Genomic DNA, 144,179 nt, shown 5'->3' with positions numbered 1-144,179 from the left:
AGAATATGGCGTTTAAGCAAACTAGGGTTCTGTTGAAGTGAGACATAATTGCTCCTGGCAGCACTGATCTACTCCTGATAGAATGTTGAGCACCAAAGTCACTCCACTTGGTGCTTTTTTTCTTCTTGGCAAAACTGGACTTTGGGCAAAGAGCTGCCCATGCCTCAACCACTGACCAGGTACATGGTACCTGGAAATGTATAAGCAGGACACAAGGAAAAGACTGTCACACCTTTCTGAGGCAGAGTAAGACAGTTTTGAAAAAATTCCTGCCTCTGAAAATGGTCTGTCAATTACTCTATGTCTTAGCCAAAGTTGGTTGCTTCAATATTGCAAATGAGATGATATAGGAGGGCCTTCTGTATTCCTATTGCTTTCATTGGTTAAATAAAGAGACTGCCTTGGCCTTTTAATAGGGCAGAAAATTAGGTGGGCAAAGTAAACTGAACAGAATGCTGGGAGAAAGAAGCAGATTCAGGCAGACAATGAAGGTCCGGCCCAAGATGGACATAGGTTAGAATCTTCCCGGTAAGCCACCACCTCGTGGTGCTATACACATTAATAGAAATGGGTTAATCAAGATGTGAGAGTTAGCCAGTAAGAGGCTAGAGCTAATGAACCAGGCAGTATTTAAATGAATACAATTTTTATGTTGTTTTTTCGGGTGTAAAGCTAGCTGGTGGTAGCCAGGCGGGATGAAAAGCAGGCCTGCTTGCTTCATCGCTACAATGAGGCTTTGGGTGATTGCCCAGGAAGCCTGTTGTGTCTCTCATTTGTTGTACATTTTTGGAAGTTGTTTGATTGTGTTTCCTGCTTACTCAAGTAATATTATTTCCCTTCTCAGACCTTTGATAGGGTTGAATACTGGATAGTTGTAGTTACTTTTCTCTTATGACTTGATCAAGTTATTTATTATGCAAGACTTAAACTAGTTAGGATAGAATAATTATAGTATATATTTGTTCTTAATGTATAAAATTTTGTATTAGACTTAGAATTCTCTTATTTAAACAAAAGGGGGAAGGTGCTATAGAAAATCCGACAATGAGTAGCCTTTAAGTAACCGTCCACTTGGGTGCGGATGTAAAGCATGCATCCGTCCTCTTTCCAGTTGGAGAAAATCGATTTGTGAGTCTACCCCTAAATAAATAAAATAAATAAACCATTTTTTGCACAAGTTGTTTTGGTCTCAATATTTCTTCACAGAAACATTAAGTTTAGCTAAGACAAAAATTGATACCAGGAGTGGGGTATTGCTGTAACAGACATAATTGTGTTGTTTTGGAGAGGATTGTTGCTATAGGTTGCAAAATTATATAGTAATTGCTCATCCACCTTTTTACAAGCATCTTATCAGAACCAAGAAATCTGCTAAAGACTAAATCAAAAGACAATACTTTTTAGTATTATTGTTTTGTGAATAAAATGATTGTACTTTGCTGCATTTTTTTTTTGCTGTACCTAACACCTTTTCTGTTATATATTTGGAAATTAATTCCCACAGTTCAAAACTGTTCTGTGAGAACAGTTTCTCACCTCCAGCCCTTAATTTCTCTCCTCAAGGTAAGTACAGAAATCTGCCTTCCTGTAATTACGTTTATCAGCAAATATTTGGTCAGAGTTTAGGGTCCAGGCAAAAAGCATCCCATTTAAGATATTCACAGATAGATCCCGGCTTCCATCCAGAGGGCCATCGGAGGGGTGAGTTTGCTTCGGGCCCGCGGCAGGGGCCCGGCGAGGAGGAGCTCGGACTTTTCCCGATCCGATAGACTCCCAGGTCACCCTGCAGTGCTGGCTCCACCCTGCTAAGCTCTCCTGCCTGCCATCCCAGCTTCCATCCAGGTACAAATTCCTATATTTCTCCCTTCCCTCTGGGGCCATAAAATTTCCCCAGCTCAGCTGCCTTGAGCTCTGGGCCTGGGCTGTAGGCGCTTCCTGGCAGGAGGCAGTTTCTGGGTCTTAAAGGCCTCCCTGAGGACAAGTGGACCTGGTGTCAGCTCAGCGACATTCCTGACCAGCAAGGGGCCCTGACTTCTAGCAGAGGGCCATCAGAGGGGTGAGTTTGCCTCTGGCCAGTGGCAGGGGCCTGGTGAGGAGGAGCTCGGACTTTCCCCGACCCCATAGACTCCCAGGTCACCCTGCAGTGCTGGCTCCACCCTGCTAAGCTCTCCCACCTGTCATCCCAGCTTCCATCCAGGTCCAAACGCCTATACTTCTCCCTTCCCCCGTGGGGTCATAAAATTTCCCCAGCTCAGCTGCCTTGCGCGCTGGGCCTGGGCTTTAGGCGCATCCCGGAAGGAGGGAGTGCCTGTGCTTCAATAGCCTGCCTGAGGAAAGGTGGGCATTCTGTCAGTGAAGTCCCTGCCCACCAAGGGAACCTGACCCAGTACCAGAAGTTCCAATAGAGAGCATTTGAAGGAAGAGATGGGCAGACACCAAGGCAAGACCTCGTCCAACAATCTGAAAAACAACATGAAAACACCAGATCCCAAGGACCCTACAATAGAAGGACTTGAACACCTTAACCCAGAAGAAGTGGAAAAAAGTGCCATTATGAAAGCAATAGAGTCCCTTAAACAGGATATGAATAACTCCCTTAAAGATTGGATGAGAAGTATAACAAAAAGTTTGAAGAAATGAGTATAGAAATGGATGAGAAATATAACAAAAAGTTTGAAGAAATAAGTAAATCCGTGAATGATACCCTGAGAAACCAAGAAAAAACAATCAAACAGGTAAAGGAAACAGTTCAAGAATTGCAAACTGAAATGGAGGCAATGAAGAAAACACAAACCGAGAACTGGCTGGATATGGAAAACCTAGGTAAACGAACGGAGACTAAAGAATCAAACATAACCAAAAGAATACAAGAGATAGAAGAACGAATCTCAGATTCTGAAGATACCATAGAGAAAATAAATGCACCGGTCAAAGAAAACGGCAAATCCAACAAATTCTCTTCACAAAACATTCAGGAAATCTGGGACACAATAAAAAAATCAAATCTAAGAATAATAGGGATTGAAGAAAGAGAAGAACTGCAGATCAAAGGCCCAGAAAATATATTAAACAAAATTATAGAAAAAAACTTTCCCAATCTAAAGAACGATATTCCTATGAAGGTTCAAGAAGCATACAGAACACTGAATAGACTGGATCAAAAAAAACCATCCCCTCGCCATATAATAATCAAAACACAAAACATTCAGATTAAAGAAAGAATATTAAGAGTTGCAAAGGAAAAAGGTCAAGTGACTTATAAAGGTAAACTTATCAGGCTTACACCAGACTTCTCTATGGAAACCATGAAAGCCAGAAGATCCTGGATAGAGGTACTGCAGAAACTAAGAGACCATGGATGCAAACCCAGACTACTATACTCAGCCTAGCTATCATTCACTATCAACGGAGAAAACAAAATATTCCAGGATAAAAATAAATTTAAACAATTCGTAGTCACAAATCCAGCCTTACAGAAAGTAATAGAAAGAAAATCGCAACCCAAGGAATCCAACATTGCCATCACTACCTACAATAACCCAGACATCTAGCGACCCTTCACAACCACAACTCAAAGAAGAGAAACACACAAACTCTACTACACACACACACACACACACACACACACACACACACACAAATAATAGCCAGAATCAACAGCCACTGGTCATTAATATCACTTATTAATGGACTCAACTCACCTATAAAAAGGCACAGACTAAGAGATTGGATACGAAAACAGGATCCAACATTCTGCTGTTTCCAAGAAATACACCTCAACCACAAAGATAGACATCTACTCAGAGTAAAGGGTTGGGAAAAGGTTTTCCAAGCAAATGGACCTAAGAAATAAGCGGGTGTGGCTATTCTAATATCTAACAAAATTGACTTCAAACTAAAATCAATCAGAAGAGATGAAGATGGACATTTTATACTCATAACAGGAACAATTCATCAGGAGGAAGTCTCAATCCTGAATATCTATGCCCCTAATATAAAAGCACCCACTTATGTAAAAGAAAAACTTTTAGAACTTAAGGCAGTCATCAAACCACACACACTAATAGTAGGAGACTTCAACACACCTCTCTCACCAATGGACAGGTCAATCAAACAGAAACTCAACAGAGAAATAAGAGAATTACTAGAGGTAATGAATCTAATGGACTTAACAGATATCTGTAGAACATTCCACCCAAAAAGGAAAGAATATACTTTCTTCTCTGCAGCTCATGGAACCTTCTCGAAAATTGACCACATACTCGGTAACAAAGCAAACTTCCACAGATACAAAAAAATATTAGTAACCACCTGTGTCTTGTCGAATCACCATGGAATAAAGTTAGAATTCAATAACAATTCGAACACCAGAAAGCCTACAAACGCATGGAAGTTGAACAGTCAACTACTGAATCATCCCTGGGTCAAGGAAGAAAGAAAGAAAGAAATTAAAGTCTTCCTTGAATTTAATGAAAATAAAGACACAACATACTCAAACCTATGGGATGCTATGAAAGCAGTGCTAAGAGGAAAGTTCATAGTACTAAGTGCCCAATTAAAGAAAATGGAGAAAGCACATATTGGAGACTTAACAGCACACCTGAAAGCTCTGGAAAAAAAGAAGCAGACTCTCCAGGAGGAGTAGAAGATTGGAAATAATCAAACTGAGGGCTGAAATCAACAAAATAGAAACACAGAAAACAATCCAAAAAATCAATGAAACAAAAAGCTGGTTCTTGGAGAAAATCAACAAGATTGACAAACTCCTAGCCAAACTAATCAAACGGCAGAGAGAGAACATTCAAATTAATAAGATCAGAAATGAAAAGGGGGACATAACAACAGACACAGAGGAAATTCAGAGAATCATTAGATCTTACTACGAAAGTTTATATGCCACAAAGTTGGAAAATGTACAAGAAATGGATTGGTTTTTAGATAAATATCATTTACCAAAGTTAAATCAAGAGCAAGTGAACAATCTAAATAGACCTGTTAGTCGTGAAGAATTAGAGGCTGTTATCAAAAACCTCCCGACCAAAAAAAGCCCAGGGCCAGACGGTTTCAATGCAGAATTCTACCAGAACTTCCAAGAAGAGCTGATACCTATACTCCTTAAGGTATTTCACGATATAGCAACAGAAGAGTCATTACCAAACTCTTTTTATGAAACTACAGTTACCCTGATACCAAAACCACATAAAGACACAACTAAGAAAGAGAATTATAGTCCAATCTCACTCATGAACATCGACACAAAAATTCTCAACAAAATCCTGGAAAACCGATTTCAAGAACACATTAGAAAAATTATCCATTATGATCAAGTAGGCTTCATTCCAGAGATGCAAGGCTGGTTCAACATACGCAAATCCATCAATGCAATCCATCATATAAATAAACTGAAAGAAAAAAACCATATGATCATCTCATTAGATGCTGAAAAAGCATTTGACAAAATCCAACATCCCTTTATGATAAAGGTGTTGGAGAGATTGGGGGTACAAGGATCATACCTAAATATAATAAAAGGTATTTACAGCAAGTCGACAGCTAACATCAAACTGAACGGAGAGAAACTTAAAGCCATTCCATTGAAATCAGGAACAAGACAAGGCTGTCCACTCTCCCCATACCTCTTCAATATAGTGCTAGAAGTTCTAGCAATAGCAATACAACAACATAAGGGGATCAAGGGGATTCGAATTTGAAAGGAAGAAGTTAAACTATCGTTATTTGCAGATGATATGATAGTATAAATGAGCGACCCCACAAACTCTACCAAAGAACTCCTACAGCTGATAAACACCTTTAGTAATGTGGCAGGATACAAGATCAACTACAAAAAAACAGTTACCCTTCTATATACAAAGGATAAAGAAGCAGGGAGGGAAATCAGAGAAACTTCACCTTTCACAATAACCACAAATAGCATAAAATATCTTGGGATAACTCTGACCAAGGAAGTGAAGGACCTATTTGACAAGAACTTTAAGTCTTTGAAGAAAGAAATTGAGGAGGATACCAGAAAATGGAAAGATCTCCCTTGCTCTTGGATTGGGAGGATCAACATAGTAAAAATGGCAATTCTACCAAGAGCAATCTATAGATTCAATGCAATCCCCATCAAAATCCCATCAAACTTCTTCACAACCTTGAGAGAATAATAATTAATTTTATATGGAAAAACAAAAAACCCAGGATAGCCAAAACAATCTTATATAATAAAGGAACTTCTGGAGGTATAACCATCCCTGACTTCAAACTCTATTACACAGCTACAGTATTGAAAACAGCTTGGTACTGGCATAAGAACAGAGAAGTTGACCTATGGAATCGAATAGAAGACCCACAATCCTATGAACACTTGATTTTCGACAAGGGGGCTAAAGGTATGCAATGGAAGAAGGAAAGCATCTTTAACAAATGGTGCTGGCATAACTGGATGTCAACCTGTAGAAGAATGAAAGTAGATCCATATCTATCACCATGCACAAAAATCAAGTCCAAATGGATTAAAGACCTCAACATTAATATGACCACTTTGAACCAGATAGAAGAGAAAGTGGGAAGTAGTCTACAAGACATAGGCACAGGAGACCACTTCCTAAGTAGAACCCGTGTAGCACAGACAATAAGAGAATCAATGAATAAATGGGACCTCCTGAAACTGAGAAGCTTCTGTAAAGCAAAGGACACTGTCAGTAAGACAAAAAGGCTACCTTCTGACTGGGAAAAGATCTTCACCAACCCCTCATCAGATAAAGGCCTGATGTCCAAAATATACAAAGAACTCAAGAAACTAGACACTAAAACTCTAATTAACACAATTAAAAAATGGGGTGCTGATTTGAACAGAGAATTCTCAACAGAAGAACTTCGAATGGCCAAAAGACACTTAAGGTCATGCTCAACCTCCTTAGCGATCAGGGAAATGCAAATCAAAACAACTATGAGATACCATTTTACACAGGTCAGATTAGCTAAAGTCAAAAACACCAATGATAGCCTATGCTAGAGAGGATGTGGAGAGAGGGGAACTCTCATCCATTGTTGGTGGGAATGCAAACTTGTGCAGCCACTGTGGAAATCAGTGTGGCGGTTTCTCAGGAAACTGGGAGTCAACCTCCCTCAGGACCCAGCAATTCCTCTCTTGGGAATATACCCTAGAAATTCCCGAACATACTATAAAAGCGTTTGTTCAACTATGTTCATAGCAGCACTATTTGTAATAGCCAGAACCTGGAAACAGCCTAGGTGCCCCTCAATAGAAGAATGGTTAAAAAAGGTGTGGAACATATACACATTAGAGTTTTACTCAGCGGTAAAAAATAATGACATCTTGAATTTTGCATGCAAATGGATGGACATAGAACACGCTTTACTGAGTGAGGTAAGCCAGACCCAAAAAGAGGAACACGGTATGTATTCACTCATAAGTGGATTCTAACCATAATTAAAGGTCTTTGAGCCTATTATTCGTGATCCTAGAGAAGCTAAATAAGAAGACGAACCTGATGAAGATTATTTAGCTATCCGCCAGGAGGTAGGAAATAGTCAAGAGTCCCAGGTAACCTTGGGTGCATGGGGGGGGGGTGGGAGGGTTGTTGGAAGGGGAGAGGGTTAGAGAGAAGGGAATAGGGGAGGAATGGAGAAAGCTCGGTGGACCGGGATGGGGGGAAGGGAGGAAGGATGAATATGGGATCAGGGAACAATATATTTCAACTAAGGGAGTCATTTTAGAGTTTACAGGAAACTTGATTATATATGGGATCCCAGGTCCAAGGAGAGATCCCCCAGATTGTTCTCTGGACAGAGGAGAGGGTGCCTGAACCAGCCTTGGCCCATAACCATACTGATGAATATTTTGCTTATCACCATAGATCCTTCATCTGGCGTTGGATGGCGATACAGATGGAGACCCACATTGGAGCACCAGACTGAGCCCCCCAAGATCCAAATGAGGAGCAGAAGGAGGAAGAAAATGACGAAGGACTGCGAGGGATGCTATCACCCACTGATACAAGGGATCGGATCTAATGAGAGTTTACCAAGGCCAGTTGGACTGCGACTGAACGAGCACGTGATCCAACCAGATTCTCTGAATGTGGCCGGATTCTCTGAATGTGGCTGGCCTGGAGTCTTTCTGAGAAGCCATTGACAATGACACTAGGACTAGTTTCCTCTGCATATACTGGATTTTGGGGATCCAGTCTGTTTGGATGTTCACCTTCCTGGACCTGGAGGGAGGGGGGAGGAACTTGAACTTCCCACAGGGCAGGAAACCCTGACTGCCCTTAGGGACAAAGAGGGAGGAGGAGAGGGAGGGGGGGAGTGGGAGGGCGTTGGGAAGAGGGGCGTAAATGGAAACTTTTTATAATTTAATAAAATTACTTTCAAAAGAAAAAAAATATTCTTAACATATAAGTAAAAATTCTAATAAATGCTCTTATTGAGATGTAATACACATAAAGAGGACATCTTCCAAAGATCTTATTTTAAGTTTTTCTTTCCATGAATATGATTTTGGGAGGGAGACAGAATCCCAACAAACAATCACATTCAAAACCTATAGATTACAATGTTCTTATCTCTTTCAATTTAAACTGAAGGAAAAACATTATTTTAAAACCAGGCTGTCAATGACTGCTCAACAGTCAACTTTTTGCCTAAAGTCTCGTCACTTTTCAGGCAAAGTTCTGTGTGTTTCAAAGTCGAGTTTTCTGCTTAATATTAGTTCAAACCTTTAAGAGGATAAATTTGCTCTTAGCAAATTTATTTAGCAATTGCTTAGAGCTACGACAATAAAACCAAATGGTGTAACTTTAAAAATGACACCTTACATATATAAATAAAAGCTACAAAAATCAGATTTTACAGGAAAGAATTCACCTTCAGTTACATCTGTGTTCATTTACGGACTGTCTACAGCTACGTGGGTTCTTTTATCCTGTACATAGTACCAAAGTAGTTCATAAGTGAGTGCAAATTTTAATTATCTAATTAATCCCACATTCTTTTCACCTCCTATTATAACTGCCATTTGAAGGGAAAAGACACAATTCCAAAGGTCTATCTAGTTAAGCTTGCAACAGAGCAGGGCAGAAAACTCTGACCATTAGGAGTAGGACCTGATCCAACTGGCTAAGACCACTGCTTACAGAGGGAAGGTTGGGCCTATAAGGGCAGGGTATCTGTGCTCTCTGGGTCTTAGGGCCTCCAAGGAATGTGGAGGGGTGTGATCAGAAGAGGACTGGAATAGATTATTTGAGAGCTCTACAAAATTAGGAGCCTTGAGTTTCAGCTCAGACCTCATTCCTCTGAAGAGTCCACTTGAATACCAATCATGCTAGCTGCTGCCGGCTCTCTGGTGACCTCCATCTGGGCAGTGCTCCTTATCCGGCCTCTACTGTTGGCTGTGGTCACCTTCTTGTTCCTGGCTGACTACCTCAAAAGACGGCACCCCAAGAACTTTCCGCCAGGGCTGCAACGCCTGCCCTTCGTGGGCAATTTACTGCACAAGGGCATGGAGCAGCCGCACCTGGCAGTCCAGCAGGTAGGAAGGTGCAAGATGGTCCAGCAGTGCGCTGACCTAATCCTGAGCTGGTGGATCTGCGACTTCCGGGAACTGGGGCGGGGTGGGGGCAGGAGTGGGCTGGCAGGACTCCCAGGCTCATGCTACTGGTCCCTAAGCCTAAGACACATAGTTAGCTTCTAAGATGCAATTTTAAGAAATATGCAGCTAAGCAGGGCAGTTGTGGTGGATCTCTGTGAGTTTGAGGACGGCCTGGTCTGCAGCACAAGTTCCAGGACAGCCATGGCTACATAGAGAAGTCCTGTCTTAGGGGGAGGCAAGAAGGGAGGGGGGAAGGGAGAGAGGGAGGGAGGAAGGGAGAGAGGAAGGGAGGAAGGAAGGGAGGGAGGAGGGAGGGAAACTGAGAGAGAGAGAGAAAGAGAGAGAGAGAAACAAAAATAATTGGAGAATTTCTTCTCTTTCAATGACATACTTCCTAGGTGATGATTCCATTTAGATTAGAGAACACACTGTGTGATTTGAATTTTTTAAATTTATCCAGGTCTGTGTGACGATTTGATAGTAAATGATGATAGAGACAAATGTGTCCTGCAGCTTTACAAAGTGTGTGTAAAGTCTAGGTCTCAGCTTAGTTGATTAAAATGCTTCTCTGGAAAAAAAAATGAGTGGAGGGGCTGGGTGGTTTGGTTTTGGTGTTAGCTCTCTCTTACTGAGCCTTAGTTTTATACACCCTTGCTGACTGCTCACTTACTGATTTTATCAGTTACTAAGAAAGCCACAATTTAGTGTCCAGGTCCGCTGGAAGAGTGGCCATTTCTCCACTCCCTTCTGGAAACTCTCCCTCATTAAATTGGGAAGTTTGTTCTGTGTAAACAGTGACATTTAAGATCGGCAGGCGTCATTTGATAACTTAACTGTGGCTTTGCAATGTTCCTCGTTACCCAAAGAAAATTTGTTTTTCCTGAATTTTCTCTGATCTCTTACACCCTGCAACCTCCCCTTTGCTCAGTATGTGAAAGGCATTTGCTTTTCAGTTCTTTTATTTGGACCTAAACATAATACTAAAATTGCATCCATCTGGAATGCATATAATTGGGAAATTTGTTATTCAAGTTTCATCATTAATTGGGAGAGATAGAACAGGTCTGTTTACAATTTACATGTAAGTATTGAAACTCAATGCTTGTTGTTTTGTGTTTTGTCTATTTGCTCGGCTTTCATTCTTTAATTTTATTTTCCTATCCTGCCACAGGTTTCTTGGACACTCTCCAAGTAGATGCCTTTTTATTCATCTTCTACATCTCTACTATTGTCCTCCCAGCATTGGCTCTGTGTTACTCAATACACACACACAGCTCATGAGAGTTTGCTAACACCATTTTCCATGTGTAGTGAAGCAACTACAAACATGGGGGAACTCTCTGCCCTGTATGATACGCTACCCCAGGTGCTGTCCCCACTCACTGAGACACACATCCCACACTGCCCTGCTCTTCAGTGTCATTGCAGCTGGAACTCAAAGGCACAGGAGTCTGTTGTCTTTGTGCTTACTCATCCTTCCATAGCCGTCTTTTTTCTGTCATTTCCTTTCTGACCTCAAGAACATTTTTCTTTCATTCCTTCAGAAGCGACTGTAGCAGAAGGGAATCTCTTAGCTGCGCCCCGCCTCAGAATGCCTTTCCCCTCCCTCCCGCTTTGTCTTTCCCCTGATTGTAGACAACTAGGTTGACAATGAGAGGCACTCATATTTTTAGAGATATGAGCACACTCGCCGCTAACTATTGAAATATGTTTCAGCTTGTGAAGAAGTATGGGAATGTTATCAGTCTGGATTTTGGAATCAAGTCTTCAGTGATTGTAAGCAGTCTGCCTTTAATCAAAGAAGCCTTTACTCACCTGGTAGAAAACTTTATGAGTCGCCCTCAATTTCCATTGCAAAATCTTGTCTTTAACGAAAACGGTAAGACTTTCATGTGTTGTCAGATATGCGTTGTAATTTTTAAGATACATAAAAGGCTCCTATATGCCTTATGTATCCATCACTCTCATAAGCCAATACCTTCATGAAATGCCATCATTAATGTGCGCTGGAACCACATTGCTTGAATGAAAGCACTCATAAGATGATTTTTAGGGTGTCCTAGTAGAGACTGGGTAAACAACTTATTAGTAAAAACTAATTCTATATATTTTGATAGGAAGTAACCACAGTACACAAACACAGCCAGAAACTGTGCTCACTTTTATTTCCCCATGTCAGCCCTAGGGAAATAGATGTAAGTCAGCTTTTCCTTTCTACTGCATCTTCCTTATAACTGCTTATGCTGTATCATTAAAGTCATGAGGATCTCGAGGCTCCTACCAACGTTTTAATTTGTTAGTATGAGTACTTTATATTATTGTCAAATAAAGTCATAAGTTGAACACAGCAATTCCCCTCTTGGGAATATATCCAAGAGATGCCCCAACATACCACAAATGCATTTGTTCAACTATGTGCATAGCAGCACTATTTGTAATAGCCAGAACCTGGAAACAACCTAGGTGCCCCTCAATAGAAGAATGGTTAAAGAAGGTGTGGAACATATATACATTAAAGTTTTACTCAGCGGTAAAAAACAATGACATCTTGAATTTTGCATGCAAATGGATGGAAATAGAAAACGCTTTACTGAGTGAGGTAAGCCAGACCCAAAAAGAGGAATATGGTATGTATTCACTCATTAGTGGATTCTAGCCATAATTAAAGGTCTTGGAGCCTATTATTCGTGATCCTAGAGAAGCTAAATAAGAAGGTGAACCTGAAGAAAACCATGTAGTTATCCTCCTTGAGATTGGAAATAGACAAGAGTCCCAGGTAACCTCGGGTGCATGGGGGGATGGGGGGTTTTTGGAAGAGGAGAGGGTTAGAGAGAAGGGAGTAGGGGAGGAATGGGGAAAGCTAGGGGGATTTGGATGGGGCGGGGAGGAAGGATGGGTATGGGAACAAGGAAGTATATATCTCAACTAAGGGAGTCATTTTAGGGTTTACAAGAGACTTAATTAAAAATGGGATTCCAGGTCCAAGGAGAGATCCCCAGATTGTTCTCTGGACAGAGGAGAGGGTGCCTGAACCGGCCTTGGTCCATAACCATACTGATGAATATTTTGCTTATCACCATAGAACCTTCATCTAGCGATGGATGGAGATTGAGACAGAGACTCACATTGGAACACTGGACTTAACTCCCAAGGTCCAAAGGAGAAGCAGAAGGAAAGAGAACGTGAGCAAAGAAGGCAAGACCAGAGGGAACCTTCATCCGACGATGGATGGTGATACAGAGGGAGACCCACATTGGAGCACCGGACTAAGCCCCCCATCGTCCAAATGAGGAGCAAAAGGAAGAAGAAAATGAAAAAGGAAATCAGGACCGTGAGGGGTGCGATCACCCACTGTTACAAGGGGACTGACCTAATGAGAGTTCATCAAGGCCAGCTGGACTGGGACTGAATGAGCACGTGATCCAACCAGATTCTCTGAATGTGGCCGGATTCTCTGAATGTGGCTGGCCGGGAGTCTTTCTGAAAAGCCATTAACAATGACACTGGGACTTGTTTCCTCTGCATATACTGGATTTTTGGGATCCAGTCTGTTTGGATACTCACCTTCCTGGACCTGGAGGAGGAGGGAGGAACTTGAACTTCCCACAGGGCAGGAAACCCTGACTGCTCTTAGGGATGGAGAGGAAGGAGGACGGGGAGTGGGAGGGTGTTGGGAGGAGGGGCGGAAATGGAAACTTTTATAATTTAATAAACTTTGAAAAAAAAAGATATTCACAGATATCCAAGGACAGAATTACCACCTACCCAGTTGCTACTCTGGATTTACCCCAAGACCAGAATTGCTGATAGCATCATATTACAGAACTGATAATTTAGAGGCCTGGGTTCATTCTTTGTTTCTATCATCCAGAGCAAAACTCCAGACTTAGGCATATTAAAACTGCATTGTCTGGTGTATGTGCTATATGATCAAGAACCACCAGCTTCTCCTTGACTATTTACATAAGTTGCCTAGTTATCTGTTATTTTCTATGCATTCTGGGAGATAGAAGTGGCATGATGGTTTAAATAATCCATGTCCTAGTCATAATTGACTGAAAATAAACATTTTAACCCATTACTAACCACCTAGAAATGCAACATAACACACTAACCTTTCCCTCTAGAATTTCCTAATGATTTAATTTCTTTCTTGCCTAATTTTTTCATTAAGGAGTTTACCTGATATGTATTAGCCACTCCCATGGAACTATGTGTATGTGTGCAAACTCTTAAATGATTTCCTAATGGGCAAAAATTCTGATCCTGGAATCTGCTAGTGATCAAATGATAGGGTATATAACCAAGATTGCTATAGCTGCGTCTTCAGGAGGATTAATTTCCAATTTTCTGAGGAAAAAAAAACATATTAATTTCAATAGTCGAAGAACTCCTACCAGCAATTGAGCAGTATTCCTCTAACTCCAAATCCTCCCCAATACTGATCACTATGCCTAACCATTCTGGGTCTATAGATTATAGACTGGTTATCATCTATTTAAAAACATTGTATCCAGGCATAGGTGAATAATACAATATTTATTTTTCTATGCCTAGGTTACCTCACTCAGGATGATTTTTATCTAAGTCTATCCATTTGCCTCTAAATTTCATCATTTAATATTTTAAGAGCTGAGTTTTTCTTCATTGTGTAATGTATCACATTATTGTTATCCATTGTTCTTCTGAGAACAATGGAGTAACAATGGGAAATTTAAACTGCTTCCTATTTCTTACTGTTATGAGTAGAGCAACAATGAACATGTTTGAGCAAGTGATCAAATGGTGGGATGAAGTATCCTTTGGGTATATAACTAAGAGTACTATAGCTGAAACTTCAGGAGGATTGATTTCCAATTTTCTGAGGAAAAAACATAATTATTTCAATAGTCAAAGAACTCCTATCAGCAATAGAGCAGTATTTCTCTAACTCCAAATCCTCCCCAGTATGAGCTGTGATTTGTATTATTGATCTTGGCCATTATGGAAGATGTAAGCTGGAATCTCAAAATAATTTTGATTTTCACCCCTTTGATGACTAAGAATTTTGAACATTTCTTTAACAATTTATCAGTCATTTGAGATTCCTTTATTGAGAATTCTGTTTAGTTCTTTACCCCATTTTAAAATTGGATTATTTGTTTTTTATCTAGTTCTTTGAGTTCTTTATGTATTTTGGATATTAATGCTCTATTAGATGTAGGTTTGGTAAAAAAATATTTTCTCATTTTGTAGGCTTCTACTTTGTTCAAACATTAGTGTCCTTTGTCATGCAGAAATTTTTTAGTTTCATGAGGTCCCATTAATTAATTGTTGATCTTAGTGCCTATGTTAATGGTGTTCTGTTCAAGAAGTTGTCCTCTTTACCAATGAGTTCTAGAATGAAGAAGCCACTAGACAGGAATCTTTTCTAACCTTTGTATCAGTTCCTTGCTCTATATTTCTTCCCATTTTCAGTTCCTTCCTTGGTTTCCCCTCAGTGAACTTGCAAGGCAAATAAACCTTTTCTTCCTTGTCTTAGTGTCCTATTGCTATTATTGCTATGAAGAGATACCATGACCAAGGCAAATCTTATACAGGGAAGCCCTTAACTGGGGGTTTTCTTCCACATTCTAAGGGTTAATTTTTTATTATCACGGTGGAAAGTGTAGTGGCAGACAGGAAGACATGGTGATGGAAAGTATCTGAGAGCTTGCAATGCTGGTCTACAAGAGGAGAGAGAGAGAGCGAGAGAACGAGAGAGAGAGAGAGAGAGAGAGAGAGAGAGAGAGAGAGAGAGAGAAACACTGGTCCTGTGGTCCTGGTGTGGGCTTTTGAAACCCCAAAGTTCCCCTCTATGGACACATTACCTCCAAAGAAAGTCATAGTTACTGTAACAAAGTCATACTTCCTAATCCTTCCCAACAGTTTCACTTCTTGGAGACCAGCATTCAAATCATCTCATTCCCAAGGGTCTTGGTGTTTCACCACAGCTAAGATAACCCTTGGGAGAGGGAGTGCTAAGATCACTTCAGGGTAGTGTGAAGGCTCACCATGTTTACACTCGCCAGGTTATACAGACATCAAGCTGTTGCTGGGTCAGGGAATGGGGAAAAGACTCCTCAGTTGTTAAGCTGCCTGTCAGTTAAGCAGGGCACTCTTTAGTTCAGATTCCTTTGAATCATCCTTGTTCCTTTCATACCACACCCCCAATTACTGACTCACAAAGTTGAACTTTCTGTGATTGATTGGTGCTCTGCCTAACTGGGATGAATAGACGTAGGTGTTTCAAGGAATGCCATGTGATAGGTAGATTAGGGATAGAGCAACCTCGTCTTGTTTCCTTATGGAGTCTTACAACAGAAAGTACTTTACTCTAAAGCATTTTCAGTTCTGCATTTTTTCCTTTTTACCAAATGGTGAGATTTCTTCTCTTATACCCCGTTTTATTATTTTTGTTTAAAATATATATATATTGATGTTTTGCATGAACATCTGTGTGCCATATATGCGAATGGTACATGTGAAGACCAGAAGAGGGAATCAGATTTCCTGGAAGCAGTATTGACAAATGGTTGCAGCTGAGTATTAGATATCAGAACAGGGTTACCTGGAAGAGCAGCTGGTATCCTTTACATCTGAACCATCTTTCAATCCCCTTGAACCCCATTTAAAGGAAGAAAACCCAAGATTAGAGATTTAAAAGGCTACATGAAGTCACATGGCCCAAGTTCCTGTCCTCAAGCCTGGTATAATATTTTTTTTCTTTTACTTTCCCCTTTGTTACTTATCAGAATAATGGGATCAGCAGGCTTGGGATTGGACAAGAGGGTAAAGACTAAATATTCTGGTCATTTCTGCCCTGATAAGTTGCTTCTTTTCCTACAAAGTCCTGCTTATTTTAGCTGTTCATTGTAGAGATCACATTTTATGTATCTTTGTGGGACATATTAAGAGAAGATGCACTTTCTGAGATGCATTTGAATAAATGACTTCCTTTCCTGCCATATGTCTTGTACACGACGTGCCAGGTAGATATAAAGATGGGAGGGAATGTTAGAGCATCATGAAAAGGGAAGGAGCACTGGGGCATCCGGAGTCAGAGAGGAATGACGGTTGTAAGGGGCAACCACAAACTCTTTGTATAATTCTTGAATGGGAGGAAGACTAAGTTTATATATTTTTCTATGAACATTTAAAAAGGTATTGGTGCATGGGTAGACATTTCCATGAGGAGTCATGGTCAACTGCTTCTGACATTTGTGGCTCCCAGGTAACATGGTACTTGGTCCTGTCGATAAAATACATTCTGCACTGAGATCATTCTGTGCTGTGCCCTGCTCTATGGTCCCCCATAGAGAGCAGAACAGAGGTTTTTCAATGTGTGCCTTTCCTTGATACCCTCCATTTTACAAGTACATTTCAGTGCTATTTTGAGTGAAAAAAAAATTAACTGTGTGCCTGGGTGAACACATGAGCAAGACCATATGTCTCTCACCACTCTACGGAGCAATATATGATAAGTTACTTATTCCAGATTGTATATAGGATGACCAAAGCCATCCTATAAATTCATTGGCATAAACTGATAATGTGGGGCACTTCAGTATATAAGAATCATTTATATACTGAAGATGTTTTCAGTTTATGTACAGAAGCAGGTCTTTTGCCCAAGTAAAATTTGGTCTCATCTTGGGCATGAAAACCTTAAATTTTTAGGACAGCCCTGTGCTCTCTTTAGTTTTGGAGAGTCCACTGACACCTAAGAAACTGACCTCAAACCAAACCCTTCTAGAACTAGTGTCTATAGTTCTGTTCTCAGCAAGCCTCCACAGATTATGGGATGGAGAAAGGACATTTGTACCACTTTCCCAGGGAACAATTTAACATCTAGAAGCCAGTGCAAATTTATGAAGGAGGCAGGAAGTGAACTGAAGGTATAATTTTATGATATGACTTTAATGATTTTCATGCTATTTCTAACCCACCTTTCATATTTACAAGCACTTTCTTTACAGGGGGAGCCATCATTCTCTTTGTAACTCTTAGATGAAAAGATCTATAAGTGATGTATAAATTTATAAAAAGATGTATAAGTGATGACCAGTTCAGAGGACACAGCAGTCCAGGACATGGATCCAATAACTGTAGCCTAGTCTTCCCATCTTTCCCTGGTCACCTTCCTTCTCTCCCTTCACATACGAGTGGCTCCAGTGGCTCAGAAGATTGCTCAGTTGTTCTTCTTTATTCTCTTTCTGCTTCTGACTTCACAGTCTACGGACAGCACAGAGATGGTGACTGACTGGGGAAACGGGGACGCCACGTCTAGAGTTTAGGCTCAGCTTCTCATTGACTGGCGGCTTGAAAGTAAATTTTTGCACAAGAGCAGTGAAGAAAATAAAGAGCTCAGACCTGGCCAATTGTTCTCCAAGGCAAGCTCGCTTTCCTACAGGAAATGAAACAGAAGATGACATACTTTCTTAGTTGGCATTAGTGACTACAGGGATTGGCATTTCCATTTTCCTTCATAAATCTTGAACTGTCACCGGGCTTTGTGCCCAGCTGTTTATTTATGTTCCATATGTGTCTGAATGTGGAATGTTCCTCTGAAATTGGAACTCAGGTTCAAAGCGGGGTGGGGGGGTCCAGGAGAGAAGTGGGAGGAGGGGAGAAAGTGAGAATTTTTATTGGTATTATTGATAAAGTAATAAAAAATAAAAAGGAATTCTTTCTGACACTCTAGTACAGTTCTGGAAGCTGGCATCCTGTACTGTGAACGAGACACATGAACTGGATATACTACATAATGACTTAGCAGTCAAATCATAGACTGCTATATAACCCTTTTGAGGAAGAGATAGCTTAATGATTAATAATATTTACTGCTCTATCAGAGCACTCTATCAGATCTCAGCATCCACATCAGGAGGAGTATAAATACCTGCAACTCAAAATTCAATGCCTCTTCCTGGCCTCCATAGGCTCCATCACACACCTACATTTTATGTACACATACAGAGACACATTTACACATATGTAAATAAAATAAAACGTAGAAAATAGAAAAGATTCCAAAACATAAGAAGGTGTTAGAGCTGAGTCCCTAATATCAAAGTCGAAGACATACAGGCTTTCCCTTGCAAAGGTTCTAGCTGTTAATGATGGACAACTAGAAGACATCTCTTTATTCATTTTGTACCTGTCTCCTGTCTCAAATCTTGAATCAGATTCCTGCTGAACCCTACAGACAGGCAGTTTCATTATTTAGTAAGTACACATCTACCCCTCGCCATCATCATCCCATATTTCAAGGACGAAGAGGCTGGGATAGGAAGATTTAAGGTACAGCTATCAAACTGAGAACAGCTTGCGATTCTCCTGCAAAGCCCTGAAGTTGCACCCAGAAGTCTTCAGTCACTCTCTTAGAGCATCCAAGAGCAGCAGAACCCTGCATGCACCTTTGAATGACAGGTCCAGAACCTTTGATCTCATGGAGGATAACAGCTTAGCTTTCCTTCTAGAATTTCTGCTCTGAGAGGTCCACATCCTGCAATGAAAGTGTCTCCAGGAGGAGTGGAGATTTGCTCAACACCAAGTGCTAAAGGCTCCACCCCTAGAGGTGGCCATTTTCTGGACAGTAATGTCCTGTGTGACCAGAACCGAGATAATGATCAGCAAGATTCAGTGTGACAAAGACTGTGGTGTCCTGAATGCACATGCTTCTTCGCGCCTTTCTCACATGAGCTCAGGACTCATGTCCACAAACCTGAAGATGTGTCAGGCAGCTGTCTGTCCCTCCACTCCCCTGCATCATCATAGGAAACATTGATGTCACATGCTAGGCCTAGCTGTGGCATCTCTTTGTCCTCTTCATTCGGGCCTGATTTCCCAACATTTTTATACCTTTCAAGTATTTTTTTTAAAGAGTATGGAGTATGGTTTTCTAAGTATCTCCTAGTTTACCTAATGGGCAGACTGGGGCCATGAGCATCTGCCCTGTTGATCAGATGTCACTTATGTTACATGGGTTTGTCTTCTAACCTCTGCTGGCGGTTGATTTTATTGTTGGGGAACATTTGATGATGGTAGAGTCTACCACATTCTTAATTAATCAGTGCTTTAATTTTTGTATGTAAACTTATTTTGAGACTGTTAATAAATTAATCTTCACCTGCTTGTTCCTATTGGTATTTCTCTTCCAAATTTTGCATCTGGCTCCCAATTTTAACCTTAGAAAATCTATCACATCTCTCATGTGTATATATTTCTTTCCTGAAAAACTAACCTTTATTTTTATTTTATGTATGCAAATGTTTTATCTGCATGTATGTCTCTTCACCACACGTGTGTAGTGCCCATTGTACCCAGAAGAAGGGGACAGATCCCTGAGATGGTTGTGAGCTGCCATGTGGGTACTGGGAATGAAACCTGGCTTGTCTGGAAGAGCAACCGGGACTCCTATTCCAGGCCCTGTGTTGACATTCCAATGCTACTTGCCCCCCTGTATTTAAATACTCATGTTCATCAGGAAGTATTACAACCCATTGCTAGCCAGCACTTGTTTTAAAAGCACAAATATTTCATACTTGACCACTCAAGCTGATGTTTCCTGATTTTTGAATAACAGTGTATTCCAAACATACAGGTTTTCCTTCTCCAAAACTAAATTTTGTCATTTTCCATAAATGCTGGTTCTTTTTTATCAAATAATAATATGTAGAATGCAATAGGAAACACCTGGTCATGAGGCTTACAGTGTCAGTTGTGACGAGACAGTTCCCAGCTTGGACTAATCACTGCTCTGTCCTCTATTCTGTCTCTAGAGATCTTGATCACCACCAATCAGAGCACAGGATGAGATGTAAAGCAGGGGATCAAAGATTGTCTAAGTCACTGACCTCATGTGCAAACCTGTGATCAGTAATAGGCTCTTATTAAATGATGTAGTTTGTGATGTTAACTGATAGAAAGGACATAAACATTGGAAATCTTCAAATGGATGGGCCCATAACTTTGGGGACGAGTCACGGTCTGGATGTACCACAAAGAGAACTAAACTACAAATAAAAACATAAGACCCTGCTCTGTCAGTTCTTGGGAACTGTGATGTTGAAAAGGAAAGAACTCTCTTCTCTCCTTTATGGAATCTGCTTATGGGGTGGAAGTAAACATATATTACAGTGTGTTGCTGTGGTGATTATCTGAAACAACTGGCCTGCTAAATGAAGTGTGTAATTTAGAGTAAGTAATAACATTCTTAATTACAGCACCTGTGGGTCTCTCTGTGTTGCTCCTTTATTTTACTGGTATAGATGGGAGAATTCTTTAAACTGAATGAGGCAAGAGGCCTCCATGGGAAGTGGATTTTGCACTATAGTGAGGAGAAGGCATGTTCCTGGGCAGCAATGGGTCTGGAGGAACCTCTTCCTGAGGAAGGTAAGTTGGGGTCTATTCTCATTCTTCTCACCATAGGTAGGCCTAAGAATTATCACACAAGGTATTTATTCGAAATATATAAAGGATCAAATGCCTAGTCTTTCAGTATTTCATGGATCTGCTTCATTAACTTGAATAAGTGAAATATGTAGCTGAGATTTTGTATCTTTATAATTTTTATAAATAGGAAGAAGAGACAAAGTCTCTGTATCTTATTAGCTCTCCAATTAAAGTGAGTTGTGAACAGTGAGCAAAGGAACAGATTGTCCCAGATAGAAAGACAAAGAGGTCAGAGCAAACCCAGGGCACTCCAGCCCCAAGAAACACTGGCTCTGAATCAACACTAGCTGTGCAGGCAAATGCAGTCTCCTCCCAGTCTGAGCCTCCGCATCACGAGAAGCGACACTGCCTTAGATAATCAGGCAAACTTAATGATCATATCAAGCATTTCAGTGCCTTCTGTGCAGCATTTGTCACCCTCTGCAGACAGTGTTAGGAAACACAAGCTTCTGTTTGAGGAAACCTGGTGGACACTGACTCTGGGAGAAGCACATTTGTCTAGGTCTGCGTCCTTTTCTCTGCACTGCTCACTGATTGCTGCAGTGGGACGCATGCTCCAAAGGGCAGCTCTGCTTCATCTCCTGTCCCACTCTTTTTTTTTAAGTTAAAGCTTAAAACACAGTTGTGAAATTAAAGAATTGCCAAATTACATATATAAACCAATATCCAGAATATAGCAGAATGTTTGGTTATTGATTCCACACCACTGCCACTGAAGTCTTTAATCACTTGCCTGGCAGAAAGCACAAGGGAGAAAGAGTCATCACTGCATTTCCTTTCCTGCGTGTCAGGTGGTGTAGCAGATGCATGTACTAACTACATTTAACAAAGGGGCTCGAATTTAGAAAGATAAGACCTATTCAGGGATTGTTCATGGGATAGAAGTCTATTCTCCTAAGCAAATGCCAGTTAAAGCTATCTAACAACTAAAAACCCTAAAATTCAACTCTTTCCATTATCAGGAGCCATCCCTTAAAAAAAAAAACATGTGACACTCAAAAAGTCTACACAATGGCAGGAATTCAGCTTGGTTGCTCTGAGCAAGAGGCAGGCTTTAGGTCTCTGTCATCCGTGAGGCAGAACACAGAACAAAGGAAGTTGAAATCTCCATCAGAAGCAAGGAGGGATTGACACCGTACCTGTGTGTGTGTGTGTGTGTGTGTGTGTGTGTGTGTGTGTGTGTGTGTGTAGTGACTGAAACCAGCTGCAAAATGGAGATATATGGAAAGGCTCATCTGTAAGGATTCCAGAAAAGAAATTCCAGGAAAAAAAGATGGAATAAGGTGGAGCTCTGAACCCCCTAGCACTCATCACAACTCACCCATTGAGAAAGGCAGAAAAGATTCTCTCTTCTTAAACTCTCCTTTCTCCAAAAAGTGCTCCGGATTGAAGATATCTGGGGTGGCCCATTCTTTGGGGTCCTTGTGCAGTGCAGTCAAATTGGTCTGGAGTATGGAGCCCTAGGGAAGGCAGCAAAGACACAAATAATGTGTGGACTAGACACACAGAGGGTTAGTGGTTAACAGATTCCATTCCTTAGCCTACTTACCTTGGGCAGGTGGAATCCAGCCAGAGTAGTGTCAGCTGTCACTTTCCTGGAAACATTTAGAGGGACGATATTTGCCATCCTCTGCACTTCATGGACAACAGCATTGGTGTAGGGCATGGAGTCTCTGTCAGACAGGCTGGGCTGCTTCTCCTGGCCAATCACTCTGTCAATTTCAGCCTGAACTTTTGCTTCAAGGAAACGGGAGGCTCCATTAAGTTTTAAAGTTTCATGTTATCTTCTAAAGACTGAGAAAGCTGTCTTTCAAAACAAATATGCTTTTATTTCATCTAGTGTCCTGATTGTGAGGAAATAAAAGTTCTCTACCCCTTAGAAAACCCGATTTAGAGAAGTGTAAACTCGGGACTGGAGAGATGGCTCAGCAGTTAAGAGCATTGCCTGCTGTTCCAAAGGTCCTGAGTTCAATTCCCAGCAACCACGTGGTGGCTCACAACCATCTGTAATATGGCCTGGTGTCCTCTTCAGGCATGCACGTAGGCAGAATATTGTATACATAATAAATAAATGAATATTAAAAAAAGAAAAGAAAAAAAGAAAAGTGTAAACTCTATAACTTTCTTCAAACCTACAGCATAGGTATGAATTTCTATATATCCTTAAGTGACTAATCAGGATGGCTATGGCTAAGCTCATATGAGTGTCTACTCAGACTTCTATAAATAAATACTTTCCCCTGAATATATTGTCACCAGTACACTTTGGTTTTATCCACATGAAGAGTCTAGAAATTCTAAGATCAGGTCATCAGCAGATTTCTTGTCTTAGAAGAATCAATTTCCTATGTCATAGTTGGGAAATCTTTGTTGTATCATCATGTCATAATATGAAAAGAAACTGTCTTGCTCTTCTTTCTTAAGCACAGATTCCCTTCATAATGAGTAATCACCTCTTCACACCATCACATTGGTAATTGAGTTTCAATGAGTTCATAGGGAGGACACAAACAGTGAGATTACTGCGTATCTGCAGACTAATTTCTCATGGACATTTGCTATCATGGGCAATGAATTGCAATGTGTTTCTGGGCAGCTCTAATTGTCAAACTAGGAATATTTTATGAGCGTTGGTTTCTTCATCTAATAATTGAGAGTAAATAATCCGTATCCAAAGAGTATTTTGAGGTTTACATTGGTATAATAATTTAAACAATTGGTAGAGGCTTCCTCTCAATATCTTCACTATCTTAGAGCAGTAGAGACTCAGTTGTTTACCTGCTTCTCTAGTTAAAGAAGTCATTTCCCAGATTCCTTACAGAGGAAATGTGACAAAACTAAAACATAAGCAGATATGGTGTTTCATCTTTGTGACAAAGCTTGTAGAGACAATGTCCCCTTCCTTCTCCAGTTTTCTCCCTGGGGTGCAAAGGCTGTTCTCACAGCAGCCACTGCAGAGTCTGTGAACCTCATCTGAGCTCACCACTGCCACAAGGTGAAATGAATTTGGAACTCTAGATCCTTTACTAGGTCCAGCATTGATGTAGGTGGGTCATCTGTATTTCTGTTGCTTTCATTGGTTAATTAATAAAGAATCTGCTAGACCTGATAGGTCAGAAGATAGGTAGGTGGGGAAGACAGAACAGAACTGTGGGAGATAGAAAGCAGAGTCAGGCAGAGGCAGAGAGCTGTCGCCATGAAGCTGCCAGGTCAGACATGCTGAATCTTTCTGGTAAGTCACGACCTCGTGGTGGCCTACAGATTATTACAAATGGGTTGAGTTATTATGTAAGAGCTAGCCAATAAGGGGCTACAGATAATGGGCTAGTCAGTGTTTAAAAGAATACAGCTTCCGTGTAATTATTTCAGGTGTAAACTAGCCAGGGAGCCGGGCAGGGGGAACACGGTATGCTACTCCTTCTACACAGCATGGTTCTTTCTCTGGAGAGAGAGATATAAATGTCTAACATTGACATTACTGTATATATAAAAGAATTAAATGGAAATAAATTTCATATAACACAATCAGATCTCAAAAACTATGAAGATTTTGAGTTAGGGCAAATTTGAGTCCATGATCATCTTGAATTCTCAACAGCCTTGCCTCAGTCTCTTAAGAAGTTTGATTAATGATGTGGGCTGATAATCATAGCTCTTATTTAAATTTTTAAACGTGCATTGCTATAATTCTAAACATATGTTGAGGAATCCCGAGTTTGCATTAGTGTTACTTAGGTAAAATCAACCTGAGGTCAGGAGGCTGAGTTAACAAATAGCTGACAGCAGGCAGATTAAAGAGGTAGAGAGATGCACCAAAAGTATTTGGGAAGAGTTTATGTGGTTTGGCTTTTTTATTTTCATGAAGTAGAAGGATGTGCTTTTCGGCGATACCAGCTATGAGGGAAGGTTAGCTACCTGCTACTCAATCTCTCTGAGCTAGCAGGATATCACCTCATACACAATTATATTAATATGTTACATATATATTAATTATCTGTATCTATATTATGCATATCAATATGCTCGAGTTTTATTTCTAAATAGAATGATAGAGATGTAGTTAAAGCTACATTTAGCAGCAGTGGCAGATCCAGTGCCTGTGGGAACAGAATTCCTGCAGGCTGAGCCTTGAGTGCCTGGGCTAATGACACAGAAGCAGGAAGGTAACTGAATTGAGTTGCTGACCAAAAAGGCAGTAGATTGAGGGGCAGCCAGTGTGCTGAAGTTGAAACAACTACATTATTGTGTAATGTATAAGTAATGGTAGGACCAGTGGAGTTTGCAAAAAAAAATTACGTCTTCATAATTCTCCGTTTATTTCTCTTGTATTCTACCTTCCATGTCTTCAAATTTAACTACTTTAGAGAATTTCTATTGTTAAGTCTGTAGAACGTTTGACTTCCATATTTATGAATTAAGACATTTTCCTTGAGGGCTGAACTTCTGTACTGAACTTTACTCATGGCCTATTGGTATCCTGGATACTTCCAACTGTTGAGTACTGTTAATACTACATAATGAACATGAATTAAACTTTTATCAATTAATATATTTGATGAAGAGATGATTTAGCACTTATGTCCAAATTTGATGATATGTGATTGACCTTAGGAGCCCACATTGTGAGAAAGACCAACTTCCGTAAATTGCTTTTGAGCTCACCATGTACACAGGAGAAGAGAGCATGCAAGTGTGCACACACAGACCAAATAAAAAATATAATTCAAAAAGCTTTTAGAAATATACTGGTATTCTGGAATATTGGTTTTAGAGACAAGCCTGAAGAGTGACTCAGTAGGTTCAAAAATTTCTTAAAAATGCAACTTTCATTCAGAAAGACATTTTAGATAATATAAAAGGAGAGTGGTTTTCTTTGCTCTATGTTTAAAATCTGCTTATGTGTGAGTAAATGTGACAATTTTCTTTCTGTGTATGGGTTACCTAACTCAAAATAATGGTTCCTAGCTTCATGTTTACATCCATTTTCCTGTAAAATTCAAGATATCGTTATTTTTTCTGCTGTCTAGTACTCCATTGTGTAAATGTACCACAATTTCCTTATCCATTTGGTCAAGGGGCATAAAGCAAAGAAAACCAGCCTATAAACCACAATCCCAGAGAACTTAGACAACCATGAGAACACTAAAAGAGACTTACATAGTTCTAATCTACATGGGAAGTAGAAAAAGACAAGATCTCCTGAGTACATTGAGAGCAGGGGGAACTTGGGGACAGGTTGAATGGGAAGGGGAGAAGTAGAGAGCGGAGCAGAAAAAAAATGTAGAGTTCAAAAAAATCAAGAGAAAAAGGAAGGAGGGTGTGAATCAATATTGGATGGTAAATACACTCTTTGCAGATACATGCCACAATGTAAATTGACATCTCTCTTTTCTCCTGAAATCCAAGCTTGTTGAAGGTACAGACTCTAATATCTGCACTCTTGAAACTATCATAGTCATCACAGATCATGTGATGGATGTGCTGTTTCCCGAGTGCACATCACCTCACATATGCTCCTCCTCTTCCCATTCCCCCATCCTGTCTTCTGAACCTGTTCTGCCTTGGTTAGATGCTGTTATTACATCTCACCTTGAATTTCTGGGTAGAGAGCCATGTAGAGCAGAGCCCAGCGCAGGGTCGTGGATGTTGTCTCAGTTCCAGCAAGGAAGAGGTCCAGAGTGCTGCAGATGAGGTTTTCTTCATTGAAACTTGTAGTAGTTTTGTCGGGATGCTAGAAAAGACGGTGTGCATTTGTTCAATCATAAGATTTTTGACTGTCTTGTAACACTGATTCATGAGAATGAATTGCATTAAATCATTCAGAGTGATGCTGTCTTTGATATTCAACAGCTGACTTTGATGATACCAGAAAGATGAATATCCATTTTCTGTGTTCACTGATTCTCCAATCTGCATCATCTTGTAAAATCAAAAGGGCACTGATTCCATCAATAGTTCTTTATGACAAGCATCACCTTTCTCACTTTCTTTAGAAGCATCGGTTTGTTAATACAGCTCTTAATGTTGTTGTTCTCAAACCTGTACTTCATATGGTAAAGGATTTGCCTACTCCTCCAGGCATAAATTTGTTTACATCAATATTATATTAGGAAGATGAAATAAGAGAAAAGATAATACACACACACACACATTTACCAGTGTGACCCAGACATAGGAGGAGCCCATAATCCAGTGAGTTGAAGCTTTTATGACAGATTCAATGATATGTATTTGCCAGAGGATCACTCGGATTAATAGGATTCTACATTTTACAGTGTGATTTGAATTCAAGATGTTCCTCCACAGTTTCATACTTTAAATACTGGTTCCTTGCACCGATAATATTTGTGGAGGTTCTAAGAAATTGGAAGAGAGCATCTCACTGACAGGAGGGTTGGTAGTTCCTTAGAGTTACACCCAACCCATGTTTCTTTCTTTTCTTGCAGTTTCCTAATGAACAGTGATGTGAAAGCCTCCACCATAGCCTTCTGCCCCATGAGCTGAGTTGCTTTACCATTCACTTTGATGAAATGAAATATTTTGAAACTTGACCAGATGATATTTTTCTTTATTTTCTTGTTCCTGCCATATAATGTTGTCACACTGATCCAAAGTTCACTATTATGTTTTCTCAGTGTCTTCTTGCCTTGGTCTATTATTGAATAGTATTCATATAGAGTCCCAGGAAAGTTCATATAGAGTTCATATGTGCCTCAGCTCTACATGAATTATAAAATCTACCACTTACTTAGCTCAAGTTTGTCTGTTTCAGTGGGGTTTGAGTTGGGGAGTTATTGGATCAACTAATAATAAAATAAAGTTCTGAAATTAAATGCTAATTATATTTCACATATATCTATTACAGATATGGGAGAAGGACCAAGGAAAGAAATAATAAGGAAGAATCAGGGCATTTCCAGGACCTCTAGCCAAATGGTGGCAAACCCTTAATTTCTAAAAAACCCAAAAACACCAAGGTTATATTACCGTGCATTTATAAAACATTACTCCTGTGTTTTACTTCAAAATATGGGTTAAGGAATGATCTACAGAGATGTTCATCTTGTCATCTTTGCCACCATGGCATGCTACTCAATGCACAAAAATAGATCTTGAGGATATGATCCATTTCAGGAGGAAAGGTTATCCTGAGTTATCTTTATGAGAGGTGCCTGCAGAGTTAGAACAGGAGAAAAGAGATGTGAAAGGATCAGAAAAGAAAGAGATGATATAATCTCAGCACTGAAGATGGAGCAGGCAACCACAGTAACAAACATCAATGTCTCCTAAGAGATGGGAGACACAAGACAATGATGTTTTTATTGTTTCCCAAATTTGGCTGTCTGGCTGGCCGGATTACAGGAATGATCTAGAACTATGAGAGAATAAATCTCTGCTATGCTAAAACCCTACCTTTGTGCTAGCCCGCTGCTCAATCAGTTGGAATCTATTCTACACCACCCTTTCTGTAAGAAAACACATGCATTGTCCTCCCCACCTTAGTCATTTCCGTGAAGAAAGCATCAATGAAGTCTCTTGGTTCATCAGGGTTCCAGTCTCTGCGGTGATTTTCAACTATATCAGAAATATATGACTTCAGTTTTCTCCAGGAGGCTAATGCTGATTGGTGTGATCCAGGAAGATGTTTCATTATCCATGGGAAGGAGTTATAGAGCTAATTAGGGAGAAGAACATGAGCATGGAGACAATATAAAGTCACTTTCTGTTTCAAGATAGGGTGGACTTTTCCTCTTGATCTTCTACTGGAACTGTGGGAATATCTGGACTGCTGTTTTTCTTAAGATAATTTGGTGGACATATCAGTGCTCCCATGCAAAATACAGTAGCCTCTGTATTTTGTGACTACTTCTCACTCGTCAAATTCTTTTCACTCTAGGACATACACCGATATACCATTCCATAGTTGTCCTAATTCTGATTCTAATGCCATCAAAGACACTTAAGGGTCAAAGGATGAAGGAGACAGGAACTGAGATCAAGCAGGGAATCATAGATTGAAGAGATAGCCCCACCTACAGTGGGTACAAATTGAGCAAATCAACTGAAATTAACCCTGGAATTTGATATTTCTGAGTCTAAGATTTTGCAATGGATTATGGTACTAACTAACTTTCTATGTTTCATTGCTATAAAACCTAGAAACTCTGATTTTCCAGGAGTGTATGTGCTATAGAACCTAGAAACTCTGATTTTCCAGGAGTGTATGTGACATGCAATAGTATTCCTGCAGCATGGTGATTGGTACTCAGGGGGCCCTGAATGTCTGAAGGCAGGTGTTATAATTTAGCAAAAGTTGTGAGTCTTTTCTTACATTTATTTAATTTTATTTCTCAACTTTTTTACTACTGAGCAATATATTTGATGTCTCCCATAAGCTGCTTGTATTTTTCTCTTCTCCCTCATAACATTTCTCTCCACTTCTTCATTTTTGAACCTTGCTTCTCTTCTTTTTCTCTGTTTCCTGCTCTCCCTTTTTTATTTCACTTATTTACTATTTCCAGCTTACCTTAAATAATTTTATCAACATAGAAAATTGCATAGTAGCCTTCACATTTTAATTTCAACAGAGATATATTAGTCAACTATCAATGGTTTTAATTAAGTTTTATATATACAAGTATGTTTATGTATGCATAATTTAATATTGTTGCCAGAACAGTTTGCTTCCACTTCTAAAATGAAAAAGAAAAATCATATTTGTCCTTGAATTAGCCCCAGTTCAATTTCTCCCAGTATAAAAGAAACTAGAATGCGTACCCGGACCATCTTTGATGAAGTCAAATACATGGCCTCATCCAATAACCTCAGCAGCTCCTGAAACTGACTGTCATGGTAGTCAAACCGCTCACCAAAGGTGATGGAGCAAATGATATTGGAAACAGCATTGTTGATCTTGAAGTGAGGGTTGAAAGGCTGTCCTGAGGTAGATAAAGAAAAAGTGCATCTTTCAAAGATGTTGGTTTGTTAATTCCATATGACAGAGAACCATACATACTAGAGAGCTATGTAAGAGGCTCTGGATTAGCTTGATATGAGGTTTAACATGCACCAAAGAATCTGTTAATATCTGGGATGCCAGACTGATGACCAGGCCATAAGGTAGGAGCGAGTCTAATGACCAGTTGTGTGATTAACTGCAAATTCTAGGGCAAGTTCATGGCTACATGTTCACTGGTCAATGCTCAGTGCTCAGCACAGTGCACACAGTTCAGGACAAGCACTTAGATACTTAGGTGGATTCTGTTTAATGAATTAGAGGGCCACAGCCTCCCACACCTGCCCTGTGGAATGCTCACCTTCCTCCTTTTTTATGACCCCCACAAGGTGTTGAGCCTCCTCCTGCATGCGCTGCTCTATGCTCTTCTTTCCCAACCCAAAGTTCCTCAGAGTCATCAGCGCAAACCTTCTTTGCTCCTTCCATGTCTGGCCACTGGAGAAGATCAGTCCTGGAAAGAAGCAATACAGTGTTATAGCATTGTGATTCTGATTTAAAACTACCTGGCAAATGGGATGGTCACATGTATGCTGTAAAAGAGAAGAGCCGAAAACGGACTGACAACTGTCTAGAGAGAGACAATAGCACAAAGCAAGGAGCATAAAAGCTAGCATCTCCTGGTGGCTCACAATATCAGTGTTTAGTCAGTATTTTTAATATATTCTTTAATTTTAATACTCTTAGAAAAACACAAAAGTTATTGCCAGAACATTCCAGATCTATAACAATAGACTGAAAAAAGAGATGCAAGGGCAAAGTAAAATTTTTAAGAAACATGATAACTATGTATTAATGAGGTGATCAAATCCAATTCTCCCCAGTACCAAATCATCTACACTTTATGTTTAATATGTATGTATGCATACACACATATTGTCTTGTGTCTTGTTATCTATGTCAAGCAAAATGCCAGGAACCACTCCCGATTCCACAATCTGTACAAGACATCTCTCCTTTTCATTCTTTCAACAATATTATATTCTCATGAATAATAATTCTTTCAGGTAATTAAGTGAATATTATTTATTCAGAGAAGACTTTCCAGAATCCTCATACAATGTTAGACATCTTTGATTAAACACCTTCTACATTGATAGTGCTTTACTATTTAAACCATAGCATTAACTTTTACTGTGCTGACTGGTTTTATGTCAATGTGACACAAGCTATTTTTTCTACAGTGGGGAGCCTCAACTGAGAACATAGAAGAACATAGGACCGTAGGCAAGGTTGTAAAGCATTTTCTTAATTAATGCTTGGTGTGGAAGGGTCCACCTATGAGGTTGCTGCTAACCTGGGGTGGTGGTCCTGATTTCTATAAGAAAGCAGGCTGAATAAAGCAGAAGGAGCAAGACAGAAAGCAGTATTCCTCCACGGCCTCTGTGCCAGATGCTGTCTACAGGTTTTTGCTCTGAGTTTCTGTCCTGGATTCATTTGGGATGAACAGTGTATATGAAAGTATAGCTGAATAAACCCTCTCCTCCCCAAGTGTCTTTGGTCATGGTATTTCATCACAGTAAAGTAACTCTATGTCAGATGTCTAGCACTGTGCTTCTTACAACAGACAACACAGTGTTGACCTAAAATTTTTCCGAACAGTACTTAGGAAGGGCCTAAGAGGCTGTTTTGTTAGATTAATAGATTTCAAATTCTGTGTTCAACTTATGACTTTATTTGACAATAATATAAAGTACTCATACTAACAAATTATAACATTGTCGAGGAACCTCGAGATCCTCATGACTTTAATGATACAGCATAAGCAGCTATAAGCAAGATGCAGTAGATAGGAAAAGCTGACTTCCATCCATTTCCCTAGGGCTAACATGAGGAAATGAAAGTGAGCATAGTTTCTGGCTGTGTTTGGGTGTTGTGGTTACTTCCTATCAAAGTATATAGAATTAGTTTTTACTAATAAGTTGTTTACTAGGTCTCTACTAGGACACACTATAAACCATCTTATGAGTGCTTTCATTCAAGCAATGTGGTTCCAGCGCCCATTAATGATGGCATTTCATGAAGGTATTGGCTTATGAGAGTGATGGATACATAAAGCATATAAGAGCCTTTTATGTATTAAAAATTACAATGCATATCTGACAACACATGAAAGTCTTACCGTTTTCATTATGGACAAGATTTTGCAGTGGAAATTGAGGGCGACTCATAAAGTTTTCTTCCAGGTGAGTAAAGGCTTCTTTGATTAAAGGCAGACTGCTTACAATCACTGAAGACATGCTTCCAAAATCCAGACTGATAACATTCCCATACTTCTTCACAAGCTGAAACATATTTCAATAGTTAGCGGCGAGTGTGCTCATACCTCTGTGTCCAGTGATGGCAGACATATTTGTAGCAAATGGTAATCACATTGATAAGTCTTTATTTCTCTGTGAATGATACATGTTGGTATGTTGAAATGGTTTTGATTTTCTTTTCTTTGAAATGTCCTTAATGGAAATCAGCTTCAAGAATGAGATTCAATACAAATTCATTAACAGGAATCAATGAATGGATGATATTATAGTGTGTATCCCTCTAGGAAGATTTTAGTACGTGAATTTCAGTAAATAAGCTAATTCTCTAACTCCTCATTCTGCATTCTAGGACAGGCAAAACACAGTGTATGGCACCTGGTAAAGAAAAAGGTGTGTCTGTGGAAGTCATACCTTGTAGTATGCTCAGAGTAGGTAGCACAGAATAAGGAAAAATATTTTTGCATCCAGTGTGTGTGCGTTTGTGTGTTTGTGTGTGTGTGTGTGTTTGTTGTATGTGAAGGGTGGTGTTGCACATGAGTATTTCAGTGGACATCTTTTGGGAGTTTGTTCTCTCCTCTCTGGACCGTGTGGGTCCAGGTGATCAAATTCAGATTACCACATTTTTCAGCAAGTGTCCTTACCCACTGAACAACCTTTATGGCCTGCAAGCATGGAATTCACAGTAAAGGAAAATATCTGTTGATGTCTTTCTTGTATAAATAGTTATGGTAACAGAAACAATAGCAAAATAACTGAGTTTATTTAAATATTAGAATATGATTTAGAAGAGGGTTCTGGTCATAGAAGCAACAAAAAGATGGAGGGGCAGAACCCAGAGACAGTGCTGATGAGCTCATGCAGCATTCATGTCACAGAATCCTGGCTAATGTGCAAAAATTGACCGGGGTTCTCAGGGGTCAGCTCTGATTATATTTAAAAGATGAAAAAAAAGGAAAAGAAAGAAAATGAAATGAGCTTCAATAGTAGGCACCTTAACAGTTACTTTGAATTTATTGAGTAATTTTATACATACAAGGATCATATGAGGCATATTCAGGACCGTTGTATGTTGGGATCCCATCGTTACAGCTAGCTTGAAGTACATGCTGATACCTAACTTGTGTATCACAGCCCACTACAGTCTGACAAGACTCTCTCTTATTTATGTAGTATTTCTGTAATAGTTCTGTGAACTACTACAGAGAAAGCTAAGAAACCATGAGATGGAGGGAAGTAGAATCCCCACGTGCTCAACAAAGAGCCACCTTCCTCCCTGTCCTCATCCTGTTTTCAGTGATGTCACTTTAATGGATATAAAATGTCCACCCCTTTACTTCACTAGACGCTTGTTAAACATTCCTCTAGGCACAGCACAACTGGTGGCATCATTCTATCAAAGGCTAGGCCCAGAGCTGTCCATTAATCTAGATTTCATATGATATCACAATTGATTACAGAATCCGTAGGACTCATTGGACCATAGACCAATGAGTGTTGCGTTGTGCCTGCCATGCTAAGCATTTTTTTAGTGTCTCCTGAGTGAATGTGTCTTTGATGAAATATATGTAGATATTAAAGGTCATTCTCTTCTATAGAATATATATATATATATATACATGTATACACACACACACACACACACACACATATATAGTTTCTGTATTGAGTCAAATCATGTATGTTCAAGAACTTGTTTTGCCACTATTCCACTGAGCAACCTGGGGAAATCAGATTACCCCTTTTTTCGACAGTGGAAAATGGAATGCTAAGAGATGATTTCTAACGTGAATTCATCTGTGCTTATCATGGAGGGCGAATGAAGGGGGCATAAACCCCAAAGGAAAAGCCATGAATCAACTTGTGGGGTTTTATCCTCATAGCAAGAATTAAAATTTAATTATACCTAAGTTGCATCATTTAACCTCATTTGATTATACACAGATATCAAAATGTAAACCTATCGGTAATACAAAATAAATAAATGAAAAATTATTGAACTGGCATGATGTTTCCAGCCTCAGTGTCACCATGACCTACTGCTGTGACACCAGACATATCACCCAACTTCATATGACTGTGTAGCAAGACATAGATCTCATATTTTTACCCTGACAAGATTAAATAAAAGCATGTCTTTTTATTTTTGTAACTTATGTTAGCATTTGCGAGAAGCAAACCTCCCACCAAAGTTTATTTTGCTTTGCCAAAATACAAGAAAAGTGATTCTCAACAGGGCAGAGATCATTTTAACTTTTTGCTTCTAAGTCCCAGAGCCAAATACCATCAAATGGAGGCATCAAGGTGTTACAGTGGTGAACTTCAGGGATGTCATCTTGATATGTGTTTATCCTGAGCTGAGCCTGTGAGTTAAACTGTGACTTCTATAGCTGAACTGCTATGTAGAGAATCTCCAATGAAGCCTTGGAGAGAATTTTGCTCTCCATGCACAGCTCAGAGAAAGCCGATGGCAAACAGCAAGACCCAGTACCATAGATGTCATGGCTGTGCACCAATGTCACGAAAACAGGAATGTGTAGATGAGAAAACACTTGGAAAAAGTTTGGAAACTTCCATGTCTGGCAAAATGCAAGCCTTCCATGTCGATTCCAACAGCATGAAGCCCCAAACAATGCAAACCACCACAATCAATATGGAAACTGAATCTCTTGAAAGCAAATAGACAAAACAACAACAAATACAATCAAACAACCAAAAAACAAAACAAAACAAAACCTTTAATGCTTATAGGGAAACCACAAAGGCCAGCAAGGAGTAGGAGAACATCTAAAACTGTGAGTGCCTCTCATTGTCAACCTAGTTGTCTACAATCAGGGGGAAGACAGAGTGGGAGGGAGGGGAAAGGCATTCTGAGGAGGGGCGCAGCTAAGAGATTCCCTTCTGCTACAGTGTCCTCTGAAGGAATGAAAGAAAAATGTCCTTGAGGTCAGAAAGGAAATGACAGAAAAAAGACGGCTATGGAAGGATGAGTAAGCACAAAGACAACAGACTCCTGTGCCTCTGAGTTTCAGCTGCAATGACACTGAAGAGCAGGGCAGTGTGGGATGTGGGTCTCAGTGAGTGGGGACAGCACCTGGGGCAGTGCATCATACAGGGGAGAGAGTTCCCCCTTGTTTGTAGTTGATTCTCTACACATGGAAAATGGTGTTAGCAAACTCTCATGAGCTGTGTGTGTGTATTGAGTAACACAGAACCAATGCTGGGAGGACAATAGTAGAGATGTAGAAGATGAATAAAAAGGCATCTACTTGGAGAGTGTCCAAGAAACCTGTGGCAGGATAGGAAAATAAAATTAAAGAATGAAAGCCGAGCAAATAGACAAACCACAAAACAATAAAACATTGAGTTTCAATGCTTACATGTAAATTGTAAACAGACCTGTTCTATCTCTCCCAATTAATATTGAAACTTGAATAATAAATAAATTTCCCAATTATATGCAATCCAGATGGATGCAATTTTAGTATTATGTTTAGGTAAAATTAAAAGAACTGAAAAGCAAATGCCTTTCACATACTGACTAAAGGGGAGGTTGCAGGGTGTAAGAGATCAGAGAAAAATCAGGAAAAACAAATTTTCTTTGGATAACGAGGAACATTAGAAAGCCACAGTTAAGTCATCAAATGGTGCCTGCCAATCCTTATTGTCACTGTTTACACAGAACAAACTTCCCAATTTAATCAGCGAGAGCTTCCAGAACTAGGTGTAGAAATGGCCACTCTTCCAGCGGACCTGGACACTAAATTGTGGTTTTCTTAGTAATTGATAACATCAGTGAGTGAGCAGTCAGCAAGGAGTAGAGAACTAAGGCTCAGTAAGAGAGAGCTAACACCTAAACAAAACCACTCTGCCCCCCCCACTCATTTTTTTTTTCCAGAGTAGCTTTTTAATCAACTAAGCTGAGACCTAGACTTTACACACACTTTGTAAAGCTGCAGGACACATCTGTCTCTATTATCATTTACTATCAAATCATCACACAGACCTGGATATATTTAATGAATTCAAATCACACAGTAGCTTCTCTAATCTAAATGGAATCATCACCTAGGAAGTGTCATTGAAAGAGAAGAAATTCTCCAATTAGTTTTGTTTCTCTCTCTCTCTCTCTCTCTCTCTCTCTGTCTCTCTGTCTCTCTCTGTCTCTCTCTCTCCCTCCCTCCCTCCCTCCCTCCCTCCCTCCCTCCCTCCCTCCCTCCCTCCCTCCCTCCCTCCCTCCCTCCCTCCCTCTTCCCCCTAAGACAGAACTTCTCTGTGTAGCCAAGCCTGTCTTGGAACTCGTGCTGCAGACCAGGCTGGCCTCAAACTCCCACAGATCCGCCACAACTGCCCTGCTTAGCTGCATATTTCTTAAAAGTGCATCTTTAGAAGTTAACTATATGTCCTGGGCTTAGGGACCAGTAGCATGAGCCTGGGAGCCCTGCCTGCCAACCCCCTGCTCCCCAGTTCCCGGAAGTCACAGATCCACCAGCTCAGGATTAGTTCAGCTCACTGCTGGACCATCTTGCACCTTCCTACCTGCTGGACTGCCAGGTGCGGCTGCTCCATGCCCTTGTGCAGTAAATTGCCCACGAAGGGCAGGCGTTGTGGCCCTGGCGGAAAGTTCTTGGGGTGCCGTCTTTTGAGGTAGTCAGCCAGGAACAAGAAGGTGACCACAGCCAGCAGTAGAGTCCGGATATGGAGCATTGCCCAGATGGAGGTCACCAGAGAGCCCGCAGCAGCTAGCATGGTTGGTATTCAAGTGGACTCTTCAGAGGAATGAGACCTGGGCTGAAACTCAGGGCTCCTAATTTTATAGAGCTCTCAAATAATCTATTCCTCTTCTGATGAAACCCCTCCACATTCCTTGGAGGCCCTAAGACCCAGAGAGCACAGATACCCTGCCCTTATAGGCCCAACCTTCCTTCTGTAAGCAGAGGTCTTAGCCATTCCTTCCAGTTGGATCAGTTCCTACTCCTAATCATCAGAGTTCTCTGCCCTGCCCTGTTGCAAGCTTAACTAGATAGACCTTTGGAATTGTGTCTTTTCCCTTCAAATGGCAGTTATAATAGGAGGTGAAAAGAATTTGGGATTAATTTGATAAATACAATTTGCACTAACTTATGAACTACTTTGGTACTATGTCCAGGATATAAGAACCCATGTAGCTTTAGACAGTCCATAAATGCACGCAGCTGTAACTGAAGGTGGATACTTTCTTGTAAAATATGATTTTTGTAGCTTTTATTTAGATATGTGAGGTGTAATTTTAAAGTTACACCATTTGGTTTTATTTTTGTAGCTCTAAGCATTTGCTAAATAAATTTGCTAAGAGAAAATTTATCCTGTAAAGGTTTGAACTAATATTAAGCAGAAAACTTGACTTTTAAAGACACAGAACTTTGCCTGAAAAGTGACGAGACTTTAGGCAGGTTGAGTAGTCATTGACAGCCTGGTTTTAAAATAATGTTTTTCCTTCAGTTTAAATTGAAAGAGGTAAGATCTCTGAAATTTATAGGTTTTGAATGTGACTGTTTGTTGGGATTCTGTCTCCCTCCCAAAATCATAATCATGGAAAGAAAATTTAAAATAAGATCTTTGGAATATGTCCTTTTTATGTGTATTATATCTCAGTAAGAGCATTTATTAGAATTCTTACTTATACGTTAAGAAAATTTTTGAAGACAATTTATTTTAATATTTCTAAGATATTGCTATGAGGTGTCTTGATTAACATAAAGAATTGTATGATATATAATTCTTATTATTTCCTTGACAATTAATTAATTGAAAAAAATTCTAATCAATTTTTTCATTATAACCAGTTTTGGAAGAACATCCTTATTAAAATCTATGTGCATTTATATTAAATTTTACAGTCCTTAGACCTTCAATCCCAATGAATGGAGTCTTATATAAACAAACAACAGGTTAAGGTTTTTATAAAACCCTTAATTGACCCCAAATACTGTTTGAATAAGTTTTAAGATCATTAGCCTACCTGTATAAGGCAGTTCACATTCATCAAGTCTTTTAAAAATAATTCAAACACTCACATTTATAAATACGCACTTGTGAAGTTTAATTGAGCATCCGACGTATATGCATATATACAGGTTTATAAATATATATATATATATACATATATGTGTGTGTGTGTGTATCAGTACTAAATTCAAATAAATAAAAAACTGAACTGATCACAGGATTTATCAGTTTTTATGTGGGACAAAAACATGTGGAAATATTTATCGTAGACTAGACACAATTACATGCAATGCAGATGTGTTCAGTATAATAACCAAATAGAAAGCTTGTATATCTCTATCTTTTTATGATATGAGGAAGGCAGAATAAAATGATCAAAGGTTCAAGTTTATCAAGTAAACTTACGGCAGCATCCTTTTCAATTTTAGAGCTAATCATCTGAGGATGACATGGCATTACAAAAAAATCTACCACCCTCATAGTTACTTTAGGTTAAACAAATAAGCAAAAAGAACATTTACTTGTTTAATTTGTAGTCAGCTGAACCCCATTTCCCATGCCTGCTTGCATATATATGAAAGAAGTGGAACTAAACAGAAGAATAGCATCATAGACCAGTTATCAGCTACATGTTTGGTACCAATCTCACATGTATTTTGTCCTGGTCTACATAAAGATGATGTGTCCCATATTTACCTGGTATTGGCTCATCACCAATGCTTAGGCGGCTACTTTTCTGTCTAGACGTCCTGAGTGTTCCCATAGATCAGAAATGATTCCATCCACTGATATTCTGAGTAACATATACTAAGTTCCCCACCATGATAGGATCCTAATGTTCATCTAGTACAAAGTCTATAGAGAGCTAAAGTTTGAACCTCTTAAGAAATCAAAATGCATTGAGTCTGATTTCTCCTATCTTGACTTTAAACGTTCCGAGTCAGCCCTTTCTCAGGAAATCGTGGAGGTGGGAAAGCAGGCATTTCCTTTGTCTAAGCAATTAACCTTCCTTAAAACAAAGACATGAAGGAAAGAGAAGGAGCAGAAGTCCCTTGAATAATTTAGGGAAGACATAATCAATCTAGTGTGATTTAAATTCAGAATGCACTGCTTTCTCAAGCAGCCTCCATTGTGTCTCAGGATGCTCTCTTGTAGGGAAGAGAGTTGTGTGGGACATTTGGGAGCACAACCTTTCTGAAGATGCCCCCCACAAAATTCACATATTATTTAATGTACTAAGAATAGGGTTTAGATAAGTCTAATTTCTACTTTTAGTTCCAGTGGTATATTTTCAACACTATGTGGAAACCTCGGGTAACTTGTAAGCCATGCTTAGCAAGGCAGATAAGCTGAGTGATGAACAGGGAAATTCATCAACTATCCTTCAGTTGGAGTCTGGCATGAGCCCCTACAAACCTTAGTTGGGACAGAGACATGGCTGTGCATTGTCATCTCCAGCAGCCTGGAGAGCTCCCCCTAGACTTTCCAGGACACAGCTCGTGGCAAATTAGGATTTTTGGCTTGTGCTAAAGTTTAAAAGTCCTTTAATGAAAACTTAATCATAAGAGTTAAGAGAAAGAGAGCTCCTCAAAGAGAGAGTAAGAAATGGAGGCAATAGAGCTTCCCAGTGAGAAGTGATTTTTAAGCATAGCTTGGAATGTCTTCTATTTTATTTTGATTTTAAACTAGGCTGTAAACGTCACCTTTTATTGGAACAGTGATCTAGCTCCGCTTGGAGATAAAGAATGAAGAGGTTAGGTCAGAGGGTGATACGCAAAATTCGAAGCTGAAAATTGCCACTATTCTTTACTGCTGAACAAATCAAGGGAATTTAGAGACAAGGAAAACTTTCACCAAAATCCACATGAGGAAATAATACTGGCAGTTTGGATAGAGGGCATCCATATTGGTGTCTGTCTCATTCAGTGAAAAGTGGATTTTTTGGGGGGTTCCACTTCTAGGCACCATAACTGCTGGCAAAAAACAGAAATTTCACCACAAAAGGTAGGATACAGCTTATTCAAAATATGAAGAGCCATGGCCCAGAAACACAAATTCAGTTAACAATAAATTTCATGTTCCCATGTGGTAACAATTTCATGAAGTGTTATGGTAACAAAGGAAGTCATAAACCATGGGATTTTTAAAACACATTGGTGGACCCCCTCAGAAATATCTGGTAGATATCCAGAGACTGTTGCTATGTGATGATCAGCGTTTTGGTTGGTGTAAGTTACTAGTCTTTTCAATTAATATATCCTCAAATTTTCACTTTACATCATAAACAAAGGTAGGTTATTAGTGACTATGAAGGGCAGTAAAGTTCATCTGTATCTGGCCCTGGGCCGGAAGCACTTTAACCTCTCCTCAATCATTGCAGTTCTAATCAGTTAATCAGCCTTGCAGAAGAGTCATAGAGGAAAGTTCTTTACAGAGACACCCATTCACTAGCACATTGAGGAAATCTCTATTGACATTTGTGCAACCATAGAAAGTATGTTTTTCCCTGTCTTGGCACTCCAGAGTTACAGCAGATAAAATCTTGTAAACTCAGTATAATTCCTAAAATTGTTTTGGTGAAAACAATCTTCTCCCAGAGTTCCTGAATATCAGACAACCCTCTAACCACCTCATTTCTTTCATTTCTTCATTTATTTTTGAAAATATGGTTAAAATTGCTAATCTTTGCATACCTGATTTAAAGTCAATCTCTTTCTCTCTCTCTCTCTCTCTCTCTCTCTCTCTCTCTCTCTCTCTCTCTCTCTCTCTGTGTGTGTGTGTGTGTCTATGAGTGTGTCTGTGTCTGTATATGAATGCTTTGGAATCCTTCAGGAGTCTTTAAGAGACACACCCTTCCTTGACCCTACTTCACGTTTACTCTCTCTCAGCTTTCTGTGTGAACATGACATGTGGTCTGGTGACCTTCCCATTCCCAGTGGGTAAGTCTCATTCTCCTGGTGCAATGCCTTCACCTTCAACAAACTCTATCCCCTGGAAGTATCAGGCAAAACAAACCCTTTCTTTCTCCAAGTCAGTGCTTCAGAGGACCAAAATTTTATATCTCAGGAAAATAAATGGAAGGAATGTAATTACTAAAATGCTTTCTGTTTGGCAAACTTAAGAAGTGAATTTGAAAGGTGAATTGTAGATTCAGCCTGTGTATAGAGCTTACTTTTTATGAATTTTGGGCTTTTGTCTGTATATAGTCATATATCTTGTCTGTATTGACACATATTTCATCTGTATTGACATGTGTTTCTTCTGTATTACATGAGGTAATTGTGTAATTAATAATATATATTTTTTGTAAATAAAGTTATGAGCCGATATTTTAACATCTAGCTTGGTGTACCTATCATAATATTACCAAGCTAAAACTAGTATCACAAAAGCTCAGTGCAAGGTTTTAGGGTTTCTGTTTCATTGTATCATTAAAAAGAATATTTGTGTTTGCAATAGAAAATGTTCTTATAATATCTGTAGAATTGTATATGTATATAAACATATAAAATAATCTGTGCAAAATGACAGATGTAGCATGACAAAATTTTGGAAGTTTGTTTACTTTTCAGATTTCAGATAAGCTTCTACTGAATGCACAATGTCTGTATCTTTAAATGCCATTGACTAGTTGTCTGGAATATAGAAAGAATTGATAAGGCTTATAACCAGTAATTCTTAAAAGAAGAGACTTATATATAATTAGGTTGACCAAGCAAAAGTACTGTTTATAAGAAATTTTCTCTGCTTTATATTTAAAACAATTAAACTTAGAATATTGGTTTCCTGTTAATTAGATGGGAAAAGGGTTATCTTTAAAACAGAATTTATACATTAAAAAGTTTGTTCCATGGTAAAGGCAGTTGATGTGGTATTCCCTCTGTATGCTATGTATACCATTAGTTAATAAAGAAACTGTCTTGAGTCCGTAATAGGGAAGAATAGTGCTAGGTGGGGAAAATTAAACTGAATACTGGGAGAAAGAAGGCAGAGTCAGAGAAAAACCATGGAGCCCTGCTGCAGACAGATATCTGAACTTTATCCCATAAGCCTCAGCCTCATGGCAATATACAGATTAATAGATTTGGTTATATAAATATGTAAGAGCTGGCAGATCAGAAGTTTGAGCTAATAGGCCAAGCAGCGATTTAATTGATAAAGTTTCTGCGTGGTTATTTTGTGTCTGAGAATCAAGGAAGAGCAAGCAGCCTTCCTACAACACTTGCTTCCAACTTTAACAACTTGAATTGGATCCCTGAGACTAAGTGGTAGAAATTATTCATATACATGGCTACACCCCTCACCCCCCACAAACATAAACACAAACTATTCAACAAATTATAAATAATAAAACTATTGACTTCTCTATGTGTACTATTAGTTTTGTTAGACATTGGACTTATCTAAATATTAACATATATTAAATTATTGCAAGTGGCCACGATTTTATGTGTTTGAAGAAATATATGAGACATGAAGTAAACCCTCTTAAGCACTCAGAGGATACATTTCAATAATTTTAAATACATTTACATGTTTTATATTGAAAATTCCTACAATACACTCTGGTGGTAATTTCCCCTCTCCATCTTCTCCTTGATCCTTCCTACCTCGCAACCATCTGAATCCATGCCTTTTTAAATCCAGGCAAATATAAAAAGAAAAAAGCCAGAACCTTTTTTAAAAAAATGAAAAAACTGAAGAAATACACACAGACTGCTTAAAAGCACAAAATCAGAAACCAATATACAAGCAAAGCACAAGTAATACAAAAATACCTCAAAAAAGTTTGGTGAGACAAAAAGTTCCAGAAGAACACCATTGAGCCCATTTTTGTGTTGGCCATCTATTACTGGGTATGGAGCCTGGCCTTAAGAGTGATTTATATACCCAGTGAGGCTACATTGAAGAATTGACTTTCCCTTTGCAAGTGGTTGAAAAGATGATTAAAAAGCAAGTATTTTTAAGTGATTTGAGGGAGGGAGGGTGACTCAGTGGTTAAGAGCACTGATAATTTTTACACAGGGCCAAACTTTGGTTCTGATAGCCCATATCAGGTGGCTCAACCACCTGTACCTCCAGCTGCAAAGCTATTGATGCCTTGGCCTCTGCAGTTCCCTGAAATCATATGCACATGCCCATACACAGATACATACACATGATTAAAAATAAAAGTTTTAAAAATTGATTCAGTATATTTTATTATCTATGTATCTTCAAATCTCTATAGAAATTTGTAGAGCTGTGTGTCTAGACTTTACATATGATGTAAAAATTACCAGTATTAAGGGCATGTAAGTTTAATATATAAAGATCAAATACTCACTGAATATGCTCTAACCATGTTCTTGTTCGTGTTATTTGAAACATTTGTTGGTGAGGTATATTTCATAAGGCTGAATTGTAGAAACCAAGAGTAGGGAAATGGAACTATTCTGCCAGAATGAAGAAATTAAAGAGACATTTGTGACTCTCCATTCATTATTAATCCACTGAGATAATGAATTCTAAGGAATTGAACCTTGTCCAGGAAGGAAAAGAGTAGATGCTAAATGCAAACAGAGAAGGAGTTTGTCTCCCGGAAAGGGATTTCATTTGGTATTGACAACTTTTCAAGCCACCTTAGATAGAGAGTGAATTTAAGATGAAGACTTTGAATAGGATCCCATCATAACCTATCTATGCACATCTCTGGGCCAATATTTAATTCGAACCTAATCTAAACATAGATTTAGAGATGGGAACACTAAACCTTTTTGATCCTCCACTCAATGTGTCTACACTGAATAGACCTTTTCTTTCTTTTCCTGGAGTCTTGTTTATATAGTCAACTGAGGAAGAGGGTAGACAAGGTGTTGTTTGGAGTTGCTGGGTACCATCTTATGACTCCCACAACTCTGGGACCATTCTGAGCTTTGATTCAGATGGATCATAGAATGTTATGTTCCATAGATTGACCATCAAGCAGAGATCAGGTGACCAACCTGACCAGGAACGGTGGTTGAGACAACCTGAATTGAGGGTTGTAAGATGGTATAGACACCTGGATGGTTGGGCAAAGCAATGCCCACTCCCCAGCTTTCTTGGCTCCCTTACTACTCAATTCTTGGACTACATGCAGATCAGGAATCCCCAGGGATACTCTGTGTCACCTAATATCTGAAGAAACATGCAGGGCAGAAATATTATCAGAGGATGGCAGGCTGAGAATACTTGGGCATTACTGGTATCTGTGGTGCTTTAGATGAGAACTGTCCCTCATAGGCTTACATAATTGAATACTGCTTGATGGTGGTGATTGGGAAAGTAATGAAACACTTAGGAGGTAGAAGCTTGCTGAGTGAAGAATGTCTCTGGGAATGAACTTTGAGTAATTTTTAGCCTTGTTCCAACTTAGTTTGCTCTCTTTGCTTCCTTCATGGTGATGAAACTGTTATTTCTCCATTCCTTGCCCTGGTCTTGGCTGCCATGTCTTCCCTGCAATATTGGAGACTCCCTCTAGAATCATAGCCAAAATAGACTTTTTAATGAGTAATTTTTCTTTGGCCACAGAGTTCTGTTACAAGAAGGGAAAGTAACCAATATTGATACTGGAATTGAACTTTTTGATAAGAAGAACATTCATTTCTTTTTGGAGACTTGTAGAAGACATTGGGCCTTGTAACAAGGAAAATGATTCATTACTATAATTAGAGCTTGAGAAACCATTCTTATATGAGCCTAGAGGACTGGAGGACTGTAGTAGTTGAGTATAATATTGTGTAGGAAGTTCTTCTGTTCATGTGTTGCTTTCATTGGTTAATGAATAAAGGGACTGCTTTGGGGCTGATAGGGCAGAACTTAGGTAGGTGGAGAGGACAGAAGTGAATGCTGGGAAGAATGGATCTTCGGCATGAGATGGATGCTAGTTAGAATCTTGCCAGTAAGCCACAGTCACGTGGTGATACACAGATTAATAGAAAGGGGTTAAATGAAGATGTAAGAATTAGCCAATAAGAAACTAGAGCTAATGGGCCAAGAAGTGTTTTATTGAATACAGTATCTGTGTGATGATTTCATGTTTAAGCTAGCCGGGTGGTTGGAACAAACAAAAGGCCTCCCCCCCCCCACCTCTCCCTTGCAACAATGACTTACAGTGCTGATTAACTCATGAGTTGTAAAGAAAAGCAAAGTCTGTAACCTCTACTTGGGTGGAGACCATTTGTCTATTTTGTCAGAGTCTGGATTTCATCTGTTCCTGTCATAAGAACTTGTGTGAAGCTAAATTTAAAATTAATGGATTCATTTCTCTGAAAGAAAAAAATTTCAAAACAGTACAATTTTGAGTCTGTGATTATTACTGGTAACTCTTACATAGATCTACCATGAAAAGGATAATGTAGCTTAGAAACAAGTAAAAATCGTATTTTGGAGAGCAAAGAACATTAGGAAGCTTAATGGTAGATTCAATACATGTACTGAAGGGGAGAAAGAGAAAGAGAGAGAGAGAGAGAGAGAGAGAGAGAGAGAGAGAGAGAGAGAGAGGCTGCAATGGATAAGAAGGTTAGTACTCTTACAGAGAGGCTTGTTGTTCTATAGTTAAATAATGAGAAGTGTGTTAAAGAGCAAGAGATCACCTAGTAAGTGGTCAACCTATGTAAGTAGAAAGCCCAAGAGGTTGTTTTTCCCCGAAACGAAAATTCTTAACAAGGAAGGCTGGAGCTAATTTAGGAAGATAACTCCAACCACACTAACATAGAAGCAATCAGACCTGCCCTTTGGAATAACACAGTCACGAAATGGAGTGAAGAAGCTGCAAAGGCAGGAAGAAAGAAATTAGAGAAAATGCTAGACTGTGGAAAGATCCTTCATGTTCATGAGCTAGAATAGTAAGTGTTTTGAAATTGGTTATATCATCAAAATCAATTTGTGTGATCTCCTTGAAAAATCCAGTACTCATATGGATATGTGGAGAAAAAAATCATAAAATTCTGTGGAAGCAAAAAATCTTCACTAAGGGGATTCAAGGATCATACCTAAATATAATAAAAGCAATATACAGCAAGCTGACAGCTAACATCAAATTGAATGGAGAGAAACTCAAAGCCTTTCCACTAAAATCAGGAACACGACAAGGCTGTCCACTCTCTCCATACCTCTCCAATATAGTGCTTGAAGTTCTAGCAATAGCAATAAGACAACATAAGGAGATCAAGGGGATTCGTATTGGAAAGGATGAAGTTAAACTTTCTTTATTTGCTGACAATATGATAGTGTACATAAGCGACCCCAAAAACTCTACCAAAGAACTCCTACAGCTGATAAACACCTTCAGTAATGTGGCAGAATACAAGTTCAACTCCAAAAAATCGGTTGCCCTCCTATACACAAAGGATAAATAAGCAAAGAGGGAAATCAGAGAAACATCACCTTTCATGACAGCTACAAATAGCATAAAATATCTTGGGGTTACTCTAACCAAGGATGTGAAAGACCTATTTGACAAGAACTTTAAGTCTTTGAAGAAAGAAATTGAGGAGGATACCAGAAAATCGAAAGACCTCCCCTGCTCTTGGATGGGAGAATCAACATAGTAAAAATGGCAATTCTACCAAAAGCAATCTATAGATTCAATGCAATCCCCATCAAAATCCCATCAAACTTCTTCACAGACCTTGAGAGAACAATAATCAAGTTTATATGGCAAAACAAAAAACCCAGGATAGCCAAAATATTCTTATACAATAAAAGAACTTCTGGAGGCATTACCATCCCTGACTTCAAACTCTATTACAGAGCAACAGTATTGAAAACAGCTTGGTATTGGCATAAGAACAGAGAAGTCGACCTATGGAATCGAATAGAAGACCCGGATATTAACCCACAAACCTATGAACACCTAATTTCGACAAGGGAGCTAAAAGTATACAATGGAAGAAGGAAAGCATCTTTAACAAATGGTGCTGGCGAAACTGGATGTCAACCAGTAGAAGAAAGAAAGTAGATCCTTATCTATCACCATGCAAAAAACTCAAGTCCAAATGGATTAAAGACATCAACATTAATCTGTCCACTTTGAACCTGATAGAAGAGAAAGTGGGAAGTATTCTACAAGATATAGGCACAGGATGCCACTTCCTAAGTAGAACCCCAGTAGCACAGTCAATAAGAGAAACAATGAATAAATGGGACCTACTGAAACTGAGAAGCTTCTGTAAAGCAAAGGACACTGTCAGTAAGACAAAAAGGCTACCTTCGGACTGGGAGAAGATCTTCACCAACCCCTCATCAGACAAAGGTCTGTTCTCCAAAATATACAAAGAACTCAAGAAACTAGACACTAAAACTCTAATTAACCCAATTAAAAAATGGGGTACTGAACTGAACAGAGAATTCACAACAGATGAACTTCGAATGGCCAGAAGACACTTAAGGACATGCTCAACCTCCTTAGCGATCAGGGAAATGCAAATCAAAACCACTTTGAGATACCATCTTACACCTGTCAGAATAGCTAAAGTCAAAAACACCAACGATAGCCTATGCTGGAGAGGATGTGGAGTGAGGGGAACACTCATCCATTGTTGGTGGGAATGCAAACTTGTACAGCCACTGTGGAAAACAGTGTGGCAGTTTCTCAGGAAACTGGGAGTCAACCTCCCTCAGGACCCAGCAATTCCACTCTTGGGAATATACCCAAGAGATGCCTTATCATACTACAAAAGTATTTGTTCAACTATGTTCATAGCTGCACTATTGGTAATACCCAGAACCTGGAAACAACCTAGGTGCCCCTCAATAGAAGAATGGTTAAAAAAGGTGTGGAACATATACACATTAGAGTTTTACTCAGCGGAAAAAAACAATGACATCTTGAATTTTGCATGCAAATGGATGGAAATAGAAAACGCTTTACTGAGTGAGGTAACCCTGACCCCAAAAAAGGAATATGGTATGTACTCACTCATAAGTGGATTCTAGTCATAGTTAAAGGTCTTTGAGTCTATAATTTGTGATCCTAGAGAAGCTAAATAAGAAGGTGAACTGGAAGAAAATCATATAGTTATCCTCCTGGATATTAGAAGTAGGCAAGATTGCCAGGCATACGTGGGTGCACGGGGGGTGGGGGGTGGAAGTAAGGGGAGATGGTTAGGGAGAAAGGAGAGGGGGAGGATTGGGGATGGCTTGGGAGAATGGAAGGGGGGAGGGAGGAAGGATGGTTCTGGGAGCAGGGAAGTTTATATCTCAACTAAGGGAGGCATTTTAGGGTTTGCAAGAGACTTGATTCTGGAGGGGTTCCCAGGCCCAAGAAGAGGTTCCCAGATTGTACTCTGGGCAGCAGAGGAGAGGGTGACTAAACTGGCCTTGGCCCATAACCATACTGATGAATATTTTGCATGTCACCACAGAACCTTCATATGGCGATGGATGGAGATAGAGACAGAGACACATATTGGAACACTGGACTTAACTCCCTAGGTCCAAATGATAAGCAGAGGGAGGGAGATCGTGAGCAAGGAAAGCAAAATCAGAGGGTGCCTTCATCGGACGATAGATGGAGACAGAGAGGGAAACCCACATTGGAGCACTGGAAGTCAGGACCGCGAAGGGTGCATCAACCACTGATACAAGGGGACTTATCGAATGAGAGCTCACCAAGGCCAGCTGGACTAGGACTGAACGAGCATGTGATCAAACCGGATTCTCTGAATGTGGCTGATGTGGGGGCTGACTGAGCCCCCAAGGTCCAAATGAAGACTGAGAAGCCATTGACAATGGCACTGGGTCTTGTTTCCTCTGCATGGACTGGCTTTTTGGGATCCTGGCCTCTTTGGATGCTCACATTCCCGGACCTGGAGGGAGGGGGAAGGAACTTGGATTCCCCACAGGGCTGGAAACCCTGACTGCTCCTGGGAATGGTGAGGGAGGAGGAGAGGGAGTGGAGGGAGCTGGAGGGTATTGGGAGGAGGGGAGGAAGTGGAAAGAGTGTTTTCGGATACTTGAATAAACAAGTCTAACGAAAAAAAAACTCCAGCAATTCAAACGAATGTTGAATAGAAGAGCACTTGATGAAGGTATCATAGTACAATTATACTGCTGAGTCATAGTACCAAAATAAACATGGTATTGCCCCCAAAACCTACATGTAGAACATAGGATAGAATAGAAGACCCAGAACAAAATCCACATTGCTAAAGACAAGTGATGACATGTGCACCAACAATGCTAGGGCTGGCTTCATGTCCTGGATTACCAATTAAACAAAGCAATTGACAGTAAAAAGCAAGGTGGGAGCAGTGGCTCATGCTTTTAGTCCCAGCACTTGGGAGGCAGAGGTAGGTTGATCTCTGTGTGTTTGAGGTCAACCTGGTCTTAAAAGCGAGTTCTAGGACAGTCAAGGCTGTCAAACAGAGAAACTATGTCTGTAAAAATTCAAACCAAAAGCAAATAAAGAACAAAAAGAAAGCAATTAGAAAAAAGTAAAAATCAGAAACCAGATTTATTTAATTTGATCACAAGTGAGAGACCAGAGTAAAATGATCAAAAGTTCAAGTTTATTATGTGAACTTAAGGCAGCATCATTTTCAATTTTAGAGCTAATCATCTGAGGAGACGTGTTATTACAGAAAAATCTACCACCCTCAGCGTTACTTTAGGTTAAACAAATAAGCAAAAAGAACATTTACTCGTTTAATTTGTAGTCAGCTGAACTCCATTTTCCATGCCTGCTTGCATATATATGAAAGAAGAGGAACTAAACAGAAGAATAGCATCATAGACCAGCTATCAGCTATATGTTTAGTACCAATCTCACATGTATTTTGTCCTCGTCTACATAAAGATGATGTGACCCATATTTACCTGGTATTGGCTCATCACCAATGCTTCGGTGGCTATTTTTTCTGTCTAGACGTCCTGAGTGTTCCCATAGATAAGAAATGATTCCATCCACTGATATTCTGAGGAACATATGCTAGGTTCCCCACCATGGTAGCATCCTAATGCTCATCTAGTACAAAGTCAATAGACAGCTAAAGTTTGAACCTCTTAAGAAATCAAAATGCATTGAGTCTGATTTCTCCTATCTTGACTTTAAACGTTCCAAGTCAGCCCCTTCTCAGGAAATAGTGGAGGTGGGGAAGCAGGTATCTCCTTTGTCTAAGCAATTAACCTTCCTTAAGACAGAGAAGACATGAAGGAAAGAGAAGGAGCAGAAGTCCCTTGAATAATTTAGGGAAGGCATAACCATTCTAGTGTGATTTAAATTCAGAATGCACTGCTTTCTCAAGCAGCCTCCATTGTGTCTCAGAATGCTTTCTTGTAGGGAAGAGAGTTGCGTGGGATATTTGGGAGCACAACCTTTCTGATGATGTCCCCCACAAAATTCACATACTACTTAATCTACTAAGAATAGGGTTTAGATAAGTCTAATTTCTACTTTTAGTTCCAGTGGTATATTTTCAACACTATGTGGAAACCTCAGGTAACTTGTAAGCCATGCTTAGCAAGACAGATAAGCTGAGTGATGAGCAGGCCAACACATCAATTATCCTTCAAGTTGGAGTCTGGCATGAGTTCCTACAAACCTTAGTTGGGACAGAGACATGGCTGTGCATTGTCATCTCCAGCAGCCTGGAGAGCTCCCCCTAGACTTTCCAGGACACAGTTCATGGCAAATTAGGATTTTTGGCTTGTGGTATAGTTTAAAAGTCTTTTAATGAAAACTTAATCATAAGAGTTAAGAGAAAGAGAGCTCCTCAAAGAGAGAGTAAGAAATGGAGGCAATAGAGCTTCCCAGTGAGAAGTGATTTTTAAGCATAGCTTGGGATGTCCTCTATTTTGTTTTGATCTTAAACTAGGCCATAAACGTCACCTTTTATTGGAACAGTGGTCTAGCTCCTCTTGGATATAAAGAATGAAGAGGCCAGGTCAGAGGGTGATAGGCAAAATTTAAAGCTGAAAATTGCCACTATTCTTTACTGCTGAACAAATCAAGGGAATTTAGAGACAAGGAAATTTTTCACCAAAATCCACATGAGGATATAATCCTGGCAGTTTGGATAGAGGGCATCCATATTGGTGTCTGTCTCATTCAGTGAAAAGTGGATTTTTTGGGGGGCTTCCACATCTAGGCACCATAACTGCTGGCAAAAAACAGAAATTTCACCACAATAGGTAGGATACAGTTTATTCAAAATATGAGTAACCATGGCCCAGAAACACAAATTCAGTTAACAATAAATTTCATGTTCCCATGTGGTAACAATTTCATGAAGTGTTATGGTAACAAAGGAAGTCATACACCATGGGATTCTTAAAACACATTGGTAGACCCCCTCAGAAATATCTGGTTGATATCAAGAGGCTGTTGCTATGTGATGATCAGCATTTTGGTTGGTGTAAGTTACTAGTCTGTTCAATTAATATATCCCCAAATTTTCACTTTGCGTCATATACAACGGTAGGTTATTAGTGACTATGAAGGGCCCTAAAGTTCATCTGTATCTGGCCCTGGGCCTGAAGCACTTTAACCTCTCCTCAATCATTGCAGTTCTAATCAGTTAATCAGCCTTGCAAAAGAGTCATAGAGAAAAGTTCTTTACAGAGACACCCATTCACTAGCACATTGAGGAAATCTCTATTGACATTTGTGCAACCATAGAAAGTATGTTTTTCCCTGTCTTGGCACTCCAGAGTTACAGCAGATAAAATCTTGTAAACTCAGTATAATTCCTAAAATTGTTTTGGTGAAAACAATCTTCTCCCAGAGTTCCTGAATATCAGACAACCCTCTAACCACCTCATTTCTTTCATTTCTTCATTTATTTTTGAAAATATTGTTAAAATTGCTAATCTTTGCATACCTGATTGAAAGTCAATCTCTCTCTCTCTCTCTCTCTCTCTCTCTCTCTCTCTCTCTCTCTCTTTGTGTGTGTGTGTGTGTGTGTGTGTGTTTGTGTGTGTGTCTATGAGTGTGTCTGTGTCTGTATATGAATGCTTTGGAATCCTTCAGGAGTCTTTAAGAGACACACCCTTCCTCGACCCTACTTCCTGTTTTCTCTCTCAGCTTTCTGTGTGAACATGACATATGGTCTGGTGGCCTTCCCATTCCCAGTGGGTGAGTCTCATTCTCCTGGTGCAATGCCTTCACCATTATAACAAACTCTATCCCCTGGAAGTATCAGGCAAAACAAACCCTTTCCTTCTCTAAGTCAGTGCTTCAGAGGACCAAAATTTTATATCTCAGGAAAAAAAATGGAAGTAAAAATCAGAAAATAGATTTATTTAATTTGGTCTCAGGTGAGAGACAGAGAGATCTTTGCAACTCCTACTTTTCATCCATTACTGAGATACTAAACCGAAGCTAATGTTTAAATACAAGGCAAGAGATATGGCTAGCTAAGTGTCGAGCCCAGATGTGGCTCCACCCATCATTGTCTCTGATTAAAGTTTCTCAGTAAGTTCAACTGACAAGTAGTAAGTCTTTCTCCAGGAGATGAGATCATTTTCTGGAAGCTAAATTCCTCAGTGGGCCAGATTCTAAGGTTTCAGATTTGTCTTTTCTAGTAGGCAATTCTTGGGTTAATTCTAATGTCTTGGGTTCCGTGGTTTCAATAATATGATATCCAATGACAGAGGCACGAGTGTTTCTTTTGAATATATTTATCCCTGTCAGACACATTGGTGGAATGTGCAACAAAGAGATCAGTAACCAGTGAAGGAACAGTGTAAGGAAAAAAAAAAACATTTGTGTGCTATTCATTTAACAGGGTGTTAATGACTAGACTATACAAAGTATTAATAAATAAACAAATGACCCAATAAACTGGACAAATAAACTGAACAGATGTGTCTCAAAAGAAGAAATATAAATACTTAATAAATATATGGAAAAGTTTTCAACATGTTTAGCCCTAGAAAATACAAATGACAGCTCCACTGAGATTCCATCTTGCCCAAGTCAGAATGTCTACCATCTCTAAAATGAAAGCAGCCTATGTTGGTGATGAGCTGTTACTAGATTTGTGAGCATTGGAGGCCCAGGCTCTGGTGACATTAAGACTCTAGCCTTGGTCACCTGTCTTTTATAGGACAATTAAACAGTTATGCAGATAAAGGAGATTCATTCAATATGGGTATACTGGGAAGAATGGTAAACCGGTCTAGTGCTCATCTTTATTCCTAACATCATGTTAAGTTTTTTTTTCTTTTTTTTATTAAATTATAAAAGTTTCCATTTCAGCCCCTCCTCCCAACACCCTCCCACTCCCCCCACTCCCTCTCCTCCTCCCTCTCCATCCCCTAGAGCAGTCAGGGTTTCCTGCCCTGTGGGAAGTTCAAGTTCCTCCCCCCTCCCTCCAGGTCCAGGGAAGGTGAGAGTCCAAACAGACTGGAGCGCCAAAATCCAGTATATGCAGAGGAAGCAAGTCCCAGTGTCATTGTCAATGGCTTTTCAAAAAGGCTCCTGGCCAGCCACATTCAGAGAATCTGGTTGGATCACGTCCTCCTTCAGTCCCAGTCCAACAGGCCTTGGTGAACTCTCATTATATCAGTCCCCTTGTATCAGTGGGTGCTTGCATCCCTCGCAGTCCTGATTACTTTTTTTATTTTCTTCATCCTTCTGCTCCTCATTTGGACCGTGGAGTGCTCAGTTCGGTGTTCCAATATGGGTCTCCATCTGTATCGCCATCCAACGTCGGATGAAGGTTTCCTCTGCCCTTGCCTTCTTTGCTCATGTTCTCTTTCCTTCTGCCTCTCATTTGGACCTAGGGAGCTAGGTCCAGTGTTCCAACGTGGTTCTCCGCCTCCAACTCCATCCATTGCCAGATGAGGGTTCTATGGTGACATGCAAAATATTCATCAGTATGGTTGTGGGCCAAGGCCGGTTCAGGCACCCTCTCCTCTGTCCAGAGAACCATCTGGGGATCTCTCCTTGGACGGGGGATCCCCTTTATAATCAAGTCTCTTGTAAACCCTAAAATGGCTCCCTTAGTTGAGATATATACTTGCCTGATCCCATAACCATCCTTCCTCCCTCCCCCCATCCCAGTCCCCCGATCTTTCCCCAATCCTCCCCTACTCCCTTCTCTCTAACCCTCTCCCTTTCCGACAACCCCCCCCCCCCATGCACCCGAGGTTACCTGGGACTCTTGTCTATTTCCTACCTCCTGGCGGATAGCTAAATAATCTTCATCAGGTTCATCTTCTTATTTAGCTTCTCTAGGATCACGAATAATAGGCTCAAAGACCTTTAATTATGGTTAGAATCCACTTATGAGTGAATACATACCGTGTTCCTCTTTTTGGGTCTGGCTTACCTCACTCAGTAAAGCGTTTTCTATGTCCATCCATTTGCCTGCAAAATTCAAGATGTCATTGTTTTTTACCGCTGAGTAAAACTCTAATGTGTATATTTTCCACACCTTTTTTAACCATTCTTCTATTGAGGGGCACCTAGGCTGTTTCCATGTTCTGGCTATTACAATTGTGCTGCTATGAACATAGTTGAACAAATGCTTTTGCAGTATGTTAGGGAATCTCTAGGGTATATTCCCAAGAGTGGAATTGCTGGGTCCTGAGGGAGGTTGACTCCCAGTTTCCTGAGAAACCGCCACACTGATTTCCACAGTGGCTGCACAAGTTTGCATTCCCACCAACAATGGATGAGTGTTCCCCTCATTCCACATCCTCTCCAGCATAGGCTATCATTGGTGTTTTTGAGTTTGGCTATTCTGACAGGTGTAAGATGATATCTCAAAGTTGTTTTGATTTGCATTTCCCTGATCGCTAAGGAGGTTGAGCATGACCTTAAGTGCTTTTTAGCCATTCGAAGTTCATCTGTTGTGAATTCTCTGTTCAGTTCAGTACCCCATTTTTTAATTGGGTTAATTAGAGTTTTAGTGTCTAGTTTCTTGAGTTCTTTGTATATTTTGGAGATCAGACCTTTATCTGTTGAAGGGTTTGTTAAGATCTTTTCCCAGTCAGAAGTTAGCCTTTTTGTCTTACTGACAGTGTCCTTTGCTTTACAGAAGCTTCTCAGTTTCAGTAGGTCCCATTTATTTATTGTTTCTCTTATTGTCTGCGCTCCTGGGGTTCTCCTGTGCCTATATCTTGTAGAATACTTCCCACTTTCTCTTCTATCGGGTTCAAAGTGGTCGGATTAATGTTGATGTCTTTTATCCATTTGGACCTGAGTTTTTTGCATGGTGATAGATATGGATCTATTTTCATTCTTCTACAGGTTGACATCCAGTTATGCCAGCACCATTTGTTAAAGATGCTATCTTTCTTCCATTGTATAGCTTTAGCTCCCTTGTCAAAAATCAGGTGTTCATAAGTTTGTGGGTTAATACCCGGGTCTTCTATTCGATTCCATAGGTCGACTTCTCTGTTGTTATGCCAATACCAAGCTGTTTTCAATACTGTTGCTCTGTAATAGAGTTTGAAGTCAGGGATGGTAATGCCTCCAGAGGTTCCTTTATTGTATAAGATTGTTTTGGCTATCCTGGGTTTTTTGTTTTGCCATATAAACTTGATTATTGTTCTCTCAAGGTCTGTGAAGAAGTTTGATGTGATTTTGATGGGAATTGCATTGAATCTATAGATTGCTTTTGGTAGAATTGCCATTTTTACTATGTTGATTCTCCCAATCCAAGAGCAGGGAACGTCTTTCCATTTTCTGGTATCCTCCTCAATTTCTTTCTTCAAAGACTTAAAGTTCTTGTCAAATAGGTCTTTCACTTCCTTGGTTAGAGTTACCCCAAGATATTTTATGCTATTTGTGGCTATCATGAAAGGTGATATTTCTCTGATTTCCCTCTCTGCTTCTTTATCCTTTGTGTATAGGAGGGCAACCGATTTTTTGGAGTTGATCTTGTATCCTGCCACATTACTAAAGGTGTTTATCAACTGTAGGAGTTCTTTGGTAGAGTTTTTGGGGTCGCTGATGTACACTATCATATCGTCTGCAAATAACGAAAGTTTAACTTCATCTTTTCCAATTCGAATCCCCTTGATCCCCTTTTGTTGTCTTATTGCTATTGCTAGAACTTCAAGCACTATATTGAAGAGGAATGGTGAGAGTGGACAGCCTTGTCGTGTTCCTGATTTTAGTGGAAAGGCTTTGAGTTTCTCTCCATTCAATTTGATGTTAGCTGACAGCTTGCTGTATATTGCGTTTATTATATTTAGGTATGATCCTTGTATCCCCAGTCTCTCTAACACCTTTATCATAAATGGGTGTTGAATTTTGTTAAATGCTTTTTCAGCATCCAATGCAATGATCATATGGTTTTTATCTTTCAGTTTATTTATATGATGGATTACATTGATAGATTTGCATATGTTGAACCAACCCTGCATCTCTGGGATGAAGCCCACTTGATCATAATGGATAATTTTTCTAATGTATTCTTGGATTCGGTTTGCCAGTATTTTATTGAGTATTTTTGCGTCAATGTTCATGAGTGATATTGGTCTGTAATTCTCTTTCCTGGTTGTGTCTTTGTGTGGTTTTGGTATCAGGGTAACTGTAGCTTCATAAAAAGAGTTTGGCAGTGATTCTTCTGTTTCTATATTGTGAAATACATTAAGGATTATAGGTATTAGCTCTTCCTGGAAGTTCCGGTAGAATTCTGCATTGAAACCATCTGGTCCTGGGCTTTTTTTGGTAGGGAGATCTTTGATAACAGCTTCTAATTCCTTACGACTGACAGGTCTATTTAGATTGTTCACCTGGTCTTGATTTAACTTTGGTATATGGTACGTATCTAAAAAAATGTCCATTTCTTTTACATTTTTCCACTTTGTGGCCTATAAATTTTCGTAGTAAGATCTAATGATTCTCTGAATTTCCTCTGCGTCTGTGGTTATGTCCCCCTTTTCATTTCTGATCCTACTAATTTACATGTTCTCTCTCTGACGTTTGATTAATTTGGATAGGGGTTTGTCGATCTTGTTGATTTTCTCCAAGAACCAGCTTTTTGATTCATTGATTCTTTGGATTGTTTTCTGTCTTTCTATTTTGTTGATTTCAGCCCTCAGTTTGATTATTTCCAGTCTTCTATACCTCATGGGTGAATCAGCTTCTTTTTTTTTTCGAGAGCTTTCAAGTGTGCTGTTAAGTCTCCAATGTGTGCTTTCTCCGTTTTCTTTAATTGGGCACTTAGTACTATGAACTTTCCTCTTAGCACTGCTTTCATAGTGTCCCATAGGTTTGAGTATGTTGTGTCTTTATTTTCATTAAATTCAAGGAAGACTTTAATTTCTTTCTTTCTTTCTTCCTTGACCCAGGGGTGATTTAGTAGTTGACTGTTCAACTTCCATGAATTTGTTGGCTTCTTGGGGGTACCACTGTTCTTGAATTCTAACTTTAATCCATGGTGTTCTGACAAGACACAGGTGGTTACTAATTTTTTTTGTATCTGTGGAAGTTTGCTTTGTTACCCAGTATGTGGTCAATTTTCGAGAAGGTTCCATGACCTGCAGAGAATAAGGTATATTCTTTCCTATTTGGGTGGAATGTTCTATAGATGTCTGTTAAGTCCATTTGATTCAATACCTCCAATAATTCTCTTAATTCTCTGTTAGGTTTCTGTCTGATTGACCTGTCCATTGGTGAGAGAGGAGTGTTGAAGTCTCCTACTATTAGTGTGTATGATTTGATGACCGCCTTGAGTTCTAGAAGAGTTTCTTTTACATAAGTAGGAGGCTTTATATTAGGGGCGTAGATATTCAGGATTGAGACTTCCTCCTGATGAATTGTTCCTGTTATGAGTATAAAATGTCCATCTCCATCTCTTCTGATTGATTTTAGTTTGAAGTTAATTTTGTTGGAGATTAGAATGGCCACATCTGCTTGTTTCTTAGGTCCGTTTGCTTGAAAAACCTTTTCCCAACCCTTTACTCTGAGTAAATGTCTGTCTTTGTGATTGAGGTGTGTTTCTTGTAAACAGCAGAATGTTGGATCCTGTTTTCGTATCCGGTCTCTTAGTCTGTGCCTTTTTATAGGTGAATTGAGTCCATTAATATTAAGTGATATTAATGACCAGTGGTTGTTGACTCCGGATATTATTATTTTTTGTTTGTTTGATTAATAGAGTTTGTATGTGTCCCTTCTTTGAGTTAAGCTCGTGAAGGGTCGCTAGATGTCTGAGTTATTGTAAGCAGTGTTGGCAATGTTGGATTCCTTGGGTTGCGATTTTCCTTCTATTACTTTCTGTAAGGCTGGGTTTGTGGCTGCGAATTGTTTAAATTTGTTCTTATCCTGGAATATTTTGTTTTCTCCATTGATAGTGAATGATAGCTTGGCTGGGTATATTAGTCTGGGCTTGCATCCATGGTCTCTTAGTTTCTGCAGTACCTCTATCCAGGATCTTCTGGCTTTCATGGTTTCCATAGAGAAGTCCGGTGTAAGTCTGATAGGTTTACCTTTATAAGTTACTTGCCCTTTTTCCTTTGCAGCTCTTAATATTCATTCTTTAATCTGTATGTTTTGTGTTTTGATTATTATATGGCGAGGGGATGTTTTTTTTTGATCAAGCCTATTCGGTGTTCTGTATACTTCTTGAACCTTCATAGGAATATCATTCTTTAGATTGGGAAAGTTTTCTTCTATAATTTTGTTGAATATATTTTCTGGTCCTTTGATCTGCAGTTCTTCTCCTTCTTCAATCCCTATTATTCTTAGATTTGGTTTTTTTATTGTGTCCCAGATTTCTTGAATGTTTTGTGATGAGAATTTGTTGGATTTGCTGTTTTCTTTGATCAGAGCATTTATTTTCTCTATGGTATCTTCAAACTCTGAGATTCGTTCTTCCATCTCTTGTATCCTATTGGTTATGCTTGATTCTGTAGTCTCTGTTCGTTTACCTAGATTTTCCATATCTAGCCGGCCCTCGTTTTATGTTTTCTTCATTGCCTCCATTTCAGTTTTCAATTCTTGAACTGTTTCCATTACCTGTTTGATTGTTTTTTCTTGGTTTCCCAGTATATCATTCATGGATTTACTCATTCCTTCGATGTTTTTTTTTTATATTTTTCATCCATTTCTTTACTCATTTCTTCAATCTTTTTGTTATACTTCTCATCCAGTTCTTTAAGGGAGTTATTCATATCCTGTTTAAGGGACTCTATTGCTTTCATAATGGCATTTTTTCCCGCTTCTTCTGGATTAAGAGGTTCAAGTCCTTCTATTGTAGGGTCATTGGGTTCTGGTGTTTTTATGTTGCTTTTTAGATTGTTGGAGGAGTTCTTGCCTTGGCGTCTGCCCATCTCTTCCTTCAAATGCTCTCTACTGGATCTTCTAGTACCAGGTCAGGTTCCCTTGTTGGGCAGGGAATTCACTGACAGAAGGCCTACCTTTCCTCAGGCAGTCTATTGAAACACAGGCACTCCCTACTACCAGGTTGCACTCACAACCCAGGCCCAGCGAGCAAGGGAGTTGCTCTGGGGAGATCTTGTCGCCCCAGTGGGAAGGGGAGAAGAGAGGAAGGTGTACCTGGATAAAGGCTGGGACGGGATTCGGGAGAGCTCCGCAGGGAGGAGTCGTCTCTGCCTGGTGACCAGATTGTCAAGGGGGGTGGGGAAAGGCTGAATTCCTCCTAGTGGAAGCCCTCTGGCCAGGAGAAAACTCACCCCTCCTCCAATGGAAGTCTGCTAGAAGTTCACTCTCTCTTGCTGGCCAGGAATGTGATTGAGCTGAGACAGGACTTGCCTGTCCTCAGGCAGGCTCTCAAAGCACCGGAACTGCCCCTGCCGGACTGAGCCCACAGTCCAGGCCCAGCGTGCAAGGGAGCAGCTCTGGGGAGATCTCGTGTCTCCAGAGGGGAGGGGAGGAAGAGAGGAAGGTGTACCTGGATAAAGGCTGGGAAGGGATTCGGGAGAGCTCCGCAGGGAGGAGTCGCCTCTGCCTGGTGACCAGATTGTCAAGGGGGGTGGGGAAAGGCTGAATTCCTCCTAGCGGAAGCCCTCTGGCCAGAAGAAAACTCACCCCTCCTCCAATGGAAGTCTGCTAGAAGTTCACTCTCTCTTGCTGGCCAGGAATGTGATTGAGCTGAGACAGGGCTTGCCTGTCCTCAGGCAGGCTCTCAAAGCACCGGAACTGCCCCTGCCGGACTGGGCCCACAGTCCAGGTCCAGCGAGCAAGGGAGCAGCTCTGTGGAGATCTTGTGTCTCCAGAGGGGAGGGGAGGAAGAGAGCCATCATGTTAAGTTTTAAGGAGAAGACAAGAAGTCCTCACTACTAAACAGACCTGGACAAGGTTTAATAAAGATATTATACTATATTTTCCTGAGAAAATGTAGACAAAGACATTACATAATTTTTTATCATGAGATCTAGATGTATACTAAAGGTATTACATTATTTTTTCCTGAGAAGATGTAGGCATCTCAGACAGGACAGCAAAGAATAAACAAAGGATTGCTTTACCGATGCCCAAATTGTCAAATCAGTGTGTTTATTGGGTTTTAAACGTTGTAAGGTCAAGAGTATGTAACAGCTGGCACTCACAATCAAGGAGGAACAAAATGATAGAAGTTGCTTTTATCCAGGTCTAACCCAAGATCATCTCTGACTAGTGTGGGGCTGAGGACCGACTTTTGAAAGTCTAAACCCATAGTCAGCCTTTCTGCAAGTAGAGGCACACAATCTGAAACCTTAATGAGTGAGTGTCTTCCCTGATATTTTTTATTAGAGGGCACTGTTTTTCCCCAAGTCTGAGATTAGTCTAGATTCCAGTGCAAAAAAACAGCATGCATTTCCATTTTAAGTTTTGGGTCAAGCTGATACAGTCTAGGGGTGTCTTCCTTCCTGTCTCTGTGACTAAGGGAAGATATATTGGAACATTTTCCAAATCTCCTTCTATAATAGACCCGCAAAAATGAAGATAGAGGGTTTTGCCACACTTTGGCTTGGATCGCTTGCATTTGCACATACTTGGCTCCCTAGCTAAACTTTAATCTCCCCACCGGACTCTGAGGATGACTCAGGGAAACTTCTGGATCTTTTTGTCCATCTTTCCAATATGGTCACATTGAGTAAATACCCTTTTTTATGTTTTGCACGTTTTATTTAATACATTTTATTGGCTTCTATAGGTAGGGTGCTCAGACCTGACATGGAGCACAGGTTGTGACCACAAGTTCAATAACATATTGTCTTCCACTCCAGAGAAACCATTGAAGACTTTCCGTCATCCATCCTCCCCTCATGAACAATGGAAAGAAGGCTTTTGGACTAATCCCTCTTATTGATGGAGAACTGAATTCCTTTTTGTTTTTAGACCTCCCTCAGTAGTGAAAAAGACTTTAATATACTGTAACCTGATAAACCTTCTTAAATTTTGTGTGGATAATTTTAGCCTATCTTTTCAGTAACAATCATCCAAAAAAGGAAAAAAAAGCCTCTGGAGTAAATATTGATCCTCATGTATCAAGGAAGTCAGTCAACTTCTAATGATGACATGAGTCTGGGAGGAAACTGGGTCCCTCGTGGGTTATGCTTTCGATAATTCCTGTAAATGTCAGGAGGGAACTTTTCATCTCAAATTCATGTGTAGAGTAGGGTAGGCACAGAGTAGGTGCATGGATCTTGTTACCAGGTGAGAGTCATCCATGTGCTTTGCCACGTCTCCTGAATGCCAAGATTAGGAGCACATAGAGAATTAAAGCTCCATGTTGGAAGAAGTCTGTAAAGTCTGAGAGTAATGGATACAGTACTGTTTCCAGAAGATACTGCACTGTTTTTGGTTGTTTAACAAAGGTCTGAGATGCTTTGAGCATACCATGATAAGATTGTTGTTGGATAATCAGTGGTAATCAGAGCATAGAGAGGGGAATTCCACATCATAAGACCTTCTATTTTCATGCACAGTTCATAGGTTGACCCTTCAGGCATGAATGAACTCAAGGAGACAAAGGTTGGCTCCCAGAAAAAGACTTTTCAACTTCTTTGTTACAGAGTTACCAGATAAGTTGCCTCAAACCTGTGATATCCTAAACCTATGCCTTGTACAACCCACCCATCCATATCCAGGTAGACATATGCTCTTCTTTATTTTAAGACTTTAAGGCCTTGCCTTATTTAAATGTTCACTGTAGCATGGTTGGTCTATGGCACCTTGTATGAGGGTGGTAGTGAGAAGATTCACTTTTGAGACAACATTGAACACTAGAGTTCAGGTGGAAGAAAAGAGAATAGAGTAACTCCAGTGTTCAAACGTAAATGAGGAATGATGGTTATATATTATGTTCACAAAATGTTTGTGTAATTGTTGAATGAGAAAGAGACTTATTCTTTATAACAGCCAATGGACTTAGAAAAAGGAAGTGATAATTTATGGGTGGAAATTTCCACCATGAGTCACAGTGAATGTCGTCCCAAAGGTTTTGCATGAAACTTGATCTTGAGTTTCACTGATTTCCTGGGTCATGCTGAGGCCCCCAACATTTTTATATCTATCATATGTAGTGTGTTGTGATTAGGTCGTGTTCTGATCTGATACTTCATACCTTGTAAAACAATAATTTTGTTGTCATTTTTGTTGCCTAGAAAGACTTCATTTCACAAGGAGGTTTCACTCAAAACGGATCCAGAATAAACCAATTATTATTTACTTTAAGGGAGCCCTGAAATTTGTACCCAGATCAACAACATCAATGGCCAACACAGAGAGAGAACTCCTAAAAATCCCAACGGTCTCAGATTGGCTCAAGTATCTGAAGATAGAAAATATTTACTACTTTCCATTCAAACTTGCTTGTAGGGTTTGCTTCTTGGTAACTATGTATTACCTGGTGCTGGGTCAGAGGTCAAGATCCATCTATTATATATAAGTCATAGAAATTGCCTCTATCCTGCTTATCTCGTTTGTGTGTCTAGTGAGCCATCCCTTTTCACCTGACTTCAAAGAGGACCACTTAGAGGTAGGGCAAGATAAGGTAGCTATAGACCTTCCAAACAGGAGAGTCTTTAAGTCCTATTTGTGTGTGGCTTCCCCAGATGCCCAGTTCTAACTCTTATGCTCTCTTGTTACTAATTCCAAATGTCCATTTCAACAGTCCAGAAATACTTCCATGTCTACAACAGGAGGAAGGAAGAAACTTGAAGGCACACACACCCTTGTGGTGTGAATTATGACTTAAAGAGCATTTTAATAAATTATTTCATTTTATATATAATTAAAAAATAGAAATAGTCATTATTCCTTCAGAAACCTTTATGAACTCATAAGTACCATAACCCCAACATCAATTTGGGGGTCCAACAGTCTAGGAATTTAATTTAGTTTCCTTACTCCAGCTCTTCCCCTCTTTTCTCAGTTGCTTCAGCCTATCTCCTCTGGTGTGTGGAGTGAGTTTGAGGTGCATTTCGCCCCTTCTTCTTTTCTTTACACTTTCCTTCTCCAGCATCACAATCTGGGGACAGCACAGAGGCGGTGACTGACTGGGGACAGCGTGAGGCCCATTCTGAACTTCAGGCTCAGCTTCTCATTGACTGGGGGCTTGAAGGTAAAGTTTTGCATAAGAGCAGTGAAGAAAATGAACAGCTCAGACCTGGCCAATTGTTCTCCTAGGCAGGTTCTCTTTCCTGTGAGACAAAAAGAGAAGTCAGCTGGCTTTGGTGCACCTAAGGACCGGTGTTCCCAGAAATCTACTGTAAATACCGAGCTGACCTTGGGCTTTGTGTCCAGCTTATTCTGTCTAACACCTTCCTGATTTGCCCACTAGAGCCCCATTCAAGGTGGTATTTCCTGACCTTGGCCCAACTATATGTACCAGACTTCTGCTTTAGCTTCCTCAGCCCAGGAAATGTCTATTTTCTCAGGTGTCCTGGTCCCTTGCATTGAATAATTTGTTGACGGTAAGTCCTGAGTTGGTGGCATTCTCAAAACTCTGTAAGCCATTGCTTTAGGTCACCTCACATCACACACATGTCACATGGTGTATATATCTAGGTGTGTGTATGGATATATACATTTCTGTCTACTTATCTACAATCTGCATCTCTCTTGAATATCTGACTTCACATGCCTAATCTCTGTGGATGATCTTTGATGATCCAAGACAACCCTCGCATACCAAAAAAATTCTCAGAACAGCATTCCGACAAAACTACAATTATTATTTGGACATGTTTTCCACTGCTCTCATGGGGTTTCTAACAAGGACATCATCACAGAAGTGATAACATATGACACTCTCTGCAGGAGAATGTATAAGAAACTGCGTTGGTTTTTATTGACATTAATAATTCAGAAATTTCTGATGGTCACCTGGTTCCACTGTTACCTGCCTAATACAGGTTGTTGAGGAACTCAAACAAAAGCAGAATTCAAAAGTTGCATAGCAAACATAAATGTGTTATGATGATGTCTTTATCTTATGCAACATCTGTGTTTTTTGCCAACATGTCTCATTCATCTGTGTTCTCCACATGCTCCTCCTGTTGCCTGCCATGAATATCATGGCCAACTGCTCATTAAATCCTCAAGACTCTCCTGTAAGAATCCACATACCATGACATGCAAACTTCAGACTCAGGGTTACTAACCTGACCTGTCTGCACTTCCCTATGTGACTATGATGAAACCACTCCTTGTCAAGAAGCTAAGCCTTCCTCATGTGGCAGTTTTGTGAAACAGTCTCTTTTTTTTCCATCTGTAAATGACTGGGCAGGTGTGAATTAGTTGTTCATCATGGTGCATGTGATTTAAAGCTTGGCATATGTGATGGATAATCTTGATTACTGTGATGGTTGATTGAGAATGTCCCACATAGACCCATGCATTCGAAAGCTTAGTCACCAGGGAAGGAAACTCTTTTGGGAAGAATTAGGAGGTGTGCTCTTGATGGAGGAGGTGTGTCACTGGAAGTGGGCCTTTAGCTACATCAGTCCAATCTCTCTCTCTCTCTCTCTCTCTCTCTCTCTCTCTCTCTCTCTCTCTCTCTCTCTCTCTTCCTGCAGATCAGGATGTAAAGCTCTCAGATACTCCCCCAAGGCCATGCCTGTGTGCTTTTTGCCATGCTGAACATGGACTAATTCTCTAAAACTGTAAGTAAGCTTGTAATTAAGTGCTTTCTTTTGTAAGAGTTGCCTTGCTCTGTAGATTAGCTCATGGAATATCATGAACTCTACACCAGCAGCTGTGGAGCCTACATGGGACCCAAACAAGGTCCTCCGCATGTGGCATACAGTTGTGTAGCTTGGTCTATTTGAGGGTATCCTGGCAGTCAGACCAGGATCTATCCCTGGTACACAAGCCAGCCTCTTGGATCCTATTCACTATGGAGGGATGTCTTGCTCCGCCTTGATGCAGTGGGATGTGGCTTGGTCCTGCCTCAACTTAATGTGCCAGGCTTTTTGACTGTCCATGGGAGCCTTACCCTTAGGGAAGAGTGGATGAAGGGTGGTACTGGGGGAGGTGATGTGGGGAGGAAGAGGTGGAAGGGGTGGGAGGGAGAACTGTGGTTGGAATGTAACATGAATGATAACCAAATAAATAAATACGTGTTGCCTTGATCATGGTGTGTCTTCACAGCAATAGAACAGTAGTAAAGTCATTGACCATTTTGAATGAGAGATGCCTAGAAAATCCAAGTTTGTCTGTCCTTTCAGAGATGCCTAACATGAGGGTTATTGAAGTGAGAAGAAAGACCTGTCCTGAGCAGGGCTGACAGCATCCAGTTGGTCTGCCTTTGATGCTTGGTAAGTCTGACTCTATCTGAGCCCCTGTGACCGTCTTGCTGTATCTGCTCATGACCTTCACACTCCAGCTCTCTCCAGATCCGCAGGAGAGTTTCAGGTAAATCCTTCTTATCTTTAGACTTTCAGGTTTTTTAGACTTGGAAGCCACAAGGTAACGTATTTCTCTTCCTCTCCAAGTTGCCAAGGGCCATTTTGTTATCCTGTACCTGTCACTGTGTAAATATAGCTAGTAATATTAATATACAGTTGGCAGAGTCTTTCCATGTTGATATTAGAGCTCATGATACTGAAAAAAGATCTTCTTCCATTTTTTCTTTTACCGTTCTCTCTCAATCCTTATTTATCTCTACTAATGGTCTGTAAACTATGGGAAGTTCTACCCTTGAGTACATCATTCTGGGTGTTATAATAATGCACACTGTGTAAGCCATGGGAACATACCAGTAAGCCTAACCCCTACATGGCCTGTGCATCAATTTCTGTCTCCAGGTTTCTGCCTTGAGTTCCTACCTTGTTTTCCTTCAGTGGAGGACTGTGATAAGAATCCCAAAAAAAAAATAATCCCTTTCCTCCACAAGTTACTTTCAGTTATGATTTTTATCACTGCAGTAGACAACAGACTAAGACAGGGGATTTCAATGACTGAAAAAGATTGGAATTTTGGAACAATTGGTAGCGGAAAACCTACTCCTTTACAGTCACCACCCCAACCTGGGGAGGTTCATAAGCTGAAGCCTTCACTAACAGGTCTCGCATAGTGTCAGCGAAGCATATATCTCTTCAAAGATATACTGTTCGTGCTAATATCTGCCCTTTCCCTGGAGATGACGGTTAAGCAGCTGGAAAATGTGAATAGTATGACAGCATTCATCTAGGTCATGTAAATTGAATGTATGGAGTTTAGCTTTTGTTCATTTGTTGGCAAGGACTTCATCAGCAAGTTTGGTTCCCACCCACGGCACTATTGGGAAGTGGTAGATAGTTAAGTAGGTGTCTGCCTAAGGTAGGCCATCTGAGCCATGCCCTGAAGGGATATTTGAAATTTGGTTGCTTCCTTTCCTTGCTTCCTGGCCACCATGAGGCAGTCACTTTCTCCAGACACACACTTCCAAAAGATGCTCTGTCACAGCTTGGGTGCAAGTCAATTGGCCACCGACTGAGACCTTTGAAACTGTGAGTCAAACCAAGCTTCCTCTTAAGAAGTTGTTCATCTTAGATATTGCTTCAGTGAGAGCAGACTGACAGTCTGAGCTAAAGGCTCCTGATACACTTTCCCTTTCACCAAAAAAAAAGAAAAACCCAAACAAAAAAATGACCTATTAAGTGAAAAAAGAGGGTTGACCTTGAGTATCACAAGTGGACTTCATTAACCCTGCCTTTATGTTCTATGACACCCCTTCTAAATTACTAATTTAATAGTATAAACTTGTAAATACTATATTAATATTACTTATATCAATATAATTATATAAATTGACATTAATTATATTAATGAATAAAAGATATCTATTAATCTGTTGACTCTAACATAGGAGAGCATAAATCAGGAGAATATGGGAATGTATGAATTAATTTTCTATCATTTGTTATAACAGTAATAATTGTACAATTGATTATGTTTTCCAAAAGAAGAGAATCTAATATCTACAGGGGTGTTGTCTTTGATTTCTAGAGATTCTGAAGAAAAGCAGTTACATGCCAAAAATAGGTTTGTGGTAGACAATCCAGACTGTTGTTTTGTCAACCCAGAGGGTGTTTCAGATCTGCCTCTTCTGGTCCTTAGATGGCATCTCCAGGTTACTGAATTTCATTCACCTCTATCAGAAACATTGAAAGCAAAACATTTGGCTTTCTTCTTTCCTTAGATTCTTGTTATTTTTAGTGGGACCTCACAGCTATTCCAAAGACTGTAGGACTTTTACCACTCTTCTAAATGGGGCTTGTCTATTGGTTTTAGAGTTCACTAGAGTCATGTGGCAACAGTCCTAGCGCATCGTGCCAATTTCATGTGCTTCAATTCTGTTTCTTGGGATCTTAAGCAACACCCAGGTTAATGTGTATGGCAGGTTAAGAAAGATTAGCTAAGTCACTGATCTGACCTAGGAAACTTCTGAGGACAATATGCTTCTTTTTTATTTATTTTTATTGTTATTTATTGAGCTCTACATTTTTCTCTGCTTCCCTCCCTGCCTCTCCCCTCTCCCCTTCAATCATCCCCCAAGGTCCCCATGCTTCCAATTTACTCAAGAGATGTCGTCTTTTTATTCTTTCTATTTCCCATGTAGATTATATCTTTGTAAGTCTCTCTTAGTGTCTGCATTGTTGTCTAAGTTCTCTGGGATTGTGAGATTAGGCTGTCTTTCTTTGCCTTATGTTTAAAAACAACCTATGAGTAAATACATGTGATAATTGTTTCTCTGTGTCTGGGTTACCTCACTCAAAATAATGCTTTTTTGCCTCCATCCATTTTCCTGCAAAATTCAAGCTGTTGTTATTTTTCTTCTATGTAGTACTCCATTGTGTAAATTACCACATTTTTCTTATCCATTCTTCTATCAAGGGAAATTTAGGTTGTTTTCAGGTTCTGGTTGTGACAAACAAAGCTGCTATGAACATAGTTGAGTACATGTCCTTGTGGCATGATTGGGCATCCTTTGGATATATACCCAAAAGTGGTATTATTGGGTCTTTCTTGAGGAAAGTTGTTTTTCTTTTTTTTTTTTTAGAAATCGCCACACTTACATCCAAAGGGGTTGTACCAGCTTGCATTCCCACCAGCAATGCAGAAGTGTTCCCTTTTCCCCACAATCTCTGCAGCATAAGTTGTCATCAGTGTTTTTGATCTTGGCCATTCTGACAGGTGTAAGATGGAATCTCAGAGTTTGATTTGCATTTCTCTGATGACTAAGGATGTTAAACATTTTCTTAAGTGTCTTTCAGCCATCTTAGATTCCTCTGTTGAGAGTTCTCTGTTTAGGTCTGTACTCAATTTCCTTTTTATTGTATTATATGATCTTTTGTTGTCCAATTTCTTGAGTTCTTTGTATATTTTGTAGATCAGACCTCTGTCTGATGTGGGGTTAGTGAAGATGTTTTTCCATTCTGTAGGCTGTCATTTTGTGTTTGATGATGATATGATAGTTTACATAAGTGATCCCAAAAATTCTACCCAGGAACTCCTACAACTCATAAACACTTTCAGCAATGTAGCATGATGCAAGATTAACTCAAAAAATCAGTAGCCCTCCTGTACACAGATGATAAAAGGGCTGGGGAAGAAATCAGAGAATCAACACTCTTCACAATAGCCACAAATAGCATAAAATATCTCAGAGTAACTCTAACCAAACAGGTGGAAAACTTGTATGGCAAGAACTTTAAATCCTTGAAGAAAGAAACTGAAGAAGACACCGGAAAGCAGAAAGACCTCTTATGCTCTTGGGTAGGCAGAACTAATATAGCAAAAATGGCAACCTTACCGAAAACAATCTACAGATTCAATTCAATGCCCATCAAAATCCCAGCAAAAGTCTTCAAAGACTTTGAAAGAATGCTTCTCAACTTCATTTGAAAAAGCAAAAACCAAGGATAGCCAACATAATCCTGTGTAATAAGAGAACTTCTGGAGGCATCACAATCCCTAATTTCAAACACTACTTCAGAGCTACAGTACTGAAAACAGCCTCGTATTGGCATAAAAACAGACAGGAGGACCATTGGAACCAAATAGAAGACCCAGACATTAATCCACACATCTTTGAACACCTGATCTTTGATATCAAAGATCAAAGAAAAAAAAATATCAAATGGAAAAAAGAAAGCATATTTAACAAGTGATGCTGGTGTAAGTGGTGATCAGCATGTAGAAAAATGAAAATAAACCTATATCTATCTCCATACACAAACTCAAGTCCAAATGGATCAAAGACCTCAACATAAAGCCAGCCACACTGAACCTTATAGAAGAGTGTAAAAGGAGCAGGCGGCCATTTCCCACTGCCTGCCCGGCCAGCTTTACTGGAAATAATTACAAGGAAACTGTATTCATTTAAACACTGCTTGGCCAATTAGTTTCAGCCTCTTATTGGCTAACTCTCACATTTTGATTATTCCATTTCTAATAATCTATGTAGCACCATGAGGTGGTGGCTTACCGGGAGGATTCTAACCTGCCGCTGTCTCGGAGAGGAGAGTCATGGCGACTGCCTTCTGCTTTCTTTCTCCCACAATTCTGTTCTGTCTACTCCACCCACCTAAGGGCTGGCCTATCAAAAAGGCCAAAGCAGTTTCTTTATTAACCAATGAAAGTAACACAGAAAGTTAACCCTCCTCCATCAGAAGAGAAAATGGGAAGTACACTTGAATGCATTGGCACAGGGAACCACTTCCTAAATAGAACCCCAGCAGCACAGACACAGAGAGAAACAATTAATAAAGGGAACCTCCTGAATCTTTAAATCTTCTATAAAGCAAAGATAATGTTTTTTATTCGTAATATAGTTTTGGATGTTTGTTTTACAGCAAGATTCTCACTAATACATAGGCCATGAACTCAGGGAATCCTAAAGTAGAAGGGCCTATAACTGGGAGGTCAGTTACCATGAGTATGTGATAGGGAAAGAACTAAAATAGGAGTGACAACTTAAACCTGACCTCTTCTGCCAGTTCCTTGTGCACAGGTTAAATAAGAAAAAGCTCTCCTCTTCATTGAAGTTTGCTTATCTGATTAAATAGACGCTAATGTCCTTTTCCTATTGGATTACTAACAACCATGCTACCTTGGTGATTGTCTGTGATAATTTGTCTGCTAATGAACTCTCTAATAAGTAAAACAATTTTTAATACCAGAGTACCAGTGAGTCTCTGTGTGTTTCTGTTTTTATTTCACAGCTGCTGTGGACTAGAGAATATTTTTGTTGTTGTTGTTGTGTTGGTTTTTGATTTTGAGACAGGGTTTCTCTGTAGCTTTGGAGGCTGTCCTAGAACTAGCTCTTTTAGACAAGGGTAGCCTCAAACTCACAGAGATCTGCCTGTTTCTGCCTCCCAAGTGCTGGGATTAAAGGCGTGTGCCACCAACATTTTAAACTGAATATAAACTGACATATGGGGGAAAGATTTTGCAATCTGAAGAGAATGCATATATGCAGCCTTCATTTGGCCTAGTGGATCATCTCCCTATGAAATTGTGGGGATCGACCAACATTCCTTTCACTTTAGTCCTACGAATCAGCACATAACGCACTTACATAGACTGTATAAAGAGTTTTTTTCCAGGCTTTCAGGATCTGATTTAATAACTAAGAATAAGCAGAATATATAAAACACATACTTGAGATGTAGAGCCATAATTCATATCTTTGTAATGTTTGGTGATCAGGAAGACAGGACAGATTTCCGCTATTTTGTCAGCTTCCCTACTACAGCAAAATGTGAAGGTCAACAAAGCTGACCTAGAAGCACAGGGAAAAGGAAAGAGAACAAGCTGGACACCATCAGTGAAGTTCACAATTCCGTAGTGTGACTTCGGTGAGGCATTTATCACCTTCTGCAGACAATGTTAGGAAAACAATAGGTTCCATGTAAGGAAACCTGGTGGACACTGAGCTCTAGGAGGATCACATTCGTCTAGGTTTGCATCCTTTTCTCTGCAGGGCTCAAGGATTCCAGCTTGAAGGCTGCAGTGGGATGCATGCTCCAAGGGGCAGCTCTGTTTCATCTTCCCCACTACTTTCATGATCTTAGGTGTGTGTTGGAAAAAGTACTATATACTTGGTACATATTTTTGGAACTAAGAAACTGCAGAATTATTTGAAAATGCATGTGCAATGCATAGAAACCAACAACTGTAATGTACTAGGGCATTTTGTTGTAGATTCAACAACTGTAAGGCTACAATATTCATTCATAATTGGCTGGGTAGAAAACACAAGAGAGGATCATCACTACATCCTTTCCCTGATCATCATGTTGAACAACATAAATATATCTAACTAGAATTTTAAAGTATGCTTAATATCTTAAAAGACTAAAGATTTACTTGTTTAAGGAGTTCTTCTTTTGGGTAGAACCTAATCCATTTATGTAAATGACAGTTAAAATTGTTTGATATTTTCATTGTCGTGAGTAGGTAGCCACCCTCCATGCCTCCTCCTCTTCTCATTACAAGTCTGATATATTAACCTTTGAGAGCCTATCACTTAAAAATAATATGGATATTAAACTTTGAAAAGACATCATATATTAGGTTTCTTTGTGAAGAGAAAGTAGGGTTTGGGTCTCTAGTGCTATGGAAAACCAACCAAGGGAAGTCAAAATTTCAGTCAGAGGCAAAAGTGAGTTTGAGTGACAGGAGTGGCCAGAAGCTGTGCTGTCTGAGAACACTGGCCTGCAAGCAACAGCACCTTACAGCTGATCTGAGTGTGACTTATGGAGATATTCAAATGACAGTGGAGGTCTCTTGGGAGAAGAAAAAGGAAGGAATGAGGTAGGATTCTGACCTGTTTCCTCCCCATTATCACTCACCCATTGAGAAAGGCAGAAAGGATTCTCTCTTCTCAAATTCTCCATTCTCCAAAAAATGCTCTGGGTTGAAGGTTTCTGGGGTAACCCACTCTTTGGGATCCATGTGCAGAGCAGTCAAATTGGTCAGGACCATGTTCCCCTAAATAAGACAGCAAACAGTCAAGGCTTGATACATGGAAGAGACCCAGACAAGGGATGGGATTCCCAAGCTCCCATTACTTTTCACACTGACAGTTCCATGAAAAATTCTGTCTTTAGTCCATATTCATGATGGGTTTTGTGTCCTTCGGCTGTTCCAGGCCTATCAGTCTGCTCTTTATTATAGAATACAGAACCGTGGGAACAGGTCAGCATGTGCCTAGGGAGACAGCATGTACCATTCATGGAAGGATAACTGGACATGGTCTGAACAATCATCAACCTCGCTCCTTCCTACAGGGACATGTAAAGAGGTAATCTGTCTCTGGGGTTAAATGAATGAATTGTATCTGTGTTTACAGATTAGACTGTTCTTGATCCAGCTCTGAAAACTTTTCAGGGGAACAATACTTTCTGAGGCACTAAGACAAAATGTTACAGATCCACAGAGGCCTTCTCTGGCAGACATTCTTGATTCCGGATCCTGGCAATTAATAATTGTCTAGGCGATTACAAAAGATTACCACTGAGACCAGCCAGCCATGAGGCCATTTCTAGAGATCATTAACTAATGGCAGGGACTTTCCCTGACTATGTGTCACTATCCCCCATGCTCAAGTATTGTGTGGAATAAACGGGGTAGGGGTTAGCTTCTTGCAGGTTTTTTTTTTCTTTTCCTGACTCTCATCATGAGGACTGATCTGCTGAGTCACTTCCTTGTTGTCATGCTCAACTGAAACTTTGGGCATTTATTTTGTCACTGCCAAGAAGTGTCTGACCTTTGTTCATTAAACAGTGAGCAGAAAGAACATAAAGGATTGTGCCTTGAATAGAAGGAGTGTAATATAGTCAGGAACGCAAGAGGGATCCATGGAGAAAAGTATAAGAGAGATATTTTAATGACTAAGGTAGCAAGTCCTGGGCAGTGCAAATAACCTAAGTAGTCCTGGATCTAAACTCTTCTGAGGTTGGATATTGTAGTGGAGAGATCTAGGTAATCTTAATTCCCAGAGTCTCAACTGTCTAGTGTTCAGAGTAGGGACCAAATCGCTATGGAAAGGGGATAATAAGCACCCTCAGCACATGTATGTTTGGCAAACATCTGTTCTTATCTCTTCCTTTCTTATAGTTAATGCTTCTTTTTTTGACTGGTCAACAATGGGAGAGTATGCAAAAGCTGAAAAACACCTGTGAGCACAGATGTGCCAAAGAATTACCACATTCTTGTGAGGTCACATTAGCGTTGGAGTATGTTAGGATAGCCTTCAGCTACTAAAGCCAACTTTATGTTATTTGCTAAAATCTAAGTAGATTCCATCAAGAAACCTTCCTTTCTCTGCTCTCTATGCACACAAACAGCATTTAGACACATTAGAGGGATGCTTCTTCTTCTTCTCTTCTTCTTCTTCTTCTTCTTCTTCTTCTTCTTCTTCTTCTTCTTCTTCTTCTTCTTCTCCTTCTCCTTCTCCTTCTCCTTCTCCTTCTCCTTCTCCTTCTCCTTCTCCACCTTCTCCTTCTCCTTCTCCTCCTTCTCCTTCTCCTCCTTCTCCTTCTCCTTCTTCTTCTTCTTTTCTTTTTAAAGGAACAATATCTGTTTCTGTTTAATTGTTTTTTGGGTGCAGAAATACATGTTTATGTTTTAGATAATGCGAAGGATGGACAGGAGCATTGGAAAACAGGAGTGTAAAGTTACCTTACACAGATGAAAACCAGCCAGTGTGCTATCAGCTGTCACTTCCCTGGGAACATTTAAGGGGATGATGTTGCCCATTCTCTGCACCTCATGGATGACAGCATTGGTGTAGGGCATGGACTCTTGGTCAGCTGTGCTTGGCTGCCTCCCATGGCCAATCACTCTGTCAATCTCAGTGTGTACTTTTTCTGGAAAACAAAACAAAACAAAACAACAACAACAACAAAAAACAGGGTGTGAGTGTGGTGGGGGGGCTCTGCTGTTTTCAAAGATTAATGCTTTCTTCTGAAGGCAGAGAATTTGTCTCTAAGCTTTATCTCCTGACATTTCACCTAGTGTTTTGTCTACAAAGAGACACCATGTTCCCCAACTTCTCAAAGGACTGAGTTCAAAAACTGTCAACTCTAACTTTCCTTGTTCTTACAACATAGCCATAGCTTTCCAGTGACCTGGAACTGATTAGCTGTTATCATCATGGCTAAGATCACAACAATATCCCTGCACGCAGGTTTCTTCAAATTGTTTTCTTTTACCTAGTGGTTTGTAAAAAATAAAAGCTTAATTTTCAGAACTGGATAGTCTGGAAACCTACAATTAAGGCATCAGGACATTTGCTGTCTAAAAAGGATGAAGTTTCTGTCTCATAGACTCCAAAGCTTTGCTGGATTCTAGTATCATAAAGAGGAGGGAATCTCTTTGGTTCCCATTTTAAAAGTAAAGTTAGAAAATATTGTATGATTTTTATTTGTGTGTGCTTGCACATGTTTCCAAGTGCAAGAGTGAAGTCCATAGCACAGCTTATAGGAGTCGGTTCTCTTCTCTGCTCTCTGCATGCTGGGGATTAAACTCAGATAGTCAGGCTTGCAGAGAGTACTTTTAGCAGATGAACCATCTCTCTGGCCTGTCTGGTATCTCTTTTAAAGGCACTAATGCAGTTTACAAGGATTGACACCTCCTCTTACCACTCCACAAGTAATTAAGCTTCAAGAAAAACTTTATAATTGATACAAGCTTTCACAACGGAGTATCTGTAGACTGTGTTTTCTTAAGGAAATGTATCAGAGTGGAAGGTACCCTGCAAGCTATTATGACCTTTGTTGCTGCTGTAGCTACACACATTCTTCAAGGTTCAGTTTCCTTATCTGTCTATTAAGAATAAACAGGCCTTAGTTTAAGAATGTTTTGATAATTACTTGAAATTATATTAACATAAGAAATAATTGAACCTGCTAGCTGTCCTCATATAGTTTCCTATTTCTGTAGTAATAGTGATTGCACTGATATCCAGCTCAAAACTTAATTTCCTGGATTCCTTTTGGAATAAATGTGAAAATGTGAGTATGTTCAGGCCAGGAAAATGCAAATAGACATGATATTTTACTTGGGAACAAGCTCTGTACAGAGAGCTCTCCTCTTCCTTCTGTTCCTTTCCTGAGAATACAAAGGTGGTCCTCATGGGAGCCACTTAGAGAGTGTTGTTCTTTACTCCAGTTCAGCTCAGTAACACGTTAAAAGGAATTTGTAATGGAATAACATGCCTGTTCCAGGTTCTAGCATAGACTTTTCTTCTGTAAGACATACAAATGTCTATCTCTGCAGTACCATCTGTAAATACTTCATTCAGCATATGCATAAAACAAAATTTTCATAGCAGGCAGCTTTTGTTTTTCAGATATGATCTTCCCTTGTAGCCAAATAACCCCAACCCTGTACTACTCCTGACTCAGACACTAAAACATTATGAGTAATTTTGTGTTCCATCAGCCTCAAACCTTCATAACAACTTTTAGGTGTGTAAACCAATAACTATTAAGTATGTTCTCTTCATATTGCTGTAGATGTAATTGCTGAGGGATTTTCTTCTGACACTGAAACTAAATGTCTGTCAAATACACTCAGGCTCCCATCCCCAATTCAACATTTTGTTTCTAAGAAATTTACTATTATAGATAACTCATTTATATTGCATACAATAATTTGTGAAATTTTGCAATTAGTTATTTAACTTAGCACTGTGTCCAGAAACCTCATCTATGCTAGAGTAGTTATCAAAACTTCTTTTCCTCATGACAAAATTGCCTCTCTAGCTCATTTGTGTCAAGCTTTATCTATTCATGGTCCATCAATTCTCTGATTAGTTTTATCTCTTGACTACTATTTAGACTTAAATGAAAATATGTGTAACAACTTTCATGTAAGTCTATTGTTATTCAGAAGCCTCTGCTGCAGAAATCAAAGGATATGAGATTTCACTCTGTATGTTTTAAATATGTTTTATTATCATTAGTTATTAAAGAAGCTGCTTTGACCTGTGGCAGGGCAGAATAAAAGTAGGCAGGGAAACTAACCTGAATACAGAGAGAAAGAAGGCAGGGTAAGGGAGACACCTTGTAGCTGTTAAAGGAGAAAGATGCTGGAACCTCATGGTACATCACAGCCTCATGGTGATATATAGATTAATAGAAATGTGTTAATTTGAGATGTAGGAACTAGCTAGAAATATGCCTGACCCGTTAGTCAAATGTTGTTGTAATTACTATAGTCTCTGTGTAATTATTCAGATCTAGGTGCCAGAAAATGAAAGAACAGTCTCTGCTTACAGATGGTGCCCATTGTTTGGCATAAATTCACATAAGATCTTAAATAGTTTTTTAAAAAAGATGGTTTCTAGACCCACAAAAATGGGAGCCAAGCACAGCCTCTTAGTAGCCACATATTTTTTTCAGATAGACTCTGTCCACTGGCTGCAAACAGAGTTGAGCCTTCTTTAAGAGAAGGCTTCTTGGTTCCTGCTGGCATCAGGAATGGCTCTGGCTCTTTGACATGGTCCCTTCACAGAACATTTCAATGGGGGTTGTGAACAGCATTTTACAAATTGCTAAATGGCGACAAAGACCTGTTGTATTTCTAGTGCTGGGCTAGTGAGCATGGCTTGCAGAGGCAATTAACATACTTCTGCCATATTGGACTGGGTGGAGTCAACAGGCAAAGTCTCAGTGTTAATCCTAGCCACACCTGCTTAGCATTTTAAAAAAAATTAGTACTCTCCTGTTCAGAAAATGATTACAGATGCACACCAAGGCAGATTCATTTGAAAAAGATGTCTGAATAGGTCACAGTATTGGATAAATGTACATGTGCTTAAAAGAAATAAAATAATAATTAAGACTGTCATAGATTAAAGTAGTAAAGATAATAAAATAATTAAAAAGTAATAGACTAAAAAGATTCCATGTAAAGAGGAGACTTGATTATATATGGGATCCCAGGTCCAAGGAGAGATCCCCAGATTGTTCTCTGGACAGAGGAGAGGGTGCCTGAACCGGCCTTGGCCCATAACCATACTGATGAATATTTTGCTTATCACCATAGATCCTTCATCTGGAGATGGATGGTGATACAGACAGAGACCCACATTGGAGCACCGGACTGAGCCTCCCAAGGTCCAAATGAGGAGCAGAAGGACAAAGAAAATGAAAAAGGAAATAAGGACTGCGAGGGATGCTATCACCCACCTATACAAGGGGACGGATCTAATGAGAGCTTACCAAGGCCAGTTGGACTGGGACTGAACGAGGACATGATCCAACCAGATTCTCTGAATGTGGCTGGATTCTCTGAATGTGGCTAGCCCGGAGTCTTTCTGAGAAGCCATTGACAATGACACTGGGACTTGTTTCCTCTGCATTTACTGGATTTTGGGGATCCTGACTGTTTGGATACTCACCTTCCTGGACCTGGAGGGAAGGGGAGGAGCTTGAACTTCCCACAGGACAGGAAACCCTGACTACCCTTAGGGACAAAGAGGGAGGAGGAGAGGGAGTGGGGGGAGTGGGAGGGTGTTGGGAGGAGGGGCGGAAATGGAAGCTTTTATAATTTAATAAAATTACTTAAAAAAAAGATCCCATGTAAAGATGGAAAAATACACAAAGAGTCTGGATAATATATATTGTTGTGTTTTCTGTTAGTTTTTTGACTGTAAATGAGCTAAGTACAGAGAGACATTTCAATGAATTGGCTGCTAAACTAAACCAACATGTATATTTTAAGAGTATCTTGACTTCAAAATTTGGGTCTAAGGAAATGATATTGGAAAAGAAATTCTGCTTCTGTTTTCACAGAAGATGAGAAACTGTGACTCCTTCCAGGCTAATGTGGTTTGATGGACCAAGACTCCACAAAAGGTCTTCATGAACCTTAAAAATAGTCCATACAAGAAAGAGCAGGAAACAGTTTGGAGAAAACAATGCCCAAATTCCCAAAATCATTATTTATATATGTTTATTTTAATTTATAGGGGGGCATGATATAGAGGTGAATACTTTGCATTGGTATGAATCTAGGACTATTGCTACAAAATTAATTTGATACAAAATATATATACATAGTGTATATATATTTATGCTCTTGTTTAAGGTATTGCATTTGTGTAGGTCATTTGAAAATGTAATATATAATCAAAATTACAGATTAATATATAATCATCTATAATAATCAAACTGTAGTCATGTTAGTTAGGTTTTCAAGATTTAGAGATATATTTCAGATGGTTACGTATTCTTCAAATTTTTTCAAAGACCTACAGAATATGGCATTTAAAATGTTTTAAGAACTCAGTCTTTTCTTGACAGTAAGACATATCCTCTTCTGGTAGCACCAATTACTTCAGAGAAGTTGATGGGTATTGAAGAAAGTCATTATGGAATTTGCCTTCAAGGTAACAAAGCTAGCCATTTCTCTCTGCTTCCTTTATGTACTTGATATGTGATTTTTTTTCTATTTTTTAATTCTTTACTCTGTATATCTGTTGCCATGCCTACCTGACACTTACGGAAACTCTTCTTGGAATTATAAACCAAAGAAACTCTTCCTTCTATAAGTTGCCTTTGGTCATGGAATTTGATCTAGTCTTAACTAATACAGAGATTTTCAGTTCTTCACTCTGTATATTTGCTGTCATGCCTCCATGACATTTATGGAGTCTTTTCTTGGAACCATAAACCAAAGAAACTCTTCCTTCTATAAGTTGTTTTTGGTCGCAGAATTTGATCTAGTCATAAAAGAATAACTAATAAAGAAATTGGTACAAAAATGGGGCTGCTGCTGGGATGAATCTGAGCATGTTAGGCTTTATTTTATTTGTTTTTGAATGTGATAGATACTGCAACACTGGATTAGAGTGGTTCTCTGCTGTTAACAGAGCTTAAGGGGCCATTCTATTAGCAGCCTGAAGCATAGTAGTGTAGGCAAAGATCATGAGGCTTCAGAAGAAAGTAAGGACTTCATTAGCAACTGAGTTGTAGGCCACTCATGTGACATTTTAATGTAGAATCTGGTGTCCTTCTGCCCTTCCTCTAAGAATTTTCAGAAGGCTGAATTGAAAAGTAATAGACTAATACCTTTCACAGAGAAAATTTTTAAAACATTGACACGGTGGCATGGCAATTACTCCTTACTATTACTTCTAAAATTAAAAATAGCAAATATGTAGAATAAAATTAAAAACATATACTTTGGAAAGAAAAGGAGAAATAAAAAGCCTACTGTTTTCCCCTAAGCCCATAGTGGACAAATGCCAGTCATGGTTAAAGCGTTTACTGAAATTAAGGAGACGTCTACTGTTCTTCTCTGAAAAATGAAAAGGATCCCCTAACATGAAGACCTCACCCAGGTAAGCTTCTAATCTGTGGAAAGAGAAAGTCCAAAGAGGCAAGTCTCCTGCCTCTGAAAAACAAAAGTCATTGAAAAAGTGATTGAAAGGGTCAAAACGTCATCACAAAATGGCATCTGAACTTTCCAGTGCCATCCTCCTGCTTTGGGGATATGGGAGATGCAACAGTGAAGGGGGGCGTGATGATTCTTTCTTTGGAGATTCAAAGAGCTACTGAGCCAAGGTAAATTCTAACAGTAGAGTTTTCATTAGAAGGCTATAAAAGGCCATTACAGAAATTTTTTGAAGTGGAAACTGCGTTGAAGTAGAATCTCCAAGATGTTGGAGAAGGAGATCCCTGCAAAGGAGGCTGCATATAAAAGCCCTAGAGAGATATTTATGTTGCAGGCAGCAAAGGTACAGGGTTGGAACCCTCTTAGTCCATAAAAATAAATTTCTAGAAATGAGACATTGGCTTACAGGATTTGGTATTTGATTTTTTTTTAGGTTTTAGCTTTCCTTTGCTTCTATTTCCTTGCTATACCTCCATTCTTCACTGCTGGAATGAATGGGAATATATATTATCTGCCACTGTATGCTAGACCTATATAAATTTGGGGAGTTCATAGTGCACCAAAGTTAAGAGATTGCCTGGAACCTCAGAAGATACTGGATTTTTGAACAATATTGAGACTGCTGAAGTCTCTAGGGACTTCCAAAGTTATACCAAATGCATTTTGCATCATAGAATAGCCATGCACCTAAAGGAGCTAAAAGTGCAAATGAGGAAGATTAAATGTGCTGCAAAAGCTCTAGGTTTTAAACACTTAGTCCTAGATGGTGGTGTAATTTGGGAAGCCACTGAACTTTTCCGAGACAGAGCCTCACTGGAGGAAGAATGTCGCAGGGGATGGATTTGAGGGTTTTCCTCATGGCTCTGCTTATGGTTTTCCTTTGCTATTGTTTGCAGTTGAGATGTGATGTCTCAGTTTCAGCTCAGGCTTCCCACTGCCATACTTCCTGCATAGTCGTAGACACTATTGGTCAAAATAAACTCTACCATATATAAGAATAGAAAGGTAGGCAGGATACCTATAAATAAATATAGAAAAAATATACATTTTGCATCCCTAAAGAAAAAGTTTGATTATGAAGAAATCTCAGTCAGTGAATCAATAGCCATACTAACATAAGGGTCTGAGTTTGATTCTCAGAATCCAGGAAAAATGTTTGGATATAGTGATATGCACTTCTAATCCTAGAGTACACGGAAGCAGAGACAGAATGATTCCTGTGTCTCACTGGACAGATAGTCTTGTATACTTGATGAGTTCAAGGACAGAGAAAGATCCCATCTAAAAAAATGTAGGGAGCCTGAATTTTCTTTACTACATGGAAGCAATGTTATCACTACCCTTCACCTTTGGTCAAAAACAATTGTCTTGAATGTGCTACAGTGACAGCATTTTTCACCCATAACTCTTATCACATTTGTAAAAATGTTTCATGACATGAAACATTTATTTATTTCAGCACATGAGTTCAGAAGTTTCAGGATATAGGCACTTGTTGTGTCTGTACCATGGCAAGGCAGAACATTACACAGGGAGAACAACATTGAAGTGCAACCAGGACCCATATGGGGAATAAACTGGGGACAAGTATATTCTTCAAAGACACTCCAGTGACCTACCTCTTCCAACTATAACCCACCCTCCAATGAAACCCATCCATGGACTTACCTCCTGCTGATGTTAGAGGTTTTTGTTGTAGTTGATTTTTATTGCACTCTACAGTTTTCTCTGCTCCCCTCCCTGCCTCTCCTCTCCCCTTTAACCCTCCCCCAAGATTCCCATGTTTTTAATTTACTCAGGAGATCTTGTATTTTTCTACTTCCCATGTAGATTACATCTATGTATGTATGCTGAAAATGGATAAGGAAATTTGAAGAAGTAAAATGTGCTACATTTACACAATGGAATACTACACAGAAGAAAAAATAATAACATCTTGAATTTTGCAGGCCAATCAAAAAGCTGGAAAACATCACTCTGAGTGAGGTAGGTTATTGGTGACTATGAAGGGCACTAAAGTTCATTTGTATCTTGCCCCTGTCCTGGAGCACTTTAATCTCTCCATAATTAAATAGTCAGTTAATCAGCCTTGCAGAAGAGGCAGAAAGGAAAGTTCTTTACAGGCATACCAATTCACAAGAACATTGAAGAAATCTCTACTGACATTTGTGTAACCATAGAAAGTATTTTTTTTCCTGTTTTAGCACTCCTGAGTTATAGCAACACTCTAGTCACTTTGTTTCTGCATTTATTTAGAAAATATTGTTAAAATTGCTATTCTTGGCATACCTGATCGAACTTCTCTCTCTCTCTCTCTCTCTCTCTCTCTCTCTCTCTCTCTCTCTCTCCCTCCCTCTCTCTCTCTCTCTCTCTCTCTCTCTCTCTCTCTCTCTCTCTGTGTGTGTGTGTGTGTCTGTGCGTGCATATATGTGAGTGTGTGAGTGTGTCTGTGTCTGGATGAATGCTTTGACTCCTTCAGGAGTCCTTTAAGAGACAGACCCTTGCTAGAACAAGTTAGTTACTGTAGGTGGATTTGTATAAGTTCAACGTGACCTCACTTGCCATTTTCTCTCTTAGTTTCCTGTGTGAAGATGATGTATGGTCTGACTGCCTTCCTATTGCCCAATGGATGAGTCTCATTCTCCTGGTTCAATGCCTACACTATTAAAACAAACTTCATCCTATGAAAGTATCAGGCAAAACAAATTCTTTTCTTCTCTAAGTTGGTGTTTCAAAGGAACAAAATATTCTATGTCAGGAAAACAAATGGAAGGAATGCAATTACTTAAATGCTTTCTGCTTGACAGACTTAAGAGGTGAATTTGAAAGATTAATTTTAGAATCAGCCTGTGAGTAGAGCTCACTTTATATGATTTCTGGGCTTTTGTCTTTATAAAGTCATATATGTTGTCTGTTTTGATATGTATTTTGTCTATATTACAAGATGTAATTAATAAAATATTTTTATTGTACATAAAGTTATGATTTGATATTTTAACATCTAGCTTGGTGTACCAATCGTAATATTACAAGATAAAACTAGTATCACTAAAGTGCAGTGTTAGATTTTAAGGTCTCTGTTTCATTGTATCATTAAAAAGAATATTTGGGTTTGCAATAGAAAATACTCTTTTTTTCCTTGTCTACGTCTATTTTTATTTATTTTTATTTTTTAGTGATTTTTCTTGAGCTCTACATTTTTCTCTGCTCCTTTGTCTGCCTCTCCCCTCCCCTTCAACCCTCTCCTAAGGTCCCCATGCTCCCATTTTACTCAGGAGATCTTGTCTTTTTCTACTACCCATGTAGATTAGATCTATGTATGTCTCTCTTAGGGTCCTCATTGTTGTCTAGGTTCTCTGAGATTATGATTTGAAGGCTGGTTTTCTTTGCTTTATGTTTAAAGACAACTGATGAGTAAGTACATGTGATAATTTTCTTTCTGGGTCTGGGTTACCTCACTCAAAATGATGTTCTCTAACTCCTTTCATTTGTCTGTAAAAATTCAAGATGTAGTTATTTTCTTCTGCTGTGTAGTGCTCTCGATTGTGTAAATGTACCACAGTTTTCTTATCCATTCTTTGGTTGAAGTGCATTTTGGTTGCTGATGTCTTCCAATTTTTGTCTTTTCCTCTCTTTCTTTGAAGGAGTTTCTCATTTCCTCTTTAAGAGTTTCAAACATTCTCATGAAGCCATTATTTTAGATCATTTTTTTCTTCTTCATCTGTATGTGGTTGTTCAAGTCTAGCTGTGGTAAGGTCTTTAGGTTATATTGGTGTTGTGTTGTTCTTTGTGGTGTTGCATGAGTTCTTATCTTTTCTACTCATTTCTTTCTTATAATAGGTGTAGTTGGGGCTGTCTGTAATTTTGTTGATTAATGTTCTAGGTGCCAGTGAATCCAAGGCTCAGAAGGTTGTTCCTCATGGTACAGTCAGTGCCATGGTTCTAGTTGTCCTGTGGGTCACTTAGTATTCCTGGAGGGTACTCAGTGCTCCTGGGCTTTGTTCTACTCCCTTGGAGTTTACTGTCTCAGGCCTGTTCAGGCCTAGGTTGTTGGCTCAGACCTAATTTTTAAAATGTCCTTGGTCTGGACCCATTCCAGCAGAGGTCTCTGGCTAGGTGTTGATCCTGTAAAAGATTCTGGCTCCAGTCTACTTCCCCAGAGTTCCCAGGCTCGTCTGTGCCCAACCCGCAGAGGACCTGACTCTGGCTTACTCCCTCAGAGGTCCCAGAGTCATGCTTGGAGCCACAGAGATTTCTGGTTCCTGCCTATTTCCTTTAATATTCCAGGTCAATACCTGGACTCACAATGGTCCTGGCTCAGGCCTACTCCCTCTGAGGTCTCTCAGACTCACACTTGGACTCACAGAGATCTCTGGTTCCTGCCTACTCCCTTGGAGATCCCAGATTCATGCCCAGACCCGCAGAGGTCCTGGCTTAGGTCTATTCCTTTGAAGGTCTCAAATTCATGTCCAGACCCTCAAAGGTCTCTGTCTCTGGCTCATTTGCTCTGTGGTTGCTCCCCTGTACCTGTGCCTGTGGAGTACACTGTCTCAGATCTGTTCTGGCCCAGGTTGCTGGCTCAGTCTTGGTTTGCAAATGTCCCTGGACTGAATCAGCTGCTGCTCCTGTGGAGCTTGCTTTCTCAGGCCCACTCCAGTCTAGGTAGCTGGTGCAGTACCACTCCTGTGAAATTTTGCCAGTTTCTTTATTAACCAATGGCATTCACAGTATATAGAGGGGAATCCCACATCAGTCCAACTCAAAGGCACAGGAAATATATAACAGAAAATCATAGAAGAAAACTTTACCAACCTGAAGAATGATATGCACATGACGAAAGAAGAAGTTAACAGAAAACCAAATAGACTGTATTAAAAAAAATCTCCTTACCACAGAATAATCAAGACACTAAAAATTTAGAAAAAAGAAAGAATATTGAGAGATTCAAAGGAAAAAGGCCAAGTAACATATAAAGGCAGGCCAATCACAAATACACCTTACTTCTCAATTGAAATAATAAAAGCCAAAAGGCTCTGGTCAAGCATTATGCAGACACTAATAGACCACGGATGCCAGCCCAGACCTCTAAACCCAGCAAAACTTTCAGTCACTATAGATGGACAAAACAAGATATTCCACAACAGAACTAGATTTAGCCAGTACCTAGCCACAAACCCAGCCTTTCACAAAGTGCTAGAAGGAAAACTACAACCCAAGATTTTACCTACATCCACAAAAACACAGACAATAGATGATCTCACAGCAACAAATAACAAAGAAGGGACAAACATACTCAATAGCATTACCAACGATGTAAACTAAAATAACAGGAACTATCAATAACTGGTTATTAATATCCCTTAGTATATATGGACTCAACTCTCGTATAAAAAGAAACAGGCTAACAGACTGGATAGGAAAACAGAGTCCATCCTTCTGCTGCACACAAGAAACACACCTCAACTTCAAAGACAGACTTTGCCTCAGGGTAAAAGATTGGGAAAAAATTTTCAATCCTTTGACCTTAGAAATAAACTGGTGTAGCTATTCTAGTATCTAACAAAATAAACTTAAAACTAAAATTAATCTAAAGAGATGAAAGATGGAACTTCATATTAGTCACAGGAAAAATCCATCAAGATGAAAACTCAATATTGAACATCCATGCCCCATATGTGAAAGAAACACTACTAAACATCTGAATGCATTGGCACAGGAGACCACATCCTAAATATAACCCCAGTAGTACAAACACTGAGTGAAATAATTAATAAATGGGACCTTCTGTAACAGAGAAGCTTCTGTAAAGCAAAGGACATGGTCAACAAGAGAAAACAACAGCCTACACAATGGGAAAAGATCTTCACCAATCCCACATCTGACAGAGGACTGATCTCCAAAACACATAAAGAACTTAAGAAATTGGTTGTCAAAAGACCAAATAAACCAATAAAAAATGGAGTACAGACCTAAACAGAGAACTCTCAACTGATGGATCTAAAATGACTGAAACACACCTAAGAAAATGTTTTCAACATCCTTAATCAACAGAGAAATGCAAATCATAGCAACTCTGAGATTCCATCTTAAACCTTCAGAATGGCTAAGATCAAGAATACGATGACAACTTATGCTGGAGAGGATGTGGGATAAAGGAAACACTCCTCTATTGCTGGTGTAAGAGCAAACTGGTACAGCCCCTTTGGATATCAGTATAACGATTTCTCAGAAAATTAGGAAAAAACCTACCTCAAGACTCAGCAATACTAATTTGTGTATATGCACAAAGGATGCTCAATCATACCACAAGGGCATGTGCTCAACTATGTCCATAGCAGCATTTTGAATTAGCATTTTTAAAAGTCAAAGATTCCATTAATATTTGTCTAACTTTTGAATCTGATATTATTCTATTTACAATTGAAGTCAATCCTTTCAAAAAATCCGTGAAGGCTCCTTTTGGGCCTTGAATAATTTGAGTAAATAACTCAGTCCTCTTTCCTGATTCTTCAATCCCCTCACAAGCATTAAAAGCTGCTATGGAACACAGATCTGAGGTGTGATCATCAAATCAAAACTGTCTTTACAAATCTGTATTTTGACCTTCACTGAGAAGGTGATCTTTTGAAAAATTAATTCCTCTAGCCCCATTTCATTTTTCTATGACCCTAGCCTTCTCTTTCCACCATGTTTTCCTTGATAACTGAGGACTAACATCTATTATAGCTAATGCTAAATCTTTCCAGTCTTGGAAAAATTGTGTCTCAAATTGACTACGAATTTGTCACCTGCTCTACGTGAGGTGATTGCATACCATGTGGAATGACTGCCTCCTTGAATCTTCTCAAATCTAACATTTCTACAGGATTCTGGCTAACTTCTGCATAGATGTGGAGGCAACCTACATCTCGTGGTCATTCTGACAAGGTAACTGGATAGATTAAAGCTGATAGTCTCAAAACCTTGAGCTGCTCCTCTTGAATTTCATCATGCAATACTGAGGTAAGTTCTGATCAAAATTCCTCTGTCTGTGTGTGGATACTTTTCTTAGTTTCATTGGTATGTCTTTTAAGGCTTGTATCTTATCAGTCAATTCCTCATATTTTTTACAAATATCAAATCACTTTGTTAAGGATAAAATATAAATTGCCAAATTGATAATAATTATATCTGCATTATGTCAAACCCATTTAATTTGGTTATCCCTTCATTTAATTTTTCTATTTCCAACTATCTCTTATGGAGCAATACAGATTCCTAACTCCCTGCATTATAATATTCCCCATTCTTAATGTGATAAAAATGTATTATATAATATTTAATATTACAATTATCATATATAAAATTTATAATATAGTAAATGCATAATATAGCACATAAAACATTTGTATGTGATATATAATATATAATATATCATGCATACAAATATTATATATTAATATGTTAACAAACACAAAAATAAATACATTTTATGTATAAATATTGTATATATAAAACCAAGATTCTTCCTTAATATTTCCCAGGTGTCACGAGATCTGGTGGCTTTTCACTTTTTCCTCAATAGCTACTATGGCTATGTTAGACAGAATTTTGTCCACACAAACATGTACACATGCATACATGCTATGTGGTCACTCTCCAGCAGACATCTCAGCCCTTTATGGCAAATATATGAGACTCAGTGCATATTTTTATTCTCAGTTGGCACAAAGTCATATAAGACATCAATAAGTGACTGTCGGACTATTGCATTCTGCAGGGAGTTGAATCTGTTCTCAGTTAGTACCGAGAACCACCATTCCATGTCTGGTACCACCGACCAGTTTGGGCCAACTCCCATTAGTCTCTAATTAAGAAAATACCCTACAGTGTTGCTTACAGCCCAATTTTATGGAGGCATCGTCTCAGTTGAGGTTCCCTCATTTTATTTGACTCTAACCTGTGTCAATTGACAGAAAAACTAACCATCACACCTTCTGCTGAGAACTTCACGTAGTTGTACTGCTTCTGTGATTCAACATTGTAATGGTCATGTCACACCAATACCCAGTCCTCTAGGTCCTTGGGGCTATATATTTCTTAATTCTTAAAGAAATTTCATGTAATATCTGCCAGTTCTATCACTGTTTTAGTGTAAAAACTGATCATCTTCTTAATATTCCTATATAACTTATAACTCAGACATTATAATTTATGCTTTAATCTGTGTACAATTGCATGATTCCATCAGATAGTTCATCTTTCTCAGTATAGTTTTATAAAAGGTAGGTTCCCAGATGGGGTGACCATGGCTTCGCAGGCATTCTATGCCCACCAAAAACTCACTGATTCATGACAACCTACCCATTATAGCTTCTCTGACCTACCAACTCACCTTTGACCTTTTCTTTTTCACCTGCAGCACTTTTCCTTTAATGTAAAATTTGTGTCCCATTCTGGACAGGCTCAACCAGCAACTAAGCACAATTATTCATGACCTTTGCATGAGCTTCTGCCCCCATATTCCTGCCTGGTCTGCGTTCTTTCCTTGGCTTCCCTTGCTATAGGAAATCCTACAGCCAGTAGCTTTTAAGTAACCACCTACTTTGGTGTGGCCTGTTATACTATTTATGCCAATGTAAAGTTTGCATCTTGCTTCTTTTCCTGTTGTGGTATTTGGTTGCTCTTCTCCGTTCCAGTAGAGGATATTGATTTGTGAGCCTATGCATAAATAAATAACCATCTAGTATTCTCAATTCTGAGCTAGTGTGGGATTTCTTTTAAGCCTGCTTCTTCATCTGGTGCCCATGTGAATTTGGACTGCACACCTACTGGGTGGACAGCATAACAGCCTAGCTGGTCCAAGTAACTCTGTTGGCTTTTTCTTTTTCACTACCTCAGTGGAGCTTACTGAGTGTGGCAACTTGGAAATTTCCAAGTCATGCACGACTGCTACATTCCCCAGTGCAGTTCTCTGGTTCAGTTTTCTTGCCACATAGTGACTTGTGTAACTTCTGGTTTATGCTCCCTATCTGTGAGTTCTGGGTTTCTTGCTCCGTGTATGGAATTGATTTAATTGCTTTTAATTTTTCAAGCAAAGCATATTTCTCAGTATTTAACCAGTACCAAGGCTGGAAACTAAAGCAGCTCAGGATCATTCCTGTCAACACTGTTTGCCTTGCCGCTAGTCACGACTCTGCAACCATGACATCTGCTGGACAATAAAGATTATTACACCTAAAACAATTTACTGGATTTCATAACAGGTAATTAATAAATCAATATGGCAGAATAATTAATATTGAAACTTTTAGTACATTTTTGCCTATTCTATGGATTGTATTCGCAAGGCTTATATGGTTAGGGAGATACTTCAATTTAATGGATATTGGGACTCAATTTTTTTCCTTCCTATTGTATCATTCAGAAACAATGTGGCACTTTTAGGAATGATACAGTTTTATAGACTAATAATGAACAATAGTTGACAGGATTAATACCTTCAAAAAATCAAAAGTTACCTGAAAAAAAGATACTGTTAAAGAGGGTAACATTAATTTGACAGACAAAATTGAATCCATATCTAAGGGTACTGAGAACTTATCTGAAAGAATTCATACTGTTGAATTTGAAAGTCAAAATTTGTTAAAAAGTTATGATAGGTTAGCAGATAGATTATCTCTCCAGGGTGGTAATCTGTATGCTTTCCAAAGGAATGAGGAGACAACAAAATGCCAAATGTTTTAATTGTGGTAGAATAGAACATCTGAGAAGGGATTGTAGACAAGGAATTCCTGGGAATAATATCTCCTCTGGGAATGACAAGGAGGACTCAGCCTTCAAGTATATGTAGAAGATATGGCAAAGGCCAACAACGGACCAATGAGTGAAGATCAACAAAAGACAGACAAACCAACCTGATGTCATAGGGAAACTTCTTGAGGGCCCACAAGCCAAAAGTGGTCCAGTCATTCCCATTCATTGTGGAAGACATGTCTCACCAGGAAAATTAAAAATCCAGTGCATTCTGTAATAGACCATACTGTTCTAGATGATGGCATAAACATAGAGGATAAATCAAAAATTCCAATTGGAAATAGGATGTGTATATTCTGGCAGACTTCTATAAATGATCAAAGACCAAAGCTAAGAGTGTGTATACACGGCATTGTAATTTTTGGTTTGATAGACACAGGGGTCAATGTGAATTTCATTATTCCAGAATCTTGGCATTCAAATTGGCCTCTTCAAGAGGCAGATGCTCAACTACTAGGAATTGGAACCTTATCTCAAGTTAAGCAAAGCATGAGATGGGTTGACTACTTTGGGCCAGAAGGTCATAGAGGGAAACTGAGGCCATATGTGGCTAATATTGCAGTACATTTATGGAGCTGTGACCTGCTACAGCATTGGAATAACCAGATTAACATTCCTGCTGTCCCAGGAACTCATAATTCTGGGAAGGACATTATATTACTATACACAAAGATCACCAGCCATTCAGGCGTAAAAGAACATAAAGCAATTAGCAAACCTTTAGAGGTTCCAACAGGACTACATTTAAAATAGTTAACTGAAAAACCAATATGGGTTAAGCAAAGGCCATTAACAGAAAAAAAAAGCTGCAGGCTTTAGAACAGCTGGTATAAGAGCAACTAGATGCTCACCATATTGAAGAATCAACCAGCTCTTGGAATTCCCCTGTAATTTTTTAAAAAGAAATCTGGTAAATGGAGAATGGTCTCCATTTTATCTAAGAGCTGTCAATAAGGTAATTCAGCCTATGGGCACTCTACAATCTGGAATTTCTCTGCCTTCTCTATTACTAAAAGGATGGCTTCTTATAGTTATTGATTTGAAAGATTGTTTCTTCGCTATACCTTTACAAGAAACGGATAGAGAAAAATTTGCCATCACAGTGCCTATTTATAATAATTCTCAGCCTGCTAGGCAATATCAGTGGACTGTCCTCCAACAAGGAATGCTCAATTGCCAGACTCTGTGCCAATACTTTGTAAGTCAGCCATTGGAAATAATATGTAAGTAATTTCCAAAGTCTATAATTTACCATTACATGGATGACATTTTGCTATCCTATTCAAACATAGAAAAAAATTTTGAAGAAGTAAAGAAAGTTTTGCCAAAATGGGGATTGAAAATTGCTCCTGAAAAAATACAGAGAGGAGATTCTGTAAATTACCTAGGTTGTAAAATATGTTTGCAGAAAATTAGAACATAAAAGGCACTAATAAGGAGATACCAGTTGCAGACTCTTAATGACTTTCAAAGATTGTTCGGAGACATTTCCAGTCTACCACCAGCTGTTGATATAACACCTGATGTAATAATTCATTTAAACAAAACCTTTGTTGATGATAAAGAATTGAATAGTCCCAGAGAATTAACAGCTGAAGCAGAAAAGGAATTGACGATTGTTGAGAAGAAATTACAGGAGGCACATGTGGATAGGGTGAATCCAAATCTTAACTGTATTCTAATCATATTGCCTTATAGAATTTCTCCTACAAGAATTTTAATGCAGAGGGACAATATTATCTTAGAATGGATCTTTCTACCACATAAACCAAGTAAAAGAATAAAAGCTTATGTGGAAAAAGTCTCTAAATTAATTATAAAAGGTAAATTGAGACTTTGTCAACTAGCAGGTATAGACTCAGCAGAGATTATAGTGCCTCTCACTACTGATGAAATAAAAAATTATGGGAAGACAATCCACCATGGCAAAGAGTTTGTGCTAATTTTTTAAAAGAAATTAATAGCAATTATCCCAAAAGTGGTCAACCTAACTTTATAAAGAGAATATTTTTGGATTCTTCCACTAATTGTACATGATGCTCCAATAGCTGGAGCTCATATATTTTATAATTATGCAAATAAATTAGGAAAGGCAGGTTACAAATCAGAGGAATTAAGTAAGGTGGAACAAAGCCCTTATAATTTTGTCTAGAAGGCAGAATTTTATGCTGTTCTCATGATCCTAAGAGTTTAATAAAAACTTGTAATATACTTACTGATTCGCAATATGCCTAAAGAGTTGTCTGGTATATTGAAACGACTGAATTTATACCAGATGATAGAGAATTGACTTCATTATTTATCCAGGTGCAAGACATAATCAGGGATAGGCTGTGTCCTATATACATAACACACATCTGACCCCATATGGATCTGCCAGGTCCTCTAGCACGAGGTAATGCAGAAATTGATCAATTATTGATTGGAATGTTGCAGGCCTCAGAATTTCATTCAAAACATCATATCAATAGCAAAGGTCTAGAGAAAGATTTTCTCTTACATGGCAACAAGCTAAGGAAATTATAAAGAGATGTCCTACTTGTTCTTTCTATAATCAAACACCGCTACCTGTAGGGACTTGCCAAAAGGGTACTCAAAATAAAGAAATCTGACAGATGGATGTGTTCCACTTTTCAGAATTTGGAAAATTAAAATATATACAGCACACTATTGACACTTATTCAGGTTTTCAGTGGGCAACTACTTTCAGCTCAGAAAATGCTGATTCAGTAATCACACATTTGTTAGAAGTTATGGCCATCAGGGTATGCCTTCACAGATAAAGACAGATAATGGTCCAGCATATGTCTCTAGGAAAATGAAACAGTTTTTTGCTTATTATAATACTAAGCATATATTACAGGTATACCACACAATCCTACAAGCCAGGCAGTCATAGAAAGCTCAAATCAACCTATAAAGGATATATTAAACAAATAGAAAGGGATGGAAAATTCCCCCAGAAATAGATTACATAATGCTTTATTAACCTTGAATTTTCTTAATGCTAATGAGAAAGGGGCAATAGCAGCAGAGAGACATTGGATAATAAAAAAGTCTTCTGAATTAAGTCTGTGGGTTTATTTTAAGGATGTGTTGTCCTCATGGGAAAGAACCTCACAATGGAAACCAGAAGATGTGCTATGTTGGTGAAGGGAGGAGGATTTAACTCTTGTTTTTGCAGGAATAGAAAAACTGTGGATACAATCAAAATTAATAAAGATTCTTTTTGAAACCCCAAAGTTCCCCCCTAGTGACACATTTCCCCCAAATAAGGCCACAGTTACTGCAACAAAGCCATACTTCCTAAACTTTCCCAACAGTTTCACTTCTTGGAGACCAGCATTGAAATCACCCCACTCCCAAGGGTCATGGAGTTTCACCACAGCTAAGATAACCCTTGGGAGAGGGGGTGCTAAGAACACTTTAGGATAGTGGGAAGGCTCACCATCTACACTCCCCAGGTTATACAAACAGAAAGCTGTTGCTGGGTTAGGGGATGGGGAAGGGACTCTCAGCTGCAAACCTGCCTGTCAGTTAAGCAGGGCAGTCTTTGGTTCAGATGCCTTTGAATCATCCATGCTCCTTTCACACCCCACCCCCAATTAATGACTCAAATGTTTGACCTTCTGTGGTCGATTGGTGCTCTGCCTAACTGGGATGAATAGACGTAGATGTTTCATGAATGCCATGTGACAGGTAGATTGGGGAGAGAGCAACCTTGTCTTGTTTCCTTATGGAGTCCTACAACAGCAAGTGCTTTACTCTGTAAGATTTTTCAGTTCTGCATTCTACCATTTCCACCAGATGGCAACATTTCTTCTCCTATACTCCATTTTATTTTATTTAAAAATATGTATTGATGCTTTGCATGAACATCTGTGTGCCATGTATGTGAATGTGGAGACCAGAAGAGGGAATCAGATTCCCTCCAAGCAGTATTGACAAATGGTTGCAGCTGAGTGCTAGGTATCAGAACAGGGTTCCCTGGAAGAGCAGCAAGTGTCCTTGACCTGTGAACCATCTTTCAATCCCCTTGAACCCCATTTAAAGGAAGAAAAGCCAAGATTACTGGTTTAAAAGGCTACATTAAGTCACATGGCCCATGTTCCTGTCCTCAAGCCTGGTATACTAGTGTATTTATTTATTTATTTATTTATTTATTTATTTATTTATTTATTTATTTATTTTTACTTTCCTTTTTGTTACTTATCACAATAATGGGATCAGGAGGCTTGGAATTGGACAAGTGGGTAAAGACTGGATATTCTGGTCATTTCTGCCCTGATAAGTTGCTTCCTTTCCCACAAAGTCCTGCTTATTTTAGCTGTTCATTGTAGTGATCTAATTCTATGTATCTTTGTGGGACATATTAAGAGAAGATCTACTTTCTGAGATGCATTTGATAAAATGACTTCCTTTTCTGCCATATGGCTTGTACCCGACATGTCAGGTTGAAGTAAAGATGGGAGGGAATGTTAGAGCATCATGAAAAGGGAAGGAGCAGTGGGGCATCCGGAGTCAGAGAGCAATGACCAGGTTGTAAGGGGCAACCACAAACTCTTTGTATAATTCTTGAATGGGAGGGAGACTAACTTTATATAATTTTTTATAAACATTTAAAAAGGACTGATGGGTAGACATTTCCATGAGGTGTCATGGTGAACTGCTTCTGACATTTGTGGCTCCTGTGGTAACATGGTACTTAGTCCTGTCAATAAAATACATTCTGCATTGAGACCATCCTGTGCTGTGCCCTGCTCTACGTTCCTCCACTGAGAGCAGAACAGAGGTTTTTTAATGTGTGCCTTTCCTTGATACCCTCCATTTTACAAGTACATTTCAGTGCTATTTTGAATAAAAAAAAATTAACTGTGTACCTGGGTGAACACATGAACAAGACCATATGTCTCTCACCACTCCACGGAGAAATATCTGGTAAGTTACTTATTCCAGATTGTAGACCAAAGCCATCCTATAAATTCATTGGCATAAACTGGTAATGTGGGGCACTTTAGTATATAAGAATCATTTCTGGAAAATGTTTTTACTTTGTGCACAGAAGCAGATCTTTTGCCCAAGTAAAATTTGGTCTCATCTTGGGCATGAAAATCTTAAATTTTTAGGACAGCCCTGTGCTCTCTTTAATTTTGGTGAGTCCACTGACAGCTAAGAAACTGACCTCAAACCACACCCTTCCAGAACTAGTGTCTATAGTTCTGTTCTCAGCAAGCCTCCACAGGCTATGAGATGGAAAAAAGACATTTGTACCACTTTCCCAGGGAAGAATTTAACATCTAGAAGCCAGTGCACATTTATGAAGGAGGCAGGAAGTGAACTAAAGGTGCAATTTTATGATATGACTTTAATGATTTCCATGCTGTCTCTAATCCACCTTTCATATTTACGAGCACTTTCTTTACAGGAGGAAAGCACCATTCTCTTTGTAACTCTTAGATGAAAAGATTTATAAGTGATGACGTATCCACCACCAATTCAGAGGACACAGCAGTCCAGGACATGGATCCAGTAACTGTACCCTAATCTTCCCATCCTTCCCGGTCACCTTTCTTCTGTCCCTTCACATAAGAGCAGCCCCAGTGGCTCAGAGGATTGCTCAGTTGTTCGTCTCTTTTCTCTTTCTGCCTCTGACTTCACAGTCTAGGGACAGCGCAGAGACGGTGACTGACCGGGGAAATGGGGATGATAATTCTAGACTTCAGGCTCAGCTTCTCATTGACTGGCGGCTTGAAAGTAAATTTTTGCACAAGAGCAGTGAAGAAAATGAAGAGCTCAGACCTGGCCAATTGTTCTCCGAGGCAAGCTCGCTTTCCTGCAGGAAATGAAACAGAAGATGACATACTTTCTTAGTTGGTATTAGTGACTACAGGGACTGGCATTTCCATTTTCCTTCATAAATCTTGAACTGTCACTGGGCTTTGTGCCCAGCTGTTTATTTATGTCTCATACGTGTCTGAATGTGGAACGTTCCACTGAAATTGGAACTCCAGGATCAAAGCGGGGTGGGGCGGGGGTCGGAAGAGAAGTGGGAGGAGGGGAGGAAGTGAGAATTTTTATTGGTATTATTGATGAAGTAATAAAAAATAAAAAGACATTCTTTCTGCAACCCTAGTACAGTTCTGGAAGCTGGCATCCTGTACTGTGAACGAGACCCCTGAACTGGATAGACCACATAATGACTTAGCAGCCAAATCATGGACTACTATATAACCCTTTTGTGGAAGAGATAGCTTAATGATTGATATTATTTACTGCTCTATTAGAGTACTATATTCAGATCTCAGCATCCACATCAGGAGGTTCACAAACACCTGCAACTCAAGATTCACTGCCTCTTTCTGGCCTCTATAGGCTCCATCTCACACATACATATTATGTACACATAGAAAGACACATTTACACATATGTAAATAAAATAAAATGTAGAGAATAAAAAAAGATTCCAATATAAGTAGGTGTTAGAGCTGAGTCCCTAACATGAAAGTGGAAGACATACAGGCTTTCCCTTGCAAAGATTTTAGCTGTTAATGATGAACAACTAGAAGACATCTCTTCACTCATTTTGTATCTGTCTCCTGTCTCAACTATTGAATCATATTCCTGTTGAACCCTACAGACAGGCAGGTCCATTATTTAGTGAGTACACATCTACTCCTGGCCATCATCATCCCAGATTTCAAGGATGAAGATGCTGAGGTAGGAGGATTTAAGATACAGCTATCAAATTGAGAACAGCTAGTCATTCTCCTGCAAAGCCCTGAAGTTGCACCCAGAAGTCTCCAGTCATTCTCTGAGAGCATCCAAGAGCAGCAGAACCTTGCATGCACCTTTGAATGACAGGTCCAGGACCTTTGATCTCATAGAGGACAACAGCTTATCTTCCCTTCTAGAATCTCTGCTCTGAGAGGTCCACATCCTGCAAAGAAAATGTCTCCAGGAGGAATGGAGATTTGCTCAACACCAAGGGCTAATTGCTCCACCCCTAGAGGTGGCCATTTTCTAGACACTAAAATCCTGTGTGACCAGAACTGAGATAATGATCAGCAAGATTCAGTGTGACAAAGACTGTGGTGTCCTGAATGCACATGCTTCTTCCCGCCTTTCTCATATAAGCTCAGGACTCACGTCCACAAACCTGAAGATGTGTCGGGCAGCTGTCTGTCCCTCCACTCCCCTGCATCATCATAGGAAACATTGATGTCACATGCTAGGCCTAGAGGTGGCATCTCTTTTGTCCTCTCCACTCGGGCCTGATTTCCCAACTTTTTCATACCTTTCAAGTGATTTTGTTTTTGTTTTTAAGAGTATGGAGTATGGTTTTCTAAGTATCTCCTTGTTTACCTAATGGGCAGATTGGGGCCATGAGCATCTGCCCTGTTGGTCAGGTGTCACTTATGTTATATGGGATTTTCTTCTACCTCTGCTGGCGATTGATTTTGAGATTTTATTGTCGGGGAACATTTTATGATGGCAGAGTCTACCACATTCTTCCTTAATCAGTGCTTTAATTTCTGTATGTAAACTTATTTTGAGACTGTTAGTAAATTAATCTTCATCTGCTTGGTCCTATTGGTATTTCTCTTCCAAATTTTGCAACTGGCTCCCAATTTTGACATTAGAAAATCTATCACATCTCTCATGTATATATATTTCAGTTCTTAAAAAACTAAACTTTATTTTCATTTTATGTATGTGAATGTTTTGTTTGCATGTATGTCTCTGCAACACATGTGTGTAGTGCCCATTGTACCCCAAAGAAGGGGACAGATCCCTGAGAAGATTGTGAGCTGCCATGTGGGTACTGGGAATGAAACCTGGCTTGTCTGGAAGAGCAACCAGTGCTCGTATTCCCGGCCCTGTGTTGACATTCCAATGCTACTCGCCCCTCTATATTTAAATACTCATGTTCATCAGTAAGTGTTACAACCCATTGCTAACCAACACTTGTTTTAAAACCCCAAATATTTCAGACCTGACTACTCAAGGTGGTGTTTCCTGATTTTTGAATAACAGTGTATTCCAAACGTAGAGGTTTTCCTTCCCCAAGACTAAATTTAGTCATTTTCCATAAATGCTGGTTCTTTTTATCAAACAATAATATGTAGAATGCAATATTAAACAGATGGTCATGAGGCTTACAGTGTCAGTTATGGCGTGACAGTTCCCAGCTTGTACTAATCACTGCTCTGTCCTCTATTCTGTTTCTAGAGATCTTGATCACCACCAATCAGAGCACAGGATGAGATGTAATGCAGGGGAGCAAAGATCACCTAGCCATTGAGCTCATGTGGAAACCTGTGAGCAGTAACAGGTTCTTACCAAATGATGCAGTTTGTGATGCTAACTGAGAGAAAGGACATGCACGTGGGAAATCCTCAAATGGATGAGTCCATAACTTTGGGGACAAGTCACGGTCTGGATGTATCATAAAGAGAACTAAACTACAAACAAGAGCATCAGACCCTGCTCTGTCAGTTCTTGGAAAATGTGATGTTGAAAAAGAAAGAACTCTCTTCTCTCCTTTATGGAATCTGCTTATGGAGTGAAAGGAAACATTGATTCCTTTTCTGCCTGAGTATTAATAACCGTATTGCTGTGGTGATTATCTGACACAATTGGCCTGCTAAAAAAGTGTGTAATTTAGAGTAAGTAATAACATTCTTAATAACAGCACCTGTGGGTCTCTCTGTGTTGCTACTTTATTTTACAACTGGTATAGATGGGAGAATTCATTACTGAGTGAGGCAAGAGGCCTCTATAGAAAGAGGATTTTGCACTATAGGGAGGCGAAGGCATGTTCCTGGGCAGCAATGGGCCTGGAGGAACATCTTCCTGGGAAAGGCATGTTGGAGTCTATTCTCATTCTTCTCACCATAGTCCTAAGAATTATCACACAAGGCATTTATTTGAAATACAAAAAGGAATAAATTCCTAGCCTTTCAGTATTTCATTGTCCTGATTCATTGACTTAGAGAAGTCGAATAAGTGAAATATGCATCTGAGGTTTTGTTTTTATAATTTTATATTATATATTATATTATAATTTTTATAAACAGGAAGAATGGAGAAAGTCTCTGTATCTTATCAGCTTTCTTATTAAAGTGTGTTGTGAACAGTGAAAAAAGGGACAGACAGTCCCAGATGGAAAGACAAAGAGGTCAGAACAAGCCCAGGGCACTCGAGCCTCAAGAAACACCAGCTCTGGATCAACACAAGCTGTGCAGGCAAATGCAGTCTCCTCCCAGTCCGAGTCTCCACATCATGAGAAGAGACACTGCCTTAGATAATCAGGCAAACTTAATGATCATATCAAGCATTTCAGTGCCTTCTGTGCAGCATTTGTCACCCTCTGCAGACAGTGTTAGGAAACACAGCTTCTGTGTGAGGAAACCTGGTGGACACTGAGCTCTAGGAGAAGCACATTCATCTAGGTCTGCGTCCTTTTCTCTGCAGGGCTCACTGATTCCAGCTTGGAAGGCGGCAGTGGGACACATGCTCCCAGGGGCAGCTCTGCTTCATCTCCTGTCCCACGCTTTCCTGCTCTCAGGTTCTTTGTTTTTTGTTTTTTGCTTTTTTAGATTAAATTTAAAACACAGCTGTGAAATTAAAGAATTGCCAAATTACGTATATAAACCAATATCTAGAATATACCAGAATGTTTGGTTATTGATTCCACACCACTGCCACTGAAGTCTTTAATCACTTGCCTGGCAGAAAGCACAAGGGAGAAAGAGTCATCACTGCATTTCCTTTCCTGCGTGTCAGGTGGTGTAGCAGATGCATGTACTAACTACATTTAACAAAAGGGGTCGAATTTAGAAAGAGAAGACCTATTCAGGGATTGTTCATGGGACAGAAGTCTCTCACCTAAGCAAACACCAGTTAAAGCTATTTAACAACTAAAAACCCCAAAACTCAGCTTTCATTGTCAGGAGCCATCCCTTAAAAAGAACATGTGTCCGTCAAAATGTCTACATAATGGCAGGAATTCAGCTTGGTTGCTCTGAGCAAGAGGCAGGCTTTAGGTCTCTATCGTCAGTGAGGCAGAAAACAGAACAAAGGAAGTTGAAATCTCCATCAGAAGCAAGGAGGGATTGATACTGTACCTGTGTGTGTGTGTGTGTGTGTGTGTGTGTGTGTGTGTGTGTGTGTGTGTAGTGACTGAAACCAGCTGCAAAATGGAGATATATGGAAAGGCTCATCTGTAAGGATTCCAGAAAAGAAATTCCAGGAAAAAAAGATGGGATAAGGTGGAGCTCTGAACCCCCTCCTGCTCATCACAACTCACCCATTGAGAAAGGCAGAAAAGATTCTCTCTTCTTAAACTCTCCATTCTCCAAAAAGTGCTCCGGATTGAAGATATCTGGAGTGGCCCATTCTTTGGGGTCCCTGTGCAGTGCAGTCAAATTGGTCTGGAGTATGGAGCCCTAGGGAAGGCAGCAAAGACACAAATAATGTGTGGACTAGACACACAGAGGGTTAGTGGTTAACAGACTTCCATTCCTTCGCCTACTTACCTTGGGCAGGTGGAATCCCGCCAGCGTAGTATCAGCTGTCACTTTCCTGGGAACACTTAGAGGGACGATATTGGCCATCCTCTGCACTTCATGGACAACAGCATTGGTGTAGGGCATGGAGTCTCTGTCAGCCAGGCTAGGCTGCTTCTCCTGGCCAATCACTCTGTCAATTTCAGCCTGGACTTTTGCTTCAAGGAAACGGGAGGCTCCATTAAGTTTTAAATTTTAATGTTATCTTCTGAAGACAGAGAAAGCTGTCTTTCAAAACAAATATGCTTTTATTTCATCTAGTGTCCTGATTGTGAGGAAATAAAAGTTCTCTACCCCTTAGAAAACCTGATTTAGAAAAGTGTAAACTCAGGGCTGGAGAGATGGCTCAGTGGTTAAGAGCATTGCTTGCCCTTCCAAAGGTCCTGAGTTCAATTCCCAGCAACCACATGGTGGCTCACAACCATCTGTAATGAGGCCTGGTGCTCTCTTCAGGCATGCACGTAGACAGAATATTGTATACACAATAAATAAATAAATAAATAAATAAATAAATAAATATTAAAAAAGAAAAGTGTAAACTCTATAACTTTCTTCAAAACTACAGCATAGGTATGAATTTCTATATATCCTCAAGTGACTAATCAGGATGGCTACGGCTAAGCTCATATCAGTGTCTACTCAGATTTCTGTAAATAAATACTTTTCCCTGAATATATTGTCACCAGTACACTTTGGTTTTACCTACATGAAGAGTCTAGAAATTCTAAGATCAGGTCATCAGAAAATTTCTTGTCTTAGAAGAATCAATTTCCTTTGTCATAGTTGGGAAATCTTTGTTGTATCATCATGCCATAATGTGAAAAGAAGCCGTCTTGCTCTTCTTTCTTAAGCACAGATTCCCTTCATCGTTATGTAATCACCTCTTCACACCATCACATTGGTAATTAAGTTTCAATGAGTTCACAGGGAGGACACAGACACTGAGACCACTGCGTATCTGCAGACTAATTTCTCAAGGACATGCGCTGTCATGGGCAGTGAATTGCAATGTGTTTCTGGGCTGTTCTAATTGTCAAACTAGGAATATTTTATGATCGTTGGTTTCTTTATCTAATAATTGAGAGTAAATAAACCTTATCCAAAGGGTATTTTGAGGTTTACATTGGTATAATAATTTAAACAATTGGTAGAGGCTTCCTCTCAATATCTTCACTATCTTAGAGCAGTAGAGACTCAACTGTTTACCTGCTTCTCTAGCTAAAGAAGTCATTTCCCAGATTCCTTACAGAGGAAATGTGACAAAACTAAAACATAAGCAGACATGGTGTTTCATCTTCGTGACAAAGCTTGTAGAAACAATGTCCCCTTCTTTCTCCAGTTCTCTCCCTGGGGTGCAAAGGCTGTTCTCATGGCAGCCACTGCAGAGTCTGTGAACCTCATCTGAGCTCACCACTGCCACAAGGTGAAATGAATTTGGAACTCGATCCTTTACTAGGTCCAGCATTGATGTAGGTGGGTCATCTGTATTTCTGTTGCGTTCATTGGTTAATAAAGAAACTGCTTGGCCTGATAGGTCAGAAGATAGGTAGGTGGGAAAGACAGAACAGAATTGTGGGAGAAAGAAAACAGAGTCAGGCAGAGGCAGAGAGCTGTCGCGATGAAGCTGCCAGGTCAGACATGCTGAATCTTCCTGGTAAGCCACGACCTTGTGGTGGCATACAGATTATTAGAAATGGGTTGAATCAACATGTAAGAGCTAGCCAATAAGAGGCTAAGGATAATGGGCTAGGCAGTGTTTAAAAGAATACAGATTCCGTGTAATTATTTCGGGTGTAATCTAATCAGGAAGCTGGGCAACAGGAACACGGCCTGCAGCTCCTTCTACACAGCATGATTCTTTCTCTGGAGAGAGATATATAAATGTCTAACATTGACACTACTGTATATATAAAAGAATTAAATGGAAATAAATTTCATATAACACAAATCAGTTCTCAAAAACTATGAAGATTTTGAGTTAAGGCAAAATTGAGTCCATGATCATCTTGAATTTTCAACAGCCTTGCCTCAGGCTCTTAAGAAGTTTGATTAATGATGTGGACTGATAATCATAGCTCTTATTTAAATTTTTAATCGTGCATTGCTATAATTCTAAACATATGTTGAGGAATCCTGAGTTTGCATTAGTGTTACTTAGATAAAATCAACCTGAGGTCATGAGGCTGAGTTAACAAATAGCTGACAGCAGGCATATCAAAGAGATAGAGAGATACACCAGAAGTATTTGGGAAGAGTTTGTGTGGTTTGGCTTTTTTATTTTGGTGAAGTAGAAGGATGTACTTTTCGGTGATACCAGCTATGAGGGAAGGTTAGCTAGCTGTTACTCAACCTCTCTGAGCTAGCAGGATATCACCTCATATCACGATTTTATTAATATTTATTATATATATTAATTATCTGTATCTATATTATGCATATCAATATGCTCGAGTTTTATTTCTAAATAGAATGATAGAGATGTAGTTAAAGCTACATTTAGCAGCAGTGGCAGAGCCAGTGCCTGTGGGAACAGAATTCCTGCAGGCTGTGCCCTGAGTGCCTGGGCTACTGACACAGAAGCAGGAAGGTAACTGAATTGAGCTGCTGACCGAAAAGGCAGTAGATTGAGGGGCAGCTACTGTGCTGAGGTTGAAACAACACATTTATCTACATTGTCGTATAAGTAATGGTAGGAACAGTGGATTTTGCAAAAAAAAAAAAAATTACGTCTTCATAATTCTCTGTTTATTTCTCTTGTATTCTACCTTCCATGTCTACAAATTTAACTACTTCAGAGAATTTGTATCGTTAAGTCTGTAGAACATTTGGCTTCCATATTTATGCAAGACGTTTTCCATGAGGGCTGAACTTTTGTACTTAACTTTACTCATGGCCTATTGGTATCCTGGATGCTTCCAATTGTTGAGTAGTGTTAATACTACAAAATGAACATGAAATAAACTTTTATCAATTAATATATTTGATGATGAGATGATTTAGCACTTATGGCCAAATCTGATGATATGTGATTGACCTTAGGAGCCCACATTGTGAGAAAGACCAACTTCCGTAAATTGCTTTTGAGCTCACCATGTACACAGGAGAAGAGAGCATGCAAGTGTGCACATACACAGACCAAATAAAAAATATAATTCAAAAAGCTTTTAGAAATATACTGGTATTCTAGAATATTGGTTTTAGAGACAAGCCTGAACAGTGACTCAGTAGGCTCTAAGATTTCTTAAAAATGCACCTTTCATTCAGAAAGACATTTTAGATAATATAAAAAGGAGCGTGGTTTTCTTTGCTCTATGTTTAAAAACCGCCTATAAGTGAGTAAATGTGACAATTGTCTTTCTGTGTATGGGTTACCTCACTCAAAATAATGTTTTCTAACTCCATCCATTTTCCTGTAAAATTCAAGAAGTTGTTATTTTTTCTGCTGTCTAATACTCCATTGTGTAAATGTACCACAATTTCCTTATCCATTTGGTCAAGGGGCATAAAGCAAAGAAAACAAGCCTACAAACCGCAATCCCAGAGAACTTAGACAACCAAGAGGAAACTAAAAAATACTTACATAGTTCTAATCTACATGGGAAGTAGAAAAAGACAAGATCTCCTGAGTAAATTGGGAGCATGGGGAACTTGGGGACGGGTTGAAGGGAAGCGGAGAGGCAGGGAGGGGAGCAAAGAAAAATGTTCAATAAACATCAAAAAGAAAAAAAAAGAACGGTGTGAATCAATGTTATATGGTAAATCCACTCTTTGCTGAAACATACCACAATATAATTGACATCTCTCTTTCCTCCTGAACTTCAAGCTTGCTGAAGGTACAGACTCTAATATCTCTAATCATAGTTCTCACAGAACATGTGACGGATGTGCTGTTTCCTTAGTGCACTTCACCTCATATACTCCTACTCTTCCCATTCCCCCATCCTGTCTTCTGAACCTGTTCTGCCTTGGTTAGATGTTGTTATTACATTTCACCTTGAACTTCTGGGTAGAGAGCCATGTAGAGCAGAGCCCAGCGCAGGGTCGTGGATGTTGTCTCTGTTCCAGCAATGAAGAGGTCGAGAGTGCTGCAGATGAGGTTTTCTTCATTGAAACTTGTAGTAGTTTTGTCGGGGTGCTAGAAAAGACAGTGTGTATTTGTTCAATCATAAGATTTTTGACTGTCTTGTAACACTGATCCTATGAGAATGAATTGCATAGTGATGCTGTCTTTGATATTCAACAACTGACTTTGCTGATACCAGAAAGATGAATATCCATTTTCTGTGTGCACTGATTCTCCAATTTGCATCATCTTGCAAAGTCAAAACCGCACTGATTCCATCAATAACTATTTATGACAAACATCACCTTTCTCACTTCCTCTAGAAGCATCAGTTTGTTAATACAGCTCTTAATGTTGTTGTTCTCAAATCTGTACTTCTTATGGTAAAGGATTTGCCTCCTCCTCCAGGCATAAATTTGTTTAAATCAATATTATATCAGAAAGATGAAATAAGAGAAAAGATCATAAACACACACACACAAACATTTATCATTGTGACCCAGACAGAGGAGGAGCCCATAATCCAGTGAGTTGAAGCTTCTATGACAGATTCAGTGATATGTATTTGCCAGAGTTCTACTCGGATTAATAGGATTTTACATTTTACCGTGTGATTGGAAATCAAGATGTTCCTCCACAGTTTCATGTTTTAAATACTGGTTCCTTGCACTGATAATATTTGGGGAAGTTCTTAGAAATAGGAAGAGAGGATCTCGCTGACAGGAGGGTTGGTAGTTCCTTAGAGTTACACCCAGCCCATGGTTCCTTCCTTTCTTGCAGTTTTCTAATGAACAGTGATGTGAAAGACTCCACCATAGCCTTCTGACTCATGAGCCAAGCTGCTTTGCCATTCACTTTGATGAAATGAAATGTTTTGAAACTTGGTCAGATGACATTTTTGCTTTATTCTCTTGTTGCTGCCATATAATATTGTCACACTGACCCAAAGTTCAATAATATGTTTGCTCAGTGTCTCCTTGCTGGCCTATTATTGAATAGTGTTCATATAGAGTCCCGGGAAAGTTCATATAGAGTTCATATGTGCCTCAGCTCTATATGAAAGTTAAACTCTACCTCTTACTTAGCTCAAGTTTGTCTGTTTCAGTGGGATTTGAGCTGGGGAGGGTAACCAGCCCTGGACCAACTTATAAAAAAATAAAGCTCTGAAATTTAACTGCTACTTATATTTCACATATATCTTTTTAAGATATGGGAGAAGGACCAAGGAAAGAAATAATAAGGAGGAATCTGGGCATTTCCAGGACCTCTAGCCTAATGGTAGTGAATCCTTAATTTCTAAAACTCCCCAACAAACCAAGGTTACATTACCATGCATTTATAAAACATTACTCCTGGGTTTTTCTACAAAATCTGGATTAAGGAATGATCTACAGAGATGTTCATCTTGTCATCTTTGCCACCATGGCATGCTACTCAAAGCACAAAAATAGATCTTCAGGATATGATTCATTTCAGGAGGAAAGGTTATCCTGAATTATCTTTATGAGTGGGGCCTCCAGGGTTAGAACAGGAGAAATGAGATGTAAAAGGATCAGAAAGGAAAGAGATGATATAATCTCAGCCCTGAAGATGGAGCAGGAAACCACAGCAACAAACATCAATGTCCCCTAAGAGATGGGAGACACAAGGCAATGACATTTCTATTGTTTCCCAAAGTTGGTACCTCGTTGGCCGGATTACAGGAATGATCTAGAACTATGAGAGAATAAATCTCTGCTATGCTAAAACTCTGCCTTTGTGCTAGCCTGCTGCTCAATCAATTGGAAGCTATTATACACCACCCTTTCTGTAAGAAGACACAGGTATTGTCCTCCCCACCTTGGTCATTTCCGTGAGGAAAGCATCAATGAAGTCTCGCGGCTCATCAGGGTTCCAGTCTCTGCGGTGATTTTCAACTATTTTAGAAATATATGACTTCAGTTGTCTCCAGGAGGCTAATGCTGATTGGTGTGATCCAGGAAGATGTTTCATTATCCATGGGAAGATGTTATAGAACTAATTAGGGAGAAGAACATGATCACGGAGACAGCATAAAGTCACTTCCTGTTTCAAGATAGGGTGGACTTTTCCTCTTGATCTTCAACTGGAACTGTGGGAATATCTGGACCGCTTTTTTTCTTCAGGCACATTGGTGGACATATGAGTGCTCCCATGCAAAATACAATAGCCTCTGACCACTTCTCACTGGTCAAATTCTTTTCACTCTAGGACATACACTGATAGAACATTCAGTAGTTGTCCTAATTCTGATTCTAATGCCATTAAGACACGGAAGGCTCAAAGGATGAAGGTGGCAGGAACTGAGATCAAGCAGCAAATCATAGATTGAAGAGATAGCCCCACCTACAGTGGCTACAAATTGAGCATATCAACTGAAATTAACCCTGGAGTTTGATATTTCTGTGTCTAAGATTTTGCGATGGATTATGGTGCTAAATAACTTTCTGTGTTTCATTGCTATAGAACCTAGAAACTCTGATTTTCCAGGAGTGTATGTGACATGCAATAGAGTATTCCTGCAGCATGGTGATTGGAACTCAGGGGGTCCTGGATGTCTGAAGGCAGGTGTTGTAATTTAGGAAAAGTTGTGAGTCTTTCCTTACATTTATTTAATTTTTTTTCTCAACTTTTTTTACTACTGAGCTATATATTTGATTTCACCCATAAGCTGCTTGTATTTTTCTCTTCTCCCTCACAACATTTCTGTCCACTTCTTCATTTTTGAACCTTGCTTCTCTTCTTTTTCTCTGTTTCTTGCTCTCCCTTTTTTATCTCACTTATTTACTGTTTCTAGCTTACCTTAAACAATTTTGTCATCATACAAAATTACAAAGTAGCCTTCACATTTTCATTTCAACAGAGATGTATTAGTGAACTATCAATGGTTTTAATTATGTTTTATATATACAAGTATGTTTATGTATGTATAATTTAATATTGTTGCCAGAACAGTTTGCTTCCACTTCTAAAATGAAAAAGAAAAAACCTATTTGTACTTGAATTAGCCCCAGTCCAATTTTCTCCCAGTATGAAAGAAACTAGATTGCTTACCCGGACCATCTTTGAGGAATTCAAATACACGGCCTCATCCAATAACCTCAGCAGCTCCTGAAACTGACTGTCATCGTAGTCAAACCGCTCACCAAAGGTGATGGAGCAAATGATATTGGAAACAGCATTGTTGATCTTGAAGTGAGGGTTGAAAGGCTGTCCTGAGGTAGATAATGAAAAAGTGCATCTTTCAAAGATGTTGGTTTGTTAATTCCAGTGACAGAGAAACATGCATACTAGAGAGCTATGTAAGAGGCTCTGGATTAGCTTGATATGAGGTTTAACATACACCAAAGAATCTGTTAATATTTGGGATGCCAGACTGATGACCAGGCCTTAAGGTAGCAGCGAGTCTAATGACCATTTGTGTGATTAGCTGCAAACTCTGGGGCAAGGGCATGGCTACATGTTCACTGGTCAGTGCTCAGTGCTTAGCACAGTGCACAGTCCAGGACAAGCACTTAGATACTTAGGTGGATTCTGTTTAATTAATTAGAGGCCCACAGCCTCCCACACCTGCCCTGTGGAATGCCCACCTTCCTCCTCTTTTATGACCCCCACAAGGTGTTGGGCTTCCTCCTGCATGCGCTGCTCTATGCTCTTCTTTCCCAACCCGAAGTTCCTCAGGGTCATCAACGCGAACCTTCTTTGCTCCTTCCATGTCTGTCCACTGGAGAGAATCAGTCCTGGAAGGAAGCCATACAGCGTTATAGCATTGTGATTCTGATTTAAAATTACCTGGCAAATGGGCTGGTCACATGTATGCTGTAAAAGAGAAGAGCCGAAAATGGACTGACAGCTGTCTAGAGAGGGACAATAGCTCAAAGCAAGGAGCATAAAAGCTAGCATCTCCTGGTGGCTCACAATATCACTGTTTAGTCAGTATTTTTAATATATTCTTTAATTTTAATACTCTTAGAAAAACACAAAAGTTATTGCCAGAACATTCCATATCTATAGCAATAGACAGAAAAAAGAGATTCAATGGCAAAGTAAAAATTTTAAGAAACATGATAACTAGGTATTAATGAGGTGATCAAATCCAATTCTCCCCAGTACCAAATCATCTACACTTTATGTTTAATATGTATGTATGCATACACACACACACACACACACACACACACACACACACACACACACACACACGTCTTTTTATCTATGTAAAGCAAAATGCCAGGAACCACTCCTGGTACCACAATCTGTATAACTTGTGGCTTTCTAAAGCAGTGATTTTCAACCTTCCTGATGCTGCAACCCTTTAATACAGTTCCTCGTGTTGTTATGACCTCAAACCACACAATTATCACAATTATTTTTATTGCTAGTTCACAACTGTAGTTTGGTTACTATTTTGAATCATACTGTAAATATTTGATCTATCCAAGAATCTAGTGATCCCATTGAATGAGTTCTTCATCCGCCCAGGGGGTGGTGCCCCAATGATGAGAACAACTGCTCTTAAGGACTAGAAGAGATAGAATGGATCTAGAGATATTAAAGTGGAATTTATTAGAGTGACATATAAGCTAGTCTAAAAATGGCTGTCTTTTAATGGAAAGACCAAAAATGCTATGATTGTTCAATCTATGAGGCTGGATGTCTCAGCTCGCTTTCTACATACACTGGAATCCTAGAAAAGTAGATTCTCATACCAGTGAACTAATTCTTCACCAGCAGGATAGATGAACTTGCCAGTGAGAGGAAGGACAAGATAGCAAAAGGCAAAAGCTTCCTTTTTCCTAGTCCTTTTTTATGGGCTGCAATCAGAAAGTGTGGCCCAAATTTAGAGTGGGTCTTCTGATCTCTAGAGATGCAGATTTGGGGTAGGTCTCAAAATTCCAAAGAAGCATACTCTTTATTTATTTTCTCTGTTTTGAGGATTTTAGTTGGTTCCAAATGCAGATAAGTCGACAACCAATGTTAGCCATCAAACTTCTGTTGGAGTTCTCTCAGCATCCTGATTTCATGGCGTCTAGATCATGGAGTCATTTTGGCATCCTTTTGGCATGTCTGGACTTGTGTTTGCAAGGCTTAATGCCATCACCCTGGTCTAATGCACAGTCTAGTTTAGCAACTGGAGTATGTAAGCTTCCACCCATCATATCTAAAATAAGTTTCCTGATATCTTTCCTTTTCTCTCTACCTGATATCCTAAGATTTCCTCTGCTTGAAACCACTGAGAATTCTTCCTGGCTGTCAGAATAAAAATCAGCATTGTGCTCTTTCTGATGGAGGTCAGAAGTACCAAGATCACTTAATTATGTCTTTAAATACCATGCTTGCAACACTGGATGTTTTTCCATTCTTCCAGACATCTCTCCTTTCCGTTCTTTCAGCAATATTGTATCCTTGAATAATTACTCTTTCAGGTAATTACTTGAATATTATTTATTCAGAGAAGACTTTCCAGAATCCTCATACAATGTTAGACATCTTTGACTAAACACCTTCTGCATTAATAGTGCTTTACTATTGATACCATGGCATTAACTTTTACTGTGCTGACTGGTTTTATATCAATGTGACATAAGCTAATATTGTTCTATAGGGGGAGCTTCAGTAGAGAAAATGCCTTCATAAGAAGATAGGGCTGTAGGCAAGGCTGTAGGGCATTTTATTATTGAATGTTTGTTGTGCGAGGGTCCACCCCATGAAGTTGCTGCTAAGCCTGGGTGGTGGTCCTGGTTTCTATAAGACAGCAGGCTGAATAAAGCAGGAGAAGCAAGACAGAAAGCAGTATTCCTCCATGGTCTCTGTGCCAGCTGCTGCCTCCAGGTTCTTGCCCTGAGTTTCTGTCCTGGCTTCATTTGGGATGAACAGTGTATATGAAAGCATAGTCGAATAAACCCTGTCGTCCCCAAGTGTCTTTGGTCATGGTATTTCATCACAGCAAAGTAACTCTAACTCAGATGTCTAGCACCATGCTTCTTACAACAGACAACACAGTGAATTGACCTAGAATTTTTCTGAAGAGTAATTAGAAATGGCCTAAGCGGCTGTTTTGTTAGATTAATAGATTTCAAATTCTGTGTTCAACTTATGACTTTATTTGACAATAATATAAAGTACTCATACCAACAAATTATAACGTTGGCTAGGAGCCTCAAGATCCTCATGACTTTAATGATACAGCATAAGCAGCTATAAGCAAGATGCAGTAGAAGGGAAAAGCTGACTTACATCCATTTCCCTAGGGCTGACATGAGGAAATGAAAGTGAGCATAGTTTCTGGCTGTGTTTTGGTGCTGTGGTTACTTCGTATCAAAATAAATAGAATTAGTTTTTACTAATAAGTTGTTTACCCGGTCTATACTAGGACACACTATGAATCATCTTCTGAGTGCTTTCAGTCAAGCAATGTGGTTCCTGCGCCCATTAATGATGGCATTTCATGAAGGTATTGGCTTATGAGAGTGATGGATACATAAGGCAAATAAGAGCCTTTTATGTATCTTAAAATTACAATGCATATCTGACAACAAATGAAAGTCTTACCATTTTCATTAAAGACATGATTTTGCAGTGGAACTTGAGGGCGACTCATAAAGTTTTCTTCCAGGTGTGTAAAGGCTTCTTTGATTAAAGGCAGACTGCTTACAATCACTGAAGACTTGATTCCAAAATCCAGACTGATAACATTCCCATACTTCTTCACAAGCTGAAACATATTTCAATAGTTAGCGGCGAGTGTGCTCATATCTCTGTGTCCAGGGATGGCAGACATATGTGTAGCAAATGGTAATCATATTGATAAGTCTTTATTTCTCAGTGAATGATACATGTTGGTATGTTGAAATGGTTTTGCTTTTCTTTTCTTTGAAACGTCCTAAATGCAAATCAACTTCAAGAATGAGATTCACCAATACAAATTCATTAACAGGAATCAATGAATGGATGATATTATAGTGTGTATCCCTATAGGAAGATTTTAGTACATGAATTTCAGTAAATAAGCTAATTCTCTAACTCCTCATTCTGCATTCTAGGACGGGCAGAATACAGTGTATGCCACCTGGTAAAGACCAAGGTGTGTCTGTGTGAGTCAAACTTGTAGTATGCACAGAGTATATAGCACAGAATAAGGAAAAATATTTTTGCATTCAGTGTGTGTGTGCGTGTGTGTGTGTGTGTGTTGTATGTGAATGGTGGTGTTGCACAAGAGTATGTCAGTGGGCATCTTTTGGGAGTTTGTTGTCTCCTCCCACCGTGTGGGTCCAGGTGATCAAATTCTGATTACCATGTTTTTCAGCATGTGCCCTTAACCACTGAACAACCTTTATGGCCTGCAAGCATGGAATTCACAGTAAAGGAAAATATCTGTTGATGGCTTTCTTGAATAAATAGCTATGATAACAGAAACAAAGCAAAATAACTGTGTTTATTTAAATATTAGAATATGATTTAGAAGAGGGTTCTGGTATTAGAAGCAACAAAATGATGGAGGAGCAGATCCCAGAGACAGTGCTGATGAGCTCATGCAGCATTCATGTCACAGAATCCTGGCTAATGTGCAAAAAATGACTGGCGTTCTCAGGGGTCACCTCTGATTATATTTAAAAGATGGGAAAAAAAGGAAAAGAAAGAAAATGAAATGACCTTCAATAGTAGGCATCTTAACAGTTACTTTGAATTTATTGAGTAATTTTATACATATGACGATCATATGAGGCATATTCAGGACCATTGTATGTTGGGGTCCCATTGTTACAGCTAGCTTGAAGTACATGCTAATATCTAACTTGTGTATCACAGCCCACTACAGTCTGACAAGACTCTCTCTTATTTGTGTAATATTTCTGTAATAGTTCTGTGAACTACTACAGAGAAAGCTAAGGAACTGTGATGTGGCAGGAAGTAGAGTCCCCACGTGCTCAACAAGGAGCCACCTTCTTCCCTGTTCTCACCCTGTTTACAGTGATGTCACTTTAATGGATATAAAATGTCCACCCCTTTACTTCACTAGACCCTTGTTAAACATTCCTCTAGGCACAGCACAACTGGCGGCACCATTCTATCAAAGGCTAGGCCCAGAGCTGTCCATCCATCTAGATTGCAGATGATATCACAATTGATGACAGAATAAATAGGACTCATTGGACCATAGACCGTGTTGTGTTGTGCCTGTCATGCTGAGCATTTGTTTAGTGTCTCCTGAGTGAATGAGTCTGTGAGGAAATATATGTAGATATTAAAGGTCATTTTATTCTACAGAATACACACACACACACACACACACACACACACACACACACACACACATTGTATTGAGTCATATCCTGTATGATCAGAACTTGTTTTATCACTATTCCACTAAGCAACCTGGGGAAATCAGATTACCCTTTCCTCAACAGTGGAAAATGGAATGCTAAGAGATGGGTGCTAACGTGAATCTATGTGTGTTTATCATTGAGGGTGAATGAAGGGGGCATAAAAACCAACGGGAATGCCATGCATCAACTAGTGGGGTTTTATCCTCACAGCAAGAATTAAAATTTAATTATACCTAAATTGCATCATTTAACCTCATTTGATTATACACAAATATCAAAATGTAAACCCATCGATAATACAAAATAAATAGATGAAAAATTATTGAACTGGCATGATGTTTCCAGCCTCAGTGTCACCATGACCTAATTCTGTGACACGAGACATATCACCCAACTTCATATGACTGTGTATCAAGGCATAGATCTAATATTTTTACCCTGACAAGATTAAATAAAAGCATGTCTTTTAATTTTTGTAACTTATGATAGCATTTGCAAGAAGCAAACCTCCCACTAAAGTTTACTTTGTTTTGCCAAAATCCAAGAAAAGTGATTCTCAACAGGTCAGAGATTATTTTAACTTTTTGCTTCTAAGTCCCAGAGCCAAATGCCATCAAATGGGGCAATCAAGGTGTTACAGTGGTGAGGTTCATGGTTGTCATCTTGATATGTGTTTCTCCTGAGCTGAGCCTGTGGGGTAAACTGTGACATCTATAGTTGAACTGCTATGAAGAGAATCTCCAAAGAAGCCTGGGAAAGAATTCTGCTTTCCATCTTTCTTTTGCAGCAATAAGGACATCCCTTCCCAATGGGACAGTTATGGAAAGATCACTGGTGTTCATCCTCCTGTAGAGAGGTGCAGCTGTACTATAAAGATGGGGCCCTGAAGTTGCAGTCATCTTCCTTCTTGCCAGCCAATGCTGCTGAGTTGAGGAGTCAGAGGTATCAAGCACAAACTGGAGTTATTCAGATTCACAATGCAAACTCTGAAATTTCCATTTGAGTCATTACTCACAAAAGTGATCCCCTGGAGCCTCTAAAGCTACCTGTACAAGTAAAGCATTGATCTAGTGTGTTCATCAGTTTTACAGCACACTACACAAAATGTCCACCCTGACATTGCTTAGTTCATTCACGAAGACCCAAGAGAACCTCAACTTTGTCGAGATGGCACAGATGTTGGAAAGAGAGGGAAAAATAAATATTTCAAAGTGGATATTATAAAATTATTCCATATAGTGGGAAATCTTAACAGAGAAAAGAAAGATAAGAAGAAAAGGTATCGATTTGAGGACAGAAGCTGCCATGGCCTCTGTGGAGAGCTGCGCATCAGAGCTTGGCAGAGAAGCAGTGCGGAGGTGAGAGGCAGCTCTCCCATGCACAGCGCAGAGAAAGCCGATGACAAACAGCAAGACACAGCACCATAGATGTCATGGCTATGTACTAATGTCACGAAAACAGGAATGTGTAGATGAGAAAACGCTTGGAAAAGTTTGGAAACTTCCTAGTCTGGCAAAATGCAAGCCTTCCATGTCAATTCCAACAGCATAAAGCCCCAAACAATGCAAAAACACCACAATCAATATGGAAACTAATTCTCTTGAAAGCAAATAGACAAAACAACAACAAATACAATCAAACAACCAAACAACAAAACAAAACAAAACAAAAACCTTTAATACTTATAGGGAAACCACAAAGGCCAGCAAGGAGTAGGAGAACATCTAAAACTGTGAGTGCCTCTCATTGTCAACCTAGCTGTCTACAATCAGGGGAAAGACAGAGTGGGAGGGAGGGGAAAGGCATTCTGAGGAGGGGCACAGCTAAGAGGTTCCCTTCTGCTACAGTCTCCTCTGAAGGAGTGGAAGGAGAATGTGCTTGAGGTCAGAAAGGAAATGACAGAAAAGAGACAGCTATGGGAGGATGAGTAAGGGGCAAAGACAACAGACTCCTGTGCCTTTGAGTCCCAGCTGCACCGACACTGAAGAGCAGGGCAGTGTGGGATGTGGGTCTCAGTGAGTGGGGATAGCACCTGGGGCAGTGCATCATACAGGGGATAGGGTTAATTCCCCCATGTTTGTAGTTGCTTCACTACACATGGAAAATGCTGTTAGCAAACTCTCATGAGCTGCGTGTGCGTATTGAGTAACACAGAACCAATGCTGGGAGGACAATAGTAGAGATGTAGAGAGAGAGAGAAGATGAATAAAAAGGCATCTACTTGGAGAGTGTCCAAGAAACCCGTGGCAGGACAGGAAAATAAAATTAAAGAATGAAAGCCGAGCAAATAGACAAAACACAAAACAATAAAGCATTGAGTTTCAATGCTTACATGTAAATTGTAAACAGACCTGTTCTATCTCTCCCAATTAGTGATGAAACTTGAATAACAAATAAATTTCCCAATTATATGCATTCCAGATGGATGCAATTTTAGTATTATGTTTAGGTCCAAATAAAAGAACTGAAAAGCAAATGCCTTTCACATACTAACCAAAGGGGAGGTTGCAGGGTGTAAGAGATAAGAGAAAAATCAGGAAAAATAAATTTCCTTTGGATAACGAGGAACATTAGAAAGCCACAGTTAAGTCATCAAATGGTGCCTGCCAATGTTAAATGTCACTGTTTACACAGAACAAACCTCCCAGTTTAATCAGGGAGAGCTTCCAGAACTGAGTGGAGAAATAGTCACTCTTCCAGGGGACCTGGACACTAAATTGTGGCTTTCTTAGTAACTGATAAAATCAGTGAGTGAGCTGTCAGCAAGGATGTATAAAACTAAGGCTCAGTAAGAGAGAGCTAACACCCAAACCAAACGATCCTGCCCACACCCCTCATTTTTTTTTTCCAGAGAAGCATTTTAATCAACAAAGATGAGACCAAGACTTTACACACACTTTGTAAAGCTGCAGGACACATCTGTCTCTGTCATCGTTTACTATCATATCATCACACAGACCTGGGTATATTTAAAGAATTCAAATCACACAGTGTGTTCTCTAATCTAAATGGATTCATCACCTAGGAAGTATGTCATTGAAAGAGAAGAAATTCTCTAATTATTTCTCTCTCTCTCTCTCTCTCTCTCTCTCTCTCTCTCTGTCTCTCTCTGTCTCTCCTCTCTCTCCCTTTCTCCCTCTCTCCCTCTCTCCCTCCCTCTCTGGCTTCCTCCCTGTTTTCCTCCCTCCCTCTCCCTAAGACAGGACTTCTCTGGGTATCCATGGCTGTCCTGGAACTCGTGCTGCAGACCAGGCTGGCCTCAAACTCACAGTCATCTGCCACAACTGCCCTGCTTAGCTGCATATTTCTTAAAAGTGCATGTTTAGAAGCTAACTATGTGTCCTGGGCTTAGGGACCAGTAGCATGAGCCTGGGAGCCCTGCCTGCCAACCCCCGCCCCCCAGTTCCTGGAAATCGCAGATCCATTAGCTCACTGCTGGGCCATCTTGCACCTTCCTACCTGCTGGACTGCCAGGTACGGCTTTTCCTTGCCCAAGTGCAGTAAATTGCCCAAGATGGGCAGGCGTCGCGGCCCTGGCGGAAAGTTCTTGGGGTGCCGTCTTTTGAGGTAGTCAGCCAGGAACAAGAAGGTGACCACAGCCAGTAGTAGAGTCCGGATATGGAGCACTGCCCAGATGGAGGTCACCAGAGAGCCTGCAGCAGCAAGCATTGTTGGTATCCAAGTGGACTCTTCAGAGGAATGAGGTCTGGGCTGAAACTCGGGGCTCCTAATTTTATAGAGCTCTCAAATAATCTATTCCAGTCCTCTTCTGATCACACCCCTCCACATTCCTTGGAGGCCCTAAGATCCAGAGAACATAGACACTCCGCCGTTACTGGCCCAATCCCCCATCTCTAGGCAGAGGTCTTAGCCTCTCCTTCCAGTTGGATCAGGTCCTACTCCTAATGGTCAGAGTTCTCTGCCCTGCCCTGTTGCAAGCTTAACTAGATAGACCTTTGGAACTGTGTCTTTTCTCTTCAAATGGCAGTTATATTAGGAGGTGAAAAGAATTTGGGATTAATTTGGTAATTACAATTTGCACCCACTTATGAACTATTTTGGTACTATGTCCAGGATATAAGAACCCACGTAGCTGTAGACAGTCCATAAATGCACACAGCTGTAACTAAAGGTGAATTCTTTCTTGTAAAATCTGATTTTTGTAGCTTTTATCTAGATATGTAAGGTGTCATTTTTAAAGTTACACCATTTCGCTTTATTTTCGTAGCTCTAAGCATTTGCTAAATAAATTTGCTAAGAACAAATTTATCCTCTTAAAGGTTTGAACTAATATTAAGCAGAAAACTTGACTTTTAAAGACACAGAACTTTGCCTGAAAAGTGATGAGACTTTAGGCAGGTTGAGCAGTCATTGACAGCCTGGTTTTAAAATAATGTTTTTCCTTCAGTTTAAATTGGAAGAGATAAGAACTTTGAAATCTATAGGTTTTGAATGTGACTGTTTGTTGGGATTCTGTCTCCCTCCCAAAATCATAAACATGGAAAGAAAATTTAAAATAAGATCTTTGGAATATGTCTTTTTATTTGTATTATATCTCAGTAAGAGCATTTATTAGAATTTTTACTTATATGTTAAGAATATTTTTGAAGAAAATTTATTTTAATATTTCTAAGATATTGCTAACAGATGTCTTGATTAACATAAAGCATTGTATGATATATAATTCTTATTATTTCCTTGACTATTAATTAATTAATTGAAATAAATTCTAATCAATTTTTTTCGTTATAGTCTGTTTTGGAAGAACATCCTTATCAAAATCTATGTGCATTAATATTAAATTTTATAGTCCTTAGTCCTTCAATTCCAATGAATGGAGTCTTATATAAACAAATGACAGGTTAAGGTTTTTATAAAACATTTAATTGACCCCAAATACTATTTTCATAAGTTTTAAGATCATTAGCCTACCTGTACAAGGCAGTTCACATTCATCAAGTCTTTTAAAAATAATTTAAACACTCACATTTATAAATACGCACTTGTGCAGTTTAATTGAGCATCTGACATATATGCATATTTACAGGTTTATAAATAAATATATGTGTGTGTGTGTGTGTGTGTATAAGTACAAAATTCAAATAAATAAATAAAAAACAGAAATGATCACAGGATTTATCAGTTTTTATGTGGGACAAAACCATGTGGAAATATTTATCGTAGACTAGACACAATTACATGCAATGCAGAAGTGTTAAGTATAATAACCAAATAGAAAGCTTATATATCTCTATCTTTTTATGATATTATCTCAGGAAAATAAATGGAAGGAATGAAATTACTGAAATGCTTTCTGTTTGGCAAACTTAAGAGGTGAATTTGAAAGGTTAGTTGTAGAATCATTCTGTGTGTAGAGCTTACTTTTTATAAATTTTGGGCTTTTGTCTATATATAGTCATATATCTTGTCTGTATTGACATGTATTTCATCTGTATTGACATGTGTTTCATCTGTATTACATGACGTAATTGTTAAATTAATAATATATATTTTTTGTAAAAAAGTTATGAACCGATATTTTAACATCTAGCTTGGTGTACCTATCATAATATTACCAAGCTAAAAATAGTATCACAAAAGTGCAATGCTAGGTTTTAGGGTTACTGTTTCATTGTATCATTAAAAAGAATATTTGTGTTTGCCATAGAAAATGTTCTCATAATATCTGTAGAATTGTATATGTATATAAACATATAAAATAATCTGCGCAAAATGACAGATGTAGCATGACAAAATTTTGGAAGTTTGTTTAATTTTCAGTTTTCAGATAAGCTTTTACTGAATGCACAATGTCTGTATCTATAAATGCCATTGACTAGTTGTCTGGAATATAGAAAGAATTGATAAGGCTTATAAACAGTAATTCTTAAAAGAAGAGAATTATATATAATTAAGTTGACCAAGCAAAAGTACTGTTTATAAGGAATTTTCTCTGCTTTATATTTAAAACAATTAAACTTAGAATATTGGTTTCCTGTTAATTATGTGGGAAAAGGGTTATCTTTAAAACAGAATTTATACATTAAAAAGTTTGTTCCATGGTAAAGGCAGTCGATGTGGTATTCCCTCTGTATGCTATGTATACCATTAGTTAATAAAGAAACTGTCTTGAGTCCATAACAGGGTAGAATAGAGCTAGGCGGGGAAAATTAAACTGAATTCTAGGAGAAAGAAGGCAGAGTCAGAGAAAAACCATGGAGCCCTGCTGCAGACTGGTATCTGAACTTTATCCCGTAAGCCTCAGCCTCGTGGCAATACACAGATTAATAGATTTGGTTATATAAATATGTAAGAGCTGGCAGATCAGAAGTTAGAGCTAATAGGCCTAACAGCGATTTAATTGATATAGTTTCTGCATGGTTATTTCGGGTCTGAGAAGCCAGGAAGAGCAAGCAGCCTTCCTACAACACTTGCTTCCAACTTTAACAACTTGAATTGGATTCCTGAGACTAACTGGTAGAAATTATTCATATACATGGCTATACACCTCACCCCCCACAAATATAAACACATACTATTAAACAAATTATAAATAATTAAATTATTTAATATTCTATGTGTACTATTAGTTTTGTTAGACATTGGACTTATTTAAGTATTAACATATATTAAATTATTGTAAATGACCACGATTTTAGGTGTTTGAAGAAATATATGAGACATGAAGTAAACCCTCTTAAGCACTTAGAGGATACATTTCAATAATTTTAAATACATTTACATGTTTTATATTGAAAATTCATATAATACACTCTGGTGGTAATTTCCCCTCTCCATCTCCTCCTTGATCCTCCCTACCTCCCACCCATCTGAATACATGCCTTTTTAAATCCAGGCACATATATAAAGAAAAAAGCCAGAACCTTTTAAAAAAATTGACAAAGCTGAAGAAATACACACAGACTGCATAAAAGCACAAAATCAGAAACCAATATACAAGCAAAACACAAGTAATACAAAAATACCTCAAAGAAGTTTTCTGAGACAAAAAGTTCCAGAAGAACACCATTGAGTCCATTTTTGTGTTGGCCATTTACTTCAGGGTATGGAGCCTGGCCTTAAGAGTGATTTATATACCCAGTGAGGCTACATTGAAGAATTGACTTACCCTTTGCAAGTGGTTGAAATGATGATTAAAAGGCAAGTATTTTTAAGCGATTTGGGGGATGGAGGGTGACTCAGTGGTTAAGAGCACTGATAATTTTTACACAGGACCAAACATTGGTTCTGATAGCCCATATCAGGTGGCTTAACCACCTGTACCTCCAGCTGCAAGAGATATCGATGCCTTGGTCTGTGCAGTTCCCTGAAATCATATGGACATGCCCATACACAGATACATACACATGATTAAAAATAAAAATTTTAAAAATTGATTCAGTACATTTTATTATCTATGTATCTTCAAATTTCTATGGAAATATGAAGAACTATATGTCTAGGCTTTACATATGATGTAAAAATTACCAGTATTAAAGGCATGTAAGTTTAATATACAAAGATTAAATACTAACTGAATATGCTCTAACCATGTTCTTGTTTATTTTATTTGCAACATTTGTTGTTGAGGTATATTTCACAAGGCTGAATTGTAGAAACCAAGAGTAGGGAAATGGAACTATCCTGCCAGAATGAAGAAATTCAAGAGACATTTGTGATTCTCCATTCATTATTAAACCACTGAGATAATGAATTCTAAGGAATTGAACCTTCTCCAGGAAGGAAAAGAGTAGATGCTAAATGCAAACAGAGAAGGAGTTTGTCTCCCAGAAAGGGATTTCATTTGGTATTGACAACTTTTCAAGCCACCCTAGATAGAGACTGAAGTTGAGACAAAGACTATGAGTAGGATCCCATCATTACCTAGCTATGCACATCTCTGGGCCAGTATTTAATTCGAACCTAACCCTAAACATAGATTTGGAGATGGGAACACTGGACCTTTTTGATCCTCCACTCAATGTGTTTACACTGAATAGACCTTTTCTTTCTTTTCCTGGAGTCTTGTTTATATAGTCAACTGAGGAAGAGGGTAGACAAGGTCTTGTTTGGAGTTGCTGGGTACCATCTTATGACTCCCACAACTCTGGGACCATTCTGAGCTTTGATTCAGATGGATCATAGAATGTTAAGTTTCATAGATTGACCCAGAAGATGAATTCTAGATTTGTCTAGCAGAGATCAGCGTGACCAACCTGACGAGGAACGGTGGCTGAGACAACCTGAATTGAGGGTTGTAAGATGGTATAGACACCTGGATGGTTGGACAAGGCAGAGCCCACTCTCCAGCTTTCTTGGCTCCCTTACTACTCAATTCATGTACTACATGCAGATCAGGAATCCCCAGGGATACTCTGTGTCATCTAATATCTGAAGAAACATGCAGGGCAGAAATATTATCAGAGGATGGCAGGCTGAGAATTCTTGGGCATTACTGGTATCTGTGGTGCTTTAGATGAGAACTGTCCCTCATAGGCTTACATATTTGAATACTGGTTGATGATGGTGATTGGGAAAGTAATGAAATCCTTAGGATGTAGAAGCTTGCTGAGTGAAGAATGTCTCTGGGAGTGGACTTTGAGTAATTTATAGCCTTGTCCCAATGTAGTTTGCTCTCTTTGCTTCCTTCATGTTGATGAAACTGTTACTTCTCCATTCCTTGCCCTGGTCCCAGCTGCCATGTCTTTCCTGCAATATTGGAGACTCCCTCTAGAATCATAGCCAAAATAGACTATTTAATGAGTAATTTGTCTTTGGCCACAGGGTTCTATTACAAGAAGGAAAGTAACTAATATTGATACTGGAATTGAACTTTTTGATAAGAGGAACATTCATTTCTTTTTGGAGACTTGTGGAAGACATTGGGCCTTGTAACAAGGAAAATGATTCATTACTATAATTAGAGCTTGAGAAACCATTCTTGTATGAGCCTAGAGGACTGTAGTAGTTGAGTATAATATTGTGTAGGAAGTTCTTCTGTTCATGTGTTGCTTTTATTGGTTAATGAATAAAGAAACTGCTTTGGGCCTGATAGGGCAGAATTTAGGTAGGTGTAGAAGACAGAAGTGAATGCTGGGAAGAATTGATCTTCGGCATGAGACAGATGCTGGTTAGAATCTTGCCTGTAAGCCACAGTCACCTGTCCATACACAGATTAGTAGAAATGAGTTAAATACAGATGTAAGAATTAGCCAATAAGAAAATAGAACTAATAGGCCAAGAAGTGTTATATTGAATACTGTTTCTGTATGATTATTTCATGTTTAAGCTACCTGGTTTGCTGAGACAAACAAAGCCCCCCCCCCCCTCCTGCAACAGTAACATACAGTGGTGGTTTAGTTCATGAGTTCCAAAGGAAAGCAAAGTCTGTAACCTCTACTGGGGTGGAGACCATTTGTATATTTTGTCACAGTGTGGCTGCCATCTGTTTCTGTCATAAGAACTTGTGTGAAGCTAAATTTGAAATCAATGGATTCACTTCTCTGAAAGAAAAGATTTCAAAATAGTACAGTTTTGAGTCTGTGATTATTACTGGTAACTCTTACATAGATCTACCATGAAAAGGATAATGTAGCTCAGAAACAAGTAAAAATCGTATTTTGAAGAACAAAGAACATTAGGAAGCTTAATTGTAGATTCAATACATGTACTGAGAGAGAGAGATAGAGAGATAGAGATAGAGAGAGAGAGAGAGAGAGAGAGAGAGACAGAGACAGAGACAGAGACAGAGACAGAGAAAGAGAGAGAGGCTGCAATGGATAAGAAGATTAGTACTCTTACAGAGAGGCTTGTTGTTCTATTGTTAAAGAATGGGAAGTGTGTTAAAGAGCAAGAGATCACCTAGTAAGTGGTCAACCTATGTAAGTAGAAAGCCTATGAGGTTATTTGTCCTCAAAAGAAAAATTCTTAACCAGAAAGGCTGGAGCTAATTTAGGAAGTTAATTCCAACCACACTAACACAGAAGCAATGAGACCTGCCCCTAGGAATAACACAGTCCTTGAATGGAATGAAGAAGCTGCATGAACAGGATGAAAGAAATTAGAGAACATACTAGACAATGGAAAGATCCTTCATGTTCATGAGCTAGAATAGTAAGTGTTTTGAAATTGATTATATCATCAAAATCAATCTGTGTGATCTCCTTGAAAAATCCAATACCCATATGAATATGTGGAGAAAAAAAATCATAAAATTCTGTGGAAGCAAAAAATCTCCAGTAAGTCAAATCAATGTTGAATAGAGGAGCACTTGATGAAGATATCATAGTACAATTATACTGCTGAGTCATAGTAGCAAAATAAACATGATATTGTCCCCAAAACCTACATGTGGAACATAGAATAGAATAGAAGACTCAGAACATAATCCACTTTGCTAAAGACAAATGATGACATGTGCACCAACATGCTAGGGCTGACTTCATGTCCTGGATAACCAATTAAACAAAACAATTGACAGTAAAAAACATGGTGGGGGCAGTGGCTCATGTTTTTAGTTCCAGCACTTGGGAAGCAGAGGTAGGTTGATCTCTGTGTGTTTGAGGCCAACCTGGTCTTAAAAGCGAGTTCTAGGAGAGTCAAGGCTGTCAAATAGAGAAACTATGCCTGTAAAAATTCAAACCAAAAGCATATAAAGAATAAAAACAAAGCAATCAGAAAAAAGTAAAAATCAGAAAATAGATTTATTTAATTTGGTCACAAGTGAGAGACAGAGAGATCTTTGTAACTCCTACTCTTCATCCATTATTGAGACACTTAACCGAAGCTAGCATTTAAATACAAGGCAAGAGATATGGCTAGCTAATTGTCTAGCCCAGATGTGGCTCTACCCATCACTGTCTCTCATTGAAGTTTCTCAGTAAGTTCAACTGACCAGTAGGAAATCTTTCTCCAGGAGATGAGATCATTTTCTGGAAGCTAAATTCTTCAATGGGCCAGATTCTAAGGTTTCAGATTTGTCTTTTCTAGTAGGCAATTCTTGGGTTAATTCTAATGCCTTGGGTTCCATGGTTTCAATAATATGATATCCAATGGCAGAGGCATGAGTGTCTCTTTTGAATATATTTCTCCCTGTCAGACACATTGGTGGAATGTGCAACAAAGAGATAAGTAATCAGTGAAGGACCAGTGTAAGAAAAAAAACGTTTGTGTGCTATTCATTTAACAGGGGATTAACGACCAGACTATACAAAGTATTAATAAACAAACAAATGACCCAATAAATTGGGGAAATAAAATGAACAGTTGTGTCTCAAAAGAAGAAATAAAAATGCTTAATAAATATATGGAAAAGTTTTCAACATGTTTAGCCCTAGAAAATACAAATGACAGCTCCACTGAGACTCCATCTTGCCCAAGTCAGAATGTTTACCATCTCTAAAACAAAGGCAATCTAGGTGGTGATGAGCTGTCACCATCTCAGACAGGACAGCAAAGAATAAACAAAGTATTGCTCTACTGATTCCCAACTTGTCAAATCAGTGTGTTTATTGGGTTTTAAATGTTGTAAGGCCAAGAGTATGTGATAGCTGGCACTCACAATCAAGGAGGAAAAAAATGATAGAAGTTGCTTTTATCCAGGTCTAACCCAAGATCATCTGTGACTAGTGTGGGGCTGAGGACCGACTTTTGAAAGTCTAAACCCATAGTCAGCCTTTCTGCAAGTAGAGGCACACAATCTGAAACCTTAATGAGTGAGTGTCTTCCCTCAATTTTTTTATTAGAGGGCACTGTTTTTTCCCAAGTCTGAGATTAGCCTAGATTCCAGTGCAGACAAACAGCATGCATTTCCATTTTAAGTTTGGGTCAAGCTGATACAGTCTAGGGGTGTCTTCCGACCTGTCTCTTTGACTAAGGGACAATATATTGGAACATTTTCGAAATCTCCTGCTATAATAGACCCGGCAAAAATGAAGATGGAGGGTTTTGCCACACTTTGGCTTGGATCGCTTGCATTTGCACATGCTTGGCTCCCTAGCTAAACTTTAATCCCCCCTGCAGACTCTGAGGATGACTTAGGGAAACTTCTGGATCTCTTTGTCCCTCTTTCCAATATGGTCACATTGAGTAAATACCCTTTTTATGTTTTGCACGTTTCATTTAATACTTTTTATTAATTTCTATAGATAGGGTGCTCAGACCTGCCTTGGAGCACAGGTGGTGACCCACGGGTTCAATAACACATTGTCTTCCACTCCAGAGAAACCTTTGAAGATTTTCCATCATCCATCCTCCCCTCATGAACAATGGAAAGAAGGCTTTTGGACTAATCCCTCTTATTGATGAAGAACTGAATTCCTTCTTGTTTCTAGACCTCCCTCAGTAGTGAAAAAGACTTTAATATCCTGTAACCTGATAAACCTTCCTAAATTTTGTGTGGATAATTTTAGCCTATCTTTTCAGGAACAACCATCCAAAAAAGAAAAAAAAAACCTCTTTAGTAAATATTGACCTTCATGTATCAGGGAAGCCAGCAAGCTTCTAATGATGACATGAGTCTGGGAGGAAGCTGGGTCCCTCATGGGTTATGATTTCGATAATTCCTGTAAATGTCAGAAGGGAACTTTTCATCTCCAAATTCATGTGTGGAGTAGGGTAGGTATAGAGTAGGTGCATGGAACTTTTCAATAGGTGACAGCCGTCCATGTGCTTTGCCACGTCTCCTGAATGCCAAGATTAGGAGCACATAAAGAATTAAAGCTGCATGTTGGAAGAAGTCTGTTAAAGTCTGAGAGTAGTGGCTACAGTACTGTTTCCAAAATACACTGCACTGTTTTTGGTTGTTTGACAAAGTTCTGAAGTGCTTTGAGTATACCATATTAATATTGTTGATGGATAATCAGTGGTTATCAGAGCATACAGAGGAGAATTCCACATCATAAGACCTTCTGTTTTGGTGAACAGTTCATAGGTTGACCCTTCAGGCATGAATGAACTCAAGGAGACAAAGGTTGGCTTCCAGAAAAAAAGACCTTTTAGCTTTTTTGTTACATAGTTACCAGATAAGTTGCCTCAAAACTGTGATGTCTTAAACCAATGCCTTGTACAAGCAACCCATCCATCCATATCCAGGCAGACATATTGTCTTCTTTATTTTAAGACTTTAAGGCCTTGCCTTATTTAAATGTTCACTGTAGCATGGTTGGTCTATGGCACCTTGTATGAGGGTGGTAGTGAGAAGGTTCACTTTTGAGACAACTTTGTACACTAGAGATCAGGTGGAATAGAAGAGCATAGAGTTACTCCAGTGTCCAAAAATAAATTAGGAATGATGGTTATATATTATGTCCACAAAATGTTTGTGTAATTGTTGAATGGGAAAGAGACTTATTCTTTATAATAGCCAATGGACTTAGAAAAAAGAAGTGATAATTTATGGGTGGAAATTTCCGTCATAATTTCCATTATAAATTCCATTATAATAAAGTCACAGTGAATGTCTTCCCAAAGGTTTTGCATAAAACTTGATCTTGAGTTTCACTGATTTCCTGGGTTATGCTGAGGCCCCCAACATTTTTATATCTATCATATTTAGTGTGTTGTGATCAGGTTGTGTTCTGATCTGATACTTCATACCTTGTAAAACAATAATTTTGTTGTTGTTTTTGTTGCCTAGAAAGACTTCATTTCACAAGCAAGTTTCGACTCTATTTTGAAGATGGAGGGTGACTGTGGACTTGGGTGGACACATGAACAGCACCATGTGTCTGTCACTACCCTATCAGCACAGACTGATGAGTAATTTACTATTTCTAGAAAGTATGTCACCCTGTTAACTTATTTGGGTGAATTAGTAGTTTTGGGATACGTGATCATGTTGAAATCATATGAGGAAAAGCAAGCCCTAAATTTATTAGACAAATAAGACCAAGGGAGAGGTATAACTTCCTTACCTGGACACCATATCAAGACAGACTCCAGCAATATGATGGTGGGAGCCCCACTGATCTGTCATTTAACATCATAGTATTTGCACTGTGAATGAAACCTACTACAATAAGCTGTATCTGCAGAGACTGATTGACTGATTACAAGTTCAGTACTTTTGAGAGATGTTGGAATGTTACAGGTCCAAGACTAATTACTTTATCTTTCCACCTGACTTCCACGGGGACCTCTTATAGGTAGGGAAAGATAAGGTAGCTGTAGACCTTCCAAACAGGAGAGTCTTTAAGTCCTATTTGTGTGTGGCTGCCTCAGTAGCCTAGTTCAAACTCTTATGCTCTCTGGTTAATAATTACAAATGTCCATTTCAACAGTCCAGAAGTACTTCCATGGCTACAACAGGAGGAAGGAAGAAACTTCAAGGCACACACACCCTTGTGGTATGAATTATGACTTTAATAGCATTTTAATAAATTATTTCATTTTATATACAATTAAAAAATAGAAATAGTCATTATTCCTTCAGAAACCTTAATGAACTCATAAGTTCCATAACCCCAACATCAATTTGGGGGTCCAGCAGTCTAGGAATTTGATTTAGTTTCCTTTCTCCAACTCTTCCTCTCTTTTCTCAATACCCTTCAGCCTATCTCTTCTGGTATGTGGAGTGAATTTGAGGTGCATTTCACCCCTTCTTCTTTTCTTTACACTTTCCTACTCCAGCATCACAATCTGGGGACAACACAGAGGCAGTGACTGACTGGGGACAGTGTGATTCCCATTCTGAACTTCAGGCTCAGCTTCTCACTGACTGGGTGCTTGAAGGTAAAGTTTTGCAAAAGAGCAGTGAAGAAAATGAACAGCTCAAACCTGACCAGTTGTTCTCCCAGGCAGGCTCTCTTTCCTGTGAGACAAAAAGAGAAGTCAGCTGGCTTTGGTGCACCTAGGGACTGGTGTTCCCAGAAATCTACTGTAAATACTGAGCTGACCTTGGGCTTTGTGTCCAGCTTATTCTGTCTAACACCTTCCTGATTTGCCCACTTGAACGCCATTCATGCTGGCATTTCCTGACCTTGGCCAAACAATATGTCCCAGACTTGTGCTTTAGCTTCCCCAGCCAAGGAAATTGCTATTTTTCTCAGGTGTCCTGGTCCCTTGCTTTGAAAAATTTTTAAAGAGTAAGTCCTGAGTAGGTGACATTCTCACAACTCTGAAAGTCTTTGCTTTAGGTCACCTCACATCACACACATGTCACATGGTGTATATATCTAAGTGTGTGTATGGATATATACATTTCTGTCTACTTATCTGCAATCTGTATCTCTCTTGAATATCTGTCGTCACATGTGTAATCTCTGTGGATGATCTCTGATGATCCAAGACAACCCTCACATACCAAAAAAAAAAAATGCTAAGACCAGCATTCCGACAAAACTACGATTATTATTTGGACCTGTTTTCCACTGCCATCATGGTGTTTCCAACAAGGACATCGTCGCAGGAGTGATAACATATGACACTCTCTGCAGGATAATGTATAAGAAACTGCTTTGGTTTTTACTGACATTAATAATTGAGAAATTTCTGATGGTCACCTCTTTCCACTTTGTTACCTGCCTAATACAGGTTGTTGAGGAACTCAAACAAAAGCAGACTTCAAAAGTTACATAGCAAATATAAATGTGTTATGATGATGTCTGTATCTTATGCAACATCTGTGTTTTATGCCAACATCTCTCATTCATCTATGTTCTCCACATGTTCCTCCTGTTGCCTACCATGAATATCATGGCCAACAGCTCATTAAATCCTCAAGACTCTCCTTTAAGAATCCACATACCATGACATGCAAACTTCAGACTCGGTGTTATTAACCTGACCTGTCTGCACTTCGCTATGTGACTATGATGAAAGTCTCCTTGTTAAGAAGCTAAGCCTTCCACATGTGGTAGTTTTGTGAAACAGTCTCTCTTTTTTCATCTGTAAATTGCTGGGCAGGTGTGAGTTAGTTGTTCATTATGGAGCACGTGATTTAAAGCTTGGCATATGTGATGGATAATCTTGATTACAGTGATGGTTGATTGAGAATGTCCCACATAGACCCATGCATTCAAATGCTTAGTCACCAGGGAAGGAAACTCTTTTGGGAAGAATTAGGAGGTGTGGTCTTGATGGAGGAAGTATGTCACTGGAAGTGGGCCTTTAGGTTTCCAAAACTACATCAGTCCAATCTCTCTCTCTCTCTCTCTCTCTCTCTCTCTCTCTCTCTCTCTCTCTCTCTCTCTTCCTGCAGATCAGGATGTAAAGCTCTCAGATACTCCCCCAGGGCCATGCCTGTGTGCTTTTTGCCATGCTGAATATGGACTAATTCTCTAAAACTGTAAGCAAGCTTGTAATTAAGTGCTTTCTTTTGTAAGAGTTGCCTTGCTCTGTAGATTAGCTCATGGAAAATCATGAACTCTACACCAGCAGCTGTGGAGCCTACATGGGACCCAAACAAGGTCCTCTGCATGTGGCATACAGTTGTGTAGCTTGGTCTATTTGAGGGCATCCTGGCAGTCAGACCAGGATCTATCCCTGGTACACATGCCAGCCTCTTGGAGCCTATTCACTATGGAGGGATGTCATGCTCAGCATTGATGCAGTGGGAAGTGGCTTGGTTCTGCCTCAACTTAATGTGCCAGTCTTTGTTGACTGTCCATGGGAGCCTTGCCCTTAGGGAAGAGTGGATGAAGGGTGGTCCTGGGGGAGATGATGGGGGGAAGGGGTGGGAGGGGTGGGAGGGAGAACTGTGGTTGGAATGTAAAATGAATGATAAATAAATAAATAAATAAATAAATAAGTGTTGCCTTAATCATGGTGTGTATTCACCGCAGCAGAACAGTAGTAAAGTCAGTGACCATCTCGACCAAGAGATGCCTAGAAATCCAAGTTTGTCTGTCATTTCAGAGATGCCTGCCATGAGGGTCATTGAAGTGAGAAGGAAGACCTGTCCTGAGCAGGGGTGACAGCATCCAGTTGGTCTGCCTTTGACGCTTGGTAAGCCTGACTCTTCCTGAGCCCCTGTGACTTTCTTGCTGTGTCTGCTCATGACCTTCACACTCCAGCTCTCTCCAGCTCTGCAGGAGACTTTCAGGTAAATCCTTCTTATCTTTAGACTTTCAGGTTTTTTAGACTTGGAAGCCACAAGTTAACGTATTTCTCTTCCTCTCCAAGTTCCCAAGCGCCATTTTATCATCTTGTACCCGTGACTGTGTAAATAATGCCAGTAATATTAATACACTGTTGGCAGAGTCTTTCCATGTTGATATCAGAGCTCATGATACTGATGAAAAAAATTCTTCTTCCATTTTTCCTTTTACCGCTCTCTCTCAATCCTGATTTATCTCTACTAAGGGTCTTTTAACTATGGGAATTTCTAGCCTTGAGTACATTTTCCTTTGTGTTATAATAAAGCACACTATGTAAGCCATGGGAACATACCAGTAAGCCTAACCCCTACATGGCCTGAGCTTCAGTTTCTGTCTCCATGTTTCTGCCTTGACTTCCTACCTTGTTTTCCTTCGGTGGTGGGCTGTGATAAGAAACGCAAGAGTAATAATCCCTTTCCTCCAGAAGTTACTTTCGGTTATAATTTTTATCACTTGAATAGACAACAGACTAAGACATGGGATTTCAATGACTGAGGAAGATTGGAATTTTGGAACAATTGGTAGGGGAAAACCTATTCCTTTAGAGTCACCACCCCCAACCGTGGGCAGGGCGTCATAATCTGAAGCCTTCACTAACACATCTCGCATAGTGTCAGCGAAGGATACATCTCTTCAATGATGCACTGTCCGTGCTGATATCTGCTCTTACCCTGGAGATGACGGTTACTCAGCTGGAAAATGTGAATGGTATGACAGTATTCACCTAGGCCATGTAACTTGAATGTATGGAGTTTAGCTTTTGTTTATTTGTAGGCAAGACTTCATCAGCAAGTTTGGTTGCCACCCGTGGCACTATTGAATAGTGGTGGATTGTTAAGTAGGTGTCTGCCTAAGGTAGGCCATCTGAGCCATGCCCTGAAGGGATATTTGAAATTTGATTGCTTCCTTTCCTTGCTTCCTGGCCACCATGAGGCAGTCACTTTCTCCAGACACACACTTCCAAAAGATGCTCTGTCACACCTTGGGTGCAGGTCAATTGGCCACCAACTGAGACCTCTGAAACTATGAGTCAATCCAAGCTTCCTCCTAAGAAGTTGTTCATCTCAGATACTGTTTCAGTGAGGAGGGCAGACTGACAGTCTGTGCTAAAGGCTCCTGATACACTTTCCCTTTCACCAGAAAAAGAAAAACCCAAACAGAAAAATGACCTATTAAGTAAAATAAGAGGGTTGACCTTGAGTATCACAAGTGGACTTCATTAACCCTGCCTTTGTGTTTTATGTCACCCCTTGTAAATTACAAATTTAATAGTATGAACTATCTTAATTTTACTTACATCAATATAATTATATAAATTGACGTTAATTATATTAATGAATAGAAGATATCTATTAATTTATTGACTCTAACAGAGAGCATAAATCAGGAGAACATGGGAAAGTGTGAATTAATTTTCTATCATTTGTGATAACAGTAATAATTGTACAATTGGTTATGTTTTCCAAAAGAAGAGAAGTTGATATCTACAGGGGTGTTGTCTTTGATTTCTAGAAATTCTGAAGGAAAGCAGTTACATGCCAAAGATAGGTTTGTGGCAGACACTCCAGACTGTTGTTTTGTCAACCCAGAGCATGCTTCAGATCTGCCTCTTCTGGTCCTCATATGGCATCTCCAGGTAACTGAATTTCATTCACCTCTATCAGAAACATTGAAAGCAAAACATTTGGCTTTCTTCTTTCCTTAGATTCTTTTTATTTTTACTGGGACCTCACAGCTATTCCAAAGACTGTAGGTCTTTTACCACTCCTATACCTGGGGCTTCTCTAGTGGTTTTAGAGTTCACTAGAGTCATGTGGCAACAGTCCTAGCGCATTGTGCCAATTTCATGTGCTTCAATTCTGTTTCTTGGTATCTTAAGCAACACCATATGAAAGCCCAGGTTAATGTGTGTGGCAGGTTAAGAAAGAATAGCTAAGTCACTGATCTGACCTGGAAACTTCTGAGGATAATATGCTTTTTTAATTTATTTTTAATTGATATTTATTGAGCTCTACATTTTTCTCTGCTCCCCTCCTGCCTCTACCCTCCCTCTTAAACCATTCCCCAAGGTCCCCATGCTCCCAATTGACCCAGGAGATCTTGCCTTTTTATTCTTTCTACTTCCCATGTAGATAATATCTATTTAAGACTCTCTTAGTGTCTGCATTGTTGTCTAAGTTCTCTGAAATAGTGATTTGTAGGCTGGCTTTCTTTGCTTTATGTTTAAAAACCACCTATGAGTGAGTACATGTGATAATTGTCTTTCTGTGTCTGGGTTACCTCACTCAAAATAATGTTTTTTTTTAGATGCATCCATTTTCCTGCAAAATTTTAGCTGTTGTTATTTTTTTCTGCTGTGTAGTACTTCATTGTGTAAATTACCACATTTTTCTTTTCCATTCTTCTATCAAGGGAAATTTAGGTTGTTTCTAGGTTCTGCCTATGATAAACAAAGCTGCTATGAACATAGTTGAGTACATGGCCTTGTGACATGATTGGGCATCCTTTGGATATATACCCAAAAGTGGTATTATTGGGTATTTCTTGAGGAAAGTTGTTCCCTATTTTTTTTTTTTTGAGAAATCGCCACACTTCCATCCAAAGGGGTTGTAGCAGCTTGCATTCCCACAAGCAATGCAGAAGTGTTCCCCTTTCCCCACAATCTCTGCAACATAAGTTGTCATCAGTGTTTTTGATATGGCCATTCTGACAGGTGTCAGAGGGAGTCTCAGAGTTGTTTTGATTTGCATTTTCTGATGACTAAGGATGTTAAACATTTCCTTAAGTGTCTTTCAGCCATTTTAGATTCCTCTGTTGAGAGTTCTCTGTTTAGGTCTGTACTCATTTTTTTTTATTGTATTATGTGATCTTTTGGTGTCAATTACTCGAGTTCTTTGTATATTTTATAGATCAGATCTCTGTCTGATGTGGGGTGGGTGAAGATGTTTTCCCATTCTGTAGGCTGTCATTTTGTGTTTGCTGATGATAACGTTATTTACATAAGTGATCCCAAAAATTCTACCAAGGAAATCCTACAACTCATAAACACTTTCAGTAATGTATCATGATACAAGATTAACTCAAAAAATCAGTAGCCCTCCTGTACACAGATGATAAAAGGGCTGGGGAAAAAATCAGAGAATCAACACTCTTCACAATAGCCACAAATAGCATAAAATATCTCAGAGTAACTCTAACCAAACAGGTGGAAAACTTGTATGGCAAGAACTTTAAACCCTTGAAAAAAGAAACTGAAGAAGACATCAGAAAGTGGAAAGACCTCTCATGCAGCACAGACACTGAGAGAAACAATAAATGGGGCCTCCAGAAACTGTAAAGCTTCTGTAAAGCAAAAATAATATATTTCTTATAAAAATATAGTTTTGGATGTTTGTTTTACAGCAAGATTCTCACTAATAATAGGCCATGAACTCAGGGAATCCTAAAGTGGAAGGGCCTATAAATGGGAGGTCAGTTACCATGAGTATGTGATAGGGAAAGAACTAAAATAGGAGTGACAACTTAAACCTGACCTCTTCTGCCAGTTCCTTGTGCACAGGTTAAATAAGAAAAAGCTGTCCTCTTCGTTGAAGTTTGCTTATCTGATTAAATAGACGCTAATGTCCTTTTCCTACTGGATTACGAACAACCATGCTACCTTGGTGATTGTCTGTGATAATTTGTCTGCTAGTGAAACTTCTAATTAAGTAAAACAATTCTTAATACCAGAGTACCAGTGAGTCTCTGTGTGTTTCTGTTTGTATTTCATAGCTGGTGTGGATCGGAGAACATTTTTGTTGTTGTTGTTTTGGTTTTTGTTTTTTGAGACAGGATTTCTCTGTAGCTTTGGAGGCTGTCCTGGAACTAGCTCTTTTAGACCATTGTAGCCTCAAACTCACAGAGGTCTGCCTGCTTCTGCCTCCCAAGTGCTGGGATTAAAGGGGTGTGTCACCAACATTTTAAACTGAATATAAACTGACATAAAGCACCTATGGGGGAAAGATTTTGCAATATGAAGAGAATGCATATATGCAGCCTTCATTGGTCCTAAAGGATCATCTCCCTGTGAAAGCCATGGGGATCGACCAACATTCCTTTCATTGCAGTCCTAAGAATCAGCACATAACACTCTTACGTGGACTATATAAAGAGTCTTTTCCAGGCTTTCAGGATCTGATTTAATAACTAAGAATAAGCAGAATATATGAAACACATAGTTGAGATTTTGAACTGTAGTTCAGATCTTTCTAATGTTTGGTAATCAGGAAGACAGGACAGATGTCCGCTATTTTGTCAGCTTCGCTACTAAAGCGAAATGTGAAGGTCAACAAAGCTGACCTAGAAGGACAGGGAAAGGGAAAGAGAACAAGCTGGACACCATCAGTGAAGTCAAAATTCCATAGTGTGACTTCGGTGAGGCATTTGTCACCCTCTGCAGACAGTGTTACGAAACACAGCTTCTGTGTGAGGAAACCTGGTGGACACTGAGCTCCGGGAGAAGCACATTTGTCTAGGTCTGTGTCCTTTTCTCTGCAGGGCTCACTGATTCCAGCTTGAAGGCTGCAGTGGGACACATGTTCTAAGGGGCAGCTCTGTTTCTTCTTCCCCACTACTTTCATGATCTTAGGTGTGTGTTGGAAAAAGTACTACATACTTGGTACTTATTTATGGAACTAAGGAACTGCAGAATTCTTTGAAAATGCATATACAATGCATAGAAACCAGCAACTGTAATATACTAGGGCATTTTGTTGTAGATTCAACAACTGTAAGGTTACAATATTCATTCTTAATTGGCTGGGTAGAAAACACAAGAGAGGATCATCACTACATCCTTTCCCTGATCATCATATTGAACAACATAAATATATCTAACTAGAATTTTAAAGTATGCTTAATATCTTAAAAGACTAAACATTTACTTGTCTAAGGAGTTCTTCTATTCGGTAGAACCTAATCCATTTATGTAAATGACAGTTAAAATTGTTTGATATTTTCATTGTAGTGAGTAGGTAGCCACCCTCCATGCCTCCTCCTCATCTCATTACAAGTCTGATATATTAACCTTTGAGAGCCTATCACTTAAGAATAATATGGACATTAAACTTTGAAAAGACATCATATATTAGCTTTCTTTGTGAAGAGAAAGCAGGGTTTGGGTCTCTAGTGCTATGGAATACCAACCAAGAGAAGCCAAAATTTCAGTCAGAGGCAAGGATGAGTGTGAGTGACAGGAGTGGCCAGAAGCTGTGCTGTCTGAGAACACTGGCCTGCAAGCAACAGCACCTTACAGCTGCTCTGAGTGTGACTTATGGAGATATCCAAATGACAGTGGAGGTCTCTTGTGAGAAGAGAAAGGAAGGAATGAGGTAGGATTCTGACCTGCTTCCTCCCCATTACCACTCACCCATTGAGAAAGGCAGAAAGGATTCTCTCTTCTTAAATTCTCCAAAAAATCCTCTGGGTTGAAGGTGTCTGGGGTAGCCCTCTTTTTGTGGTTTATGTGTAGAGCCATCAAATTGCTCAGGACCATGGTCCCCTAAAGAAGACAGCAAACAGTCAAGGCTTGAAACGTGGAAGAGACCCAGACAAGGGATGAGATTTCCAAGTTCCCATTACTTTTCACACTGACAGTTCCAAAAAAAATCCTGTTCTTAGTCCATATTCATGATGGGTTTTGTGTCCTTCGGATGTTCCAGTTCTATCAGTCTGCTCTTTATTATAGAATTCAGAACCGTGGGAACAGGTCAGCATGTGCCTAGGGAGACAACATGTACCATTCATGGAAAGATAACTGGACATGGGCTGAACAATCATCAACCTAGCTTCTTCCTACAGGGACATGTGAAGAAGTATCCTGTCACTGGGGTTAAATGAATGAATTGTATCTGTGTTTACAGATCTGTGTTGATCCAGCTCTGAAAACTTTTCAGGGGAACAATCCTTTCTGAGGCACTAAGACAAAGTGTTACAGATCCACAGAGGCCTTCTCTGGCAGACATTCTTGATTCTAGATCCTGGCAATTAATAATTGTCTAAGCAATTACAAAAGATTACCACTGAGACCAGCCATGAGGCCATTTATAGACATCATTAACTAATGGCAGGGACTTTCCCTGACTATTTGTCCCTATGCCCCATGCTCAAGTATTGTGTGGAATAAATGGGGTAGGGGTTAGCTTTTTAAAAACCTTCTTAGCAGGTTATTTTTTTTTCCTGACTCTCATCACGAGGACTGATTTGATGAGCCACTTCCTTGTTGTCATGCTGAACTGAAACCTTGGGCATTTATTTTGTCACTGCCAAGAAGTGTCTGACCTTTGTTCATTAAACAGTGAGCAGAAAAAACAAACAGGATTGTGCCTTGAATAGAAGGAGTGTAATGTAGTCAGGAACGCAAAGAGGGATCCATGGAGAAAAGTATAAGAAAGATCTTTTGATGACTAAGTTAGCAAGTCCTGGGCAGTACAAATAACCTTAGTCCTGCATCTAAACTCTTCTGAGGCTGGATATTGCAGTGGAGAGATCTAGGTAATCTTAATTCCCAGAGTCTCAACCGTCTAGTGTTCAGAGTAGAGACCAAATCGCTATGGAAGGGATAATAAGCACCCTCAGCACATGTATGTTTGGCAAACATCTGTTCTTATCTCTTCCTTTCTTATAGTTTATGCTTCTTTTTTGACTGGTCAACAATGGGAGAGTATGCAAAAGCTGGAAAACACCAGTGAGCACAGATGTGGCAAAGAATTGCCACATTCTTGTGAGGTCACGTTAGCATTGGAGTATGTTAGGATAGCCTTCAGCTACTAAAGCCAACTTCTTGTTATTTGCTAAAATCTAAGTAGATTCCACCAAGAAACCTTCCTTTCTCTATTCTTTATGCACATAAACAGCATTTAGACACATTAGAGGGATGCTTCTTCTTCTTCTTCTTTTTTTTTAAAGGAACAATATCTGTCTCTGTTTAATTGTTTTTTGGGTGCAAAAATACATGTTTATGTTTTAGATAATGTGAAGGACGGACAGGAACATTGGAACCCAGGAGTGTAAAGTTACCTTACGCAGATGGAAACCAGCCAGTGTGCTATCAGCTGTTACTTCCCTGGGAACATTTAAGGGGATGATGTTGCCCATCCTCTGCACCTCATGGATGACAGCATTGGTGTAGGGCATGGACTCTCGGTTAGCTGTGCTTGGCTGCCTCCCATGGTCAATCACTCTGTCAATCTCAGTGTGTACTTTTTCTGGAAAACAAAACAAAACAAAACAACAACAACAAAAAAAACAGGGTGTGAGTGTGGTGGTGGGACTCTGCTGTTTTCAAAGATTAATGCTTTCTTCTGAAGGCAGAGAATTTGTCTCTAAGCTGTTATCTCCTGACATTTCACCTAGTATTTTGTCTACAAAGAGACACCATGTTCCCCAACTTCTCAAAGGACTGAGTTGGAAAACTGTCAACTCTAACTTTCTTTGTTCTTACAACATAGCCATAGCTTTCCAGTGACCTTCAACTGAATAGCTGTTATCATTGTGGCTAAGCTCACAACAATATCCATGCAGGCAGGTTTCTGCAAATTGTTTTCTTTCACCTAGTGGTTTATAAAAAATAAAACCTTAATTTTCAGAGTTGGATAGTCTGGAAACCCACAATTCAGGCATCAGGATATTTCCTGTCTAAAAAGGATGAAGTTTCTGTCTCACAGACTGCAAAGCTTTACTGTATTCTAGTATCATACAGAGGAGGGAATCTCTTTGGTTCCCATTTTTAAAAGTAAAATTAGAAAGTATTCTAAGATTTTTATTTGTGTGTTCTTGCACATGTTTTCAAGTGCAAGAGTGGAGTCCATAGCACAGCTTGTAGGAGTCGGTTCTCTTCTCTGCTCTCTGCATGCTGGGGATTAAACTCAGATAGTCAGGCTTGCAGAGGGTACTTTTAGCAGATGAACCATCTCTCTGGCCTGTCTGGTATCTCTTTTAAAGGCACTAATGAAGTTCATAAGGACAAACACCTCCTAACCCCACTCCATTAGTAATTAAGTTTCAAGAAAATACTTTATAAATGATACAAGCTTTAACTCACTGAATATCTGTAGACTGTGTTTTCTTAAGGAAATGTGTCAGAGTGGAAGGTACACTGCAAGCTATTATGACCTTTGTTGCTGCTGTAGCTACACACATTCTTCCAGGTTCAATTTCCTTATCTGTCCACTAAGAATAAGTAGACTTTAGTTTAAGAATGTTTTGATAATTACTCGAAATTATATTAACATAAGAAATAATTGAACCTGCTAGCAGTCCCCATATAGCGTCCTACTTTCTGTAGTAATAGTGATTGCACTACTATCCAGCTAAAATCTTAATTTCCTGAATTTCTTTTATAATAAATGTGAGCAGGTGACTATGTTCTGGCCAGGAAAATGCAAATAGCCATGATATTTTACTTGGGGACAAGCTCTGTACAGATAGCTCTCTGCTTCCTACTGTTCCTTTCCGGGATACAATGGTGGTTCTAATGGGAGCCACTTAGAGAGTATTGCTCCTTACTCCAATTCAGCTTGGTAACATGTTAAAAGGAATTTGGAATGGAATAACATGCCTGTTTCAGGGTCTAACTTAGACTTTTCTTCTGTGAGACATACAAAAGTTGCCTGTTATGAAAATTTTGTTTTATTCATATGCAGACAACTTTTGTTTTTGAGATATGATCTTTCTTTGCAGCCAAATAACCCCAACTCCGTACTACTCCTGACTCAGACACTAAAGCATTATGAGTAATTCTGTGTTCCACCAACCTCAAACCTTCATAACAATTTTTAGGTGTATAAACCAATAACTATTAAGTATGTTCTCTTCATATTGTTGGAGATGTAATTATTGAGGAATTTTCTTCTGACACTGAAACTTACTGTCTATTAAATACACTCAGATTTTCATACCCAATTCAACTTTTTTTTTCTGGGAAAATTTTAATTAAGTATTTAACTTAGCACTGCGTCCAGAAAACTCATCTATGCTAGAGTAATTATCAAAACTTCTTTTCCTCATGACAAAATTGCCTTTGTAGCTTCATATATGTCATGCTTTCTCTATTCATGGTCCATCAATTCTCTGATTAGTCCTATCTCTTGACTACTTTTTAGATTTAAATGAACATATGTGTTATATCTTTTATGTAAGTCTATTGTTATTCAGGAGCCTCTGCTACAGAAATCAAATGATCTGGGACTCCCCTCTGTATGCTTTAAATATGTTTTATTACCACTGACTATTAAAAAAGCTGCTTTGACCTGGCAGGGCAGAATAGAGATAGGCAGGGAAACTAAGCTGAATGCAGGGAGAAAGAAGGCAGAGTCAGGGAGACACCACACAGCAGCCAAAGAAGAATCATGCTGGAACCTTACTGGTAGGTCACATCCTCATAGTGATACACAGATTAATAGAAATGAGTTAATTTAAGATGTAGGATCTAGCTAGAAATACACCTGACCCATCAGCCAAATGTTGTAATTAATATAGTCTCTGTGTAATTATTCAGATCTGGGTGCCAGAAAATGAAAGAACAGTCTCTGCTTACAGATGATGCCCACTGTCTGGCATGGATCCACATAATATCTAAAATAGCTTAAAAAAAAGAGGGTTTCTAGACCCACAAAATGGGTGGCAAGCACAGCCTTTTAGTAGCCACATAATTTTTTCAGATAGGCTCTGTTCACTGTCTGCAAACAGAGTTGAGCCTTCTTTAAGAGAAGGCTTCTTGATTCCTGCTGGCATCAGGAATAGCTCTGGCTCTTTGACGTGGTCCCTTCACGGAACATTTCATTGGGGTTTATGAGCAGCATGTTACAAATTGCTAAATGGAGACAATGACCTGCTGTGTCTCTAGTGCTGAGGTAGAGAGCATGGCTTGCAGAGGCAGTGAACATACTTCTGCCATATTGAACTGGGTGGAGTCAACAGGCAAAGCCACAATGTTAATCCTAGCCACACCTGCTTAGCATTAAAAAAAAAGTACTCTCCTGGTCAGAAAATGATTACAGATGCACACCAAGACAGATTTATTTGAAAAAGATTTCTGAATAGGTCATAGTGTTGGAGAAATGTACATAGGCTTAAAAGAAATAAAATAAAAATTAAGACAGCCATAGATTAAAGTAGTAAAGATAATAAAAAATTTAAAAGTAATAGAATAAAAAGATTCCATGTAAGGATGGAAAATACACAAAGAGTCCGGATAATATATGTTATTGTGTTTTTTGTTAGTTTTTTTTACTGTAAATGAGCTAAGTACAGAGAGACATTTCAGTGAATTGACTGCTAAACTAAACCAACATGTATATTTTAAGAGTATCTTGACTTCAAAATTTGGGTCTAAGGAAATGATATTTTGGAAAAGAAATTCTGCTTCTGTTTTCACAGAAGATGAGAAACTGTGGATCCTTCCAGGCCAATGTGGTTTGATGGACCAAGACCCCACAAAAGGTCTTCATGGACCTTAAAAATAATCTATTCAAAAAAGAGAAGGAAACAGTTTGGAGAAAACAATGCCCAAATTCCCAAAATGATTATTTATATATGTTTGTTTTAATTTATAGGGTGGGCATGATATAGAGGTGAATACTTTGTATTGATATGGATCTTGGTCTATTGCTATAAAATTAATTTGAAACAATATATATATATATATATAGTGTATATACATTTCTGCTCTTGTTTAAGGTATTGCGTTTGTGTAGGTCATTTGAAAAGGTAATATATAATCAAAATGACAGATTAATATATAATCATCTATAATAATCAAACTGTAGTCATGTTAGTTAGGTTTCCAAGATTTATAGAGATATATTTCAGATGGTTAGGCATACTTCAAATTTTTTCAAAGACCTACAGAATATGGCATTTAAAATGTTTTAAGATCTCAGTCTTTTCTTGATCGTAAGACATATCCTCTTCTGGTAACACCAATTACTTCAGAGAAGTTGATGGGTATTGAAGAAAGTCATTATGGAATTTGCCTTCAAGGTAACAAAGGAAGCCATTTCTCTCTGCTTCCTTTATTTACTTGATATGTGATTTTTTTTCTATTTTTTAGTTCTTTACTCTGTATATCTGTTGCCAGGCCTGCCTGACACTTACGGAAACTCTTCTTGGAATTATAAACTGAAGAAACTCTTCCTTCTATAAGTTGCCTTTGGTCATGGAATTTGATCTAGTCATAGAAGAATAACTAATACAGAGATTGGTACAAAAATGGGGCTGCTGCTTCGATGAATCTGAGCATGTTAGGCTTTATTTTATTTGCTTTTGAATGTGATACATATTGCAACACTGCCTTATAGTGATTCTCGGCTGTTAGCAGAGCTTAAGGGGCCATTCTGTTAGCAGCCTGAAACATAGTAGTGTAGGCAAAGATCATGAGGCTTCAAAAGAAAGTAAGGACTTCATTAGCAACTGAGTTGTAGGCCACTCATGTGACATTTTAATTTTGAATCTGGTGTCCTTCTGCCCTTCCTCTAAGAATTTTCAGAAGGCTGAATTGAAAAGCAATGGACTAATATCTTAGGAAGAGAAAATTTTTAAAAAGCTTAACATTGATGCTGTGGCATGGCAATTACTCCTTACCATTACTTCTAAAACTAAAAATGTCAAATGTGTAGAATAAAATTAAAAAAAAAGACTTTGGAAAGAAAAAGAGAAATAAAAAGCCTACTGTTTCCCCTAAGCCCTTAGTGGACAAATGCCAGTCATGGTTAAAGCGTTTACTGAAATTAAAGAGAGGCCAACTGTTCTTCTCTGAAAAATGGAAAAGATCCCCTAACATGAAGACCCCACCCAGATAAGTTTCTAATTTGTGGAAGAGAATGTCCACAGAGACAAATCTCCTGCCTTTGAAAAACAAAAGCCCATTGCATATGTGATTGAAAGGGCCAAAAGGTCATCACAAAATGGCAGCTGAACTTTCCAGTGCTATCCTCCTGCTTTGGGGATAAGGGAGATGCAAAAGTAAAGGGGGCATGATGATTCTTTGTTTGGAGATTCAAAGAGCTACTGAGCCAAGGTAAATTCTAACAGTAGAGTTTTCATTGGAAGGCTATAAAAGGCAATTACAGAAATTTTTTGAAGTGGAGACTGGGTTGAAATAGAATCCCCAAGATGTTGGAGAAGGAGACCCCTGCAAAGGAGGATGCATATAAAAAAGCCCTAGAGAGAGATTTATGTTGCAGGCAGCAAAGGTACAGGTTTGGAAACCTTTTAGTCCATGAAAATAAATTTCTAGACATGAGCCATCGGCTTACAAGATTTGGTATTTGACTTTTTAGGTTTCAGCCTTCCTTTGCTTCTATTTCCTTGCTATACCTCCATTCTTCACTACTGGAATGAATGGGAATGTATATTATCTGCCACCGTATGCTAGACCTATATAAATTTGGGGGGATCATAGTGAGCCAAAGATAAGAGATTGCCTGGAACCTCAGAAGACACTGGATTTTTGAACAGTATTAAGACTGTTGAAGACTCTAGGAACTTCCAAAGTTATACCAAATGCGTTTTGCATCATAGCATAGCCATGCACCTAAAGGAGCCAAAGGTGCAAATGAGGAAGATTAAACGTGTTGCACAGGCTCTAGGTTTTAAACACTTAGTCCTAGATGGTGGTGTAATTTGGGAAGCCATTGAACTTTTTTGAGACAGAGCCTCACTGGAGGAAGAATGTCACAGGGGTTGGATTTGAGGGTTTTTCTCATGGCTCTGCTTCTGGTTCTCCTTTGCTTTTGTTTACAGTTGAAATGTGATGTCTCAGTTTCAGCTCAGGCCTCCCGCTGCCATATTTCCTGCATAGTCATAGACATTGTTGGTCAAAATAAACTCTACCATATATAAGAGTAGAAATGTAGGCAGCATATCTATGAATAAATATAGAAAAATAATATACATTTTGCATCCCTAAAGAAAAAAGTTTGATTATGAAGAAATCTCAGTCAGTGAATCGATAGCCATAGTAACATAAGGGTCTGAGTTTGATTCTCAGAATTCAGGAAAAATATTTGGATCTAGTGACATGCACTTCTAATCTTAGAGTACAGGGAAGGCAGAGACAGAATGATTGCTGTGTCTCACTGGACAGACAGTCTTGTATACTTGATGAGTTCAAGGACAGAAAAAGATCCCATCTAAAAAAATGTAGGGAGCCTGAATTTTCTTTACTACATGGAAGCAATGTTATCACTACCCTTCACCTTTGGCCAAAGATAATTGTCTTGAATGTGCTACAGTGACTGCATTTTTCACCCATAACTCTTATCACATTTGTAAAAACGTTTCATGACATGAAACATTTATTTATTTCAGCACATGAGTTCAGAAGTTTCAGGATATAGGCACTTCTGTGTCTGGCCTATGACAAGGCAGAACATTACACAGGGAGAGCAATACTGAAGTGCAGCCAGGACCCAGATGGGGAATAAACTGGGGACAAGTGTATTCTTCAAAGATACTCCAGTGACCTACCTCTTCCAACTAGAACGCACCCTCCAATGAAATCCATCTATGGACTAATCTCCTGCTGATGTTAGAGGTATTTTGTTGTTGTTGATTTTTATTGAGCTCTACATTTTTCTCTGCTCCATTCCCTGCCTCTCCCCTCCCCTTCAACCCTTCCCCAAGATCCCCATGTTCTTAATTTACTCAGGAGATATTGTATTTTTCTACTTCCCATGTAGATTACATCTATGTATGTATGCTGAAAATGAATAAGGAAAAATGAAGAAGGAAAATGTGCTACATTTACACAATGGGATACTACACAGAAGAAAAAAATAATAACATCTTGAATTTTTCAAGCCACTGGAAAAAGCTAGAAAACATCACTCTGAGTGAGGTAGGTTATTGGTGACTATGAAAGGCACTAAAGTTCATTTGTATCTTGCCCCGGCCCTGGAGCACTTTAATCTCACCACAACTAAATAGTCAGCTAATCAGCCTTGCAGAAGAGGCAGAGAGGAAAGTTCTTTACAGGAATATCAATTCACAAGCCATTGAAGAAATCTCTACTGACATTTGTGTAACCATAGAAAGTATTGTTTTTCCCTGTTTTGGAACTCCTGAGTTACAGCAACACTCTAGTCACTGCGTTTCTGCTTTTATTTTTGAAAATATTGTTAAAATTGCTATTCTTGGCATACTTGACCCAACTTCTCTCT

The 144,179-nt window shown here is 39.2% G+C and overlaps 3 protein-coding genes and 2 long non-coding RNA genes across 17 annotated transcripts in view; 3 read left to right on the top strand and 2 right to left on the bottom strand.

The window, feature by feature from the left end:
• The first annotated feature begins 9,128 nt into the window (after positions 1-9,128).
• On the top strand, positions 9,129-13,245 carry LOC148122750 (cytochrome P450 2J3-like). Of its 2 annotated transcripts, none has more exons than XM_087904845.1 (3): positions 9,129-9,556; positions 11,333-11,495; positions 12,769-13,243. In XM_087904845.1, exons 1-3 carry the CDS (start codon positions 9,347-9,349, stop codon positions 12,849-12,851), a joined length of 456 nt encoding a protein of 151 aa, XP_087760971.1. In that variant the 5' UTR covers positions 9,129-9,346; the 3' UTR covers positions 12,852-13,243. The 2 variants fall into 2 exon arrangements, with proteins under 2 accessions (XP_087760971.1, XP_087760972.1); XM_087904846.1 differs by having other exon boundaries at positions 9,130-9,556; positions 12,699-13,245.
• A 4,290-nt stretch (positions 13,246-17,535) lies between these two features.
• LOC125412386 (cytochrome P450 2J3-like) lies at positions 17,536-37,340 on the bottom strand. 3 transcript variants are annotated; one of them, XM_087904842.1, is made up of 9 exons: positions 36,902-37,334; positions 32,227-32,389; positions 30,409-30,558; positions 29,870-30,030; positions 28,590-28,766; positions 26,681-26,822; positions 22,641-22,828; positions 22,413-22,551; positions 17,536-18,041 (listed from the first exon to the last, which is right to left on the bottom strand). In XM_087904842.1, the coding sequence occupies exons 1-9, from the start codon at positions 37,109-37,111 to the stop codon at positions 17,863-17,865; spliced, it is 1,509 nt and encodes a 502-aa protein (XP_087760968.1). In that variant the 5' UTR covers positions 37,112-37,334; the 3' UTR covers positions 17,536-17,862. The 3 variants fall into 3 exon arrangements, with proteins under 3 accessions (XP_087760968.1, XP_087760970.1, XP_087760969.1); XM_087904843.1 differs by lacking the exon at positions 17,536-18,041 and adding an exon at positions 18,568-18,590 and having other exon boundaries at positions 36,902-37,339; XM_087904844.1 differs by lacking the exon at positions 22,413-22,551 and having other exon boundaries at positions 36,902-37,340.
• A 26,123-nt stretch (positions 37,341-63,463) lies between these two features.
• LOC125412617 (cytochrome P450 2J3-like) lies at positions 63,464-116,813 on the bottom strand. 10 transcript variants are annotated; one of them, XM_087904832.1, is made up of 11 exons: positions 116,345-116,805; positions 111,111-111,273; positions 108,149-108,298; positions 107,613-107,773; positions 106,380-106,556; positions 104,471-104,612; positions 100,448-100,653; positions 100,219-100,357; positions 74,391-74,578; positions 72,560-72,698; positions 63,464-63,919 (listed from the first exon to the last, which is right to left on the bottom strand). In XM_087904832.1, exons 1-11 carry the CDS (start codon positions 116,552-116,554, stop codon positions 63,741-63,743), a joined length of 1,854 nt encoding a protein of 617 aa, XP_087760958.1. In that variant the 5' UTR covers positions 116,555-116,805; the 3' UTR covers positions 63,464-63,740. The 10 variants fall into 10 exon arrangements, with proteins under 10 accessions (XP_087760958.1, XP_087760959.1, XP_087760960.1 ...); XM_087904833.1 differs by having other exon boundaries at positions 100,448-100,635; positions 116,345-116,802; XM_087904834.1 differs by lacking the exon at positions 106,380-106,556 and having other exon boundaries at positions 116,345-116,813.
• On the top strand, positions 86,978-98,600 carry LOC148122749 (uncharacterized). The gene is made up of 3 exons (XR_015737560.1): positions 86,978-87,116; positions 89,189-89,359; positions 98,139-98,600. It is a non-coding gene; the product is annotated as an uncharacterized LOC148122749 (long non-coding RNA).
• A 24,100-nt stretch (positions 116,814-140,913) lies between the features above and the next one.
• LOC148122748 (uncharacterized) overlaps positions 140,914-144,179 on the top strand; it is a 7,192-nt gene continuing 3,926 nt past the window's right edge. Inside the window, exons 1-2 of the long non-coding RNA XR_015737374.1 lie at positions 140,914-141,000; positions 143,700-143,857. This is a non-coding gene — a long non-coding RNA (uncharacterized LOC148122748). The remainder of the gene's footprint in view (positions 141,001-143,699; positions 143,858-144,179) is intronic.

The sequence above is a fragment of the Myodes glareolus genome, chromosome 3, assembly GCF_982192425.1.
Source record: "Myodes glareolus chromosome 3, mMyoGla1.1, whole genome shotgun sequence".
NCBI lineage: Eukaryota > Metazoa > Chordata > Mammalia > Rodentia > Cricetidae > Myodes > Myodes glareolus.
The sequence above is the reverse complement of the archived record's forward strand: the minus strand, read 5'-3'. Positions and strand labels throughout refer to the sequence as shown.

Coding starts and splice junctions, on each gene's coding strand:
- LOC148122750 (XM_087904845.1), top strand. CDS start 9,347: ATGCTAGCTGCTGCCGGCTCTCTGGTGACCTCCATCTGGGCAGTGCTC. Junction 9,557..11,332: donor CGCACCTGGCAGTCCAGCAG/GTAGGAAGGTGC, acceptor AATATGTTTCAG/CTTGTGAAGAAGTATGGGAA. Junction 11,496..12,768: donor TCTTGTCTTTAACGAAAACG/GTAAGACTTTCA, acceptor TTAACTCCCAAG/GTCCAAAGGAGAAGCAGAAG.
- LOC125412386 (XM_087904842.1), bottom strand. CDS start 37,111: ATGCTAGCTGCTGCGGGCTCTCTGGTGACCTCCATCTGGGCAATGCTC. Junction 30,559..32,226: donor TCTTGTCCATAATGAAAACG/GTAAGACTTTCA, acceptor GCTTCTTTCCAG/GACTGATCTTCTCCAGTGGC. Junction 28,767..29,869: donor CTTCATCAAAGATGGTCCGG/GTACGCATTCTA, acceptor CTCCCTAATTAG/CTCTATAACTCCTTCCCATG.
- LOC125412617 (XM_087904832.1), bottom strand. CDS start 116,554: ATGCTTGCTGCTGCAGGCTCTCTGGTGACCTCCATCTGGGCAGTGCTC. Junction 111,274..116,344: donor CGTACCTGGCAGTCCAGCAG/GTAGGAAGGTGC, acceptor AATATGTTTCAG/CTTGTGAAGAAGTATGGGAA. Junction 100,358..100,447: donor CGGGATTCCACCTGCCCAAG/GTAAGTAGGCGA, acceptor TGCCTTCCCTAG/GGCTCCATACTCCAGACCAA.